Source organism: Dasypus novemcinctus, chromosome 17 (genome assembly GCF_030445035.2).
Source record: "Dasypus novemcinctus isolate mDasNov1 chromosome 17, mDasNov1.1.hap2, whole genome shotgun sequence".
Taxonomy (NCBI): domain Eukaryota; kingdom Metazoa; phylum Chordata; class Mammalia; order Cingulata; family Dasypodidae; genus Dasypus; species Dasypus novemcinctus.
Window position 1 is genome coordinate 42,298,988 of NC_080689.1, and position 144,179 is coordinate 42,443,166.

Consider the following 144,179-nt stretch of genomic DNA (forward strand, 5'->3'; position numbering starts at 1 on the left):
TTTGAGGTGTCCTCATACCGGCAGGCAGTCCTCTAGATTATGAGCCTCCTGGCCCAGCTACTTCTACCATGTCCACTTAGCCCATGGGAAACACAATCACTTACTTCTTCAGTCTTCTCCCATGCAACCCATTCTAAAGTTTCATCTTCAGGCTTCTCCAAGTGATGGACAGAAGCAAAACTTTCCTCTCACCCCCCCACTCCTCAGGGGACAACCATAAAGCTCTTTCACGAATTCCCCCAACCTCTCTCTAGGAGTAGGTAAGGATGGCCTATAAGTATCTGGAAAACATCTTTCTAAGGAACAGGCTGGTGTTCCCCTACTGGCAAGTTCCTCTATTCTCACTAAGGGGTCCTTGTGTCCTCTTTCTTAGATTGTAGGGTAGGAAAAAAACGCCCTACTCTCCAAGGAGAAGGAAAATACCACAGTATTCTACCTATGTGAACCACCTTCAAAGAATCCTCCCTTCTAGATGGGAGAAGTGGGTTGCTAGGATATGAGAAGCCTAGCTTTGGCTGGCACCTCTGACACTTCTGAAACGTCATGTGAGGGTAGGTCTAGCCTCTCTCTTTAGAAAATGTTCAAAAATTCTCTAAAATGAGAGTTCTTTGCCAGGCTTTTAAAATATGAAACCTCTCAACTGTCTATGTATTTTGGAAGTACATAGACATTTCCAAACTTAAAAGTACTTTTTAAGTTTGTGATATGGTCATCTAGACTCTAACCCTTCTGGGGAAACTTTCCAATCCCACAGCCTCATTGCTACGGTGTCAATTATGCTAGAATTCTTTGGATCACATTTATTTTTAAATATTTGGCGTAAGTTTTACAAGTCATCACTTTAAAAAAAACCACTCTAAAATGTTTGAATTTTAGTTATGTCAGGAGAATGGATTGCTTTTTAAACAGATACTTGTACACAAGATTATTTTGTTTTAACATTATTTAATTCCTCTTATATCAGTAACTTTTAGTGCTTTTTTAAATGTATAACTCAGTTTTCACGTTTTCTAAGCATTTTAAATATTTGTGATAACTGAACAGATTTTGCAACCTCCTGTTACATGTTTTAGCTTCTCTCAACTGCTTGCCACTAGCTGAGAAGAGTCACTGGGTATTTTGTTTCCTTAACAAAAAAGCAGCACCTTCAGAAAAACTGAAATGGGGACAGGTAAAGCCCCAAATTAAGATTCTACTTCTGATTATGAGAAAATTAAAACTCCATAATACTATGCAAACAAATGTAAAGTTTGTTCTTAATCATGGTTATATCCCCACCAAGGTAGCATACTGGAATCAGACAGATCTGAGTTCAAATGTACTTACCAACAATGTGACCTGGGACAAGTGACTTCACTGCTCTGAGCCGCAATTTCCTCACCTATAAAAGCAATAACCACTAGGGTCCCAGGAGGAGTCAATAAGCACGAGTACAGAGTGAACAGTAGTTATAAATTGTAGTCTCAGAAAATAATTATTATTTACACTATTTACAATGAATACTTAAAATACACAAAATGCCAGTTATGAACATCTACAGTGTAGTATATTTACATTCATGGGTTAAACAGCAAACTCTATGTTTAATGATGATGGACTCCAGATTTAGGGTTAGGAAAGCAAATAATTAGGAAACACCTACTTCCCTTATTTACCCCCAGCACCTTGTGGGTTCTTCTGAAAGTTATGTACAAGGCAGTCAATTTCTGGACCTATTTATTTTTCTTTCTTGAAAGGATGGAGGACTTCACTTTCTTTTCCTCTTGAGAAGCATCGGGCAGAGAGCGGGCCACACACAGCTGGCTGTCACTAGGAACACATGCTGCCATAATCATTCCGTGACAAATTACTTTGTTAATATGTTCAGCTGAGTCTTTCCAAAGACAATCTCGGTCTCCCTCACCAACCATTTGTCTCGCATCTTTTTACTTTGTCATGCTTCAAAGCACTAAAATGCATACATTTCCCCACAAATCTGCAGCAATGACCGATAAGAATGCTTCCCTGTGCATATACTTTAAAACATCAATCAGTAATTTCTTTTTGCTATTATTAACAAACATATGCCTTTAACATTGGCTGGCACTTTTTTGATGCTTGTCACAGGCTTGTAAATACTATCAACAAGATTAGGAAAAGTTTTGAGCTATCTGGTCGATTACTTATCTCATGTAAGAATTGTCTGCCAACTTAAGTTAAATTATGACTGAAGCCAAGCTGAATAGCTGAAGAACATGAGCCATTTCAGAGTCTGTAACAAAGGGGAAAGTCTGAGAAAAATCTGACCTGAACACCAACCAACTGAGCATCTATTGATCTGGCTATTTTTCCATTTGTAATTAGAAATTGACTTCTGCAGGCATTTTACATTAGTAACAGATTAAAACAAGTGAAGTGCTTTGGAGTGTTCCAACATTTACCTAAAAGCCTGATGTCATTTGCTGTTTCTACAAATGCAATATTAAGTGGAACATTGAAGTAATTATCTGGATAATTTTTAAAACTCATGGTATGCTATTAATGGGAAAAGCCAGGAAGTAGGGAATGGAGACTCAAATTACCCATTAAAAAGTAATTACCTCTATTATTTTTTAAGCATTTGAGTTTTCCCTTTAATGATAAGCTAGAATGGGACAGACTCTGCTCCAAATGAGAACTAGCCATTTATGAGTGCTCAGATGCTAGCCAAAAGTTGATCATTTTCCTATGTTTTAAAAATATACCCCATTTAATCAAAAAGGCAATTAAAGGGATGCGCCACATTTCTGAAAAACTACAAGAAGCACAAAAGACCCATTACCTCCATTTTAACTACTATTGGCTTCCAAACGAAATACTTCATTTAGGTGACAAGAATCTCCAAAGCAAAGAAAATATTTCAATGTGATTAAGTCTGTTTTTCAGAGCACTCTGTATAGGGAATCACAGGTAAAACTTTGTTTAAATTATTTAGGTTTTCTCACAATGTTAGCCTTGCCCAAATGCAAATTCAAGTGACAATCAATAAAAGAAGGTCTCAACGTGTTTGAAATTCCAAATGAAGTAACTTTCCTTCCTTTCCTCCTTCCAATAAGATCATTGTGGGTATACAACACTTACAAAATTTAAGTCAACGAGACAATCCAAAAAGTGGTTTGAAAGTGCAAGGAAAGCTGGAATTACTGATACAGAGATCATTCATATGATGAAAGTATTTTATTTCAGCCATGCCATCCAGATTTACTAAATCTTTTGAGCCGTGTAATGCCTGATCGAAAATAAACAGACCTGTGTTTCTAGCTTCCTAATTCATGGCCTTCCCATAGGCACCAGCCTGTACTCTCAGGACAAGACGATGATGCCAGCTCAAACAGGAGAGCAATCTAACCCCTGGGCTACTTCCCCACATGCCCGCCAATAGTTCTCTTTGAGAACAAATAGATAAATGGGACTTCCTCAAAATTAAAGCCTTCTGCACCTCAAAGGAGTTTGTCAAGAAAGTAAAAAGGGAACCCACACAATGGGAGAAAATATTTGGCAACCATATATCTGATAAGAGACTTATAACTTGCATATATAAAGAACTCCTATATCTTGAAAATAAAAAGATAAACAACCCATTTTAAAAAGGGGAAAAAGATTTAAACAGACACTTCTCCAAAGAAGAAATACAAATGGCTAAAAAGCACATGAAAAAATGCTCCAAATCTCTAGCTATCAGGGAAATGCACACCAAAACTACAATGAGATACCATCTTACTCCCATAAGATTGGCAGCTATGAAAAAAACAGAAGAATACAAATGCTGGAGAGGATGTGAAGAAAGGGGAACACTCATCCACTGCTGGTGGGAATGCAGAAGGATCCAACCATTCTGGAGGACAGTTTGGCGGTTTCTCAAAAAACTAACCATAGATTTGCCATATGACCCAGCAATTCCACACAAACCGATATATGTACACCAATGTTCATAGCAGCATTGTTCACTATCGCCAAAAGTTGGAATCAACCCAAATGCCCATCAACAGATGAATGGATCAATAAAATGTGGTATATACATACAATGGACTACTACTCGGCTGTAAGAACAAATACACTACAAACACACGTGATAACATGGATGAATCTTGATAACCTTATGTTGAGTGACCCAGGCATTGAAGGACAAATACTACATGACCTCAATGATATGAAATAAGCAAGCTGCCTCAGAGACCTAGAGACTGGAAGATAGGCTTAGAGGAAATCGGGGGATGGAGGAAGGATGTGAGCCGACATCTGCAGGGGTGTAATCTATGATGAGCAGGCGGTTAAGTATGAGCACAAAGAAGAGATAAAATGGGGGCAAGGAGTTGCTTTTGGGTGGGGCTTTGCGGGTTTGAGGGGGGCTGGGGATGGGCGGATGGGTAATATTGCCCAAAAAATTGGGGGGAGGGAGGGGCAACATATGAACATAGGAGAGTGTCAGGTGTTAGTCGAGAGTAAAATGCTGAGAAAATCATATCAAAATAGAATTAGGAGGGTTACCTGTTTAGGATGCTCGGAGGGGATGGTCTGATGCGGGACGGACTCCTGGGGAATGTCTGAATGCTCATTTTGCCAGGGTGGGTGGTACCATTGGGTAGAGACCCAAGTAGTGAGAGTTGGGGTGGACCCACATCCTGGGGAGGACTAATGCCATCAAATAGAGGGAACTGTATCCCTCGAGAGAAAGGGTGGCTCCCAGGGCATTAAGGCAGTTGAGCAAGTCAGGCCCTGAACACTGTTGCAAGTATCTCTGGACGTGGCTCCTTGGGAAATGGAGATTGGCTGTCACTGTGGACCCCAAGGGGAGGGGAAAATGGATGTTGAATGGATGGAACCAAGGTTAATGTGGGGGTAAGAGAGGAGTTTCACAAAAGTACACAAGGATGGATATAAAACATGTACTATTACACCAAAAACATATAGGGTACGACAGACTAATAATGTAAACCATAATGTAAAACATAGGATAACTAAAAATTTAGAAAACTGTATATCCTAAAGTATGGACCACAATGTAAACACAGATGTCACCTTGTTTGAAAGCTATTGTCTTAGAGTCTGTACATCAGTTTAAGTAAATATGATATGAATAAGTTATAAGATTATCACTGTGGAGGGAAAAGGTTTTATGGCGGAGGTGTGGGAGTACTGTATATTGTATATATGAATTACTGTGATCTAAGGCTCTTGTGAAGAGAAGCTCAATAATTAGGAAAAAAGAAAAGAAAAAGATAGGATGTAGAATTTTTCCAAATCAATATGTATTCTAGATCTAACCTTTAAACTCATCGCTATATTCCATTTTACTAGTAAGGGAACCTGACATTATATTGGGCTTCAATTTTCAGGAAGTTTTGGATCACAGAGTGGTTCAACAATGGTGGCGGAGGAATACTGGTATGGGATGTTATTGACAGGCGATAAATGGTTGACAGGGAGTTATACAGGGCATATGTCCAGGGTGCATGGTAATGTTTGGATATACTCATAGGGGAAACAATTAAAAACAACAGCTGGGGGGATACTGGGTTCCTGGCCGGGGGTGCTCTGTCGTGGTCCCTAGGGGAGCAGCGGCAGTCCTTCAGGTGCAATGGTAAGAACCAGGAAGGAATGAGGGTCCAACAGTGAGCCCCTGATACTAATGACTATGCTTCTGAGCCTATACACCTGAAATAAGAACAAGGCCTAGAGCAGCACTGTGTCTGGGAGTTTCCTCTTGACAGCTTTCATGTTATTCAAATGTGGCCAGTCTCAAAGCCAAACTCAGCATGTAGATGCAGTGCATTCCCCCCAGCATGGGACATGACACCCAGGGATGAGCATCCCTGGCACTGAGGGATCACTACCAAGTACCAGCTGATGATGCAACTAGAAAATGACCTTGAATTAAAGGTTCAACGCAGACCAGCAGAATATCCCTGTCTACATATAATAACAGGACTTTAAAATGCTGTTTGACCTAATGTAAGGGGGAAATGGAAAGGAGAAATGAGTTTATATGGCTATGAGTCTCTAAAAAAGAGTCTGGAGGTTGTCAGAAGGATTGCCCTTATGCACACCTGAGCAGAGTCTCAGAGACAGATAAAGTAGATACAACCCCAGGTATTGGTTCTTTTGAGGGCTAAAGAGATCCACAGGTTCTATAATCATGGCAGATGGAGTTCACTGCCATGTCAGTTGGCCCTTCTTTGGAGCTGGTGTTTCTGCGTGATGGAGGTGGACTCAGATGGGATCTCTTTTCACAAGCTTTTCATGCTACTTTACTGGAATTGTAGTTGGTGCTGGGGTTTAAGATATATCTAGGGGATTTGAATCTCTGGACTGACAATATGATAGCCACGCCCTGAACCTCAGCAGACTTCAACTCCTACACTCTGATTTATTGGACTTACCCCACTCAGCTAACATGGAGTTGAAGAATGTCAACCACCACACCATGGAGCCTAGATGCCTACAACTGAAAGCAGGAGGATTGCATCCAGTATCCATGTGGAATCTAAGCCCCCTCTTGACATAGAAGTGCAATGGACACAACCAATCCAATGTCCACAGAGAAAATGTGGCATTGGTGTGGGAAAAGTGGCCGTGGTGGCTGCTGGGTGTGGGGAATGGGAGGAAGAGATGAGATGGGGAGGCGTTTTCGGGACTTGGAGTTGTCCTGGGTGGTGCTTCATGGACAATTACGGGACATTGTAGATCCCCCCAGGGCCCAGTGGATGGAACGTGGGAGAGTATGGGCTATGATGTGGACCACTGGCCATGAGGTGCAGCGATGCCCAGAGATGTACTTACCAAATGCAATGGATGTGTCATGATGATGGGAGAGAGTGTAGCTGTGGGGGGAGTGGGGGGTGGGGGCCGTGGGGTTGAATGGGACTTCATATTTTTTGAATGTAATATTTTTTTAAAAATGAATTTAAAAAATAAGGAAAAAAAATAGTTCTCTTTGAAGGAACCATGATTCCAGGTTCTTTTTTAAAATTGTGATAAAATATACATTATGTAAAAATTATTTTAACCCTTCTAAGTGAATAATGCTTTGAAATTAAGTACATTGACAATACCTTGTAACACTGTTTCTAGATTATTTTATCATCCCAAACCAAAATTCATACTTATTCAGAAGTAACTCCCCATTTTTATTCTAGTAACATATATACAACATAAAATTTCTCCCCTTTTAACCACATTCAAATATATAACTCAGTGCTGTGAATTACATACACAATGTTGTGCTACAATTACCACCATCCATTAACCAAACTATTCCATCACCCCAAGCAGAAACTCTGTTCCATTCCCTAACCTCAAATTTGCCCCTGGGAACCTGTATCCTGGTTTCTATAAGTTTGCTTATTCTAATTATTTAACATTAGTGAGATCATACAATATTTGTCTTTTTGTGTATTGCTTAATTTCACCCAGCATGAGGCCTTCGAGATTCATCTATGTCACTGCATGTACCAGCACTCGACTTCTTTTTACAGCTGATTAATGTTCCATTGTATATGTATATCACATTTTGCTTATCCGTTCATCTATTAATGGACATTTGAGTTGTTTCCACCTTTTGGCTATAATGAACAGTGGTATTCAAATACTTGCCCATGTCACTGCTTTCAATTCTTTGGGGTATATGCCTAGATGTGGAATTGCCAAGTCACATGGTAGTTCTATGTTAACTTTCTGAGGAACCACCAAAACATTTTCCACATTGGTTGCATCATTTTACATTTCTACCAACAATGAATGAATGTTCAAATTTCCCTGCATCCATGCCAAAACTTGTTATTTTCAGGTTTTTTGTTTGTTTGTTTGGTAATAGCCATCTTAGTGGTATAAAGTGGTATCTCATTGTAGTTTTAATTTGCATTTCTCTAATGGCTAACAATGTTGAGCTACTTTTCATATACTTATTGGGCATTTGAATACTTTCTTTAGAGAAATGTCTATTCAAATTCTTGCCCCATTTTTAAATTGTGCTATTTGTCTTTTTGTTGTTAAGCTATAGGAGTTTCTTATATTTTTTGGATAGTGTCGCAGTTTGATATAGTGTATGAATTCCAAAAATAGATATTGGATTATGTTTGTGAACTGGTCTGTACCTCTGGGCATATTAGATTGGATTAGATTCAGAGGTTTCACTTTTACTTGATTAAATAATGATTAAGGCTTTGATTGAGCCATGTCAGTAGGATGTTGAGTCCCCACTCCCTTGGCAGAGAAGGGAAGTTGAAGTTTTGATCCTGGAGCCCAGGAAGTAAACACACAGAGAAGCAGGGATGTGAAGAAGCAGAGAAGGCTCCATTAGACCCCGCAGAGGCCTTAGGAAGAGAGACGAACTGTTCACCTGATAGTCCACAGCTGGCCTGGTGGAGAGAACAGAGCAGCTGAATGCAGAGAGTAGTCCTGGAAAAAGAGGAACCCAGGAAGCCTGAACCCTTGCAGATGCCAGCAGCCATCCTGCTCCAAAACATGGCAACAGATTTTGGTGAGAGAAGTAACTTATGCTTTATGGCCTGACATCTATAAACTTTTACCCCAAATAAATACCCGTTATAAAAGCCAACTGATTTCTGGTATTTTTCATCAGCACCCCTTTGGCTGACTAATCAGATTGTAAACTCTTATCAGTTATATGGTTTCCAAATACTTTCTACCATTCCATAGGTATTATTTCACTTAAGAAGGATGTACTTCTGCCATTTAACTATTTGTTTTCCATATGCTTTGTATTTTTTTGTTCCTCAGTTACTCCATTACTGCTCTTTGTATTTAGTTGCTTTTTTGTGGTGCACATTTTGGTTTTCTTCTTTCCTTTTCTCCATATTTTTAAATTATTTTCTTTGTGGTTACCTTTGTAATTACAATGAACATCTTAAATTTATAACCTAGTTTGACTAGTACCAACCAAGTTTTAGTAGTATATAAACTCTGTACTCCAAGGGTTCTTAACCTTTTTTGTTCCACAGACCCCTTTACCAGTCAGGTGAAACAATAGACCCCTTACTAAGTCCACTCTATACTGTGTATTATTTAATAAATATATCATATCTGCATCCACACATCTCCACAAGAATTATGTTTTTTTGAATTTCAATCCAAGCTCATGTACTCCTTGTTAAGAACCCCTGCTCTACTCTGCATCTCTGTCCTTTCCCCCTTTATATGTTATTGTCTCAGATTGCATCTGTATACACTGCATGCCCATTAGCATAGATGTTAAATGTGATGTTACACATCTACCTGTTAAATCATGTGGGGGAGGGGGAAAGCAGTTAAAAAACAAAAGCAAAACAATACAGGGTTTTACATTTACCGATAAACTTACCTTTACCAAATTTCTTTATTTTTTCTTATGGCTTGATGTTACTATCTAGTGTCCTTTAACTTCAGTCTGAAGGACTCCCTTTAGCATTTCTTTTTTTCTTCTTCTTCTTCTTTATTTTCTTTTAAATGTTACATTAAAAAAATATGAAGTCCCCATATATCCCCCACCCTACCCAAGCCACCCTTCCCACATCAACAAACTTTTCCATCACTGTGGCACATCCACTGAACCCAGCGAATACATTCTGGAGAACCGCTGCAGCACATGGACAGTGGTCCACATTGTAGTCCACACTATCCCCCAGTCCACCCAGTGGGCCACGACAGGACACACAATGTCCAGCATCCATCCCTGCAGCACCACCTAGGACAACTCCAAATCCTGAAAATGCCCCCACACCATATCTCTTCTTCCCTCTCCTGAGCATCAGCAGCCACTGTGGCCACCCTCTCCACATCACTACTACAGTTTCTTCCCTTACTAATCACAATAGTTCCCCAGCAGAACACCAGTAAATCCACTCTAATCCATATTCTATTCCTCCATCTTGTGGACCTGGGATGGCTATGTCCAGTCCCCCTCTACATCAAGAGGGGGTTTAGATTCTACATGGATGATGGATGCAATTCTCCTGCTGACAGCTGTAGGCACTCTTGGCTCCCTGGTGTGGTGATTGACCCTCTTCACTTCCCTGTCAGCTGGCCAAGGTAAGTCCAAGAAACCAGAGGGTAGGACCTTCAAGTCTGCTGAGGCCCAGGGCCTGGCTGTCACATGGACAGTTCAGAGATTCAGGTCTCTTGATATACACCAACCCAAATGCCAATCACAGGTCTGGTAAAAGTGACAGAAGAGGCATGGGTAGAAAGGTTATATCTGAGTCCAACTCCATCACACTCAGGAACACAAACTCCAAAGTAGGGCCAACTGACATGGCCCTGAACTCCAGAGCCATCTGCCTTGACCATAGAACTTGTGGGTCACCACAGCCCTCAGGAGAACCAGCACCTGAGTGTCCATCTACCTTGGATGTCTCTGGTACCCTGCTGGGGCATGCATAAGCATCACCCCCTGATAACCTCCCTATTCTTTTTTGGAGACTTTTAGCCATATAAACTCCCTTGTCCTTTCCATTTCCACCTTTTTATCCAAAGTCAAAAAGCAGTTTTTAACACTTGATATTACATGTAGGCTGAGACATTCTGCCAGTCTGAGCTGACAATCTTTGTTCATGGTATCTTTGTAGTTACATCATCAGCTGGTGCTTGGTAGTAATCCCTTGGTGCCAGGGAGGCTCATCTCTGGGAGTCATGTCTCACACTGGGGGGAAGGCACTGCGTCTATATGCTGAGTTTGGCTTAGAGAGTGGCCACATTTGAACAACATGGGGGCTCTCAGGAGGAAACTCATAGGCACCCCACAGCTATAGGCCTAGTCCATATTTCAGGCACACAGGCTCATAATCAGAGCCATCAGTATCAAGGGCTCATCGTTGGACCATCCATCTTTATTGCTCTTTGCCTTTGCACTTGGGGGATTGTTGTTGTTCCATTGGGGAATGTGATAGAGCTCCCCTGGTCAGTAATTCAGCACTCTCTCATCTGTCATTTCCAACGGAAACCACTATGAAAATATCCAAACCTTTCTATGTACCCTGTATACATGCCTTGGAGAACTCCCTCCCAACTATGAGCAACCCACCAATGACATCCAACACAAGTGCTCCTCCACTGCCATAGTTGAACCTCTCTGTAGTCCAAAACTTCTTCAAAAAGGAAGCCCAATATATTGCCAGGTTCCCTTAACAGAAAAATGGAATATAGTGATGGGTTTAAAGGTTAGATATAGAATACATAGAAATTTAGAAAAATTAAATAAATTGGGGTATCAAAGAAATGAAGAAATGAAAAAGCTTTATTTTTTACATTTTGTTCTTCATCATTGCTACAGGTGTTGCCCTGTATGTACAGTGGCAAGGCAATTTCTTCCATTTCTTCCTCAGTGTCTACCTCCTTTCTTTCTTTCTTTTTCCTGATTATTAAGTTTCTCGACATAAGTTTTAGGTCACAGTAATTCACATATACAATATATAGTACTCCCACATATCCAATATCAAACTCTTTGTCCCTTCCCCAACAGTGATCTTTTTACATGTTCATATTATATTTGCTGCAGCTAATGTACAGATATTGAAACAATAGTTTTCAAACATGGTTCCATTTGGTTTACATTATCGTTTATATTTTAGACTATACAATTTTCTAAATTTTTAGTTATCTTATGTTTTACATTATGGTTTACATTTTAACCTATAGGCTTTTATACATTTTTGGTGTGATTTAACATGACCTATATCCATCATGGCATGATCCTGTGGAACACTTCCATTGCCCCACAGTTACCCTGATTCCATGTATTCAACACCTCTTTCCCCCTCCCCCAGGGCCCACCATGACAATCAATCTTCATTACATGAGGGACCATATTCAGAGATACCTGCAAAAATATTGAGGGCTTCACATACTCGACTGCCCTAACCCACTGAGAGTCACAGATTCTCTCAAGAGATACAATTCCCTCTGTTTGAGAACATCAGTCCTCCCCATAGCATTTCTTATGGGGCAGATTTTCTGGTAATGAACTCTTGCAGCTTTTTGTTTATCTGTAAATATCTTAATTTCTCCTTCATTTTTGAAAGATAATTTTGCCAGAGGTAGGAATATTAGTAGACAATTTTTTTCTTTAAGAGTTTTAAACATGCCATCCCATTTTCTTCTGGCCTACATGGTTCCTGAGAAGAAATACTCTGTTAATTTTGTTGGGGATCCCTTGTATGTGACAAGTCAATTCTCTCTTGCTGCCTTCAAAATCCTTTTTCTCTTTGGAGTTTGACAATTTTTCTATGCTGTAACTTGATGTAGATCTCTTAGAGTCTATCCCACTCAGTGTTCATTGAGATTTCTGGAGGTATACATTCCTGTCTTTCATCAGATTTGGGAAGTATATCTTCATATACTTTTTCTGCCCCTTTCTTTTCTTATGGGACTTCAATGATGGATGTGTATGCTAGTATGCTTGATGGTGTTTCACAGGACCCTCAGGCTTTGTTCATTTTTCTTCATAATTTTTTCTTTCTGCTTCTCACACTTGATTATTTCAATTGTCTTTTCCTCAAGTTCACTGATTCTTCTGCCTGTTCAAATCTGCTGTCAAATCTATTTAGTGAATTTTTCATTTCAGTGGGGTGCTTTGAGCTCCAAAATTTCGATTTTGTTCTTTGTATAATTTCTATCTCTTTATTTTGGATGATATTTTCCTAATTTCCTTTCATTCTTTGTAGATGGAACCCTTACCTCATTGAACATATTTAAAACAGTTGACTTAAAAGTCTTTTGACTAATAGTCCCGACAGAGTAGCTTCCTCAGGGATGGTTTCTGGCAAATTACCAAATTCACACTCCCTGAATAGGTTGAATGAAGTAAAATAAACCCACCATGTGTTCCTGACACTTGTTTAATTTTGGAGGAAATACCAAAATTTTTTCCTATGATTGGGCCAAACGTTCCTGTTTCTTTGCATGCTTTGTAATCTTTTGTTGAGAACTGTACATTCTGAGCACTAACCTGTTATAACTCAGGAAATCTAATTTTTCCACTCTCCTGGGATTGCTAGGTTTTTGTTGTTGTTGTTGAGGGCTAGAGCCATCAATTTATGGCTTTTCTGAACTATTTTTACTCTCAAACGAGGAATCGAAGAGAGAGAGAGAAAGATACTGCCTTTTTAAGACTCATTGAGCATTTTTATCTGAGGAAGTTGAAACAATGGCCACCCTCAAAGCTGGCCCTCCAGTGATCTGATCAAACACAGTGGTCAGCAATCAGACCACACACCCCTGGACTTTGGAGGACTAGGACTTTATAGCCTACTCTAGCACTAGCAAACTGCACTAGGAGCCTGGGCTGCAGTACTCACTGCTGCCTGCCTTACAGTTGAGGGGATGGAAGCCACTGCAGAGTGGTGAAATTCACCAATATTTACTCCTAATTTATCAGCCTCTTCCTCTAGCTCTTCCCTGGATGCTGGACAGGGTTCCACTAGACCCTAAGGTTTCAAATTACTTGATTCAGACAGTTTTTGCCTGTTCAATAGTTATTTTATGGAGGGACTAATTCCTGGAGCTTCCTACTCCACCATCTTCCCACAATCCTCCAGTCCATCCAGATTTCTTTTGACAATTTCACATGAATAGTTGTGTCCCACTGATCTGTGCCTGAATTCACACTCCTTGAACAGGTTGAATGAAGTAAAATAAACCCACCATCTGTTCCTGACACTTGTTTAATTTTGGAGGGAACTAAAATTTGACTAACTCTGTAAGAGGAACTGAGAAAACGTAAACAAAGCCTCTTAGTTTAAAATTGACTAAATGTGTGTTTTTTCCTAGCTCCAGACAATCTGCTGTCTTCCAGCTGTGCTTGCTCAATTCCGCATCATTCTGGGAGCCCTGGTGTCACAGCAGCGGATAGGCAGGGTTCAGCAGAGATGAGACTGTGCCAACCTGGTCTCCTCCACAGCATACAAATGAATACCCCTATGAAGGCATTAATAATGCAGAGCACACCAAGGGAGACATCCTGGCACAGCCCTGAATGCGCATCATCAGAAGCAGCTAGGGCTCGCCAACCCAAATGCGTCTGTACAGGCTGGCTGTCTGTGCCTGGTCCTGTAATCGCCATTCTCCTTTCCCATCACCCTCAAGGGCTTCATGAATAAAGATGAAGGACAAACACTTTCTGCCTCTCTTTAGTACCTTAGCAGGTGCACACAATAAACTTTCTTATCTCTTTGGGTACAAATGACCTCAGAGATCCTGCAAACCCAAAATTGTCATACTTTTTTCTTTTTTTTCCCTCCTTCCTTCCATAAAAATATGCTCAAGCCACTGAGGAGGAGGAGAAGAGAATGTAGGAATGACAGTGGTAAAATAAATAAATAAATAAATAAATATTAAAAATCAGATGTTTACAACAAACCAGAATGTCTACACAGAAAATATTCACCTCCAGTCAAATGTTCCTTACTCCATAGCAGCCCATCTGCAGCACTCACCAAGGCAGCCCACCAAATTCAAAACAGTTTATGTATTAACATGTGATAGGAGACCCAATGCCTCTAAAAACAACTTCCAAACACACCTATGGGATGAAATTTTGGTATTTTATTAATTTTATTGTCATCTTAAGGGATGGCCAGCCCCAAACCCTAGTGCTGAATGAAACACAAGCACCACAAAAAGCATAAAGCTGAAAAACTGACATTTCAAAGCATTTCACAATGTGATTTACAATCAGATTATGACTTTTAATAGACCTACAGTAATATTATCATATAAAGACACAAATATATGGGTGAACTAGCCTGCAATTAATTAAACACATTTCTTTAAAATTACAATTATTTTAAAGTGGATTCAATTTTATACATGACATCTCCCTCCATTCCATGGTGAGTGGCACACAGTTGGCATTGCTAAATTGTTGGAATGAATAGGTGACTGAACACTAATGACCCGTGGCACTTGGCACTTTCTCCCCAGCTTCCCTGAGTTTGACTTCCACCAAGCAGTTGTGGTTTCCTACAAAACATACACAAGAAAATCATGGTAATATAAATAAGAGGACAAAGCACCAAAATCAAGGAAAATACAACAAATGTAGAAAGACAAAACAAGATGAAGACAAAAATGCAACAACATTGTATATGGGTCATAGAGACCCATAAACTTGTTTCCAAGCTTCCTGAGAGCCGAGGAAAGAAAACTTCACTCAGCTACACACACATTTATGTTACTGGAGAGGGTAAGTCATCCAAATTCCCCAGAAGAAACCAAATTCTAAGTTAACATTATGCATGAAAACAAAATTCATGTGAGGTTTTATGGAGGGGTTACCCTGTCCTGCCTTTACACAATATGTCAGGGCTGCCCCTGCCTCCAAGCATTCGTAGTGTTGTTTGCTCAGTCTGGAATGCTTTTCCCCTGTTGTCCACATAACTCAGACCCTCACGGCCTTCAACTATTTGCTCAAATGTCATTGTCTCAGCGAGGCCTTCCCCGACAACTCCACTTAAAATTGTGAACTTCCACTCTCACCCCTGCATCCCCTCTGCTATCTCCCTGATTTATTTTTCTGTATAGCACTTACCATCTTCTAACATACCATATAACATTTATTTTGTTTATTACCTGTAGCCCCCAACCCTAACTCCAACTAGAATGTGTTTAGGTCCTAGGAGATCAGAACTTTTGTTCAGTTTTCTCATCATTAATGAATGAGTGAATGAATGAATAGATAAGGTTCTCAACAACATTATTATGACAAATGCAATAGTTTGTTGTTGGAGAACTAATTCCACTGACAAGATAATTTGGTCCTATTATGTGGACACCCAGTGATGCGGTTCAACTAAGGTAGACTTACCTATCTATAGTGCATCTTCACAAATCTGAATCACAGACCCCTGTGAGACTCAAGAAAGAGATAGATCCTCTAACCAAGACTGTCAATTAGAAAAATATTGTAAGCCAATATATAATATAGTAGCTAAAAGTCATGTTAAAAAGTAAAATTAATTTTAATGGTATTTTTTATTCACTTCAAATTATTGAAAATATCATTTCAACATGTGATCAATGTAAAATGTATTAATTACATTCTTTTTTATATTAAGTTTTTGAAATCTTGTGTCTATTTAATTCAGACTAGTCACTCTTCAAGTGCTCAATAGACACATGTAGTTAGTACATAATAGATTGGACAGTACAGAGCTTACCAGACAAATTCATATATAGCTGAACACAGAAAACTTCAAACATAATTTTGGGGATCCTAGGCTCTCTGAAGCCCATCTATGGGTTCCGTGAGCAATCATAGACCCTGGTTAAGAATCCTTGATTTAATGGATAGAAAACACCTGCCAGAAAGTAGACAGTTATGCCACAAGAGAAACTTACTCAGTCCTTAACTCACTCATTCATTCAATGAATGGGTGAATTCCTATCCAAGTCTATCCCTTGGCATTGGGACATGTAGCAGTAGATTTAATCCTCCTACTTCCAAGGAAAGTATAGTCATTTCTAATTTTCCTGCTCCAAGAGTCTCAAAAGAATTCAGTGAACTCAGATGGGAAAATAAGCTTTACAAAATAGTATGCGTTAGTCCAACTATAAATTTAATTCGTATTCCTAGTCTCCTTACAAAATAATGTGTCTTTAAATCCATAATCTCTATATTGCTTATATTGTGACTTTTGGAAGAGAGGCAGCCTAAAGTTTTGTGGCTGCTACTCCCTAAGCAGCAGTATGACATAAAAGAAAATTTTTCTCTCCAGTGGGTTTGACCAGACCTGACCTTTCCAAAACACCAAGATGGCCTATCCATGGTCACTAGCTGTGCATTTAAGTCTCAGCTAAAATTTTACCTTCTCTTTTATACGCCCCTGTAGCAGTTTCATATGGTTATGGATTCCAAAAATGGATATTGGATTATGTTTGTAATCTGGTCTGTACCTAGGCATGATTAAATTATGATTAGGGCTTTGATTGGGTGATGTCATTAGGGCATGGGGACTCACAATAAAAGACATGGAAAAGGACAGAGTTCGAGGTTTTTGATATTGGAGTTTTGATGTTGGAGTTTGATGCTGAAACCTTAAGCTGGAGCCCCAGGAAGTAAACTCACAGAGGAAACAGAAGCAAGTCCCAGGAAGAGAGGAACCCTGAACCCAGAGAGAAGCAAGACCCTGGAAGAGAGGAACCCAGGAAGCCTGAACCCTCATAGACATCAGCAGCCATCTTGCTCCAACATGTGAAAATAGACTTTGGTGAGGAAAGTAACCTATGCTTAAGCCTGGTATCAGTAAGCTCCTACCCCAAATAAATACCCTTTATAAAAACCAACCAATTTCTGGTATTTTGCATCAGTACCCCTTTGGCTGACTAATACAATCCCTAAACTACCTTACATAGGATTGTTAGATAAAATATAGGACACCCAGTTAGATTTGAATTGCAGATAAACAACAAATTTTTATGGAAGAATGTTCCAAATATTGCGTGGGAAATACTTATATTTTAAATTTTCCTATACTAAAAATCCATAAACCCTGATTAAGTATTATTGATGGGAAACACCTACTGGAAATCAGACAATTATGGAAAATATTTATACTAAAAAAAACTTATTCATTGTTTATCTAAAATGCAAATTTAACTGGGTGCCCTGATTTTTATTTGCTAAATCTATCCATAATTTCTTTTCTGCCAAGGATATATATATATATATATATATATATATATATAAGTCTACAATCCCTAAGCAAAACCCTTGGGACCAAGTGGCAAAACTTCCATCTATGGATGAGTTAGAAGATCAGCAAATAATCTTTCTAAAAAAGCAAGTATAAAGCTGGACAAAATTGATTTTTTTAAAAATTCAGCACTCCGGAAAGTTACCAAAGATACATATCAATATGAGAAGTGTTTATACTTGAAAAACTGGTGAGCTTTGGTTTAAAAAATGGGGAATTGGGAAACTCCAGTTTTCTTTTCTGGATGGCACTATTTCCATTCCCACTTCAGCTCAGTGAGCAAGAAGGTTCTTAAAGGAAAGATTGGCTGTTAAGGCAGGCAGTTTTATCAAAAAAGGAGTGATGGGTAAGGCCTACATCCAGTAACATTGTCAGTGGAAGTGAAAATGTTAGCAATAGGTGAGCAGAAAGGGCCAATGGTCATATTAGGCCAAAGTTGTTGTAGGAGGGGTAAATATATTTCTGACTGTGGCTGTGAACATGCATACCACAGACAAGAGAGAGCCCCTACTAGCCATACACTGGCCAGCCCTGAAGCTGAGCCCATGCATAGGAGACATGCAATCAGGCTCAGCAAAAAGTAAAAGCTGGGAAAGACTTGGAAACAGCCTTAACTTGAATACACTCTCCTGTAACCCACCCCTACACATTCACACATACACACCAGCAGAGGACAGAACCTTTACTAGCTGAAGGTGTTTGAGAACAACATCCATCCTATCATTAGCTGACTATTAGCTGTGAAGTCACAAGGGTGATACCTAGGAATCCAGGCTTAAAATTAAAAATAGGAACTTAAAAAATGTGCAGAGACATCAAGGGTTGTGCACCTTGGGGAAGACAGGTTTCACAATTTATCACAAACAAACTATTAAACAAAGAGCGACAATAACAACTTTAGGGCAAGGGAGAAGCTGTGGAATAAAAATCCAGAGTTGCTACCATATGTTATTTTAAATGTTCTGTTTATAACATAAATATTATGAGACACACAAAGAAACAGCAAAATGTGACATGTGTATTTTGGGGGAAAGTAGTCAATAAAAATATATATTCAATATACTAAAGGAAACCATGTTTAAAGAATTACAGGAAAGAATATCAGCAATGAACCAAAATAAATAGAGATTCTCAGGAAGGAGACGGGGATTAGTTTTAAAGAACCAAGTGGAAATTCTGGAATTGAAAAGTATAGTAACTGAAAAGAAAAATTGACTAGAAGGGCTCAACAGCATATTTGAGATGACAGAAGAAATAATAAACTTAGAGATAAGTCAATAGAAGTTATCTCAATGTGAAGAAGAAAGAAAAAAGATTAAAGAAAAATGAACAGAGCACAGAGACCTGTAGTACAGTATCAAACATACCAATAAATATGTAATGGGAGTCTTAGAAGGAAAGGAGAGAGGAAAGGAGGCAAAAGAAAGATTTAAAGAAATAATGATGTAAAAATCTCCAAATTGTATATTTAAAACATTAACTACACATCCATGAATTCAACAAACCCCAAGCAGGAAAAATTCAAAGGTATCTATACCTAGATACATCTTACTCAAATCATCAAAAGCCAAGACAGAGACAGACAGAAAGAGCATAGAGGGAGGGAGGGAGAGAGAGAAGAAGGGAGGGGAAGGAAATATATTTTGAAAACAGCAAGGGAAAAACAATTCATCACATGCAGTAGACCAAGAAAATGGTGATCAGAAGGCAGTGGGATGACAGTGTCCTGTCAAACAAAAATTCCATACCCAGCAAAAATAACTTTCAAAAATGAAAGCAAAATAAAGACTAAGAGAATTCATTGCTAGCAGACCCATCTGACCAGAAATTCTAATGGGAGCTCTTTCAGTTGAAAGGAAATGAGCCCAGATAATTACTCAAATCTATAAGAAATAAAGAATAAACACTGGACATTATTAATTTGTGGGTTAAGATAAGAGAGTGTAACTATATTTTCTCATTTCTTCTCTTAACTTCCTTAAAAGATGTATTATTACATAAAGCAATAATTATGACACAGTACTGCAGAGTCTATAACATACATATGTAATGCATATGATAACTAAAGCAAGGAGAGTGGGAAGGAAATGGAGCTATATGGAGCAAAGTTTCTATATTTTACCAGAAGTAGTTAGTATTACTCTGAAGCAGATTTTGAAAAATTGTCATTTACGTTGTAATCCCTAAAGCAAACACTAAGAAAATAACAAAAATATAGCAAAATATAATCAACCATGCAATTAAAATGGTACACTACAAATATTTATTTAATACCAAAAAAAGCAGTAAAGAGGGACGAATGAACAGAAAAAGGAAATATACACAGAGAAAAAGTAAAATGCCAAATGTAAATCCAATTACATAGTGAATTACATTAAATTAAATATTCCAATCTAGATGCAGACTGGATAAAAGAAAAAGAAAAGAAATAAAGTTATTCAGATTAAAAAGGAAGAAGTAAAACTGTCTTTATTTGCAGGTGACATGATCCTGACATTCTCTGTTGCTTTTTCCTTATGTTATTTTCCAGTTCTTAGTTTAAGCAGTTCTCTGGCAGAAAAACGTAACTCAGGCTTTCAACCAGCATTTGAGAAGCCAATGTCCCAGAGAAAAGGGACCCAAATAAAAATGAGCCAGACAATCTGCACAGTTTTTCCCTAAAGGCATTTGCCACGTTCTAAGGTATGCAGAAGAACAAGCAAAAAAGGAAAGAAGAAAGCAGATATTAAGAAGCTAAAAATTTAAAAATAACTTACAATAGACAAAATTTGGAATTCAGGATGCTCAAGGATGAATGGCCTTAGTAAAACACTCTGGACTTTCAGTGAAAATTCATGAAAGACCACACACAAAGTGAGGTAGTATACCATCTGTCACAAGGACCAATATTCAGCCTTAAATGATATTCACCACTGGATTAGATCATTTGCTGCTTCTATCACAGACGCGATCTTCTGGTCTAGAGAAAATCATATCTTCTCTGGAGAAATAACACATCATCCAGATTGTCTACGAATTTTGATACATAATGTCTGGTATCAATGAAAGCTTAGCAGGCATGTTAAGAGGAAGGACCCAATAAGCAAAAAACAAATGAAAATGCAGCAGTAGAAACAGATCCACTGGCAATCTGGATATTGGAACTACAGACTGAAATAACTGCTCAAGAAAACATATTGAGATAGGGGGGATTTAACAGAAAACTGGAATCTAAGAAAAAAGCATCCATAACTGAAAATCTTCCCACAAAGAATATTCCAGACCCAAGACCTTCACCAGTGAATTCTTCCAAATATTTAAGAATAAATGTCAATATTATATTCACTTATCTAATGAACAGAAAAAGAGGAAATACTTCCTAATTCCTTTTACAAGACTGGCAAACTTTGATACTAAATTCCAAAAGGACATTGAAAGAAAAAATTACATGCCAATCTCTTATGAATTTAGATCCAAAAATTCTAAACAAAATATTAGTAAATGGAATCTAGCATGTATGAAAAGGAAAGTTTATTACAAGTTTATTACAAGTTTATTCCAAGAATTTGAGTCTTGTTTGAAACTTACCACATTCGGAAAACAAAGGAAAAGCTCATATCTCATCTCAATAGATGCAGAAAAAAATATCTAAGAATCAATATCCACTCATGACAAAGTAAACTTTCAGCAAAATTAGGAATAGAAAGTAACTTTCTTAATTTAACGAAGGATAGGTACATATTTTAAAACCTACAACAAACATTATACCTAATGATTAAATATTAAAAACTTCTCATTAAGATCTGGAACATAACAAGAATGCCAGCCATCACCATTTTGATTCAACATTGAACTAACCAGTGCAAAAAGAATAAGAAAAAGGAATATGCTGGCTCAGTTCATGTGTCAACTTAGCTAGGTTATGGTGTCTAGTTGTTTGATCAAGAAAGCACTGGCCTGATAATTACTGTTATTGTGGACTTAAATCAAAAGTAAATTGATTGCATCTCTCAACTAAGGAGATTGCCTTCAATAATCAGGAAGTCTCATCCAATCATTTGAAGACTTTCAAAGGAGAAAAGATAACTTCTACAGAAAAAAAGGAAGAATTTCTATCTCTACTTCAGCCAACCAACTTCTCCCAGGGAATCCACAGAAAACCTTTATCAGAGTTTCCAGCTTGCAGGCTTCCCTACAGAAATCCATTCCGAAAGTCAGGTGAGCCAATTCTTATAACAAATCTCACAATAATTTTATAATGTATATATTTCCTGCTGGTTCTGTTTCCCTAGAGAACCATGACTAATACAAGGGATAAATGGTATAAGAAATAGAAAGGAAGAAATGAAATTTCTGGTATTCACAGACAATATAATTTTTTAAGAATCAAAAGAATATTTTAGATAGTCTATCTATACTAAGTGAATTTAGCAAAATTTCTTGATACATGTGAGGTAGGTTAGCCAGAGAAATGAGAAGATGAGCCCCAACATGGCCAACAGACAACATGACCATGAGACCCCGACAAGGCCTTGACCTTAACCTTGAGGTCCCAGTTGCTCTTTCCAAGACCTCCGCTTGGCCCTGATATTCCAAACAGTCCTCACCATTGGCCCACACCATTGGTGGGGTAGCCAATAACAGCTGGGGCCCCTCCCTCCTAGCATTAGAAAAGGGGAGGAATAATTACTAGTTTAAAAGGTAACCACACAAGGCAAAGCTCACTCTCTCTGCCTAAAGGGGCCCAAATCTCAGTGTGTATTTCTGTCCTCTCCCTTTTCTCAGCAAGGTCTGTTCTTTTCCCCCATTTCCCAATAAATTCCTTTTACTGGCCTAACTAAATTGGTGTGTTCTTAAATTCCTTTATGTGACATAGCCAAGAACCTAGAGGAACTCAACGCTTCCCCTGCTTCATTTGGTGAGCCAGCTAGGAGACAGAAAGGCGAGTGGTGCTCCCTGACCCCTGCCAAGACTGCTGAGTTTTAAAACCTGTCTGTGCCCCCTTTTGGATCAGCCACTTTAAAGGGGGTTTGTGGATAGGCTCCAACAGGGCATAAACTTGGTCTGCCCAGACTTCTAGCTCCTTCTGCAGAGGTGGTAGGGGTGAGCCACCCGTCATGTAGATCCAAGGAAGTTCTGGGTGGTGGGGGAAACTGCCCTTAAGACCTGACTGGGCATATGGCCTGAATCAAGCAGGAATCTGCCAGGAGTTTAGCAGGCCCTTTCTGTGAGTGCAGAATGGCTATCACGCATTGAAGCATTTCCTTAGACCACTCGTTCACTCCTTTTAATTAAAAGTGCCTTTGATCTTCCAACTACTGCTGTCCTCCTATTGAGTCTATGATATGCTTTAAAATGACTGAGAAACTGAAAATGCATTAGTGAGCAAGGCATGAGCCCCAACCTCAGTTGTACCCTGAGACTTCGCTCTTTCTCTGCCTGGGGCAGCCCTGAGATTGTCTCAGGGAGGCACCTGAGGGTATATGCCAGCAAGTCACAATTGTAGTCTCTAGTTTTTAAAATGGGCCTTTAATGTTGGTTTAGCTGTGGACCTTGGCCCCTGGGAGCAGCTATGAAGTGAGTTCACTCATAGCCAGCTCCTAAGACTGCAGCAAAGCAGACAAATGAAAGGTCCCTAGCCAGCACCTTTCCTAGGGTCAGCTGGCTTGGTGTTCAGTCTGGGAACTAGACCCAGATGCCCCCAAGGCCTCTAAGGCTCTGCGGATGCCCAGACACAAAGCTCCCAATCCCCAGAGCATGGGGACAGTGAGCAGGGCTCCCCAATTTTCAGGATGCTGGCTCAGCAAGCAAACCATTCAGTGAGATCTAGTGGTGGGACACCCCCAGACTGACAATGCATGGTATCCCTCTCTAGGATAATGCATGTGTCTTAAATTGGGGCAACCTGCCTACTGATAAAGAGGCTAATCTTTTCCTGCCCCACCACATGGCCACAGAATGGCCAAGAGTGATCCTCTGTACAGGACCCTGAATTCCAGTTCAAATTGTGTGGGAGGAAAGGAGAAGACAAATGGATCTAAGGGTCAGATACCATGTGGTCATGTCTCCTTGAAGCAGGTGTTCTTAACAAGGGGTCCATGGAACAAAAAAGGTTAATAACCCCTGCCTTAAAGGGATGAGGAAATGCGCTCTATTTACTATACCTCTGCCCTGTAGAGTAAGGAACCTCCTCATGTGCCATCAATTAACATTAGAAAGGTTCCTGGCTTTCCTAGCTCCCTGCCTATTTCCTTGTAACACTCCAATCCTTCCAGTGAAAAAGGCTTGCAGAATTTTATCCCTTGTGGACAGTAACTGACAGGATACAACCCAGTTTGTGTCTCGTCAGGAGCAGGGCTTCTCTGGACCCCTTTGATCCCTACTGAGCAGCTGCCCAGGGATTTTCCTGGAGAAACTAAGCTGGAAGGTCCTGCACAAAAATCTCTGTGTGGACAGACACTGGTAGCTTTGCATACAGGTGATTCTAGAGTCAAGCCGTTCCCTAGTCTAAGGTAAGTATGTAAAATTCTCTCTTCTGTTTTAATCAGTGCTTGCTTTCACTTTTTTTTTAAGATTTATTTATTTATTTCTCTCCCCATCCCAGTTGTCTGTTCTCTGTGTCTATTTGCTGTGTGTTCTTCTTTGTCCGCTTCTGTTGTTGTCAGCGGCACGGGAATCTGTGTTTCTTTTTGTTGCGTCATCTTGTTGTGTCAGCTCTCCGTGTGTGCAGTGCCATTCCTGGGCAGGCTGAATTTTCTTTCACACTGGGCAGCTCTCCTTACGAGGTACACTCCTTACATGTGGGGTTCCCCTACGAGGCCCGTGGTTTGAACCGCGGACCTCCCGCGTGGTAGACGGACACCCTAACCACTGGGCCAAGTCCGCTTCCTTGCTTTAACTTTGTTAGTCTGCTCATGCCTAGGAACTCATAAATCAGATTTGGGGTTCACCTGTTACAAATTGGATACCAGTGAAAGGTAACATAATAATGAGTCTTTAAATGTTAATACTATCTTGCAATTGAATTTGATGTATAATTCACAAGTGGAATTAATTCAACTGCAGGAAAAGCAGAAAAACGTAGCAAACTTGTTACTAAAACTGTTTTAGTTGCTTAGTTAATAAACAGAAGTGCCCAAATGGTTTTTAAGTGGAAACTTACTAGAAACTAAGAGTTAAGATTATATAGGAGGCTTTATATTATAAAACAGCGGAAGGATAATAACTGAAGTTTTTATAACTGCATGGATTTAGCCTAGACTTCAGCTATTGTGATGGTAATTATAACCTGAGTTTTGAGTCTGCCTTCGTTTATGTTTACTTCAGGTCTACCTATACCCTTGCTTGTGCTAGCTATTATAATGGTAGTTATAGGCTGAGTTTGCCTTTGTTTATGGTTGCTTCAGGTCCAGCCTCACCCCTTGCCTTTGCTTATGGTTATTTCATGACAATTTCTCCACCTTTGGCTCAGGGGAAAGCAAACTTGAGACACCCCTGTCTTCTGTCCTTCCCTTGTGCCAATAACCCTGCTTTCTTTTGTGACTCCAGGTGTGGATTAAATTGCTGCCTGGTGGAATTCTCTACCCTTGGGGTTGAATGTCTACTCTTCCAGTCCAGAGCCAACTGCAGCCCCAAATCCTGTTACCTCTGAGGACTTGGAGTGGGGGTATCCCATCTAGAGTACTGATGTTCCTAAAGGCAGCAATTCATGAGAGAAACCCAGTTTCCCTGAGGCTTCAATGACCTCAGTGAGTGTATATGGAATTAGAGTTTCTCATCCAAGGTCTGTCAAAGTCAAAATGGGAACTAAGCAAAGCTCTAAAGTAAATGAAAATGTTGCCATTTGTATTTTAAAGCATTGAAGACAATTTGGTTATAAGCCAATATATAAGGAGTAAACTTCTTGTGCAAAACTACATGGTCACAGTGCAAATTAGAGTAATTAGAAACATCCTTCAAAGAAATCTTTTAAATGTTATGTCACAGTTAAACTTATTTTGAAAAAGAATGAAAGTTTTAAGTGACTTTAGTGAGTTGTGCTTTTGTGTCTAACTTTCTATTTTTGTCTATTTGCTCAGTGTCTATATTCATACATCAAGATGGTAACATCAAATTAACAAATGAAAATTCCTAAAAGAGCTCGATTCAAATTGTTAAAAAATAAATATGCAGTTATATATGTGAGTAAATATTCCTGGAGCCCAAATTAGGCTAAGCAGGATGGAAAGGTCATATAGAAAAATGAATATAGAAACTATTGGAAAAGGGAAAAAGATTTTCTTGAGCTCTATGACCTCTCTTTGCAAATGCTCTGAGGAAGGGTCTAGGTTAAAACTATCTCCTAGGCTGGGGAATTAAGAATCAGTTTGCCCCATAATTCTATACTTTAAACCTTTTACCAGCCTTGAAATAAGGGTCGTTAATAATCCAATTGTCAAATTTCAGTAAGTAAAGGAAAAGTCCTTGAAAGCTATGGAAAGATGTTTTCTAAATTATGATTATGTATTAGTCTGCCAAATGGGTGCTGATGCAAAATACCAGAAACGTGTTGGCTTTCATAAAGGGCATTTACTTGGGGTGGAAGCTTACAGTTACCAGGTCATAAAGCGTAAGTTATTTCCTTCATCAAAGTCTATTGCCATATGTTGGGGCAAGATTGCTGCTGACGTCTGCCAAAAATTCAGGCTTCTGGTGTTCCTCTCTTTCCAGGACTGCATCTCTCTCCAGGGTCAGCTGCTGTACTCACTCCACAAGGCCAACTGTAGACTATCAAACAAATGGCTCTGTCTCTCTCCCCAGGGCTTCTGCTATGTGTAAGGGGCCATCTCTATTCCTCTGTGTTCTTCTCCTGTGTGTTCACTTCCTGGGTTCCAGTTCCAAACTCCAACAGCAAAACTCCAACATCTGTCCTTTGCTATGCCTTTTATAGAAAAGCCCTACTGACTTGGCCCAATCAAAGCCCTAATCATATTGAATCATGCCCAGGTACAGACCAGTTTACAAACATAATCCAATAGCTATTTTTGGAATTCATAACTATATCAAACTGCTACAGATTACATCAAATTGAACAATTATAATATATTCCAGAACCTAGCAGTCAGAATGCATTTAAGATTATTTGGCTTTAGAATTTTATTGAAGAAAAGAGGTTTTAGCTTCCTGTAAAGGAAGGAAAAAGAACATTCCCTGCATTAGTTATAATGGTTTCACTTTTATTCAGCTTGGTATTATCTCTCTTAGTTTATAGGATACCAATTAAATAAATTATCATATGTATTAAATCTTTAAGATGGGAGTCCCCTATGTTATATTTGTGACTTTACTGTGATCTGGGGCTTTTTTGAAGACAAAATTTAAAATTAGAAAAAAAAAAAGGATGTACACACTGGGGGAGAAATGAGGGAAATTGCCTTGCCACTGTACATGCAGGGCAATACTTATTACAGTGATGAAAGGCAAAATGTCAAAAAAAAAGTTTTATATTTTTCATTGTTTAATACCCCAATTAATTTTTACTTTATTTTAGTTTTTCTAAATTAGTATGTATTCTATTTCTAATCTTTAAACCTATCACTACTATTTCATTTTCCTATTAATTGAACTTGGCAATATTTTAGGCTTCATTTTTGAAGAAGTTTTGGATCACAGAGGGTTTCAAACATGGCAGGGGAGGAACACTGGTGTGGAGTGTTATTGATGGGGAACACGTGGCTGGGAGGGAGTTCTCCAGGGCATGTATATAGTGTATATAAAAATGTTTGAATATTTGTTGGGTATTTTCATAGTAGTTACAGTTACAAACAACAACTGAGGAAATGCTAAGTTCCTAGCCAGGGGAGCTCTGTCACATTCCCTAATGGAACAGCAACAATCCCCCAAGTGCAATGGCAAAGAACAGTGAAGAAAAATGGGCCAATGATGAGCCCTTGATACTGATGACTATGCTTATGTGACCTGACCCGCGGATCAGTCGAACCGAGACCTGAGGGAGGGAGTGGGAATGAAAAAGGGACAAGAGACACAAAGAATGGAGGCAAGACAGGATTCTGATCAAGCCTCATTTATTGAGAGTCAATCAGGGGTTCTTATAGCCAGGGATGAATGAGGTGGTAAATACTGACAACAACACATGTGTCAGTAAATGATTGGTTAACTAGATTTTGATTCTCGTGCCACACGCACGTGCAGATGGTTATTTGGCAATGTCCACGGAAAGACTTTCGTGCTCTTTAGGGAATGCCTAATTGGAGCCCCAGGGAGTGGCGTAAAAATAGAAACTTAATTGAAACTTAACCTGGTTAGTATCTAAAAATAGCGCTTAGCAACAAGATGGCCAATACAGCACCTGTGCCAGAGGCAGCTTCCCACACATATGAACCTAGGCCTAGAGCTTCAGGATGCCTAAGAGTTACCTCCTGAAAGTCTCCATGTTGCTCAAATATGGCTACTCTAAGCCAAACTCAGCATGTAAATGCATTACCTTCCCCCCAGCATGGGACATGACTCCCAAGGATGAGCCTCCCTGGCGCCAAGGGATTCCTACCAATCACTACCTAGTGATGCAACTAGAAAAATACCTTAAATAAAGGGGTAAATTGTACAGACAAATGGGTTTATATGGCTACGAGTCTTCAAAAAAAGAGTCAGGAGGTCATCAGATGGGTCATGCGTATGCACATCTCAGCAGAATCCCAGAGATAGCAAAAGTAGATACTACCCCAGGTACTGGTGCTCCTGAGGGCTATAGAGACACACAGTTTCTGCAGTCATAGCAAATGGCTCTGGAGTTCAGTGCCTCATTAGTGGGTCCTACTTTGGAATTTGTGTTCCTGAGTGTGATGAAGTTGGACTCAGATGTGACCTTTCTACAAATGCCTCTTCTGTCACTTTTATTGAACCTGTGGTTGGTGCTGGGGTTGGTGTATACTCAGGAGATTTGAATCTCTGGACTGCCCATGTGCCAGCTGGGCCCTGAGCCTCAACAGAGTTGCAACTCCTACTCTCCTGTTCGTTGGACTTACACAGGTCAGGTAACAGGGAGGTGAAGATGGTCAACCACCACACCAGGGAAACAAGAGGGCCCACAAATGCAAGCAGGAGAATCACATCCATCAACCATGTGGGATCTAAAACCTCTCTCAATTTAGAGGTGGAGTGGACATCACCATCTCCAGGTCCATAGGATGGAGGAATAAAATATGAATTAGAGTGAACTTACTGGTATTCTACTATAGAACTATTGTGACTAATAATGGAAGAAACTATAGCTTTGATCTGGAGAAAGTGGCTTCAATAGTTGCTGAGGGCAGGGAGAGAGAAGAAGAGATGAGATGTGGGGGCATTTTTGGGACTTGGAATTGTCCTAAATGTTATTGCAGGGACAGATGCTGGACATTATATATCCTGCCATCCCCCACTGAATGTATTGGGGGAGAGTGTAAACTACAATATAGACTATAATCCATGTGGTGCAACAGTGCTCCAAAATGTATCCACCAAATGCAATGAATGTGCCACAATGATGAAAGAGGTTGCTGATGTGGAAGGAGTGGGGGTGGGGGGTATGTGGGAACCTCTTATATTTTTTAATGTAACATTTTTTAATTTATTTATCTTTAAGAAAAAAAGACAATTCAATAAAAAATTTAAAAATCTTTAAGATGGTGAAAATTGTAATGTAGATCTGCTCTCTCTTAAATGTCTAAAGTAAACTTCATTGGTTGGTAACTGTAATTTAATAAGCTTATTTAAATGTAATGTAACTAGTCTATGTTGTTATGGTTAATTATGAAGAGTTTGTGAAAGCATCTTTTAAACTGAAGCATTTAAATGGCTATATCCAGGAAGCCATTATTTATTAGAAACCTAAATTGATATTAATAACAAAAAGTAACTTCATAATAGGGAAAACTGTTGGAGGCCACCTCAATCTCCATATTAAAGTGGTGGTAAGGAAAGATAATCTTGATTCCATTGGGAATCTTAGATTTTCATAAATAATTAAGAAAGTGGTTTTTTCTGTGCTGCTAAACTAAAATACCCATTAATTAATATAATCATGGTAAAGATGTAAAGGTAAAAAGCAAGTACTAAGGTAATTTAGTTCCTTTGAAACTTGGAATTGTAAGTGTTTAGAAAGTATATAAAAATTTAAAAAGAGAGAATCCAGTCAAACCAGACCCAAATACCTTGCATGTTGCCTTTCCATTTGAGTTATTCGCTAGGTTGATCACTGACCCCTAAAACAATAAAGGTATCTACTACATCTCTGGTTGTGCTCCTGAAGTGGATGGAGAGTATGATGCAGTTTCAGACTTCTGCAGCAGCCTGCAATGGCTCAATATGGTCAGATGTACAATGGATACTGCCTCCAGACTGACTCTGTTTCTAGTACTGTAGGGTGCTATAGCAGTTTGATATTGATGAATTCCAAAATGAAATCTTGGATTATGTTCATAACCTTATCTTTTCCTCTGGGCATATTAGATTATAGTGGATTCATAGGTTTACTGATTAAGTAATTATGTAAACCTCTTGTGCCAGTAGGGTGTTGATAAAAGGCATGGCAAAAGAAAGAGTTAGAAGGTTTTTGATGTTGGAGTTTTGATGTTGGAGTTTGAGCTGAAGCCTTAATCTGGAGCCCCAGGAAGTAAGCTCACAGAAGAAAGAGAAGCAAGCCCCAGGAAGGGAGAACCCTCATAGACATCAGCAGCCATCTTGCTCTAATACATGAAAATAAACGTTGGTGAGGGAAGTAACTTATGCTTTATGACCTGGTATCTGTAAGCTCCTACCCCAAATAAATACCCTTTATAAAAACCAACCAATTTCTGGTATTTTGCATCACCACTCCTTTGGCTGACAAATACAGGTACTATGCACCAGACCAGTGAAATATGGAGTTCTACTTTCCTAGCATCTCTCTAAAAGTCAATGGTCCTGCAGCATGCTGGCTGTATGAAGAGCATACATACCAAGTGGAGCAAAAATTACTAGAGTGATATAAGTAGAACTTAAATACAATTGGCATTATGGCCTGCTCCCATGGACAGATAGCATTTATGGCATTGCAGACCTGGGTCTTAGATCTATTGACTGCAACTCAAAGAGGAACTTGTGTATTGACTAGTATTAAGTACTATACCTGTATGCCTGATGATTATAATGATATTTTTCTATTCTAGATCATATGCAGAGGTATATTGAACATGTTAAAAGCCCTGGTAAACTTAATTCAATTTCTAAGTAGTTAATGAATGTGCCTATAAGATAAGGCATGGCTCTCTTCAGTACTGTAGTTTGTTTGCCATATGTTTGTCTTGTTGTTGCCTTACTGTCCTTGTGAGTTTATGTTGAGGGCAGTGTCTCTCTTCATACCTCTCCTAGCTGTCCTAAGCATAAGTGCTGCTGTGGGAACTGGAATTGGCAGTTTATGCCCAAACCCAACAGGTCTACACAATCTCTCCCTAGAGTTAACCAAAAGCAAAAAGAACTCAAGGAAGAATGCTGATTCCCATCAACTTTGGGAGGATGCAGCTTCTGAAGGCACCTGGCCTTTCTCACTCTCTGAGGTTCAGTGTGTCATGACTGGCCCCCCTTTGGGGCCCACCTACCACTATCTTCTTTATCCTTTTAGTGGGACCATGTATCTTCAAAATTCTAATTAAGTTTATTTCTTACAGAATCAACAGCACCTTATTAGTCATGAGGGGATTTCATCCAGTTCCAACCAGTGTTGGACCCATCTTTCCTCAACCTCAACAGAATAGCCAGAGAGGTTTACACCTGTCAGACAGGGACTCCTGCCCTAACCAGCAGAAAGTAACTACAGAAGAATGACCATCACCCCTCAGAATAAGAATAAGGGCGTGAACTCTCTAAGGGGGGAGTTGAGGTTGAGGCAGGTTAGTACAGGGAAATGAGGAGAAGATGAGCCACAACATGGCCAACAGACAGCATGGCCATGAGACCATGCTGAGACCTTGACCTTAGCTTTGAGGTCCAAGTTTCTTTTTCCAAGACTTCCCCTTGGCACCGGATATTCCAAACAGTCCTCACCATTGGCCTCCACCATGGTGGGGTAGCCAATAACAGCTGGGCTTAGCATTAGAAAAGGGGAGCAATAATTACTAGTTTAAAAGGTAACAACACAAAGCAGTGTTCACTCTATCTGCCTATAGGAACCCACACCAAATTTTGTTGTGTATTTCCTTCCTTCTCTCCCATTTCACAGCAAGCTCTGTTCTTTGCCCTCATTTCCCAATAAATTCTTTTTACTGGCCTAACTGAACTGGCATATTCTTAAATTCTTTTATGCAACATAGCCAAAAATGTAAAGGAATCCAACACTTCCCCAGCTTCACATGGTCCAAACTAAAAAAAAAAAATTTATTTTATATACCAGTAAAAAAGAACTGAAAATAAAATTTCAACATGATATCATGTACCAGTAGCATTAAAAAATTGAATAATAAGAAATAAATTCAATGACAGATGTGCAAAAACTCAATACAGAGAACAAAAAAATATTGCTGAGAGAAAATAAAGACTTAGATGTTGGGAGAAATTCCATGAACAAGTAATGGAAGACTCAATATTACAAAGAGGTCAATATTAATTCCATAAAATTTCTCCTATATTGATCTATTGAATCCACAAAATTCCTATTAAATTCCTAGCTGGGATTTTGTAATGAAAAATGACAAGGCAAATTTATTATTGAAATGAAAATGTAAAGAGTCTAGAATAACCATGGAAATCTTGAAGAACAACACTGGCAGAGTGGTGGGAAAAGGATAACCTTCACACTAAATGGTTGTTGAATCAATTAGATATCCATATTTTAAAAAAAGAATCTTAATTCCTGCCACATATCTCCCTCGCACACACACATACAAATACAAACACATACATCAGTTCAAGATAAATTTGATCCAAAGGTGAAGGGAAAACAATGAAGTCCTTGATGATAACATAGGAAAATATCTTTATGACCTTTCTTAAACAGAACATAAAAGCACTAAACTTAAAGGAAAACATCATAAATTGGACTATATTGTTTCATTTATCAAATGACCACTTTTGTTCATCAAAAGACAATTTTAGGAGAGTGAAAAATAGAAGATATGTGCAACACATGGACTCAACAAAAAATGTGTATTTTAAATAAAGACCTGAACCCATTCCCCTTAAATCAATAAGAAAAACCAGGCAACCAGTTTTAAATAATGGATAAGATATTTATGAGTGAAAATATCCAAATGGCTAATAAACTTATGAAACAATATTCAACATTATTAGTAATTAGGAAAATCCATTTTAAAACCACAATGGCATGCCATTAACCACCACCAGATTATCTATTTTTTGTTTTAAAATAGACAAAACCAAGTGTTGGTGAGGATATAGAACAAAGAAAACTGTCCAACCCTGCTGCTGTAAGTGCAAGCCAGGGTAACTACTTTTAAAACATTACTTACTAAATTTGAAGATACTTGCACCCTTTGACCCAGGATTTTGACTTTTAATTGTATGCTTAATGAGAATACATGCTTATGTGCACCAAACACACATGCAAAAATGTTCATGCACATTATTTGAAACAGCCAGAAACTAGAAACAATACAAATATTGATCAACAGCAAGTAGGAAAATAAACTGTGATCTATCAGAATGAAAATGAATTAACTATATTCACATGTATAAATCTTAAAAATGTAATGTTGAGAGAAAGAAATCAGATGCAAAAGGGTACTAGCTGTATGATTCCATTGGTGTAAATCTTACATATAAAGAGAGCTTAGGTTACCTTTGGGAAGGTAATGACTCAGGGAGAGCACGAGAGAGGATTGTAGTTGGTCCTAATGTTCTAGTTTTTGGTGTGTTTACTTGAATGTGTTTACTTGGTAAATATTTATCAAGTGTATGATTTGTAAACTTTTAAATACATATATATGTTGCATGTGTGTTATACTTCAAAAAATGTTTACTTTGGAATACGCTGTGGCAAAGCCAATAAAATCTTTATTGATGAATTTTTAGAACCAACATTTTGTTGATTGATTGGTCTGTACCTCAGTAGCCATTCTTCAGGAGGATGCAGAATCAGCAAGGCCACCGACCTCCTACATTCTATCAGGGGATATATTAATGGGAGCCCTCAGGTACATTGCACCTGAGCACAATCAATGTGCCTCCTTTGCAAACAAGACAGGAATTATCTGTTGTCTTTCCAGTGCTTGAGATGGATATGCACTGATTCATCTATGTTTTCTCATCTGTCACCCCCACTGCTTACCCACCAATAATCTTGTCCACTTATTTCACAGCAATCAGCAGAGATTAGGCTGCAGTCTTTGTCCCTGAAACAAAGGTAAACGCATCCCTGTGGTGTATGGGTCTCCCTTCAGAGGCCTTGAGGCAGTGAACAGGTCCATCCAACTATGAGAATCCTATGAATAGATTGCTTTCCCAGGAAAGACTGACATTATCCAGGCTCGTAAGAACACCCACTTGGAGCCATTACAGAACAATAGTTATGAGCTGAGACACTGAGGCCAGATAGACTGGATTCAGACCCCAACTCTTTCACCGGCTGGGTGTGTAACTTTGAGCCAAGCACAGAGCATCCCAGGACCGTATTTCCTCATTTGCAAAATGAAGATATTAATAGTAACATCCTCAAAGATTGCTGTGATGATTAAACAAGGTAATACATTTAAAATGCTTCAAATAAAGCATAGCACATAGTAAACACTAAGTAAAGATTACCTATCTCTCTGAATTAAATCAGAAGAGTAATTTATTAAGTTATAATGAGCAATATATTTTGCGAGGACATTATTTCACTCTAGCCAGCCTGGTCTCTGCTTGATAAACGTGAACCAAGACTTTGCTACAGGTCTCAAATAATGACAAGCAGAAAGCAATATGGTTAAGAACTATATTCTTAAACTATGTTTTAGTTTGCTGGGCTGCTATTGCAAATACCACACAATGGGCTGGCGTAAACAACAGGAATTTGTTGGCTCACAGTTTTGCGGCTAGAAGACGTCCAAAATCAAGATATCAGCAAAGCTCAATTTCTCCCCAAAGACAGTCACATTCTGGTGCTAGCTGCCAGCAGTCCTTGGGGTTCCTTGGCTTTATTTCTGCCTCCCATCACATGGCGATGTCCTCTCCTTTCTTGCTTCTGTGACTTCTATTTTCTCTTTATAAGGCCTCCAGTAATCTGGATTAAGGCCCACCCTGGTTTAGTTGGCCCCACCTAAACTAAAAATAACATCTTCAGAGGTCCTTTTTGCAATAGATTCGTACCCACAGGGATACAGATTAAAATTAAGAACATGTGCTTATAAGGACTCATAGTTCAACCTACCGAGTCCTGGCTCTAGCACGTATTAACTGTGTAACCCTGGGTGACTTTAGTTAAACTCTCTAAGCCTGAGCTCCTTTACCTTTAAAACAGGAATGATAAAAGCATCTTCATCATAATTAACTTGTTCTTACAGTTACTTGAAAAAGTTTACAGAGGGCTTTACAAATAGAAACCACTTAATGAATATTTAGCTTCAATCTTTATTTCACTACATCAGCTGCCTCTTGAAACAATCACCCCTTCCGTCTCTCTTTTCCTTGTTTTATTATTTTTCTAATACCCAAATAGCCTCTCCTGACTTGAAACTCCTTAGGCAAACTAGATTACAGCCGGGAAGACATGCTGGCATATGGTTCAGTGAAAGGTGCCAAGGAGGAAGACAGTGCCATGCTGAGAGTGACTCTGCCATATTCTTTGTGTTATCTTGGGCTGGATATTTAACATCTTTCTGCCTGATCATCCCCCATCTTGAGGGATCAATAGGCAATGAATATGGAAATGGTTTGGAAAGTTTAAAGCACTATACAATGTAAACCATAAATAACAATTATAGTAAGATTATTTTATACCTTAATTTGAGAAGGAATATACTCTTAAAGGAAACATACTGAACCCACAAAGAGAACATCTTGGGTTCCCTGTCTGCAAAATGAGGATACTGATGCCTTTTCTATAGCGCTGGCCTGAGGTATAAAAGAGGACTGAAGGTTCCCCAGCTCTTTTAAGGGATGAACTCTGTAGAAACGGCAAAAAGCATGTGGTCACTATGTAGGAGGGATACTGAGGAACTTCTGGAAGCATGAAGCTAAGGCAAGAAATGAGGCACAAAATGAATCAGAAATTCCTCTTCAGAAACCACCTTGTCCTTTTACCATCCATTTCAACTGCTAGCTCCCTAGCTAAGGAAAGAGGACTGGCAAAATTCACATTCTTCTTATTGCTTATTCATAAGGACTGGGGTTTCCTCCATGCCTGGAAAAATATACCATCTGCCAGTCATCTGCCAGGTATTGCCACTGAACTTCAAGGAAAGCCACTGACTCTCAAAATAGATTCTTCCTCCAAGGGGCACAGATAGAATATTTGCCTCAGATTCTTCAAGATCCAGGAAACCTCAGCTATTCTCATGGCATCCTAACTAAGCAGGTGTACTTCAAAAAGCCTCACTATGCCAACAGCCATGCATATTAGGAGAGAGAGTTCCCGGCCCCCTAAGAATACTCTGACCTTCAGGGTATGACGGCAATGAAAGTGCAAAATGCTCCAAGAGGACTGTATGTTAAAGTTCTCAATCATTTTCAGCTTAATGTTAATAAGGGTCGAATCTTTTTGTGGACACGAGGCACCTTGAAAGGAGGAAATATAGACACCGAATCAAAAACAGTGGACACCAGACACTTAACAGTTTTACCTAGGTCAGCCTTGAGCTGTGACTACTAATTCAACTGATTGGAAAGGACCGCTCCATATTGCAGAACCACTTCACTAAGAAGATAACCTCCCATTTTATATCTAAAAGAAATGTCATTGTCGTTTTAAATGTGACCCTATGGGCAGCATGAAATTGACTACAATAATTCATTTGAATATCATACTTGGAAGGAAAAAATCTTAAGAGAACTTTTAATGTTTCATGAAAATTAGAGATAATTGTCATTCCTCAGAACACTTAGTAGAAAATAGAAAATTATAAAAACCTAGAAAGATCTATTTATTTCTTTAATTGAGACAGATGAGTTATTTTCCAAAACCCAAAAGATACAAGTAACCATGAAATATATTCTGAGGTACACAATGTTAGGTATATGAGCAGGTAAAACCAAACAAAGAAGCTATTCTAAAAACTGGAGTTTATCAAAGGCAAGGAAAATGAAAAGTATCTCCAGGTAAAATCTTTGCTGGGTTCCTCACGAAGCAAGACTTGATTTGGTTGCTAGTAGCAGCAGCCTGGCTGCTGGCACTTCGCTGAAAACATTGCCTCCAAACATTGTTTCCAAGCATTGCCTGGTCCAGATCCGGCAGAAGGTTTTGTAATGTTAGAGCCATAGCATTAGAAACTGTATTGGAAGTGCTCCAAGGATAAGACCTGGAATTTTACCCACTTTACAAAAGAAACAAGACCCTTTTCCTTCGATACCTCTGCCAAGGAACTCATCTCTTAGGAGCCACTTCTTGAAAAAACAACTGTAATACAAAGTTGTTAGGAGCCCTAAGAGGATCAGAAGCTTCCTAAGTCTGTAGCTACCTGAAAAAGGATAATCAGTGGCTATTTACTGAAGCCAGAAGAGTCATCTGAAATTATGCGTGGGAAGGACAACAAGCAAGGTGTTCTTCTCAGGGTATTCCCATCCCTAGTAGAAGATAAAGCAGGACTCCCTCATCAAGCAGGATTGAAGTTTGAGAGCACACATTAGGACTCTCCAATATAGGGAAAAGGGAAAGTTGAGTACCACCCCAGGACAACGGGCTGAACAGCTATCCACTGGTGGTTACTAAAATAAAATAAAGCTTCTCAATTTACTGAATCAAATTCTATGTGGAGTTTTCATTTCAAAATTGTAATTTGGTTCCCTGAATTGTATTCTCATTTGGTGGAGATTCCCAAGCATGACCATAACCAGAATCACAGGGACAGGGAACTATGGAATCACCATCCCTGGGATAGGATCTGGAAATGAGTGCAAATGTCCTCAAAAAGTTGTACCACTATGCTCTATTCCTAATAGCCCCAAACTTAAAACAACCCAACTTTTCAACAACAGGAGAATGTATAAACAAATTGCAATACAACGAAATAACGCACAGCGATAAAAAAGAACAATTCACTGATACTTGCAACAGTATGTATGAATCTCAAAAGGATTCAGACACAATGAGCACAAACTGAGTAATTCCATATTTATGATGTTCAAGAAAAGGCACACTTAATCTATGGTGATAGAAGACAGAATAGCGGTTACTTCAGCAAAGGGGTATTGACTATAAAGTGGCATGAGATAACTTTCTAGAGTGGTGAATATGTAAGTGCATATTTATAAAAATTCATCAAATAATATAGTTCGATTACTACATTTTCCTGTGTATAAATTCTCTCTCAATTTTTATTTTTAAAAAGAAACATTTCTAAATGATAGGAACTATCCGCTCCTTAAAGCCTTGGTAAGTCCTTTCCACTACAACTGTGCATTTTGCTTTTAAAGCAAGCTTTTTAACACACACACCACACATACCAACACACAAACTCATTCCCCACCTGTGTTCTGTTTATAATGTTGAAAGCCAAGTTAGCCTTCGTTATCTTACACCTTGATAAAATAAGCTATGCATTTTGAAATCTGTCAAATTTACTAAATTGCGTTATTTGCAGTGTTTTAAATGTGTTAAAATTCTTAACAGGTACTTCATCATCTCTTACCAGGCCTTGTCATAAAAGCAAGTGTCAGTGTAAAGAAATGCAGACCAGTTCCGTTCAGGAAAATTATAAACCCCTTTACTTTTAACTCCATTGTGAATTATTGTCTAGTTGTCATGTTTTCAATTACTTTTAAGTTCTAAGAGTTATTCCTGAACAAATGCTTTAAGGTATGGCTTTTCTAATTGTAATTCTTTTAGTTCCATTGAATTATTGCTAGAGTTTTTCACTTTTATTGCTTAAAAAATTGAATGACCCAAACATGCAATTTGACTGTGCAATCAGTCCCTGCAATGGCTCTGTTTTCTAACTATTAGAATGTTTTGGGTTTTTGGGGGCTTCGGCCTGACTTCCGCCTACTCCCCCAGCTGCCCCTCTGAATGATCTAGCTGGTACTGCCTCCCATGTTTTCATTTCTCCCCTCCCCTCCCTACTCATCTGCCCAAGCAAGAGTTCATCTGATTTCCAGACAACCTCCCACATATTTTACAATGAATTTTCCTTGTGGACCAAACATTTCCATCCCCTTCTTTTTTCTCTGCTACCCAATCCCACAAATGCTGTTTTGTTTTTGTTTTCATTTTCCACCTATGCCATTTGATTACAATTTTGGAGCTTTAAAAAAATAAAGTGGCAATTATGTAGTTTCCAATAAATAATTTGCTCCCACATCTTGTTACTTGAGGAGGAGGCTGGCTGAAGTCATGCATTTCCCATTTGCAAAGGGTCAGTTTTGCGTATGCTATAATGTAGTTTATGTCTGCCTTTCAACTCACACCTGCAACTCCAAATGAAACTCCTGAGCATGCTAATGAGTGGCTTTATGAATTAACAGGAAAGAAAATAACTGAGCAAATTTTCCAGAGCTTCATAAAGTCTCCAAATACATTACTTTGTTTCAGTAAGACATGTAGCCAAATATTAAATGAGTCAAAACATTTTTAAGTATTGAAAAGAAAATGCATGTATTCATTACAGCTCCTCATTTCCACAGAACATGTATAGATCTTCCATCTCCTCTTAGGATCCTGAGCCTCCCAGCCTCACAGACCTGAAACTTAAACCCAGCTGAAGCTTGCTCTCACATCTGGTTTTATATTCCTAGATTTCTTTAATTCTCAATACTCTAGAACCACTGCCTGACCACATCTGCTCAAAGTGGGACCAAATGCTCTGAGTAATTCCTACCAGTCAGAGTGTCTACAGTTGAGTTTTCAGGTATGGCTTCTAAAAGCAAAATGCATAATGTAGTAGAGAGACATCCAACTATTCCATAATATCACTGTCAGAAGTAGGATAAATAGAGCGTAAAGGAAAAATGTTCATGCAACTGTCAGTTGATCAACTCTTAACAAATTAGAAACTTCCACTCATCTAAGCCCTGTTTGCATCTAACAACTGGCTAACTCAACTGATGGTTCCTGTGCTTATCAAAATAATCAACGGTCAGTCCAGGCAAAAAGATGAATTATGTCTGTGCATCCTCTTGTAGTGCTATAACTTGGGGTCTTGAAATCCTTTTGATGGATTAAGAGTTCTGGAGAGCGCAGTCAAACAAATCATTAGTTTGGGAACGAAATTTTCCTACACTGCAATGATCCACTAATGAGCTGAATTCTGCCATGCATTAATCAATTGGGGAACTTGAACAATATAAAATCTGAACTATTTTTTAATTAATTTTTCCTCTTTTTAAAATTGATGCATAATTTACATACAATAAACTGCAGAGTTCTTAAGTATATATTTGACGAGTTTGGGGAAATGTGTATATATATATACACATAACTATAATGCTTTTCAAAGTATAAAACTTTTCCATCACTTCAGAAAGTTCCATGTGCCCCTTCCAGTAAACACCCCCATCACCACCACCCAGAACAGAACCACTGTTCTGATTTTTATTGCCATAGATTAGTTTTGCCTGTTCCAGAGCATCATGTAAATGGAACTACAGCATGTACTATTTTGTTTATGGCTTCTTTTGCCCAACATAATGTTTTCAAGTCTCAGCTATGTTGTTGTATGTATCAATGAACTTGCATTTCATTTCTCTTAGGTAATTACCTAAGTCATAAGTTAGGTATATGCTTAACCTTGTAAGATATTGCCTAACTAATTTTTTTACATTAATACTTCTACCTCCTCCAATTTCTTCCACTAATGCCCAAGTCTCCAACCACAGGGCCAATCTAAAGAAAATAATTAATAATCTAAGGTTTTGTTTTTCTTTTACTTCTTTATTTCATTGCAGGTAACTTCAGTTGTCTTTGGCAGGATCAGTTTTAAAAACTCAATCCTAACTCTGAAGGGGTATAAAGGATTCTGCTCCATGAAGGTGAGAAGATGGGTGCACAAACGAGGAGTTAGCTGCCCACACCAAACCTTCAGAGCCTCTACCAATAAGGAGATTTTATGCTTATATTTTTGCAAGGCATCAATTCTTGGGTTATTCTCTGAGTCAGACAACTGGAAAGATTGTTTTTTTAATAATACCACTTGGTTTTAGTAGTGAAATCTGTGCTAAAAGGGTATTATGCAAATCAATATTATAATTAACTGCTTGTTACTAAGGTAATCTTGGACAAGGCTTTCCTTCATTTCTGCTTTAGAGACTTGGGGCTCCAAAAGTCCCAGGGGCAGTTTTCAATGGCTGGCTCCAGCGTTAGGGAAGGGAAGCAGTTTTTTACATTAAGACAGCTCCCGTTTGGGTGTGATCAGCAGCCATGCTCTTCACAAGGATTAAGATTCATCCCTTTCAATTGCCGGACATTGTATGTCCTCCCATGGCCCACTGGATGGAACGTGGGAGAGTGTGGGCTATGGTGTGGACCATAGGCCATGGGGTGCAGCGATGCCCAGAGATGTACCCACCAGATGCAATGGATGTGTCATGATGATGGGGGAGAGTGTTACTGTGGGGGGAGTGGTGGGGTGGGGCGGTGGGGGTGAATGGGGACCTCATATTTTTTTAATGTAATATTTTTTTAAAAATGAATAAATAAAATAAAATTGAAAAAAAAGAGTCATCCCTTTGATAATATGAAAAACAAGGGGGGCGGGGAAAGACACTGCTTAAAAATAATGATTTTACCATTTTGCATTAGTCATACCTTTTTTTTTTTTTTTCGGAAGAAGTTTGCGGGCTTATCTTTTGAAAATGCCAGCATGGCTGTGAACACTGGGGAAATTAAAAGACTGCATAGAATGGATTTCTTAGGAAAAATCAGTATGTGTATACAGAGAGTTGCATGGCTTATTTATTAAGTTGTGTACTAAGGGGAGGAGTATCTGCCTCAGATTATCTATTACTTTGTGGCAGTGGTTTTTAAAATATAGGGATTTTTGCATTGCACAAAGTCAAGTTCAAAGGGATTCTAAAACTTAGTAACTTTGGCAGGTTTGGCTATGACATAGAAATTAAAAAATCAGGTATAAATACTGTCTCCATACCTATCCCTTGCCCAGGAAAGGAAAGACTTTGAAGAACATTCTGTATCCTTTTGACCTAGAATCAACCCTTCTTTCTGAGAAAGAGAGGTCAGGTGGAACACTGATGAAGGTGTCTAGAGTAATCAATGCCACCTAAAGGGCTGGCTCTCAGTACATTTCTCTTTACTCCTGTAGCCAAAAAGAATCAAAACGACGTCTCTGTCATGCAGCAGAATATATTCATAATTTGGAATCACATGATACAAAATGAGAACAACAGATACAACGAAAAATATCATGGCAGCTTCCAGCACAGTTCAAAGTTAAGGGCACTTTTTGCCTTTATTTAATGAGGTAATTATGGTTTGGTGCCATAAAGTTAACATACTGCCAGTTAATTGTATTATTCTGTACAAAAATGCTTTTTGTTTTTCATGTGAAAATGCTCTGTAGCTATTAGTCAATTTTCAGAATATTCCTCAGAGGGTGAGTCAATGCTATTACTCTTATTTTATATGGAGAGGGGGAAATGGCCAGGAAAAGAAAGATCATGCAGAAAATAAAGACAATTACTGACCTTCAAGAGTGCATGCCTGGGGAAGTGGATGTGGCTCAAGTGATTGAGCTCCTGCCTACCACATGGAAAGTCCCGGTGCCTCCTAAAGAAGACAGCGAGCTGGTGCAATGGGCAGGCATGGCAAGCTGGTGCAACAAGATGATACAGCAAGAGACTCAAGAAGAGAAATATAAAAGAGAGACATAACAAAGCAGGGAACAGAGATTCCCAATGCCCCCTAAAAGAAGACAGCGAGCTGATACAATGGGCAGCTGTAGCAAGCTGACACAACAAGAGACACAAGAAGAAAACACAATGAGAGACACAACAAAGCAGGGAGCAGTGGTGGCTCAAGCAATTAGGTGCCTCCCTCCCATATCGGAAGACCTGGGTTCAGTTCCCAGTGCCTCCTGAAAAAACAAGGAAGACACAGCAAGTGCAAACAATGAGGGGGCGGAGAAAAATAAATAAATACAATAAATCTTTTTTTTTAAGAGGGCCTGCCCCAATTCCAATGAAATTTAGTACTTTTATCAAAAAAAAAATTTCTACAGTTTGTCTTTTAAATGCATTGTGATTGCTCTTCAAAATGCCATTATCACAATAAGTGTTCATTTTGGACAAAAATGTAATGTGGGACATTAAAATGAGGATGGATTTTTACTTTTTCTGGCCCTCAAAATTACTGTTGCTTATTGGAAATAATATCACTATTTCCTACAATATAACACTTTAATTTTGAGCATTCTTGAGAGCAAGCCTTTTGCCTCTGGGCAATAACACAATTGGTCTAGGTATTTAATTAGAATTTATTCCTGAATGAAAGGGATACTTGCTATTAAAAATACTTTCTAATTAAAGAAAAGTTTCTATTTTCTATCAAAAAGAATGTGTGTCCCATTAATTCAAAGCAGCATCCTTTCTTCCACAGGTATCTGAGCCATATTTATATTTTTTGCAAGAATCATTGTTCTCACCTAACATATTTTTACAAGTATTGTCATGACTGCTAGACAAGAGAAAAACACAAGTCACAATTTATCTTATAATCAAGATCAACATGAGGAAAGCAGATCTCAGAGCCCAGCCAAAGTGATTTGGTTCCTGTGATAGATCAATTTCCTCACAAGGCAGTTTCACCTAAAAGGCAGAAGAGTGACTCTTCAAGAGAGACTTAGCAGGAAGTGGCCCATCTCTACCAAGCCCTGAGCGGTAATTTTCTCACAAATATTGAGTCCTGGTTTCTGTCACTTTTCCTTCATATAATAGAAATCCTGAGGTTCCTTCGAGATAACTTTGTGTTTCTCAGAGGAAGTTCAGCTGGGCTGACTCAAATCATCGGGCATCTTCTGAATCCATATCTGATTCCTGGCTTTCACTATAGATGGGAAACAGAGAGGTATTGCTCATCTTTGTAAGGTTCATTTTGTGAAGGAAATCTGGGTACTTGCTTACCTTCCTGTTTGAAAGTCCAAAGAAAGCACAGTGGCCTGGGATGCCACAACTGTTTGGGAGTCCTCAAGACCATTCTCACCTCTTACAACTGCAATTTTGAGGGTACCCCAAGATCACCCTCATATTTGATAATGGACTAGATGGAGGCACAACACTCAGAAAAGCCATTTTACTCGCATTTACAGTTTATTACAGTGAAATGATACAGATTAAAATCAGTCAAGGAAAGAGACTCATAGGGCAAGGTCCAGGAGCTACCAGACACAAGCTTCCAGTTGACCTTTCCCACTGGAGTCATGCTCACAAGCACCAGTTTCTTCCAGCAGTGATGTATGACAATACACACAGAGTACTGCCAACCAGGGAAGCTCAACCCTGTTGGGGGTCAGTCACATAGACCTGGTCTCCAGCCCCTCCAGAGGATGAGATAAGACCACATGGCTCCCACCACTATAAATTGTCTTATTTCCATAGACAATTTGGGGTTGCCTGGCTTCCAGATAAACAAAGACATTCCTTTCAGGCAGAACATTTGAAAGGTTTAAAGGTTATCTTCTTTGGGCAAGGTTAACCCTTTACTGCACAGACATACAAGTCCAATCCTAGAAATAAAGCCAAGAATAGTTTGCAACCATTTGCTTTTAACTTGGCTCCTTGAAAGTTCTATCCAAATTTAGAGAACCCCTTAATTTAGGTGCCATGAACCAGGACTCTCTGATAATTTTTGATTTGACAAGCATCTATCCTACTTGTGATGAAAAATTTGTCCTTGTTTTCCACAGACTTTTCTAGATTTAACACTGAAAGTGTCGTATCTCCAGAACTACCTCAATCCTAGGCAAACTGGTACAATTGATCGCCCTAGACATTTTAACAGCCATCAAGGAGCCAAGAATCCAAAATCTCTTTCTGGAACTTTTTTCAGGGTCCAATAAATCATATTAAGAGGAATTCCCTTTTAATATATTTCCTCTGAGTTCATACCTCACTTTTAAGTGATAGAGAACAGCAGACCCCATCTCCATGACTCTAGGATTCTCAACCTTGACCACACATTAGAATCACTTGGGAGAACTTTGATCATTAAAAGAGAGAGAGAGACAGAAAACTAAACTAAATTAATGTTGCTTCATTTTCCCCACCACAACAAATTAAATTTAAAATGGGAGAAGCCCATGTAGCAGTATATGTGATGGTTTGAAGCTGTTTATACCCCAGAAAAACATGTTTTTAAATCTAATCCATTCTAATAATGGAGGTAAATCCATTATTAGTAGGATCTTTTGATGAGCTACTTCAGTTACTGTGACCCAATAACTTAGGGGTCTTAATCCTATTATTGGAGTCTTTTGTAAAAGATAAAAAGAGAAAGCAAAGAAGCAAGAAGCTGAAAGCAATGAAACTCCAGAGAGAAGGGAGAGACTAGAAGATACTGTGCTATGTCTTGCCATGGAGCAGAGGAGCCAAAGATCACTGGCAGCCAGTCCTCAGGAGGAAAGCATTGCATTGATGATGCCTGGATTTGGACATTTTCCTGGACTCCAACCAAAAGCAAAAAAATTCCCATTGCTTAAGCTGAACCATTTCATGGTATCGCTTAAGCAGCCTAGGAAACTAAAACAGTGTATGTTAAAATTCCTCTGATGATTCTCAAATGCATTCCATATTGATAACTCTTTAAAATCTTGAGGAATGATAAATGTAGGTAAAGACAAGAGAAACCACTAAAATTGACTTTAACTATGACCTCCTTTCCCCAGAAAGTGAACCTAAACTGATTCTCCACCTCTTATGGTTCCCCACTCTCATCACAAGTTGTTTTTTTTTTTTACATTTTCAAGAAAGCATTTTCTCAAGAATATTCATGCTGAGATGAATATCAGTATGGTGACTGAGATCCCATTGTACACTGAATGAACAAAGAGGACCAAAAGTAGATGTGGAGTGATCATGTAAACAAATGAAAATATTCTATCATGCACCCCTATTACTTCCTTTCTCTGGGCTCTGAACATTCACAAGCCTGTAACACATTCATCAAGGCACTTTTGCTTCCTGCTAGATCCATAAGGGGAAAGATTCACTTCTTCCCAAGGTGTCATCAATGCCTACAAGCCTGCAATTACTTGCGGATGCTAATGGGCAAAAGCACTTAAAGAGCTATGCTTTGTGGTTCCATCATCATAACCCACGTAAAACAAGCCAAACCCAACACAGCCTGACAAGCTTTCAGCCTATTATTATTTGGGAATTATTTAAATTACAGGTTTGATTAAATTTATAATTCAGCCATTGCACTTAGCACATTTCCTTTTCTTTTAAAACTAACCCCGAGAGAAACACTTACACAATTCCTTTCTCTGATCTGTCAGATGAGAAAAATGTCAAGTGGAATGGGTGGTCAGAGGAGGGGTTGTAAGTGTACTTAGAATAATAAACTTAAGTACAAATGGAATTTCCCAGTTAATTACTTTTTACCCTTTTGTCAATGGATACAGCATATGTGTTCATTCTTGCTTTTAACTCCCCTATTAATCCTGCCATTGCACTGGAAAAAAGTGCTGTAAAAATACAAGCCCCCTTATCACCCTTTCTTTTCGTACTTATTCCTGCATGATTGGAAAAGCCCTTGACAAAACATGAAGCTATTGAACTGATTTTTATGTTCTAGCTCAGGAATAAGAATGTCACTCCAGATGTCCACCTTTGGAAAAAATGGGTACAACCATGAAGGTGGCAACATAAAAATATTTCTAACACTGGGCAGTTGTATGTTAGAACACCATAAGAAATGGCCAATACCACTTCTTACACAAATATTTTATTATAACAAACACAAAGATAGCTTGCAAAGAAAAATTAAATCTAACATATATGTAGTACATAACAAATTTGCTTACTCATTTATTCAAACAATAGCTATAACAATACAACAATAGCACCTCTGTGATGTGCTAGGGATGAAACCAATAGTTACAAGAGGCTCTGGTAAATTCTACGTAAAGATGGTGTACTTGTCCCAAAAGCACAGAGGGAGGGACACTATATCGCCGCTCTGTTGGGGGATGGGAGGAATATTGTGAAAGACTTGAAACAGGAGGTGATTTTGATCTGGATTTTTTAAGAACAAATTAGTTACAAAATTTAGCAGCCAGGGAAGGACATTCCAAGGAACAGCCTTGCAGAAAGATAAGACCTATCTAGGTGTGATGGTTAGGCTAATACGTCAACTCCACCAGGAAATTGTGCCCAGTTGTTTGGTTAAACAAGCACTGGTCTAATTGTAATACAGGAAATTTATAGACTTTAGTCACCAGTTTTTACTTCATAGATAGCTGATTACGTCTACATCAATCAGGGAGATTGCCATCAGCAATGAGTGACGATTGCTTTATCCAATCGGTTGAATGACTTAAAAGGGGAAGTGATTCTAGCATTCAGAGAATTTTTCTGGCTTGTCTTCAGACAGTCAATGTCTCCTGGAAACTCATTAAGGACCATCATTGGACTTTCATTGGAGCCCCTGGTTTGCAGCCTGCGTGCAGAACCTGCACTTGTGCATCCCCACAGTCACATGAGAGACTTTTGCAAAATTTCATACTGTTGACAGATATCTCCTGTTGATTCTGTTTCCCTGGAGAACCCTGACTAATATGCTATGGAAAAGTAGAAAGTTTAGCATTCAGTGGTTGTGGCGTGTCTGAAGAGAAGGCAAGAGGCAGTATGGCAAAATTGTGAAGAAATGTAGGGGTGTAGCTAAGTAGCTAAGTAGCTGAGTAGCTAAGTACTAAGCTAAGTAGCTTGAACTTCATCTTTTGAGCCAGAAGTCAAAATCTAGTGGCTCCCAGACATTTTTTAATTGATCCACACAGTGCTGTTGCTATTGTTGTTGTTTTAACTTTGAGCTGTTTTTTTCATATATAGTTTGACCTATTATTTAAAACTCAGGAATTCTCCCTGAAAAACCTGTGTTTCACTTTTCTTGAAAACATAGAACTTCTAGCAACACTAGACCTATATTTCCACGTGGATTTAAATAGATGAATCTAAGTAACAGCTGGCTTTCCCCACATTCGGTGTTCTTACTCAAATTTGCAATAGTCCCTACCATTTCCTATAGTCTTTTGAGTACTGAGGATTAGTGTGTGCTGTCATTTATCACTGATCTTGCTCTTCTTTTCCTTGTAGTAGAGAAATGTTTCTGTACCCATGTGTCCATCATAAATGGGAAAATTAAGAGATGCTGATTACTTCTAGCCTGATTTGTTCATGTATGTCAGTAGTCTGGCTTCCAAAGGTTACAAACTTGAGCTCTAGGCAGAAAGAATCAAAGTAACAGCAAGATGAAATAGCTTTAATAAGTTTCAGAGCCATGGAAGACTTTGCAGTATTATTAAGTGCCCTTTGGCTGGAGGACTCAGGATATCTGAACCCTGGCTTGTATTCTCTTCTCCATAATGTTCTTGTGGGAGATAAATAAATACCCACGGAATAAGACAAAATGGGAAACATGACCCATTTCATTATTATGGGCTGGGCTTGTGCTCCTTTTGCCATTGCAGAGTTCTTTAGGAAAACAGGCTAGAGCACATGGTTTAGTCTTGACACCCAGGCAGGGCCTCTCCAAGCCCTTACAGCTTCCAAATTATAATGACAATCCTACAGAATGCCTTGGAAGGAAAAAAAGAATACAATGATCATGCCCAGATGGCAAAGACAGACTTCTAACTCAGCTTACCACCTGGGACAGGATACAGGAAAGAGGTGATATATTCATGGACATTATCCTATCTAGTAATAAGGGAAGCCAAAACATGTTCCAGAATTTGAGTGCCCCTCTGCCAGAGGTCCTCAAGATTAGAACTGTGGTTACCATGTTTAAAAAAAAAAGGCTTAGAGAGGGGGAAGTTGGTGACAAGAGCATCAGTGAGTAGGTGAATGCAGTTGTCTATGCAAGCAATGGACCCCCATAACATCAGATGGGGGTGTTTTACCACAAATGATACAAATAGAACTGTGGGTTTGCCAAACCTGGTCCCCTCTCCCCAGCACACCTCCCATATAGCTTATGGATTACCTTAACATATGTGCCTTCAGAGTATAAAAGGAGAAAAAAATCAACTGGGCAGAGCAAAAATGGTTCCCTGGAGGAAGTAGACTCAGCAGAGGCCTGGGAGATGAGATCCTGGGCAGGGCACAATGTAAAGACAATGCACACACACAGCTCACAAAAGTGCTCCCCTGCCTCTTTACTGGAAGGAGAAGCAGGCCCACCCTTGGGAAGCACAGAGATCCACTTAACAGAGAACGAATTCCACATGCCCATGGACAGAGGGCGACTCTGCTCAAAACACTATCAGCAGACGGTGTGCGAGTCGCATGCAGCTGTCCCCAGTACAGTTTGTGCATGCCCTCTTCATGCCTCCTACTTCTCCAACTCCCATTCCCTGCAGGAGTGTGCTCAGCAGGAGTACCAGAAAGCCCTGCGTGGGCAGTCCAGTGTTCATGCAGAGCTCAACAATGGTGCCAGGGATGCCGGATCCTTCCAAATTTTCGCTACTCTACCCTTAGTATGTTGGCTTTTATCTTTATGCTTGTTACTTAAGGTTTGCCAGAAAAAGGCGGCAGCTGCTGGCCTCAGATTCATATTCAAAGTAGGAAAGTAGTCTACAGAGAGGAGAGAGAATAAAGCAGCTTCTGGAAGACAAAGTGGAGACAACTACAAAAGCCTGAGGCATGGGTTCTCCTCAGCTTTCAGATCTCCCAGATACAGCAGCAAGATTCTCGCTCACGCATTCCTCCCAACACCCAGGATCCTTGCAATAAATGAGTTTGGTTTGGTTTTGCCTCAAGTAGCTCAAGTCCATTTCTGTTACTTGCAATAAAAACAAGGTGCAAGCTACTGTATTCATGAGGTCAGGTTCGCCTGCTTAATCATACCAAGTTCTTGGGACCTTTCAAGTTTATGATGGGACTCCATTTCTAAGCATTGATATAATTATGCTTAATGGTTTACACAATAATAATAGGAATGGCAGCTACTATTTATTAAGCACCTACTACAAGCTAGGCACTGTGTGGGGCATTTTACACTCACTCTTGTCATCCTCACATCACCCTATCAGGTAAATGTCCATACACATAAGGACACTGACGTTCAGAAAAGTAAATTTCTTGAACCATGCAGCTGGTAATGAGCCAAATCTAGATCAGTCTGACTCCAGATCTTATCCAACATTGCTGGTGTTTTCCAAAGTGTGATCTGAGGACCACATGCATCAAAGCATCAAATCACAAACATCAAATTGGGTTTGCTAAAAATTCAGATTCCTGAATCCTTTTTCTGACATATTAAATTAGAATCCCTGAGATTATAATTGGGGATTAGAGTTTTGGAATTTGCAATTTACACCAATTTATCCAGTATTTCTTCTACAAAGCTGAAGTTTGAAAAGCACAGCCTTTTCTCTTAGTTCCCACTGGGATTTTTCATTGGGGTCAGCAGTAGGAATGTTCCTACATTGCAAGATGAGGAAAATATCTAATTCTTCCGAAAGCAATGGCTAGTAAAGGTCCCTGGGAAAATGGTATTATTCATGGCTCTATCAGGGGTAAAGGCAACAACATAAGGTAACAAGAGACAGATGAATCACAAGTCTCATCTCACATTTGCTTCAGGTTCACCCTTATGTTGTGAATAAATCCCCCCAAAAGAACCTGTGCCTCAACTTTATCTGTGAATTGGGATTCCATGAGGACACAGTCACATCCCATGTGAAGGCACTTCCCCTCAGAAGTTTCCTATGTAGGTGATTAGCTTTGAAAACGGCAAGTTAAAAACTATTCTGGAAACCACATTTGTAAAAGCTCATTTCAGGAAATAACATACAATGGACATAAGATAATCAGACCTAGAAAGTTTAAAACTGGCCACTTCCACTCACAACATCCTTGCCTGCAAATCCCCAGGGCAGACTTCCCTGTGAAAGCTGCGCAGGCTGCGCTCTTTTGGGTCTATGGACTTGCCCCATGAGGAACCGCAGGAAAACTGAGTCAGGGACGGAGAAGTGGCAGGAAATAAACTCAAGGCCTGAAGCACTTTTTCTGAAATTACAAAAAGAGGGATTGTCTCTTCTGCCAGTGTAGTGCCTTAAACCACCGGGCAGGAAAGGGAAAACTAAGGTGAAGGAACAGAGAAAAACAAGACTCAAAAAGATAGAAGTTTTGGGAATTTGGATTTTTGTTTTTGATTGTTTGCCTTTAAACCATTTCAATGCCACAGAGAAAGAAACTGAAGCAAAGGAACACAGTTCTCAGACTCCCACTGAATGGCAAGTGAAGAAATAAGTGTTATTTATTTCTGTAATAAAAATGTTCAGAGAATTGCCTAAGAAAAGCATAACATATTCATTTACTAAATCAATAGTTTTGAGTGCTTTTCAAGTGACACGCACTGTGCTAGGTGAACATACTTGTCCCCTTATAGAGCTTATAACCTAGATGGAGAAACAGACAAACAGACCAACAAATACAATAATCACAATTGTGATAAGTGTTCTGAAGAGTTAACCAAAAGACCTAAATGAGAATAGCAGGAAGTCCCTTTCCAGAAGATGGTGCCAGTGTGTTGATAGTGTGTACCCTGATGTAATGAGTATGGCATTTGAACTCTGTAGTCTTCTCCCAAAAACCCACAACCCGGTCTAATCATGAGAAAAACAAGACAAACTAAGCTGAGGGGCAGCCTACAAAATACCTAACCAGTACTGTTCAAAACTGCGAGGGCCATGGAAAGCAAGGAAAATGTGAGAAACAGTCTCAGCCCAGAGAAGACTAAAGAGATATGATGACTAAGTGCAGTTGAGGGTCCTAGAGTTGAACAAGAGACGTTAGTGGAATACTGGTGAAATCTGAGCAAAGTCTGGGATTTAGCAATGTACCAATGTTAATTTCTGAGTTTTGACCAATATAGATTGGGACATATTAACATTAGGGGAATTGGGAGAAGGGTGTATGAGACATTTGTACTATCTTTACATTTTTATGTAAATCTAAAATGATTCTCAATTTTAAATTTTATCTTAAAATTTTTTTTAAGATGAGGACATGCTAGTTCTGGCAAAGATTTTGTATGTGTGTATGTCCTCGTCTGTCTGGGTCCTTCCTGATCAAGGTGCTAAGAAATCAGAAGTGAACAGTCTTCGTTCAGGTACAGATTCTCATTTCATTTAGAAAGAAGATTCATACTCTGAACACAATGCTTGTCAATTTTTAACCAGCCAGAGCTGGAATATCTCTTCCTTTCCTTCAGCCTCTAAAATGAGCTGGATCGATACAGCACTATTGTCTTAAATCACCTAAGATATTTTGTTTCAATTAGCTTTACACACAGTAAACTAAAAACTCTTAAACTTACAAGCATATTATGAATCTTTGAAAGGATATAGCACCAACTTCATTTTTTGTTTAGAATTAACTGTAGAAAAAGGCAATTTGTAAGTTCCACATTTTCTTACTATTTTCTATTAAATATATAAAAAACATAAGAATTATCAGAGCTTCTTTACTAAAAATCCTGACATTGCATTTTCACAAGTGAGCGAGAGAATAAATACTGATGAAAAAAATAAAAACCTTTCTATATGCTTTTTTTTTTTTTTTTTTTAATTCCCCTCCCCTCCCCTGGTTGTCTGTTTTTCTGTGTCTTTTTGCTGCGTCTTGTTTCTTAGTCCGCTTCTGTTGTTGTCAGAGGCACGGGAAGTGTGGGCGGCGCCATTCCTGGGCAGGCTGCTCTTTCTTTTCACGCTGGGCGGCTCTCCTCACGGGGTGCACTCCTTGCGCATGGGGCTCCCCTACGCGGGGGACACCCCTGTGTAGCACGGCACTCCTTGCGCACATCAGCACTGCGCATGGGCCAGCTCCACACGGGTAAGGAGGCCCGGGGCTTGAACCGCGGACCTCCCATGTGGTAGACGGACGCCCTAACCACTGGGCCAAAGTCCATTTCCCCTCTATATGCTTTTAAATACAGGGCATGGGCCACTCTCCCAGGGCCTGGGGAATTCTCCCAAATTTCACTCATTTCTAACTTAACTGTAGGGTCTGGGTGTTTGTCGTCCAGTAAAAGGCTGACAGTTCACCATAGATTTCAGTTTAGATGAATGTGTTTCTGTCCTGAGGACTGTCCAGCCCCAGCTCCATTTAATATTTCTGGCTAATCCTCAACAGCCCCACGACTGACTTTAAAGAGAGCAATACAATCAAACTGTCCATCCCCTCTCTGGACATCATCAATAATGGGGCCACCTTAGGTCTTTAGCATATAATTGGAAACCTCAGTCAGAAACCATTAAAATTCTTTATTCACTAGATAGAAAAATAACGGACATGTCACATAGAACTCCTTTAGTTAAGTCCAACATGGCTGCCCCAAAAGCAGGGAGGGGGAAATTACCTATGGAAGAGGACAAGATTAACAATCCTTCCCTGATCCTGAGGAGGCTTTCCTAGCGCTCAAGTGCATGGTCCACCTCCACTCTGGAAGGTAATGCAAACATTAAGTCAACCTGAGCTTTGATAAGCATCAAACAGCTAACGAGGAACAGTGCATGCCAGATGGCAGCTTCCTCTTGCCTGGAAGCAAGTGTAGTCCTGGGGCAGGGGGGCCCTGGGAAGAACACGGTGCCAGCTGTGTCTTCAATATTCCCTCTGTGTCTTATACTACCTCTATACCTCCAGCCCCAACTCCCCAAAACAGGACAGCAAACCAACTAGCCACAATTCATATCTATTGCCATCAGGGGAGGAAACATTCTGGGACAAGAAAACATTAACATAAGACAAAGCTGAAAATAAAATTAAAGTGAAGATACTCTCCTTATCTGCCATAAATAATAAAAACTGTGTTTCCTCTCTTCTGCATAGCATTGTGATACTAATAAATTCTTTCCTTGAGCATTATGTCTGGATCTCTAATTTTAAAGTTTGGAGATTTGTTTTTCTTTTCATTTTAACCACAAAGAGCATCTGTTGGCTGAAGTCATCTTCTATTACTGACATCCCCACTTTCCTCTTTAGTTCAACCCCCAAATGTGTGTACAATAATGGCAAGCAGAAAAATTCAACTGTTTGTTCTGCAGCCATCAAAAGGTTTTGAAACCTAGTTTAGAGAGAGATTGGCAAATGAGGCCAGCCTGATGCTCTCCATGTAGGAGTGAATTAGGAGGAGGGGTGGTGCTTCAACGACAGAGGCACAACATGAGAATATTTTCCTAGTTATAAGTGGATGTTTGCAGTTCCTGCTGTGCCCTGAGTCTGAGAGAGGGATGGTTGAAAACAGTGTTTCTCTTAATCACTTTCAGACAACCTGTTCAATGTGGTTCCTTTTGTCAAAATAGACAAGGAAAATGAAGTGTGGGGTATACATTGTAGCTGCATTCCCCCTTCTTCTCACTAATAAAACCCTAATTTTGTTTGGGGAGAAAACATATTCCATCCCAGGAAATGAATTTTGACTAGTTTAAATCAATCATGACCACCCCTCTGCCCACTTCCCCAGAAAGCCTTGCATCAAGGAGTACCATGTGACTCAGTTTTGGCTAACGACCTGTCAAGGGAAGTCTGGCAGGGTCTTCAGGGAACCCTCAGCTTCCCTAACAAGAGAGAGACATATTTGGTACTATCGTTTGCTTCCCTTTTCTTCCTGCCTTGAACACACATGTGATATCAGGAGTTGCAACGTTGTGCTATCATGAAGGGGGGGAAAAGGCCAAAGCATGCTAAAGGTGCCAGTTCTAATATCATTGCACCACTGAGCTAATAATGTCAGCTTTTTACATGAGAAAAATGAACCCATAAGCATGTTCACAGCAGAAATCATTCCTAAATTAAAATGTTAGCTCATCTTTGATTACTTTATTAGATGAGCACAGAACAGATGAGGTTTCTCTTGAGCAACACCAATGCCTAAATGGTCTCTATGTATATTTGGGATTTCCTTTAAAATCCATTATTTGTTCAGCTTTAAAGTTCGTATTTATATCAGGTTTACTAGAATGTGTCTTTGTGAAGGACCATCCTGTAAAGAAATGACATCGGTGTTTTACCCTCACAGCTCAGAACTGTCTTAAGCCAAAGGACAATGGGCTGGGTTCACCATCTGCCAGGTCTGCCTTGGCCACACACACAGTGAAATGGTTTTCACAGCAAGTCAACACTATTGTGCAATAGGAAGTCTCAGATACAGAAGAAAAAAGTTACTCTCAGTGAAAACAAAGACGAAGAGCTCCCAATAAGAAGGAAAAGCTTAAAATGAGGTTGTTACAACAGGAAAGTCTATGAAAGAGTAACCTCTCATAGGGGAAAGAAAAGTTTGCCTAACAGAATGAAAGGCACTATCTTTCAGTAATTGATGAAACCCAGGAAACAGAGTCAAACACTTTTAGACACTGACTCAGTGACCATTATGCAAACTAACGATAAGATGGCCTGGTTTCTGATAACCACCACCTTAGAGGTACTAAAGGGAGCCCACTTGCCTTATAAACCCAGGCCTCCTGGACTGAATGACTTACATACCAACATACTTAGGGAAATTTCTTCTGAAAGTACTAAACAACTCCTATTAGAGATTCTTCACAAGATCTGAGTAGGAAAAATCATTCATATTAAAATTGAAAGTTTCTTTTAAAAATAATTCATATACTTTTTGAAAACATATTTTTATTTATTTTTAAAAGATACTTACATTACATAAAATATTTTTTAAAAGATTATAAAAAATATAAAGGGGGAAGCAGATGTGGCTCAGATGATAGGGCCTCCACCAACCATATGGGAGGACCCAGGTTCAATCCCTGGGGTCTCCTGGTGAAAAAGAAGAGAAAGCATTACTACACAGTAAGCCAGTGCCTGCGTAGCAAGCCGAGAGCCACCACGGTGAGCCGAGAGCCCGCACAGTGAGCCAAGTGCCCACAAGGGGAGCCAAGTGCCCGCATGGTAAGCCAAGTGCCTGTGTGGGTGCCTGCGCAGCAAGCTGAGTGCCCACGCAGTGAGCCAAGTGCCCATGCAAGTGCCCATGTGGTGAGCCAAGTGCCTGTGCAAGTGCCCACATGGTGAGCCTGCATGGGGAACCAGTGCCTGTGTGGTGAGCCAGTGCCAGCGCAAGTGAGTCATGCAGCAAGATGAAGACACAACAATAGAGAGACAAAAGGGAGAATCAAGGTGAAGCACAGCAGAGACCAGGAACTGAGGCGATGTAACTGACAGGGAAACTCTCTCCACATCAGAGGTCCCCAGGATCGAATCCCAGTGAATCCTAGAGGAGAAAGATGAGAAGTCAAAAAAGAGAAATAGATACAGAAGATCACACAGCAAATGGACACAGCAAAAACAGCAGGGTGGGGGAGGGGAAAGGGAAGGAAAAACAAATAAACACTTTCTTAAAATATATATATATATATATATATATATATATATATATATATATATGTAGGGATCCCATATGCCCCACTCCCCACACCTCCCACTTTGCCCACATTAACAACATCTTTCGTTAGTGTGGTACATTCATTGCAATTGATGAACACATTTTGGAGCATTGTCACTAAGCATGGATTATAGTTCACATTGTAGTTTACTCTCTCTCCCACCCCATTCTGTAGGTTATGGCAGGATATATAATGGCCTGTATCTGTCATTCCAATGTCATTTAGGTCAATTCCAAGTCCTGAAAATGCCCTCCTATTACATCTCCTTTCCATCTCCCTACCTTTAGCACCTCCAGTGGCCACTGTCTCCACATCAACGATATAATTTTTTCCATTGCTAGAATCACAATAAGTCCATAGTAGAATACTAGTAAGTCCACTCTAGTCCATATTTTATTCCACAATCCTGATGATTCTGGGATGGTGATGCCCACTCCCCCTTTAATTGAGAGGGGACTTTGACCCCATATGGCTGAAGGATGGGACTTCCTTGCTTGCAGTTGTATTCTCTCCATTCCTTGGAGTGGCATTCACATTCTTTTAAGGAAACAGAGAGATAAGGAATTCTTCAAAATTGATGGCTAGTCAGATGGGTGAGATGATAGGTGAGATTCTACCACTGAAAAACTGACAACAACAAAAATAGATAATATTTACAAAGTGTTACTTTATACCAGGTACATTACATAGATTCGCTCATTCATTCATCAAAGCAACCTTAGGTGGCACTTACTATTATTGTTCCCTGGTGAATAGCTTAGGAAACAGATATAGCAAGGTTGAGTAACTTTCCTAAAGTCCCAAAACCATTAAGGAGTGGGGCTCAGTTTGAATTCAGACCAATTCCAGAGTCCATGCTATATTCCCTTAAAATTATCTCCCTTTTCCCATAAGATGCTGGAGCTCATCTGGGCTCCTTTCTGCAGGTACTCTTCTGACCAGGAAGTATCACTGGGCCATGGCCTGTATTTAGGCCTCACTAAGGGGCCAAGAAACACTCCAATGAGAGGGGTGCTTAGGGTGCTCCTGTTCTTTCTCCTCTCTGTACCCTTCCTTCTCCCCATTTCCACCCTGCATTTATATAATGCTGTTTACAGAAGCACACTCATTTAAGCACATGTGCTTTCATTGGTATTTTTAGATTCTTTGATATTCTTAGATTCAATAGAATCTCTCCTCCCTGCCTATGGGAGATCCATTTCCAAGAAGTAGCTTTCCTCCAGTTATTACACAACCTGGAGAACAAGTCAACCATAGCTGGAATTATTATTTTCCAATTTGTTTGCTCATTTTTGCCTCCTTCCCCTGACCGTAAGCTACATGAGGACAAGGATCATTTCTCTCTGGACCTAACATAATGCCTGGCACATAACTGTGGCTTAATATATTTGAAGAATGAATGAATGAGTGAGTGAATTAATGAAAAAAAAAGGAATCACAGGGAGCAGACAAGTTGCATACTGTGTCTGCCAATTCAAGATTGCACAGAGTCACATTTTTTTCCTTCTTTATCATTATCATCAGAAAATTAGCTGCAGATTACTGAGTGCCTATTAAGTGCCAACAATATTGGGCATTTTTACGTACATTAACTCATTTAGTCTTCACAAGCCATAAAGCGGACATTATTATTCCTGCTTTATAGATGAGGAAACTCAGACTTAGAGAAACCATTGAAATTATTTGCCAAAGGCTTCTAATTGCTCAAATTTCTTAACACAGTTTACAATTCCAACCTCATCTTTTTGTATGACTCAAACTCCAATCCAACACTTCATGCCCTATCAGTTAGGAATCTAAAGGGCTGCAAGTAACAGAAAATCAGAACATGTGGCTTAACAGAGGTTTATTTTTCCCACCTAAGTAGTCTGTAGGTAGGAAATGCAAGATTGGTATAGCAGCTGCATGATTGATGCAGGCTCCTTTTATTTTTCCTGTTGATAATTATGGTTTGTTGTCGTGTTTCATAAACACAAAATGGCAGCTATTTCTGTAAGTGTCTTACCAGCATTCAAAGCGAGAAGGAAGAGGGAAGAATAAGGAATGTGCCAGCCAAGTCTGCTCTCCTTAATCATGAAAACGAAACATTTACCAGGATCCCTCCAGCAAACCTCAGTAATATCTCATTGGTCACACTTAGCTGCAAGAGAACCCTCTACAGGGGAAGGCAGGAAAGAAAAAAGAAGACAGAAATGGTTCTCAGGTCCACCAACCAGCAGTGTCTGCCACACAGCCATCTAGAGCTACCATCAGATTCCCAAAATGGCAGGGCTCGCTCTTATTTCCCGATCTTTGTATGTGTTCTTTCTTCTCCCCTCTTCATCTCCACATAAATGTTTCATCTTCTTTGAAATCTTTCCTGACCCAGACAAGTGGCAGTTTCCTCCTACCACCACATCTTCCAAGAGTGGGTAAGTACCCTCCCATTAACTCTCTTAGCACCTTAAACTCACCTACCTTTGTTCTCATCTGTATTCTCCACTGGATCAAGCTCTTTGAACGTGCTGCACATGTCATTTTTATCATTACCTCCCAAGCATCCACCATAGTGTCTCACACAATAAGCCTTTATTGAATGGAAGAAGCAACAAAGCAAGGGATCAGACTCAGGTCTTTCCAATTCCACATTTCATTCTCTGTGCACTGTATTACATGACTCCTGGAAACAAAACAACATTTTAGAAAATCCATAGAAAATTAGCCTTCCCCTCAGAGGCACTACAGAGTTTTACTGTTGTCATCATCATCATCATCATCATCACATTTCTCACTACTCAGAAACAAGTAAAGTGGCCAAAAGTCAGGCAGGAAGACAACAGTCTGAAAAATAGCCAAACTAGGTGATCAGTCTCTGAAACATTGAAAGCTGAATATAACTAAGGAAAATATTTCAGAATTTAAGCAGGATACTGTGGTATACCTAATTGTAGCTCTAGCACTAACTGGCATTTGTTTTTCATTTTTCCATATGTGTTTGTACTTACAGACCATAGCTCATGCTCTGTGACTTTTTGAAATTGAATTTCAAATGCATTACAATGGCTCAAAGGTAATTGTTCATTCAGATGAAATGTACACCCAACAACCAGAGCTTTCAAGCAGATGAGGAATCAGAACAGGCCCCTCAGAGAAGGCTGATAAAATGTTATGCTCAACCTGGACAATGTTGTTAGAAATAAAGGAGATTTCTTTTCATCTACTAGCAAGATGCCATTCCTCTACCTGCTCCCTTGGGACCCAAGTAAGCCATAGTGTCAATGCCCTGGCCACCACGATATCAGAAATAAACCCTGGAGTACAGTCTAAATTGTCTTTGGGGGAAATGGACTTTGGCCCAGTGGTTAGGGCGTCCGTCTGCCACATGGGAGGTCCGCGGTTCAAGCCCCGGGCCTCCTTGACCCATGTGGAGCTGGCCCATGCGCAGTGCTGATGCGCGCAAGGAGTGCCCTGCCACACAGGGGTGTCCCTGCGTAGGGGAGCCCCACGCGCAAGGAGTGCACCCATAAGGAGAGCCGCCCAGCGTGAAGGAGGGAGCAGCCTGCCGAGGAATGGCGCCGCCCACACTTCCCGTGCCGCTGACGACAACAGAAGCGGACAAAGAAACAAGACACAGCAAAAAGATAGAAAACAGACCTCCGGGGGAGGGGAGGGGAATTAAATAAATAAAAATAAATCTTTAAATAAATAAATAAATAAATAAATAAATTGTCTTTGGCATTTTAATTTGGTCATTATAGACCACCTCTTCTTTTTTTTTTGTACTTCTCCTACTCAACACTCATACTTCACATATTTTAAGTGAGTCATCCAATTGTTGTCTGCTTTCAGCTTTATTATTATTGAAAAGAACCCTTAACTGCTGCAGTGATTTTAAATACATTCACAAATGTTTTGATACACCTTCCTTCAAAAGATAGAGTCTAATTTCCCTCCCCCTAAATGTGGGTTGGACTTAGGAACTCCGTTTTGGAAAATCAAAATGGAAATCATGGTGTGTGACTTGGAGGCTAGGTCATAAAAGGAACTGACTTCCTCCTCCTCCTCCTCTTCCTCTGCTCCCCCCGCCCCCCCCCCTCCCTTTCTCATCACTCACTCTGGGAGAAGCCAGCTGTCATGTCAAAAACTCCGATGGAGAATCTCATTTCTGGGGAAGTTTCAGACACACTCAGTGGCCATCATCTAGCCCTCACCTACTCTCCTCCTTTTACCCTCTTGCTTATTGCCATGCAGGTGTTTGGTAGGTTTCCATTTTGCAAGAGACCATAAACATGGTGGAGAGAGGTAGGGAGGATGACACAGTTTAAATCTCAACCATCCCAAGCTGCTTGCCAGAGCACAAGTATTGCCTTATGCGTGCCTTTTGCTCATTGGCAGGGCCCCCCTCCTTCTGGAATATATAAAACCCCAACCCTCAGTGTCCTTCATTTCTAGTGCAAAATGGGTATGCATGGCCACCAACAAGAAGTTGGCCTCCCTAGGGTCCAGCCACAATGGGATCTCCTCCCTTGTTCTTTTAGACACTTAGTGCTGTGTGCATAACAAAGCAGTAATTTGCTGAAAGTCTCTATTATGCCTAAGCCTGTGTTCCCATCATTCACCATATAGCAACTCACTCCACATCCATGTAATGAGGAACTGAGGCCTGCTGCCTACAGTTCCTCCAGCCTGGACAAGTCTCAGATGGCTACAGCCCCATGAGAGACCTTGAGCAAGAATCACCCACCTATGCTGCTCCCAAATTTCTGATGCACGGAAACCATCAGACAATAAATGTTTGGTATTTTAAGCCTGTAAGTTTGGTGATAATATATTAATTACATAGGAATAGATAACCAATACAACTACATTAAAGAACTATTTTATACAATCAAGATATCACCAATAGCTGATTATCCTAATGTCTTCCATATTTTATATAATTGGTATCATAATACAAATACAATTCTGAATTCTGCCCATTTTCATTTTATTATATTTCCCTTATTGTTAGGATGCCTTCAAAGTTAACATTTTTAAATGATTGAATAATATTTGATCACAAGAATTCCATATTTTGTTAAACCATTTCCATAATAGTGCACATTTCAGGGGTTTCCAGTATTTTCCTACTAGAACTATTGCTGCAGTTGAATATCTTGGAATATATAACGTTTTTCTTCTCTTTATGTATTTGGGTGGAATAAACTTTCACTATTGGAATTACTGAACAAAAGAGAGTATGAACATCTTTGGGGCTCTCATTTTTATCTTTCAAAAAGATATATCAATTTAAGAGCAATTGATAAGTATAACAGCTATACCACAATCATAATGATATTATGATCTTTTAAAAGCTTGGTTAGAAGGTAAAAAATGTCATCTCAAATATGCTTTACCTTTAATTTCTTTGATTCCTAGTAAAGATGTATGGCTTTTTATATGTTTAGTTACAATTTGTTTCTCCTTTTGTGAATCATTTCTTCCTCAATTTTATGCTTATCTTAGCCTTAATATGTAAATTGTCTAAATTTTAATGTACAATTACAAATTTGAAATATTAACCTTCTGTCATCTTTTACTAAAATTTTCAGGCTTTTGTCCATTTTTATTAGTTTGCTTTTTTCATTATAGAAAAAGTCATAATTTTTTACATTCAAATATATCAACTATTTTCCGTTATTTCTTCTATAACTCTCTATTGCTTCAAAACCATGAGAGTTGACATTCTTCCTCTGGTCTGAACCACTATTTTCTTCTAGTCTCTCTAGAATTTATGAAAAAGTCTTTTGTTTTGTGTTTTTTGTTGCATTTACCTCAAATTCATTTTGAGTTCATTTTGGGGTAGACTATAAGATGTAGATTTTTTTACAGAATTGCTCTCCTAGTTGCTGTTGCTTTTTTTCATTAAAAATAATTCATAGTAACTTGGCTTAGTAACTTAGTTACTTAGTTACTATGTTAACTTAGTCACTATGGCTCATTATCTCTAATGAGTCAAAGTAACTAGGGCTCATTGGAGATAATTGGAGTGTCACCAAAAAATATGCCAAGGAATGACAAACCTGAAACCTGTGATAGATTCTCATTGTCTAAGATTTCTTCCCTTTTTGTCTCATGGGACAGAAAAGGCAAGAGTTTCTGGGAAACCTGACTGGTTCCTCCCCAATCCCCAGGATGAATCATGATTTGCCCCTGCCAAATATTTAGGCAGGCTTATGTTACCATTTGGCCAATGCTATGTGAGGGGAAATCTGCCTGGGTCCTCTGGGAATAATATTTCTCACTGAACCAAAAAAAAAAAAAAAAAAAGGAACAATAGGGGGAAATCCCTGTTCTTCCATCAAAATTGCCACCTGCATGTGATACCCTGAACATGATGAGCACCTCGCAACTAGGAGAAGACAAGTCTGGGCACAAATGTTGAAGATGGCAGAGCAAATGAAAGGCAAGATTTGGGTACTCGGTTTTGTTGATGAGTCACAGAATTGACCAAGACTAGAATTGCTCTACCTAAGAACATGATCTATAAGATAATACATATCTCCATTTTAAAACCAATTTTAGATGTCTTTTCTGTTACTTTCAGCTGAAAGGATTCTAGCTAAAAAAGACTTTTTTGATATTTTCCCCTTGCTCATATGTTTCTCTCATACCATTGAGAAATCATGGTACAGGTTTAACCTTAAGAATTTGGTTCCTGAATTGGAAGAGGCCAAAAACCAGGGTATTTCTAGAAGAGTATTATGTAAACTTCCAATGTTAGACAAGTCAGTCTTTACTGCCCCAAGACCTTGGAGGAAGTTCCTTGAGAACTCTGTTTTCTCCCTAACATTTCAAGTGCTTTTGTGCTCAAGGTTCTTTGTCTTCTTTACCAGTCATAAAGTACACCTATCCGAACCCTAAGTACTTACAGTCTCTAACTATCCAGAAGGTGTATTGCAGTGAATGCAAAGCATCATTTTCTTCTGCCAAGGCAAATCTCAGGGCAAAAAAAAAAATTCCTCATTGCAAATTTCTAGATGCCTCTTTATCAACAACACTACATTAAAAACTGAGCTCTCAGCTAACAAGCTTTTTATAGAAAGAGTCCTAAGCTGCAAAGTTCTATGGATCCTGACACAGAGGAACAGTAGGGTTGGCCCTATTAACAACAATCTTAATAACAATTGCAAATACCCAAACATCCTGAATCTAAGTGAGAAATTCAAGTAAATCATATGGTTTGTCTACATCAGTGGTTTTCAGATTCAAGCTCCATAGAATCTGAGGTTTTCTGCAGAGTAATCTCAGGTGAGGGTAGAAGGAGGAATTGAGCAAGGAGAGCTCAGTTCTGACACCCTCTTTAAATGAAAAGCTCTTTTATCTCTATCTATATTTGTGTGTGTGTATAAAATCTTTTACAGGATATTCAATTGTGTGTGCATATGTGTGTGTGTGTATATACATACATACACACATGCACACACATATATATATATTTAACAGAATACCCAATTTGAGAAGTCATTTTTGTTTGTTTTAAAATCATTAGTCAACATTCAGGATGTTTGGAGCCATCCAACTGTTGTAGTAGGGTAAAATACACAGAAACAATCATATCGTAAAGGAAGAGAGAGAAGATATCATCTCTAATTATTTTCTTGTTACTATAAGTATAATAAACAAGACTATTTAATACCTTGATGAAAGATCAACATATCTGGGAAGTGAAAAAGATGAGGCTCTCAGTACTGGATCCTCACACTCTATCTGGTCTTCTTGATGGACTTGTGTGGGGAGACAGGTTCTCACTGTGCTATTAAAATATAATAACTTGACAGCACATATTACTGGCATAGCTCTAGTCGAATTGGCACCTAGACTATTTCTGTTGATCCCTAAACTTAAAGAGACCATGACCTCATCAGAAGTGTGTGTTTTAATAATTCATTCCATTTAAGGGCCCATTAAAATGTCAGAACTATCATAAAGCTTGTAAACACTTAGTTACCTCTAATGTCTTCAAAATAATAATGCATTATTGATGACATATTGGTTCACAATCACTTTGCTCTGACAAAGTCAATACAGCATACACATTCTCCACTTCACAGAACATGTTCATTTCTCTTCAGCTTGGAGACTTTTGGGCCTCCCAGAGTGCTTCCAATGGAGTTTTTTTTTTTTTTTTGCAATCCTCCCTTGTGTGGAGCCAAGGAGATTAAGGGCTGACATTTCACAGGGGAGACTAGCATAATTGATATGATTATGAATTTATCTGGATGAGCCACCAATCAGAATATACAAAAGTAAGAGGGAGCTGGGTAATTAGAAATCCTCTGCTAGTTGAAACTTTGTTTCATTGGATATTTAATGATTTCTCCTATAAAATTTCTATGAGGGTTTAAGCACTCAAATTTGATTCCAGGTATCTGTCCAATGGAGCATGAGCACAAAAAACTGCATTAGTTTGAGTATTGACCAAATCAAGAAAATGGGAGAAAAAAATCTCCAAAATATGGGGATATTGCCCCCTAAAAGTAGAGCTGCCACACCAATATTGGGAACTTACTATACTACAAATTATTTGTTCATTATCTGAAATTCAAATTTAACTGGGCATCTTATATTTTCTTCACTAAATCTGGCAACCCTCCTTAAAAAGGCAAGTCTCAATTCTTCACCTAACATTAAAAATGCTGACAGTGCTAGCTCAGTGGCAGTGCACATGGCAACATCTTCTCCTTTCTCTTCTGGGTTCCACTGACTTCCAGCTCCTGGCTGCTCCCCATGGCTTCCTTTCTTTCCACTTTCCTTTGCTTATAAGGACTTCAGCCATACTGGATTAAGGCCCACCTTCATTCAATCTGAGCACACCTTAACTAATAAAATCTCAAAGATCCTATTAACAAATGGGTTCACACCCACAACAGGGGTTGGGACCGGAACATGCCTTTTGTGGGGGAATAGTATCCAATCACCAGCAGGCTCAGACATTCTTTTAAGTTCCCTAGGAGATTCCAAAGTGCAGCTAAGATAGAGAACCAATATGCTGGAGGATTGTAATGACACAAAAATCTCAAGAGAAGCATATCAGGTGTATTAGGATCTACTGGTATGGAAATACATGTATTTTTAAACACTTTAATATAATTTTATCTCTGAAAAACAAAAAACTGTTTATAGTATGAACTACAAAAAATTAAGTACAACTGAGTGATTTGGACCTGTAAAGCTAGAGATAATGAAACCCAGGGCCTAGGACCTAGGACAAGTCCTAGAGGGACAGGGCACCTGGGAATTGAGAAAGGGATCAAGAGCCAAGAGGCAGGCAGAACTGAATGTATGCACAGGTATCCCACTCCAGAGAGCAGAACAGACCAAAGCTCAGGAAGGCAGACAACATGAACTAAGACCTCAGGCCAAGAGTTACCAGCCAGGCAGATGTATTTGTAATCCTGCTACACTTTGAAGGGCATCACTCCCACCACCTAGCTTGTCCAGGGCTCATAGGTGACAGGTATAAGCATTTTGCTGTGATGGGAAACAGTGGTATGGAAGAGAAGAACTGTTTTTTTTTTTTAAAAAAGAAAACATTTGTGAGCATGCAATACCAGCTGACCTACACCTGTGGGGGTCTGAAATGAGTCTGGTACTTAGGCACAGCTTTTAATCATGTGGGATTTTAAGCCAGTTGGATGATGCCTTTCAACCTCAAAGTTCTTTTCTGAGTCACAGGGTACCAAAATCTTTGCAGTGATGCATAGGTAGCATTTTAAAACATAAGATAAATGCAAAAGAAATGGCTTCACTCCACTGATGTCTTCATTGAAGACCATTATTTTCCTATACAATTACTCCTTACATGTACGCTATGTCCTCCCAAGTTACAGGCTTCCCTTTGACCTCCTTGAGGCTCCTCTGTGCTTTACTTGGTGTCTTGCTTACAGGACAATAGGGATCCAGTCCCTGGCTTGGTGCCCTGAAGGATGGATGCTCGGTGAAGACCTGCTGCCTTAATTGGATTAAGAAATTTAAGCAGATATTCCTCCTTCTAAAATAATTTTTGGTATTTCAAACACTGTATGTTTTCATTTTCTGCCCTATCTATGTCTTTTTAAGCCCTGTATTGACAGCTGTGTGGCTTTGGACAAGTGGTTAGCTTCTTACAGCCTCTTATATTCATCATGTAAAAAGGGGAGTGTTAGTAGTACCTACCTGCAGGTTTGTTATGAGGATTAATTCTAATTTAGTGTGAAAACCTTTAGCCAAGTACCTAAATACATTATAAGTACTTAGAAAATATTAGCTATTACTAGAATGACTACCACTCAACTTGGCCATTGTCCCTGAAAGGTTCTTGATTCAGACTTATGCATTTCATGACAACTCGCATAAACCAACTACCCACAGGCAGGTTTGCACTGAATGCTAGAATCCCACACTGAAAGCCAGGCATTTCTGAGTTACCCACTGTCTCAGCAACCATGAAAAGAAGTCATAAATATCCTACAGCATTCATTGACTACACAATAATAAAAGTCATTTCACATTTGCTATATCCCCCTCCATTTTCATTTTCAGTCTTGGTCTATATTTTACTGAGATTTCTATTCTAATAAAATAACATCATGCTTCTATGATCTTCTCTATGCAACAAAGCCTTGAACCACCTCTAGCCCCCCCCCCCCCCCCCCCCCCCCCCCCCCGCCTCAAAGACATAAAAGTAAACCTAGAGCCATATGGCACTGGATTAAAGTCAGCATATTGTTGTGTTGTATAATTTACTATCATTATAAATGATTTCTGAGTGATATTATAGTATTAACCCATTCTAGTGTGCAATGATTCATTAGACTTCTAAGTTTTCCTTCACAGCCCTGTCAGCTGTCTCTTCAATGGAGCTCAGCTAAATTTAGCTGCACAAACATGTTAAATTGCCAGCTCTGTTCCCTAGCCCAGCCAGCTGCCTGATGAAAGCTCCTGATGGTTAGGGAACCATCCACAGGGCTTCTGGCTTTAAGCACATAAGGAATACTGCATCTCCATATCTACAAGCTCTCATCTTAATTTATGGAAGTAATCAATCCCATCTATCATTAAAGCCATCTTAACTTGTTGCTCAAATTAAACTAGAAAATTTTAAGTCAAATGCCAAGCTTCTTAATAAGTTCACTTGCAAGTTTGAGAGTAGTAATTGGGATTCACAAGTGAAATTGTGGGATTCCTCCCAATTAATGAGAAGGATGTGAATTTCTTCTCCTTTCAAGGAGGGAGCTTCGTACTTCTATATAGTCAACAAGTAGCTAGGTAACCTTTATGTATATATAAAATGAATCATGTGTATTCATACAAATATACATACATGAAACAGAAGTGTGTCTCTGACCTTCCAATACCCTGCGTTCACCCTGTCTTTTAAGCTTCAAGTAAAATGTTTTAAGCAACAATACCACTGAGAAAGAGGGAAGCAGTCCCTGGGATCTGGAAGCTGGCCTGGTACTACCAGTCAGGCCTTGGGATTACCAGGAGCTGGCCTGGTCCTCACAGCTGGCCCTGATGTTCTTCTGATGAACATAAACAATTTCATGAAGCATCAACATTGGACTAAGCCACTAGGTGGTCATGATGAATCAAGATTCAAAAAAAACCACTCTATAATCATATCTGAACACATATAACACAGGAACATTGCCCAAACCAACAAAATGCCAAACATCCCCTATACTGGCTACTATGAGTGACTACTGCTTCTTAACCAAGTGCAGTTTCAGTCTCACTCACACTGTCTTCCCTCTAGATAAGATTTATTAAGATTCCCAGTCACAGAATTACCACCACTGCCTTGCAGCACCCAACCCAAAGAAAAGCCCTACTTTCTTAAACCCTCTCCCCAAATCATCTAACACAAGTTTAGACAACCCACATTTTCCCACAGTGTGTGTTCTCCTTGCTGTAGTAATAGCCCCAACTTGTTCAACTGCAGATGTGTTCCTGTGGTTTTTGGATAAAGAGGAAGAGCACAGACCAAAATATCACAAAATATCAGTACTTATCCTTCCTACTTGTATTAGTCAGCCAAAGGGATGTAATGCAAAATGCCAAAAATCGATTCGCTTTTATAAAGGATATTTATTTGGAGAAGAAGCTTACAGTTACCAGGTCATAAAGCATTAGGCACTTCCCTCACCAAAGTCTATTACTGCATATTGGGCAAGATGGCTGCCAATGTCTGCAAGGGTTCATGCTTCCTGGGTTCCTCTCTTCCTGGGGCTTGCCTCTCTCCTGGCTCAGCTGCTCTGCATTCTCCCTTTTTTTTTACTTCCCAGGCACCAGCTCAAGACTCAAAACTACCTTCTCTGCAGTTTCTTTGTAAGTTCCACCCACCAAGGGGACAGAGACTCAACATCCTACTGACATGGCCCAATCAAAGCCTCAATCATTATTTAATAAAGTAAAACTGAAACCTCTGAATCCAGTGTAATTTAATATGCCTGGAGAGACAGACCAGTTTACAAGCATAATCCAGTATCTCTTTTTGGAATTCACAAACAGTATCAAACTCCTATACTACCTTTTCGAAGGTCTATTCCTCTGGCATATTTGAGGGAAAGGGATGTTGATCTAGCTTCTGTGTCTGGGTCAATCCTGCTTTATGACTGTTCTGTAAATCCTAACCAGCCCCCTAGCCCCTACTTTACAAGTTCTGAGCCAACAATTTTTGGTCCCCTTTTCCCAGAGCACCACAAGCACAAGGCTGTGGGCAAAATAAATATCTGTGTAAGGATTTAGAAGTGATAGAGCACAGCATAGAACACATCACCTAAAACGGACTATTACACATCAATATGTAAATGTTTCTCAAATACTCCCTCACATACTGCCAACCTCCTTCCCCCTCCCTCCCTTTTAAGAATTTCTCACAATCTGGCTTCTACTTGCTCTGCTACCTCCATTGTACCGGCTTAGTTTATGTATTTGTCCATCCATCTACTTCTGTTTGTTGAATCCCCAAAATTGGGCCTCCATCTACCTCTCCCATATTCCTCTCTTGCTTATTTGTGGCAAGGGAATCACAATTTCTGTGAAACCATGCAAAGGAAGTTTTCATTTTTAAAACAAATGAAAATTTTTCTTCCTGGGTAGAATTTTGCTTTAGTTCTACTAAGAGGTGGCTTTCAAACCTTCTTGATTGAGAACCTAAATAAGAAATACATTTCCACTGCAACCAGTATATACACACACATACAAACATAAAAGACAGATGACAGATAATCTTATATTTATCAAATTCTCTCTGATGTTTTCTGGTTACTTCATTTTTCAATGAAAAAAAATTCTAGTGGGCTGCAACCTAGTACATTGATTTCTTGGCTCTCAAACTCAATGAAACATATTCTTCTAAAACAACCAGCATTTAAAGACAAGATTTTTTTCCCTCTAGAAGTAGAGAAGTAGATCCTACAATAGCATACACACGTGACCACCCGAGTTATCATATGACACAAAGAGCAGTTTCCTGAGCCAGAGGAGTAATTCAAGATGTAAAAATAAAATTTAAAAATAAATAAATAAATAGACTCTTCTTTCAGCAGGTTTCATAAGCAGCTTGGATCCACTTGACCATGAGGAGACTCAAAATAGAGCATTGATTCACCTGGTGATAGGTTTCTCTGAATGAATTTGTTCAAGTGGAGGAACTTGTTAAAGCCTAGGCAAAAACGGGGCATATTATAATAAGGCCACATTCACCTCAACATGTGACTGCAGAGGACTGGGGGAGATGGAGTAGGAAGCTCCAGCAATTAGTCCCTCTGCCAGAACAACTATTTAAAAGGCAGGAACTATCTGGATCAAGTATTTCGAAACTCTGGAGTCCAGTAGAACACTGTATAGCACCCAGGGAAGAGCCGGACCGCTGTCTCCCGCGGCGGCCATCAGCACCTATCCTCCACTCTCACAGCAGACCGCCATAGGCTCCAGCCTCTTGCTATCTCTAATGCCAAAAAGAGGCGTAAAAATTCACTTCCCCGAGAAGGGGGTGGGTGCTGGTGATAGCTGATCATAGCTTTGATTTTGATTAGCAACCTCAAACTGCTGGGGACCCAGCTCTGAGGGTAGCCATTTTCCCACCTGCCCCAGACAAAAGTGGCTTAGGAGACTTAAAGACGCTCAGGTCCTCAGAGCTGCAGAGAATAGATGGAGGATTGCATTTGCTGGGCAGGTCAAGAGAGCCCAGCTTTGGTGAGCTGTGGAAAAAGTTCCTGGCACCCCTCCTGATCACTTCTCCAGGATCTTACTCTGGCTGGGAAAGACTGATAGGAAACTCATTGCCAACATCCCAAAGCTACCCACCTGGCAGAAACAGCGTAAGACAAAGAAAGCAATATAAAAAATAATTGAGTCAGACAGCTTGGGAAAAAGCCTTATCTGCTTTAAACACCCATGAAAGTCTATCTTCTGGGAAGTAGAGTGGGCATTCAAACTCCTATAAACATTAGGGGAGCCCCAAAGCAACTAGCAAGTACAAGCTCAGGACAAGACACAGGCCCAGAAAAAAAAGCGATGACAAAAAAACTAAAATCAGATATGTAAAGGGAGCCATAACTAGCAATCCCACTGAAATAAAAAGGACTATAAGAGGATAATATGACTAATTGTACTCCAACAAAATTGATAACCTAAATGAAATGGACAAATTCCTAGAAACAAATTATCTACACTGACTCAAGAAGAAATAGAAGATCTCAACAAACCATCAACTAGTAAAGAGAATGAAACAGTTATCAAACACCTCCCAAAGAAGAAAAGCCCAGGACCATATGTCCTCACAGAGGAACTCTACCAAACAGTCCAAGGAGAATTAACAACAATCCTGCTCAAACTCTTCCAAAAAATTCAAGAGGAGGAACACTCCCTCTTTTATTCTTCAAGGCCAACATCAACCTCATACCAAAGCCAGATAAAGGCACCACGAGAAAAGAAAATTACAGACCAATATCTCTTATAAATATAAATGTAAAAGCCTCAACAAAATACTAGCAGATCAAATCCAACAAAACATTGAAAGAATTATACACCATGATCAATAGGATTTATCACAAGTATGCAAGTGTGATTTAATGTAAGAAAGTAAATTAATGTAATACACAACATCAACAGAATGAAGGGAAAGAACCACACAACCATCTTATTTAGCAGAAAAGGCATTTGACAAAATCAAAGCACCCCTTCTGATAAAAATATTTAGAAAACTATGAATAGAAGGAAATTTCCCCAACCTGATAAAGGGCATAAATGAAATACCCTCAGCTCACATCATACTTAATGGTGAAAGACTTAAAGCTTTCCCTTTAAGATCAGGAACAAGACAAGGATGCCAACTGTCACCACTGTTATTTAACATTGTACTGGAAGTTCTTACCAAAGCAATTAGGCAAGAAAAGGAAATAAAAGAAGCTCTAAATGGAAAGGAAAAAATAAAACTTTCCTTATTTTGAGATAAGATGGTCTTATACACAGAAAATCCTGAAAAATCAACAACAAAGCTCTTAGACATGAAAAATGAATACAGCGATGTGGCAAGGTACAAAGTTGACACGCAATAATCAGTATTGTTTTTATACACAAGCAATGAACAATCAGGTGAATAAACAAAGAAAAAAGTTCCATTTACAATAGCAAGTAAAATAATCAAACATCCAGGAATAAATCTAACCAAGAATGTAAAGGACTTGTATACAGAAAACCACAAAATATTGCTTAAAAAAATCAAAGAAGGCTTAAATAAATGGAAGGACATTCCATGTTCATGGATTGGAGACTAAATGTTGTTGAGATGTCAATCCTACCCAAAACAATTTATAGATTCAATGCAATTTCAACCAAATTCCAACAACTTTATCTGCAGAAATGGAAAAGCTGATCATCAAATTTACATGGAAGAGTAAGAGACCCCAAATAGTAAAAGCCATCGTGAAAAAGAAAAATGAATCTTGAGAACTCATACTTCCTGATCTTAAAATTTATTACAAATACACAGTAATCAAAACAACATGGTACTGACACAAGGACAGACATATAGACCAATGGAATCTAATTAAGAGCTCAGAAAGCAACCCTTACATTTATGGCCAACTGATTTTTGGCAAGAGAGCAAAGGCCACTCAATTGGGAAAGAACAGTCTCTTCAACAAATGGGGCTCAGAAAACTAGATCTTCATTTGCAAAAGAATGAAGGAAGACCCCTACCTCACTCCATAATCAAAAATCAACTCAAAATGGACCAAAGATCTAAATATAAGAGTTCGAACTCTCAAATTCTTAGAAAAGGTAGGAAAGCATTTTCTGGACCTTGTGTTAAACAATGGTTTCTTAGACTTTACACATAAAGCACAAGCAACAAAAGGAAAAATAGATAAATGGGACTTCATCAAAATTAAAAGCTTTTGTGATTCATAGGACTTTATAATGAAAGTAAAATGACAATCTAAGTAAAGGGAGAAAATATTTGGAAATGGTATATTCAATAAAGGTTGAATACATGGAATGTATAAAGAAATCTATCAACTCATCAACCAAAAGACAAACCAATGAGCAAAAGATTTGAAAAGGTATCACTCCAAAGAAGATATAAAAATGTCCTAAAAACACATGAAAAGATGTTGAGTATCATTAGCCATCAGGGAAATGTAAATCAAAACCACAATGAGGGAAGCAGCTGTGGCTGAAGCAATTGGGCTCCCATCTACCATATAGGAGGCCCAGGGTTCAATTCCAGGGACCTCCTGATGAAGGCAAACTGGACTACGCAGCAAGCTGGCCTGAGCAGAGAGCTGGTCCATGAGGAGTGCTGGCCCACACAGAGCTGGAGCAGCAAGATGATGCAACAAAAAGAGACACAGAGGAGAGACAATAAGAGACGCAACAGACCAGGGAGCTGAGGTAGCGTAAGAGATTGGGTGCCTCTCTCCCACTCCAGAAGGCCCCAGGATTGGTCCCTTGAGCTGCCTAGAAGAGAAGACAAACAGACACAGAACACCCAGCAAAGGACACAAAAAGCAGACAGCAAGCACAAAAAAAAAAACAGAAACAAAAAACAAAAAAATAATTGGGGGGGGATAAATAAAATCTTTAAAAAAACACATACAATGAGATTCCCACTAGAATGGCTCCTATTAAAAAACAAAAACAAAACAGAATACTACAAGTGTTGGAATGATGTAGAAAAATAAGAATACTCATTCATTGCCAATGGGAATTTAAAATGGGTGCAGCCACAGTGTAAGACAGTTTGGGGTTCCTCAGAAAGTAAAGTATAGTACTTATATATGACCTGGCAATCCCACTTCTAGGTATATACACAACAGAACTGAAACCAGACACTCAAACATATCTGCACACTAGTGTTCATAGCAGCATTATCCACAATTGTGAAAAGATGGAAGCAACACAACTATCCATCAACCAGTGAATGAATAAACAAAATGTGGTATACACACAATGGAATATTATTCAGTCTTAAAAATGAAGTTTTTGATACATGCAAAAACATGGATGAACCTTGAAAATATCATGTTGAGTGAAATAAGAGACACAAAAGGACAAATATTGTATGAGCTCACTGATTTGAAATCTTTAGAATAAGCAAATTCATGGAGTTGGAATCTAGAATATAGGTTACCAAGGGAAGGTGTGGGAATATGAAATAGGGAGTTAGGGCTAAAAATATACTGAGCTCCTATTTGGAATGATGGAAATGTTTTGTTGATGGATGGTGGTGATTGTGGTGTTGATCATAATTAACAGTACTGAAATATATATCCGAATATGGTGAAAAGGGGAAATATTAGATTGTATACATGGTAATAGAATAGAAAAAAATTTTAATCCATAAAACTGCACTACACAAACAGTGAGCCCTAAGGTAAACCATAGTTAATAGTATAATTATAAAAACATGCTTTCATCAATTGGAACAAATGTACCATACAAGATATTAATTATAGGGTGGTATAGGGAGTCCTGTATTTTATGCCTGATTGTTCTGCAAACTTACAACTTCTCTAATATATGTGTGTATATATATATATATATATATATATATATATATATATTTTAAAGCTTACCACTTCTCTGTAGTGAAAACTGTGGATAAAATTTTAAAGGTTGGTAGTATCTTTTCACATTTTTATTGTTTATAAATATTTACAATATATGGGTATGTTTTATAATAAAAAATAATAGGAAAAAATAAAATAATAATAAAGGATGTAACTGCAGTGGCCTCCAGTGATGAGGTAAAGAACCCAGTGGCTCAGTGGCCCTGGGTGCACATAGAAGGGCAAGGTAGGAGAACATGGTTAGGTAAAATGAAGAATAAGGAGAATGCAATCACAAAGCAGGCGGTTCTAGGGAGTCACTTTTGACATATAGGATGGAAAATTGCAAGTAGATAGATAAGAATAGGTCCCAAGAATAGGAACCAGCTTGCGAGGAACAGAAGAAGCCAAAGCAGTAAGGTGATGCTTTTCCCGTTACCAGAAACTGTTGCTCCAACAGGAAACAGATCAGCTTTTTACAGATGTTGATGCACCTTTCAACTGATCAGCAGCTCTCCCCATGCCAGAAAATCAACTAACTTGTAAATTTGAAGACCCCTCATATTTTTGCAAGTTGAAGCTCAATTGCTATTTTTTTTTTAAGATTTATTTATTTATTTCTCTCCCCTTCCCCCCATCCTCCATTGTCTGTTCTCTGTGTCTATTTGCTGTGTGTTCTTTCTTTGTCCGCTTCTGTTGTTGTCAGCGGCACGGGAATCTGTGTTTCTTTTTGTTGCATCATCTTGTTGTGTCAGCTCTCCATGTGTGCAGCACCATTCCTGGGCAGGCTGCACTTTCTTTCGTGCTGGGCGGCTCTCCTTATGGGGCACACTCTTTGCACATGGGGCTCCCTTATGCAGGGGACACCCCAGCGTGGCACGGCACTTCTTGCGCACATCAGCACTGCGCATGGGCCAGCTCCACACAGGTCAAGGAGGCCCGGGGTTTGAACCAGGGACCTCCCATGTGGTAGATGGATGCCCTAAACACTGGGCCAAGTCCGCTTCCCCCCAATTGCTATTGAGGCCAAATTATTATACATTAAGCCAGCAAGCTTGAAGATGATGATGATGGGACATAATGTTTTTTTTAAATTTATCTTTTAATTGAAGTATACCATGCGTACATGAACATAAACAATAAGTGTTTAGTAAAAGTAGTGAACTTACAAATAAACATTTATAGCATCATAAAGTGGCCCCATACATCACCCTACCACCAACACCTTGCACTGTTGTGAAATATTTGTCACAAACTGTGCAAGAACATTGTCAAAATACTACTACTGACTATAGTCCATATCTTATATTTAGTGTATTTTCCCCCAATCCACCCTATGTTTAAAATATATATTTTTAGTACAGAGGTTGTGAATTTACAAAACAATCACGCACGTGTGTAGAATTCCCATACTACACCCCTTCACCAACACACCACACCATTTTTTACAAATTATGAGGTAATATCACCAAACTACTACAATCAACCATGGTCCATAACGTACATTTGGCACACTTTTTCTGTATTCCCTTATTATCAACACAATATCTTTGGCATTGATGCAAGAATATTAGAGCATTGCTGTTAACCCCAGTTCATAGGTCATATCAATTGTATTTTTCCCATGCTTCTCCACATTCCCACCACCCTACAATGGAGATGTACATCTGCTATAGCTCACAGAAAGACACTCAACCACAATTCTCATCCACCTCTGGGTTCACTTTGTTATTCAGTCCCTAGATTATCCTCTAGCTTTCTTTCAATTAACATTTACATCCCTAGACTGTTCTTTTCAGCCACAATCCCATTTGTAAACTAGCTGCTACTCACTATAATGTGTTACTATCAACTCTATCCATTTCCACACTTTTCAGTCAACATAATTAAAACTTCTACATACATTAAGCATCAGTAGTCCTCCTCAGCCCTCCTCTTATCTCCTAATAACCTATATTCTAGGTTTTAACTCCATGTGTTTATTCTTTGTATTTAGTTCATATTAATGAGACCATGCAATATTTGTCCTTTTGTGTTTGGCTTACTTCACTTAGCATGTCCTCAAGATTCATCCATGTTATCCTATATGCCCCAATTTCATTTCTTCTTACTTCAGCATAGTATTCCATTGTATGTATATACCACATTTTGTTTATCCATTCATTGGCTGATGGACATTTGGGTTGCTTCCACCTTTTGGCATTTGTGAATAATGCCACTATGAACATCAGCTTGTAGATGTCTGTTTGTGTCACAGTTTTCAGTTCTTCTGGATATATTCCTAGTAGCAGAATTCTGGATCATATGGCAATTCTATATTTAGCTTCCTGAGGAACTGCCAAACTGTCTTCCACAGAGGCTGCACCATTTTACAATCCTACCAACAGTGAAAGAGTGTTCCTATTTCTCCACATTCTCCCCAGCACTTATTGTTTTCTGTTGTTGTTGTTGTTTTATAATGGCCATTCAATGCAATGTGAGATGATATTTCATTGGCATTTTGATTTGTATTTCCCTAATAACTAGTGATATTGAACATTTTTTCATGTGCTGTTGGCCATTTGTATTTCTTCCTTGGGGAAATGTCACTTAAATTGTTTGCCCATTTTTTAATTGGATTGCTTGCTCTTTCATTGTTGAGTTGTATGATCTCTTAATATAGAATGCAAATCAAATGCTTATCAGATATATGGTCTCCAATATTTTCTCCCATTGAGTGGGCTACTTTTTCACCTTCCTGATGAAGTCCTTTGACTCACAAGAGTGTTTAAGTTTGAGGGGATCCCATTTATACAGGAACATGTTTCTAACCAGAATTTGAGACAGCACCTGATTTTGACAAGTCACTTTTCACCAATTTTATCCTTAGACTTAGGTCTCCTCAAGCAGGGGTTTGAAATATGCATTCATTTTCTTTCCCTGAAGTTAAATTTATTTTCACTGGTTTTTAAGTTCAAGATAGCCTTGCTGGTAAGTTTATGATATGATATTTTTTTCCCAGAGGTAAATCTACAATAAATGAAATATATTTTCCCTTCAGTCGAAAGGGAAATATTATACTTAGATAATATTTATAAGTATAGCTATTTTTTTAAATGCTAAGTCAAAAATATCATAATTATTATACATTGCTGGCAATAATTTTCTAAGTGTTTCTAGTGTAAAGACTGGAAGTAATATTCATAATATGAACTATACTTCAAACTGAATATAGAATTAAAATGGAATTAAATAACCAAAGTGAACTGCATATCCAAATACTACATGCAAATCTGTTTAACTGTTTTATGTTAGAGTTACTACAATAGGAAATCACCAAAATAAAAATAATAAAAGCTACTATTTTTTAATACCTATTTTTATTGCAAGTACTGGATATTTTACATGTATTCGCTTATTTAATATAATAACCCCACAAAGTAGGTACTATTAACCCTATTTTGTAGATGAGGAAACTCAAGTGCAGAGAGATTAAGCAATCTATCCAAGGTCACACAGCTAATGAGTGGCCTGACTGAGACCGGTATGACCTGCATTTCTTGGTCCTACTAGAGGAGGGAGGCATACAGATATTTAATCTGGGGACAAGAATTGTCCTGGCCAAATGCCATCATCTTTACAACCTGCCAGGGAATGCAGAAGCAGAGGCCCTGGAGAATTATGGTCTGTCACTGAGAAGTAACCAGGAAGCATACTCACTCATGTGGAACTGAAGATAAACCTGTGTGGGTTTCTTTCCGAGAGCTAAATTCTCAGCAAGATCCTTTACAACAATTGCAATGGTTGCTGAACTGATTTAGCCAATGGGTTCAGGTGGGCTTTGGACATTTCCCCCCAAGCCTAGTCTGTAGGCTGCTCAGAGATCACTAGATGTGGCATAAAATGGTCCACCCACTGAGGACATTAAATGGGTTTAGCATCCCACCCAGCAGAATACTGTGGAAAGGTTGTTTCTTACAATGAATTAAAAAGACCCCCTTATGCCATTTCCCCCCAATCCTTCCTTCTCATAACTTCCTTGTCCCAATCTTCTCTCCAGACTCTTTTAGAACTCAAAGTATCTCCCCCTCTCTTCCCTAGGGCCACCTTCCTACATTTAAATGCACATGGCCATATAAGAACATTATGATTTTCCTTGGGAGAGGGGTTGAGTGGGGAGAGGCTGGGAAAGGTTCTCATCCTCTCATAAGTTTCAGAGCAGCAACCAAGGCATGTCTAGATAAGGAAGCAAATGGACACCTAAAATGTGCCAGAACAGGATAGGATGATTTCTTCTTACCAAGAAGAAACTTTACATTTCAAAGCTCTTTGTTTCCATATTGAACTCCAAATTTAATGAACTTGTAATTCATGAGTTTCCTTGGGTTTGGATGTTACATACATTCTTTAATGGACACTGTCCCCCCTAAGGATTCTTTGTCTCTGATTTTTTGCCTGAATGATGCAGATATGTGAACTAACCATAATTTCTTGTACTAGTAGTAAAAGTATAAAATATCAGTGGGAGGTGGGAGGAAAAAAATAGAGACAAGCCTTCTAAATTTAACATAAATGGAACAATAAACAATCATGAAGGGAATTTTGATAATAAAATAATTTTTATTAGCTTGATGTGCTGACTAAGAAAATAAATGGTATGCATTTTTAAAAAGTGATTTTTAAGGCAGCATAATTTGTTTACATAAAATATGATTACTTACCCTCATAAATGTTTATTTTATTTTATTGCACTATAACCAAAACCAACTGCATCAGCCACAGCAGGGAAACCAAATTCTGAATTGCAAAACAGGCCAAAGGTGTGACAGGGAGCACATCAACATTGAATGCTGACTGGGGAAATTTTAGGCAGTTAAAATTCTGCTGATTTTCCAGGATGAGAGGCTCTAGTGAGGCTGAATCCTTTAGAAACTGAAAAATAATAAGAAAAACAAAAACTACAACTCACACCTGATCACACCCTCTGAAAAAGAACAACACCTAGAAGAGGATTGTCAGCACCTTCCTTAGACTTGCCAAGCTTTCATCCAGCAGTCCACACCAGTCTGTCAACTGGCAACCGGAGGTCAAATCCAATTGCAGATGCCCTTTTTCTAGGTTTGCATGTAAATATCTTTAGAAGAATTTAGAACAAAGTTCAGGTGGGGCTGTGCTCTCCAACGCACCTTCTCTATCATTTCCACTCTTCTTAGACTCCTACCTCTATTTATTTACCTGCTCACCCCATGGACTTCTGAGACCACTGACCTATACAATTGCCTTTTGAGGATTCAGGAAATACTACTGTAAGAAATGAAGATTAGTTTAGTTTTCACATAAAGGAAGAAAATATTGATTAATTTAACCTGGCAGCCTACTGCCTCAGTCTCCCACTCCCGGGTTAAGCAGGAACAAAGGAAACCAGCTTAAGCCAGTCCTATAGGCAGTAAAAAAAGATGCCCAAGAAAGAGCTAAGTCAATACCAATTCAGCACTAAATTCCATTCTTTGGCAAAGGGGAGCAGGTAAAAACTAAAACGATTGGAATGTGATGGGGGAAGCAGTGAATCAGAAACTTTTGCACAGGAAAGCTAGATCTTCTTGGATAGGCTGTACCTTCTGAAGTATCCAATCTATGGAGATACAGAGGAAGGACTTGTGTGCTAGGCTCAGGGGTCATTTTTCTTTGTTTAGCATGCCAGCCATGTTTTCTGGTTGTGTGCCCCTTCTTGCAAGATTGAGAATAAATTCTTTTCTCCACAATCGGATAAGCCTTATTTTCTTCCAGAAGAAGATTTCTTTTCAACACTACCCAACTGCAATCACCAACTTAAAGACTAGAAGCCCTTCAAGGACACTGGCTCACAACTGCCTCCATCATTGGCTAAAAGGAAGAAAAGGGCAAAAAAAGAAAAAGAAGTGACCTCTATACTTGAATATTTTTGTACTATTTTTCTCACTTACTCCTAACAATTTGTGAAGTGAGGGTGCCCAAGAAACTACAGCAAGTCACAGATGGAGGGAACCCCATCTGTTCTCCACATTTCCTAATGCCAAGCTTTTCCAAAGAGTCTAAAGCAACCGCTACTCCTAAACAATTATATACTCTTTAAGCAACTACTGATGAGGGAAGCAAAATACTACCAAGGAATGTCACAGAGGAAATGCAGAAGGATACTAAGGTTCTATGGGACAGACCAGGAATTTCTGAAATCATGCAACCATGCCAAAAGATTTTTTTTAATTGTCTTTTTTTAAAAGATACATATATCATAAAAAATGTTACATTAAAAATAAAGGGAAGTGGATTTGGCTCAACAGATAGAGCATCCACCTACCACATGGGAGGTCCAGGTTTCAAGCCCAGGGCCTCCTGACTGGCGCGTGATGAGCTGGCCCACATGCACTGCTGATGTGCACAAGGAGTGCCGTGCCACACAGGGGTTTCTCCCATGTAGGGGAGCCCACACACAAGAAGTGCACCCCATAAATAGAGCAGCCCAGCACGAAAAAAGTGCAGCCTGCCCAGGAGTGGTGCCACACACATGGAGAGCTGATGCAACAAGATGAAACAACAAAAAGAGACACAGATTCCTGGTGCTGCTGACAAGAATATAAGCGGACACAGAAGAACACACAGCAAATGGACACAGAGCAAACAACTGGGGCTAGGGTGGGGTGGGCAGTGAAGGGGAGAGAAATAAATAAAAAATAAATCTTTAAATATATATATATATATATATATATATATATATATATATATGAGGTTCCCATATATCCCACCCCCCACCCTCCACCCCCACTGCTCCCACATCAACAACCTTTTTCATCATTGTAGCATATTCATTGCATTTATTGAATACATTTTGGAGCACTGCTGCACTGCTAGGATTGTAGTTTACATTGTAGATTACACTCTCCCCAGTCCATTCAGTGGGTTATGGCAGGATATATAATGTCCAGCATTTGTCCCGCAATATCATTTAGGACAATTCCAAGTCCCGAAAATGCCCCCACATCACATCTCTTCTTCCCTCTCCCTGCCCTTAGCAACTACTGTGGCCACTGTCTCCACCTCAATGACACAATTTCTTCCATTGCTAGAGTCAGAATAGTTCTATAGTAGAATACCAGTAACTCCACTCTAATCCATATTTTATTCCTCCATCCTGAGGACTCCAGGATAGTGATGACCACTCCACCTCTAAATTGAGAGGGGGCTTAGATCCCATGTGGCTAATGGATGGAATTCTCCTGCTTGCAGCTGTAGGCACTCTTGGTTCCCTGGTGTGGTGGTTGACCATCTTCACCTCTCTGTTAGCTAACCCACATAAGTCCAATCAACCAGAGAGTAGGTGTTGCAACTCTGCTGAGGCTCAAGGCCCAAATGGCACATGGCCAGTTCAGAGATTCAAGTCTCCTGAGTATATACCAACCCCAGCATGAACCATAGGTTCAGTAAAAGTGACAGAAGAAACATGTGTAGAAAGGTCACATCTGAGTCCAACTCCATCACAATCAGGAGCACAAATTCCAAAGTAGGGCCCACTGACAAGGAACTGAACTCCAGAGCCATCTGCCATGACTATAGAGCCTGTGTGTCTCTGTAGCCCTCAGAAGAATCAGTACGTACCTGGGTTTGTATTTACTTTGGCTATCTCTCAGATCCTGTTGAGAAGTGCATAAGTGCAACACCTCTGAAGACTTCCCTACTCATTTTGAAGTCTCTTAGCCATATTAACTCATTTGTCTTTATTGTTTCCCCTATTACTCAAGATCTTTCTATAGTTGCATCACCAGCTGGTGATTGGTAGTAATTCCTTGGCGCCAAGGAGGCTCATCCCCAGGAGTCATGTCCCATGCTTGGGGGAAAGTAATGCATTTACATGCTGAGTTTGGCTTAGAGAATGGCCACATTTAAGCAACATGGAGGCTCTCAGGAGGTAACTCTTAGGCACCCTGCAGCTCTAGGCCTAGTTGAAATTTTAGGCACACAGGCTAATGAGCATCGTCATCTGTATCGAAGGCTCATCATTGGACCATTCTTCTTCACTGGTCTTTCCCCTCATACTTGGGGGACTGTTGCTATTCCATTAGGAAATGTGACAGAGCTCCCCTGGTTAGGAACTCAGTACTCCCACAGTTGTCGTTTGTAACTCTACGTACTATGACAATTCCCAACAACTGTCCAAATACTTTTATATACCCTATATACATGCCCTGAAGAACTCCCTCCCAACCATGTATCTTCCATCAATAACACCCCATGCCAGTGTTCCTTCCCTGCCATAGTTGAATGCTTCTGTGATCCAAAACTTTTTAAAAAATGAAACCTAATATACTGCCAAATTCAATTAGTAGGAAAATGAAATAGTAATTATAGGATTAAAGATTAGAAATGAATACATACTAATTTAGAAAAACTAAAATAAAGTAAAAAATAAATTGGGTTATTAAAAAATGAAAAATATCATAAAACTTTGTTTTTGACATTTTGCCTTTCATCATTGTAACAGGTATTGCCCTGTATGTACAGTGGCAAGGCAATCTCTTTCATTCCTTCCTCAATGTCTCCATCCTTTTTTTTTCACTTTTTAATTTTGTCTTCAAAAAAGTTTTAGGCCACAGTAAAGTCACATATGCAATATAGGGGCCTCCTATATATCTAACACCAAACCATTTTCCCCCTTCCCCAGCAATGATCTTTTTACATGTTCATGTTAATATTTGCTACAGCTGATGTACAGATATTGAAACATAGCTATTAATGATGGTTCCATTTTGGTTTACATTATGTTTTATATTTTAGACTGTATACTTTTATAAATTTTTAGTTACATTGTAGCTTACATTATGGTTTACATTTTAGACTATGCACTTTTATAAATTTTCGGTGAAGTTTAACAGGTCCTATATCCATTATTGCGTGATCTTGTGGAAACTTCCATTGCCCCCCACTTGCCCCACTTCCATCTATTCTATTCCTCTCTCCCTCTCCCCTCAGGGCTCACAGTGACAACCAAGCTTCACTGCTTGAAGGACCAGATTCATAGATACTTGCAACAATGCTGAGGGCTTGACACACTAGACTGTCCTCCCACAACGCTCTCAAGAGACACCCTTCCTTCTGTTTCAGAACATCAGGCCTTCCCAGAATGGGGGTACACCTTCCCACTCATTGTATGGGTCTCTACCCAATGATATAACACACTATGACAAGATGAGCACTCACACACTCCGTAGAAGCCTGCCCTTGTGCCAGATGCCCCCCATTAAGCACCTTAAACAAGTAACCCTTCTTTATTATATTTTCTAAAGACTTTCTCAACTGTATAGTTTCAATCACATACCTGACAATCTTCCATGTTCACCTGCTCCCTCAAACCTTCTCCCCAATTCTTTGGACCATCTGACCCATCCTTCCAACTCTTGCCCCCTTAAGCCTGCAAAGCCCCACCCAACAGTATCCCTATGTTCCCGTCTTATCCCTTCCCTGCACAACAATTTACCTCCACTTTATCATAGATTTCACCCAGGTAGGCATCAGCTCACAACCTTCCTCTACCCTCCCCACCCAATTTCCTGTAAGCCTATCCAGTCTCTAGCTCTCTGTGACAACTTGATTTGTTTATTGCATATCAGAGAGGTCATATAGTATTTGTCCTTCAATGCCTGGCTTGTTCACTCAACGTAAGGTCCTCAAGATTCATCCATGTTATCCCATGTGTCAGTACTGTATTCCTTCTTACAGCTGAGTAGTATTCCATTGTATGTATATACCACATTTTGTTTAGAAGATTTATTTTTGCAGTGATGATTCTCCATAATTGGACAACTTACGTTCTTGGCATCATCAAGGAAAATCTCTTTTAATTTTGTAATTTTTGTTATTTAAATAAGCAGGAATGTATGGTTTCTGATATTTTATTATTTCTGTTTAATCATATCACACTAAAAAACATATAAAAGAGGGTCAGAAAAGAGATGGAAATAAAAAGGTAAAGGTAAAGGTAAAGCATTGGGCTTGGTGAGTTTATACTTGATGTCAAAGAATCCTCACTGCTCTTCATTATAGAGAACAGGAAATAGGAGTTCAGTAACTGGCCAAGGTCAGGTAGCTGACCCATACTTGATCTTTTTGAACTACTGGCCAATTACCATTTAGATTCACTGCCTCATTTGGGGGGATTATAGTGCATGAGTTAGGCTTTAATTTTTAAGGCTGAAATAAAAACAACATATTTACTGTGGCATTGTTTTCACTTACTTGAGTGATTTCTATTTCCCCTTTGACATCCCTAGTTAAGGTTTTAGTAATCCACAGTTCTTTGGATAGCCACAATTTTTAAATGCCGTTTCCAAAACTGTTGCATTAGAAAACTGTTGCAAAAGACCCAAGAGGCAGATGTCATTATTAATGCACCTGCATTGAGACAATTACTAGAAATGTAGCCTCTAGGGGGATTTTTCTGAACTCTACTGATCACTGTTTCAATTATCTCATTCCCTTTGGCTATAGAAGGACTGAGCTTTAGTGAGCAATTTCACTCTCTTGTGGAGCACTCTACAGCAGCATTCACTCCTTCATCTGGAGCACTGGCAAACAGCACAAATGTTAGGGTTGATAACAGTATTTCTAGACTCCATGTGATGGCTGGATCACCCACATGATGATGGTTTTGTCTTTTTAAAAATTGCCACAAAATTATCCTCACAGCACGAAACCTGAAGAAGAGAGCTAAATACTTCACACAAAGTATCAAGAGGAAAGTTGATGAAAGAATTGCAAATATTCTATTTCCACATTATTTCCCTAAGCCCCTTTCTTGTCCAGACCTTTCTGGCCTTTTAAACCGCAGGTACCTTCTGGCAAAGCATGAGACAGATGGCCGTGTGGATTTCCTGGCATCTGAGATAAACGTGCATAATATCAAGCACCCACTTTACAACTTCAGAATCTCATGACACCCCAGCTTCTACCTGAGGCCTCAGGAAGGGTCACTTGCTAAAATAATTTTCTGGTTAACAAGATATCTATGCAACATTTCATGCCTGGGCGTTTCAGGGGCCCCCTCTGAGGGATCCAGACTATGCATTTTAATTTGGTTTTGCACGTTTAATAGAGTGAACTGTGCATAACAACATATTTCACAATATAAAATGAAAAGCTCTGATACAGGTCCTCTACTGGAAGGCTTTAACTCTAAATCCAGAACAAATAAAGCAAAATAAACACAGCAGGGCTCTCAGCTTTCCTCTTCCAACATTTGGTAATTTGTTTGGACATGGATTTAGGAGCGTTTTGGGGGTGTGGAGGAAGGTAGTGGAAGAAGTAAGGCACAGGAATGTGCATGACATGCTAAGGAGTCCTAATCTCTTCTGGAGTCAATGACCTTTTACTGAACATCACAGTGTGTAAGACGCTGTACTGCATCCCTCTTGGTCATTTTGCCATGTTCGCCAGAAATCAATCCTTTTGCAATCAGCTCAGATTTCAACTAACCTGGCAGAGACATTTTACCACTGCAACATGTAAATAGGGATTTCGGATCCATTTGAAAACACTGTGGGAGGGCTAATTTGGAAATAAGCGACATTTTCTATTCATTTGTGCTTAAATCTACAAGGTTTTACAGCACTCCAGGAACTCATTAGTTAACACAAATTCTAACAGAAAAGCAGTCCAAGCAGTTCAGGACCTGGCAGTGGCCTTTGAGAACATTCACTTCATTCCAACTTTTGACCAATAAGGAGCGAGACACAGAGCACTTAGATAGTATGCCAACTATTACACAGGAAAGGGAAGAGCTGTGCTTTAAGCATGTCTTGGAAGGCTGTATTTCACCTTTGACATCTGATTCTCGTCTCTGTCCTAAAGACCCTCAAGAAGTAAAAAGATTCAAGGCTGAAGATGCTGAATCACTCTAGGAGGCTGCCGTGGGCTCTCAGTGGCAATATATGAAGGTCCCAGTGGCTCTTTGGTAGACTGGCCCATTTCTCTAAGGATTTGGAGGACTGGACAAGTTAATAGGTGTGAACAAATGGCACTTCCTTAGAGAAGTTTTGCAATTAGACTGCTATGGTTGATTGAATCATTTTCCCCACAAAGACATGTTCCAGTCTTCGTCCTAACCCTAGGCCCTACGGGGGTGAACTCATATGTAAATAGGACCTTCAAGGAGCCTATGTGGATGTCAGTCAATATGGTTGACATCCCTTTAAGTAGGGGAAATTCAGATGTACTAAGATAGAGGAAACCAGAGGCAGAGATGCAAGGGGACAGCCATTTGATGGAGGATTGCCAGAAAGACATTACCAGAATGCTACAGACTTCAGGAGGCAGCATGCCCTGGCAATACCTTGATGGTGGGTTTCTAGCCTCCAAAACTGTGAGACAATAAATTCCTGTAGTTTAAGTCAACCAGTTTTTGGTGATGTCATGGCAGCCCTGGCAAACTAAGACATCCAGTTACAAACATAAGTTTACTTCCAAACATAATCCTGGAAGCTGATGAAAATTTGGAATCCTATTCTAAATTTCTTTTCCTTAGTGATATTCATGAAAATCCTTTCCCTGGTTCCATGAGGTCATTTGCAATAAGAAAACAATTGTGTCATTTTTCCTCACTTCATTAGGTTAAAAGTTAAAGAGATTGTGAATGAGGCTGAAAAGATTCTCTTCCTCATTTGTATTTTCTAAATCCTATTCATTCTTCAAGACCCAACCCCAACTAATCTTTACAAGGTCTTCTCCAATCACATACAGCCCACACTGACTTACTATGGATGTTATCTTCAGTATCATATACTGTTAAGGTCTCTTCTTAAGCTTGTTTTAGCAAAATTCAAAAATTAAAACAAAGAATAAATATGGAAGCCAAAATGTCAACTTTATTTCAAAGTGGTTTTGCTAAAGCTAAATCCTAGATTTAAGCAAACTTATGCCCAGTCTCAGGGAGCCCTGGACCAGGGCAAGATGTAGATGCATGCCCAGACGAACACAAAAAGGAAGAGAAGCCCTGAGGAAAGCCTATGCTCTATGTGAATAGGCACCTCCCAAAGGGCAGAAGAAGGATAGAACTATTCTGAGCATGTTTCCTCAATCACATGGGTCATTCTCCCTACCAGGGAGGACCGCGTGAATAAAGGGGAGAAAGCCAGGGGTGTGCTTAGAAAAATCCTCCTCAAAAAAACTTAAGCGTGGGGAAAGTGTGTTCTCCTCTAATGCTGGGGTTCTTAACCAGGGGTCCAAAGATTTCAAGGGATCCATGAGTTTGAATGGAAAAATAACAACTTATTATCTTTATTTTCTCTGACTTCTAACTGAAATCTAGCATTTCCTTCACTTATGAATATATACAAGAAATAAATTACAGTAGTATTCATTTCACCTGGCTGACAAAGGGGTCTGTGGGACAAAAAAGATTAAGAATCCCTTCTCTTATACATAATTTTGCATTAAATTCCTCTCTACCTATTAGTTTTGTCCTTTTATCTAGATGCTAAAGCTACATCAGGACAGGAACCTTATCTTAAATGACTTGTGTCCATCACAGAGGCAAATACAATGCTGGGTAAATAATGAGCATTTAATAATTATTTATCTTTTAAATAACTAATAATAAGGTCAAGAATTGTGTTAAGTGAATCTTTCACATTTGTGAAAAATAACTAACCTTAGATGTCTCATCTGTTTCATCACTAGATTGACCAGCTTGGACTTGGGCTCTAAATCAAATCCTTGTATCCAAAAGACCTGACCAAAAACCATGGAGCCTTATTCTCTATTCCAGAAGTCCTATTTTGTTATTCAGGACAATTACCATCCAAAGACCTTAAAGATAATATGGCATAGGTTCATTCTTCATTCATCACAGCCTAAATGTCTACTCTTCCTTAATGAAATATCTGTAGAAAACATCGCAAGATTTCACTGAAAGGAAAAAGGGAATGCATATTAAACTGTAAGAAATAAGACCTGGAAACTACTGCTTAAGGGGCTAAGACAAGTGGGATACACAAATTCTTCTAAATTTGCTGTTGAAAATCTTGCAATAAGCTATAACCAGAACAAAGAAAAACTATGCTCTGAAGAAATAACCCACCAACACACCAAGCAAACTGTGGGTATAAAATTCCTGAGTGTTTACACACCATCTGCCAAGATATTTAAAATGCAGTTCCAGGCATAAAGGGAAGCATAACAAATTTTTTAAACTTCTAAGCTGGAATATCTTGAAATTCAAACTCTAAAAGTTTCCCCAAGTTGGAACTGATGAGGTGAAGCCTTCTTTCTGAACAGATTGCAAGAGCATTAGTGAAATCATGGCATATATATTGGTCAGTGCTCTCCCCAAGGAAGAGGTAACTTTTAAATATTTCAAGAAGCAAAAAATCTCCTGGGTTTGTCTCAGGCTGGACACTGTTACCTGTGTCAATCTACATTTAACTAAGAAACTGTCTTCTAGGAAGGAAGGTCATCAGCTGGAGACAATTGATAGAAATACTCTCTAACAGCATTAAATCAACTGTTGGTGGGTTCTGTCACCTCTAGGGGTACTTCTGAGGAAAACATGAGGAGACATCCTTCCTAGGCAAACTTTGACTATCAAGTACTCCCAAGAAAGCCTGCCTTAGGCAGTGATAAAGTAAAAAGCATGGAAATACCTTCATGGACTAATAACAAGAGGTTTCCAAAACTTAACCTAAATCTCCCCAGATGCTCCCTATACCATTTACTAAGAGACTTCAAAATGAGGAGGGAGGTCATCAAAGAGGTAACACTTATGCATGTATCAACAGGATCTTATAGCCAAAGTAGATACTACCCTACCCCAAATAGTGGGGCTCCTGAGGGCTATGGAGACACCCATATTCCTACAGTCATGGCAGATAGCTCCAGAGTTTGGAGCTTTGCCAGTGGGCCCTACTTTGGAGTTTGTGCTCCCAAGTATGACAGAGTTGGACTCACATGTGACTTCTCTACACATGCCTCTTCTGTCCCTTTTATTTGAACCTATATTTGGTGCTGGAGTTGGTAGGTGTATGTCCAAGAGACTTGAATGCCCGGGATGTCCATGTGCCAGCTGTGCCCTGAGCCTCAGCAGAGTTGCAACACCTACTCTCCAGTTCATTGGACTCACCCAGGACAATTAACAAGGAGGTGAGGATGGACAACCACCACACCAAGGAACCGAGAGAGTCTACATCTTCAAGCAAGAGAGTTGCATCCTTCAGCCATAGGGGATCCAAGCCCCCTCTCAATTAGAGGTGGAGTGGACATCACCATCCCAGTATTCTCAGGACTGGGGAATAAAATATGGACTAGAGTGGACTTACTGGTATTCTACTGTAGACTTAATGGGATTCCAGCAATGGAAGAAATTATATCATTGATGTGAAGACAGTGGACACTGGAGGTGCTAAAGTCAGGGAGAGGGAAAAAGAGGTGTAATATGGGGACATTTTCAGGACTTGGAATTGTCCTGAATGACATCACAACAACAGATATAGGACATTATATATCCTGCCATTACCTACAGAATGGAGTGGAAGAGAGTGTAAACTACAATGTAAACTATAATCCATGCTATGTAGCAATGCTCCAAAATGTATTCATCAATTGCAATGAATGTGCCAAACTGATGAAAGAAGTTGTTAATGTGGGAAAAGTGGGAGGTGTGGGGAGTGGGGCATATGGGAAACTGCCCCTCCCCCACAGTTGTCTGCTCTCTGTGTCCATTCGCTGTGTGTTCTTCTGTGTCTGCTTGTATTCTTGTCAGCGGCACCAGGAATCTGTGCCTCTTTTTGTTGCGTCATCTTGCTGTGTCAGCTCTCCATGTGTGTGGTGCCACTCCTGGGCAGGCTGCACTGTTTTTTTCATGTGGGGCAGCTTTCCTTACAAGGAGCACTCCTTGAACATGGGGCTCCCCTATGTGGGGACACCCCTGCGTGGCATGGCACTCCCTGCATGCATCAGCACTGCTTGTGGGCCAGCTCACCATATGGGTCAAGAGGCCCTGGGTTTGAACCCTGGACCTCCCATGTGGTAGGTGGGCACTCTATCAGTTGAGCCAAATCTGCTTCCCCCCTATATTTTTTTATGTAACATTTTATGTAATCTATGTATCTTTATTAAATAAATCAAAAATATATATTAAAAATTTTTGAACTTATTCCTTGACTTAAAGAAGTCTCCTAAGTTAATATTTGCATTAAGTAAACACTTATATAGTACCTATGATGTGCCAAGCAGGGTTCTAAGGACTTTGATTCTCTTAATAAGCCTATAAGATGATACTCTCGTTATCCCTATTTTACAAATGAGGACACTAGGAACAGAGAGATTAAGTAACTTGCCTAAGATCACACAACCAATAAGTGACACAGTCACAATTGGAACACAAATGGCTCAGGTTCTACAGCATGCTACTTCCATAAGTATGAAAAGCCCAATAGCCCTCTTTGGTCATAATCATCTTGGACAGGCCCTGGTTACCTCTCCTCTCAACTACTAGTATAAAATAAACACATATATTGTCTAGAAGGGATTATAAAAACATGAAATTCATTCTTATTATTAGCATGTGGATTATATTAGAAAACCACTGCTAACTTAGGGCAGCACCCCTCAAATTGTAGCTAGCTTCAGAATTATCTAGAGAGCTTGTTAAAACTCAAATTGCTGGGCCATACTGACAGTTTCTGTTTCCTTAGAGTAGGGCCTAAGAATTTACATTTCTAACAGCTGCCGCTGATGATGATGAAGGGGGCCATACTTTGAGAAACACTCATTTAGAAAGTGCAATAGGTGTATGTGAAGGGCATGTCCAGGCAAGGAACCCCCAAGAGGGGAATCATCCACATATGTACACGAATTGAATGTGTTCATCTGAATCTTCTTTCAGTGATGAGCATCACTTATGAGTCACATTCCAAGCCCTGCTCTCAGCTCAGTGAGACTCTCTTACTAGCTTTCTCTGGCTCTGAGATTTTGCAGATCCCTCCAGATACTGACTATAATCTTCCCTCTATCCTTTCTCTACACTGTGGGCCCCACATCCATAAACCAATATCTCTAAGAATAAAGCAATTACAAATAGAAATGATCGCCCTCTAAATGTTAAACTTTAATTATAAATTTAAAAACAGATCGGTATGACATATTCAAAATCACCTCAAAGAGAAAAATGACTCTCAAATCTTCAGATCTTGACTTTCATCAAATTGAAGCTATTTAGACACCTAAAACACAGTCTATCAGAAAGGCGGATTAAGGGAGAGGGGGCTCCTGAAGACAGGAACACCAGGTCCATTTGAGCACCAACCAGGGAGCAGTGAAGGGCTTTGTCTCAGTCCAGCTTGAATATCAAGCCGCCTGATATTAATGTCTCTTTTCTGGAAACACATGCACCTGGCATATCAGCAGAGCTTGGTGACATATAAACATTTGAATTGTACCATTAAATCCCCTAATTCCATGGTCTTCAAGCAACCTTCTGATAATTTGTTTTTTCTCATGCACTTATCTCCAGGGAAAGTATGCCTGGTCAAGCCACCTAAGAATCTCTGATCCCATGGCAATTATCTTTCTTATCGTCAATGATTAAGCTGGTATTATGACTTTACACACCTACCTGGGCTTTGTTAGTGTGGGGAATATTTTCCAAGTCCAGTCAACCAAAGAATACCAACAATAAGACCTCATTTTCTGAATTTCAGGGCCTGAAGAGGAGACTCATCGATTCACCCAAGTACATGCCATCTTGGGAAGCCTCCTAGTGACCAGTCACCTGATCATCAGCACCTATGAGGAGGATCCTGACAACATGGTTAAAATGCTTTGTGGTTGAGCAATAGGATCATACTTCAAGGACAAGAGCAAGTGCAAAAAGGACAGGTTTAGACAAATTTGCAGCTAAATCCTGGCTCTACCAGTTACTAGTTTTATTTTACCTCTGGCTCTCAATTTCCACATTTATAAAATGAGGGAAATGCCTTTATTGTAAATCAGTGGTTCTAAAAGTATGGTTCTGTTGGAGATTTGGACCCGAAGGGTATCGGGAATGAAAGAAAGTGAAAGAAAGAAAAAGAAAGAACAAGAGAGCTGGGATCAGGGGGTCTGCAAGTAATAACTCCTCAGACAACTTCATTGTTTACAAGGGGCTTTCTATATACCCCAGTGTACATGATAAGAAGCAGGAATACGTAGCCTACGTACCAATAAGCAGGAACATGTAGCCTACGTGCCAATAAGCAGAAACATCAAGCAGCATTACCCATAGTCTAAGGAATTTTAAAAAATTTTATCTCAAGGTACAAAGTCTAAGTGTTCTATTCACTACAAAAGGTACGTGCTCATCTTTTCTTTCAGCCTTTAACAGCTTCATCCCATTTGCGGGAACTCCTAATTACCGCATTCCTTAGGTTGCAAGCGTAGCCATGGAGACAGCACTAGCAAGGAGACAGCACATCTCTCCTTGTGAGGACACTGTGCCTCAGTTTCCAACATGGTTCCTAGACTAGCAACATCAGCCTTTCTAGGAACTTATTAGATACATAAATTATTGGGCCCCACCTCAGACCTAACTGAATCAGAACCTCTGGAAGTGGGGCCCAGCAATATGTGTTTTAACAAGCCCTCTAGGTGATTCTGATGTTCACTAAAGCTTGAAAAGCACCAATATAAATTGTTGTGAAGATTAGAAATCATGTAATTCTAATCAGTACCTACCCAGCACAAAAGTTCAATGCATTTTTGTAACTATTATAACTACCACAAGAAATTTGGAGAATGAAGGATTGTCCCATGATTTCACCACATAGTAACTATTAATTTCATTTCTTACTTGACCAAGGATATGTATTTTAAACATATATTCAAGATCCTTGTATTTCTTAAGTTTTCATAGATTTTTATTTTTACTTAAGAGAATAAATACTTTTAAAATATGCTCTATAGTTTTCACAATTTCCATGGCTGCCTAATATTCCATTTAATGGACATGCTATAATTTATGCCATTCTCTTAGTTTTGACCACTTAAATTGCTTCTAATTTTTCTAGAGACATCCTTGGGCATACAGTTTATTCCCTTCCTTGTAACATTTCCAACTCCTAAAAGAAAGAATATCATGTCATAGAGCATTAATTTGTGGGACTGTTATTCTGCATGATCCAGAAACAAATGAGCATACTAGTGTTTCCACTGGCCTGTCACCAACTGGAAATGGTATTCCTTGGTAGTTATTAGACATAAAAATAGTTATTATTACTAGAAATTTTTAAAATTACTACCAAATTTGTATATTTATATTTACTAAAATGTGATGCAATTACATAAGTTGTTATTTGAGCAACTCACAGAAATTCAAAATTATACTTCTCTGTAAATTCATAAAAATGGATAAAATATTTTAAATATGGCAAGGCCTAGAGTAGCATTGTGCCTGAGGGTTTCCTCCTGACAGCCTTCATGTTACTCAAATGTGGCCACTCTCACAGCCAAACTCAGCGTGTAGATGTGATGCATTCCCCCCAGCGTGGGACACGACACCCGGGGATGAGCCTCCCTGGCACCGAGGGATCACTACCACATACCAGCTGAAGAAGCAACTAGAAAATGACCTTGAATTAAAGATTCAATGCAGAACAGCAGAATATACCTGTCTACATATAATAACACGACTTTGGGAAGCGGTTTGACCTAATGTAAGGGGGAAATGGAAAGGAGAAATGAGATTATAAGGCTGTGAGTCTCTAAAAAAGAGTCTGGAGGTTGTCAGAAGGAATACCCCTATGTACAACTGAACAGAGTCTAAGAGACAGATAAGGTAGATACAACCCCAGGTATTGGTTCTTTTGAGGGATAAGGAGACCCACGGGTTCTATGGTCATGGCAGAAGGGGTTCACTGCCATGACAGATGGCCCTTCTTTGGAGCTGGTGTTTCTGCGTGATGGAAATGGACTCAGAGGGGATCTCTTTTCACAAGACTTGCATGCTACCTTATTGGAATTGTAGTTGGTGCTGGGTTTAAGATATATGTAGGGGATTTGAATCTCTGGACTGATAATATGACACCCAGGCCCAGAGCCTCAACAGACTTCAGCTCCTACACTTTGACTTATTGGACTTACTCCACTCAGCTAACATGGAGTTGAAGAAGGTCAACCACCACAACATGGAGCCTAGAGTGTCTAAAACTAGAAGCGGGAAGAGTGCATCCAGTACCCATGTGCAATCTAAGCCCTCACTTGACATAGGTGTGCAATGGACACAACCAATCCAATGTCCACAGAGAAAATGTGGAATGGGTGTGGGAACGGTAGCCATGGGGGCTGCTGGGTGTGGGGAACGGGAGGAAGAGATGAGAAGTGGAGGCGTTTTCGGGACGTGGAGTTGTCCTGGATAGTGCTTCACGGACAATTACGGGACACTGTAGATCCCCCCAGGGCCCACTGGATGGAACGTGAGAGAGTCTGGGCTATGATGTGAACCATTGACTATGGGGTGCAGTGATGCTCAGAGATGAACTTACCAGGTGCAATGGATGTATCACGATGATGGGAGAGAGTGTTGCTGTGGGGGGAGTGGGGGGCGGCGGCGGTGGGGTTGAATGGGACCTCATATATTTTTTTAATGTAATTAAAAAAATAAATAAATAAATATTTAAAAATATATATATTTTAAATATGGAAAGTTATAATTCTGAATGTTGTAAACTGATGTATTTCTATATCCTTTTATGTGAGAGAATATGTAAATAAACAAAATTGAAAATATATTCCTTTTACGGTCTATATTTTAATATTTAAATACATGATGAATTTTAATATTGATAAATATTTCTAAATCTTGCCTACTGCTAAACTGATGTATGCAATATATAAGCAAAATGGGAAAATAATATATCATTAATATTCATATTATGAGCAAAGATAAATACATATTTTGAGAAAATATTAAAACATTATATTTAGCTACAGTGTAATAAATTTAAACATGCAAGTGGTTGACATATATTTCCTTCTGAATTACTATGCTAAGAATAAATATGAACTGAAATATTAGTATTATTTTTGCTGCTGTTGTCATCATTACCAATAAAACAAGATACTGTCCTTGGGAATATGGTTTGGTGTGATAAAAATTGTACAAATAATTTTATTATTCCTAGTTGTGGTTTTGTTAAAGTCCTATAATTATATAATTTGTTTCTCCTCATGAACCGAAGGGATCTTCAATGTTTTTTATTTTGATTAAAAATAGAAAATCAACCTTCAGGCAAAGAACGATGAATTTCAGTTCCAAACTAAAATCCTTTACGGGAAGTGTAAAAACACAGTAAAATAAAGAAAGAGATAATGACTAATGAGAAACCTCAGCAAGGTTGCTGGAAACAGGATCACCTTATAAAAAACAGTAATATTTCTTTATTCTAATTGTAACCAAATAGAAAATAAAACAGTGTTCTTACCAAAGTATTTAAGAATCAATCTAAGAAAGAACACATAAGACCTTTATGGGAAATATTTTTAAACCTTAACAGTTGGACATAAAGAAAAGGATATGAATAAAATCGGGGAACTAAACCATGTTCATGGATGTGATAACAGGATAGTAAAGATACCAACTCTCTCCAAATTCATTTACAGACTTAGTATAATTTCAAAAACAAAACAAAGCAAAAAAGCACTTCAAGTTTGAGAAACTTGATAGATTCATTCCAAATGTATATGGGAGAAAAAGAGCATGAATTAGTAGATTGCATAGCATAAACTTCTCACCAGCTCAACTGTTACCACCCTAAACAATGCTACCATCATCTCTCACCTCAATACCTGCAAAAGTCTACAATCTGGTTTTTCTTTTGTTACTTCTCAGTATATTTAACAGTGATCCTGTTAAAATATAGTCAAATTATGTTTTTTTGAACCTAGAACCCATCAACGGCTTCCCATCTCTCATAAAAGCCCCAATCTTTATACTGACCCACCAGGCTCTACATGTTCTGGCCCCATAACTCTCCCAACTCCTCCTCTTATCACCACTACACCAGCCTCTTTGCTATTCTTCAAACAAAATAGCTGACTCCCACCTCAGGGCCTTTACACTTCCTCTTCTCTCTCCTGGGAATGTTCCTTCATGAGATATCTAAATGGCCTGCTCATTCATTTCCATCAGGCCTTCAGTTAAATGTCATCTTCTCAACAAATCCTTCCCTGTCACCATATATAAAACTTTCTATATTCTTCCCTGTTTTATTTTTTCCCTTCTTAACAGTTACCACTATCTAGCATATTATATATTTTAAAGTTTGTTTTAATCTTATTTATTGTTTGTCTCCCACATTAGAGTAAAAAGGCAAGGATTCTTGCCTTGTTTATTCATAATTGTATTCCCAGAGCATAAAACAGTGTTTGGCACATAAGAGTCATTCTATATGTGTGTGTGTGTGTGTGTGCGTGTTGTTAAATGAATTAACAAACTGACTCACTAAAAGGAAAAGAAATAGTTGGATTTCTACCTTGAACAAAGGTAGAAGTCAAATGGAATAAGACAAATTTGGAGAACAAAACCTAAAAAACTAGTAGAAAAAAATGTAGAAAATTAACTTTGTGATATAGAGATAGAAAAACATTTTCAAAATGACCTCAGAAGCATGTAGTATTTTAGGCAAGAAAATTAACGAATTTGATTCCATGAAATGTAAGGATTTGTTTCCAACAGAGGATGCTGTTTCAGTTTGCTAAATGCTGCCAATGTAGTATACCAGAAATGGGTTCGCTTTTATAATGGGAATTTATTAGGTTAAAAAGGTTATAGTTCTAAGGCTGGGGAAAATGTCCAAATAAAGGCATCAGGTGAAGCATTCTCTCCAAAGTTCAGCTGCTGGTGATCCTGGTCTCCAGCCACATCACAAGGCACAATTGCTACTCTCCCAGTCTCTGCCTTCTCTTGTAGGCTCACTTTCTCCCTGAGCTCAGCTGAGGGCAATTAGGCACATGGCAAGGTCCACTGGCCTTTCCCTCTCCTCTAGGTCTCATTGCTTCAGCTTCAGACTGATCTATCTGTGACTTTTCTCTCTCCCAGGTTCTATTTCAACTTCAAGAAGCTTCTGTCTCTGCTGCTTTTTTCCTGTGTCTACAGTTTTTACTCCTCTGTTTATAAAGGACCCATGAATAAAACCTACTGGAGCAATCCAATCAAACAGCCCTTACAAATATAATCTAATCAAAGGTTCACAATAGGTTCAATTTTTTTTTTAAGATTTATTTTTTATTTATTTCTTTCCCCTTTTGCCCCCCCCCAAGTTGTCTGCTCTCTGTGTCCATTCACTGTGTGTTCCTCTGTGACTGCTTCCATCCTCATCAGCGGCACCAGAAATCTGTCTCTTTTTGTTGCGTCATCTTGTTGTGTCAGCTCTCCGTGTGTGCATTCTTTTTTTTTTTTTTATTGATTTTGTAATAATATTACATTAAAAATATATATGTGAGGTCCCATTCAACCCCCCCACCCCACCCCACCTCTCCCCCCCCCCCCCCCCCAGCAACACTCGTTCCCATCATCATGACACATCCATTGGATTTGGTAAGTACATCTTTGGGCACCTCTGCACCTCATAGTCAATGGTCCACATCATGGCCCATACTCTCTTCCATTCCATCCAGTGGGCCCTGTGAGGATTTACAATGTCCGGTGATTGCCTCTGAAGCACCATCCAGGGCAGCTCCATGTCCCAAAGACGCCTCCACCTCTCATCTCTTCCTGCCTTTCCCCATACCCATCAGCCACCATGTCCACTTTTCCCAATCCAATGCCACCTCTTCTATGTGGACATCGGATTGGTTGTGTCCATTGCACCTCTATGTCAAGAGGAGGCTCAGATTCCACATGGATGTTGGATGCAATCCTCCCACTTTAGTTGTAATCACTCTAGGCTCCATGGTGTGGTGGTTGTCCTTCTTCAACTCCATCTTAGCTGAGTGTGGTAAGTCCAATAGATCAGATTGTAGGTGCTGGAGTCTGTTGAGGCTCAGGACCTGGCTATCATATTGTCAGTCCAGAGATTCAAATCCCCTAAAAATATCTTAAACCCCAACATTAACTGCACCTCCAGCACATTAGCATGAAAGTCTTATGAAGGAAGATCCCATCTGAGTCCAGATTCATCACACATAAACACCAGTTCCAAAAAGGGGCCATCTGCCCTGGTAGTTAACCCCATCGGCCATGACCATAATTCCCATGGGTCTCTTTAGCCCTCGAAGGAACCGATATCTGGGGGTTGTATCTGCTTTATCTGTCTCTCTGACTCTGCTCAGTTGTGCATGAGGGCAATCCTTCTGCCAGCCTCCAGACTCTTTTTTAGAAACTCGTAGCCATATAAACTCATTTCTCTTTTCCATTTCCCCCTTACTTTAGGTCAAACAGCATTTTAAAGTCATGTTATTTTATGTAGACAGGGATATTCTGCTGATCCACATTGAACCTTCCGTATAAGGTCATTTTCCAGTTGCATCATCAGTTGGTAGTTGATAGTGGTCCCTCGTTGCCAGGGAGGCTCATCCCCGGGTGTCATGTCCCACGCTGGGGGGAAGGCATTGCATTTACATGCTGAGTTTGGCTTCGAGACTGGCCACATTTGAGTAACATGAAGGCTGACAGGAGGAAATTCCCAGGCACAATGTTGCTCTAGGCCTTGTTCTTATTTTAGGTTTATCAGCTCACAAGCATAGTCATTAGCATCAGGGGCTCACTGTTGAACCCTCACTCCCTCCCGGTCCCCGCCGCTGTACCTGGGAGACTGTCGCTGCTCCCCTAGGGACCACAACAGAGCAATACTGGCCAGGAACCCTGTACCCCCCCTGCTGTGGTTTTTAATTTTGCCACTATGAGTATATCCAAACATTACCATGCACCCTGGACATATGTTCTGTACAGCTCCCTGTCAGCCATATATCACCTGTCATTGGTATCCCATACCAGTATCCCTCCATTGTCATTGTTGAAACACTCTGTGATCCAGAACTCCCCGAAATTTGAAGCCCAATATAATGTCATGGTCCCTTACTAGGGAATGGCATATAGTGATGGATTTAAAGGTTAGATAAAGAACTTGGATAAAGTTAGATAAAGAACTTAGATAAAGAATGTTGACTTGAAAAAATTCTACATCCTTTTTTTTTTTTTTTTCCCCCCCCTAATTATTCAGCTTCTCTTCACAGGAGTCCTAGACCACAGCAATGCATATATATAATATACAGCACTCCCATACATCCACCACAAAACCTTTTTCCTTCCACAGCGATACTCTTACACCCTATTCACATCATATTTACTTAACGTGATGTACAGAGTCTGAGACATTAGCTTTCTAACAAGGTGACATCTGTGCTTACATTATGGTACATACTTTAGGATACACAGTTCTTTACATTCTTAGTTATCCTATGTTTTACATTATGGTTGACATTATCAGTCTGTCATCTCCTATATGTTATGGTGTAATATTACATGTTTTATATCCATCGTTGCGTACTCTCAAGAAACTCCTCTCTTACCCCCCATTTACCTTGGTTCCACACATTTAACGTCCATTTTCCCTTCCACCTTGGTGCCCACAGTGACAGCCAACCTCCGTTTCCTGAGGAGCCACTTCCAGAGATAGATGGAATAGTGTTCAGGGCCTAACTTGCTCAACTGCCCCAATGCCCTGGGAGCCACCCTTTCTCTCGAGGGATACAGTTCCCTCTATTTGATGGCATTAGTCCTCCCCAGGATGTGGGTCCACCCCCACTCTCACTACTTGGGTTTCTACCCCATGGTGACACCCACTCTGGCAGAATGAGCATTTAGACATTCCCCAGGAGCCCGTCCTGCATCAGACCCTCCCCTCCGAGCATTCTAAACAGGTAACCCTCTTTATTATATTTTGATATGATTTTCTCGGCATTTTACTCTCCACCAACATCTGACCCTCTCCTGTGTTCGTATGCTACCCCTCCCTCCCCCCACTTTTGGGCAATGTTACCCATCCGTCCCTCCCCAGCCACCCTCAAACCCGCAAAGCCCCAACCAAAGGCAACCCCTTGCCCCCCTTTTATCTCTTCTTTGTGTTCATACTTACCACCATCTCATCTTAAATTCCACCCCTGCAGACATCGGCTCATATCCTTCCTCCACCCTCCGATTTCCTGTAAGCCTATCGTTCAGTCTCTTGCTATCTAAGGCAGCTTGTTTATTTCATATCATTGAGGTCATGTAGTATTTGTCCTTCAATGTCTGGGTTGCTTCACGCAACATAAGGTTCTCAAGATTCATCCATGTTATCACATGTGTTTGTAGTGTGTTTGTTCTTACAGCCGAGTAGTATTCCATTGTGTGTATATACCACATTTTATTGATCCATTCATCTGTTGATGGGCATTTGGGTTGATTCCAACTTTTGGCAATAGTGAACAATGCTGCTATGAACATTGGTGTACATATATCTGTTTGTGTCCTTGTTTTCAGTTCTGCTGGGTATATACCCAGCAGTGGTATTGCTGGGTCATATGGCAAATCTATGGCTAGTTTTTTGAGAAACCGCCATACTGTCCTCCAGAATGGTTGGATCCTTCTGCATTCCCACCAGCAGTGGATGAGTGTTCCCCTTCCTTCACATCCTCTCCAGCACTTGTATTCTTCTGTTTTTTTTCATAGCTGCCAATCTTATGGGTGTAAGATGGTATCTCATTGTGGTTTTAATTTGCATTTCCCTGATAGCTAGAGATTTGGAACATTTTTTCATGTGCTTTTTTGTCATTTGTATTTCTTCTTTCGGAGAAGTGTCTGTTTAAGTATTTTTCCCATTTTTTAAATGGGTTGTTTATCTTTTTATTTTCAAGATATAGAAGTTCTTTATATATGCACGTTATAAGTTTCTTATCAGATATATGATTGCCAAATATTTTCTCCCACTGTGTGGGCTCCCTTTTAACTTTCTTGACAAACTCCTTTGAGGTGCAGAAGGCTTTAATTTTGAGGTAGTCCCATTTATCTATTAGTTCTTTTGCTGCTCGTGCTTTTGGTGAGATATTCATAAATCCATTTCCTATTACAAGGTCCTGTAGATGTTTCCCTACACTGCTTTCTAGGGTTTTTATGGTCTTGGCTCTTATATTTAGGTCTTTGATCCATCTTGAGTTGATCTTTGTATAAGGTGTGAGATGGTAATCCTCTTTCATTCTTCTACATATGGCTATCCAGTTCTCCAGACACCATTTGTTGAATAGGCCACTCTCTCCCAGTTGAGAGGGTTTGGTGGCTTTATCGAATATTATGTGGCTGTATATGTGAGGTTCTATATCAGAGCTTTCAATTCGATTCCATTGGTCTATGTGTCTCTCCTTATGCCAATACCATGCTGTTTTCACCACCGTAGCTTTGTAGTATGTTTTGAAGTCAGGTAGTGTGATTCCTCCAATTTCGTTTTTCTTTTTCAGTATGTCTTTGGCTATTCGGGGTCTCTTTCCTTTCCAAATAAATTTCATAGTTAGTTTTTCTAGTTCCTTAAAGAAGGCTGCATTGATTTTTATTGGGATTGCATTGAATGTGTAGATCAGTTTTGGTAGGATAGACATCTTAATAATATTCAGTCTTCCTATCCATGAACAAGGAATAGTCTTCCATTTATTCAGGTCTTCTTTGATTTCCTTGAACAATCTTGTATAGTTCTCAGTGTATAAGTTCTTTACCTCTTTAGTTAAATTTATTCCTAAGTATTTGATTTTTTTATTTACTATTGTGAATGGTATTTGTTTCTTGATTTCCTCCTGATCTTGCTCATTATTAGTGTACAGAAATGCTACTGATTTTTGCGCATTGATCTTATAACCTGCGACTTTACTAAACTCATTTATGAGTTCTAGAATCTTCGTTGTAGATCTCTCAGGGTTTTCTATGTATAGGATCATGTCATCTGCAAATAATGAAATTTTGACATCTTCCTTTCCAATTTGAATGCCTTTTATTTCTGGTTCTTGCCTCAGTGCTCGAGCAAGTACTTCTAAGACAATGTTAAATAGGAGCGGAGACAGTGGGCATCCTTGCCTTGTTCCTGAGTTTAGAGGGAAGGAGTCTAGGATTTCTCCATTGTAAACAATATTGGCTTTAGGTTTTTCATATATACTCTTTATCATGTTCAAAAAATTTCCTTGTATTCCAATCTTTTGGAGTGTTTTTATCAAGAAAGGGCAGCACCATTCTTGAGCAGGCTGCACTTTCTTTCTCACTGGGCAGCTTTCCTTACGGTGTGCACTCCTTGCATGTGGGGCTCCCCCATGCGGGGGACACCCCTGTGTGGCACTGCACTCCTTGTGCACATCAGCACTGTGCATGGGCCTGTTCCACACGGGTCAAGGAGGCCTGGGGTTTGAACCACAGACCTCCCATGTGATAGGCAGACGCCCTATCCATTGGGCCAAGTCTACTTCCCTAGGTTCAAATTTAAGAACATAATTTTCTGGTGTTCACATGAAAGACTCAGAACAACACAGATGCCATTGACAAAGAAGTGATGCATAACATACAAAAGATGGCATGGCATTATAATCCATACAAAGAACTCTTACAAATCAATAAAAATATATATATATCTAAGAGAAAAATGGACAAAGACGATAAATAGTCTCATAGAAAAGGAAGTTCAAATGGCTAACAAGTATATAAAGGGATACAAAAAATCATTGGTATCAAAGCAATACAATTTTTGAAACATCTTTATTGAGATATAACTTACATTCAATTATTCAATGACTTGAACAATCATTCAATTCACCCATTTAAAGTGTACAGCACAATGATTTTTAGTATGTTCAGAGTTGTACAACCATCATCACAATCAGTTTTTGAATATTGAATCACTCCAAAAGGAAATTTTATCCTTTAGTTCTCATGCCCAAATCCTCTGATTTCCCATATCCCTAGGTAGCCACTAATCTACTGTTTCACTCTATATATTTGCCTATTCTGGACATTTCATATAAAAGTAATCATAGAATATGTGGTCCTTTATAACTTGCTTCTTTCACTGAGCATGGAGTGAGTCATCCATATGGTAGCATGTATTAGTACTTCATTTCTTTATTATTGCTAAACAACATTCCATTGTTTGGATATACTATATTTTGTTTATCCATCAGTTGATGGACATGTGGGTTGTTTCCACTTTTGGGCTATGATAAAAAAATGCTGCTGTAAACATTCAAGAACAATTTTTTGTGTGGACATATGTTTTTGTTTCTCTTGTCTATATATCTAGGAGTGGAATTATTGGGCAATGCAGTAACTCCATATTTATTCTTTTGCAGAAATATCAGACTTTTCTAAACCTGCTGTGCCATTTTACATTCCCACCAGCAATGAGAGTTCCAATTTCTCCATATCCTCACCAATTCTTGTTATTATCTGTCTTTTTCATTCTAACCATCCTAGTGGGAGTGGATTGGTATCTTGCTGTGGTTTTTATTTGCATTTCCCAGATAACTAATGATGCTGATCATCTTACATGTTTATTAACCATTCAGATCCTTCGTCTGTTTTTTAATTGAGTTATTGGTCTTATTGGGTCTTTTTGTCTTACTTTTTTCTTTTTTCTTGTTGTTTTTTAATTGTAAGAATTCTTTATATATTTTAGGTACAAGTGCCTTATTAGATATTAATATTAGGTTGCAAATATTTTCTCCCATTCTGTGGGTTTTCACTTTCTTGATGGTGTACTTTGAACTACAAAAGTTTTAATTTTTCTGGAGTTGAATTTATCTCTATTGTTGCTTATAATTTTGGTGTCATACCTAAGAATCCATTGCCAAGTCTACAGTCATTAAGATTTACCCCTGTTTTCTGCGAAGAGTTTTATAGTTTTAGCTCTTATATTTAGGTATCTGATTTATTTTGAGTTAGTTTTTATATATGGTATGAGATAAGAACTAACACCATTTCTTTTTGCAATTGTATATCCAGTTGTCCCAACACTATTTGTTGAAAAGACTACTCTTTCCCCATTGAATTGTTTAGACACTCTTGTCAAGAATCAATTGTCCATTAAAATGAGGATTTATTTCTTGATTCTCAATTCTGTTCCAATGATCTATATGTCTTTCCTTATGCCTTATGTCTATCTTACTTGTGGTAAATTTTGAAATCAGGAAGTGTGAGTACTCTTTGTTTTTCTTTTTCAAGATTGTTTTTGCTGTTCTTTGTCCTTGAATTTACATATGAATTTTAGGATCAGTTTGTCAGTTTGTACAATGAAGCCAGCTAAGATTTTGACATTGAATCTGTAGGTCAATTTGGAGAGTACTGCCATTTTAACAGTTAAAAAGTCTTCCTTTCCTTGAATATGGTATGTTTTCCCATTTATTTAGATCTTCTTAAAATTCTTTCAACTATGCTTTGTAGTTCTCAGGGTATAAGTTTTGCACTTCTTTTGATAAATTTTTTTCCTAAGTATTGTATTTTTTTTCATGTTATTGTAAATGAAATTGTCTTCTTATTGTCATTTTTTGATAGCTCATTATAAGCATATAATAATTTAATTGATTATTGTATATTGGTCTTGATGTTGCCACCTTGCTGAACTAATTTATTAGATGAAATTTTTTAGTGGATTCTTTAGGGTTTTCTATTATACAAAATCATGTCATCTTCAAATAGAGATAGTTTTTGTTCTTCCTTTCCAATCAGGGTGTCTTTTGCTTTTTCTTCTTGCCTAATTGCCCTGTATAGAACTGCTAGCACGATATTGAACAGAAGTACCAAGAACAGATATACTGGTCTTCTTCCTGATCTTAGGGGACAGCATTCAGTCTTTTATCACTAGGTATGATGTTAGCTGTGGGTTTTTAATAGATACTCTATCGGGATGAAGAAATTCCTTTCTATTCCTAGTTGGTTGAGTTTTTTAAACCCAAGGGGATGTTAGATTTTATAAAATGTTTTTTTTCTGCATCAGTTGACATGATATGTGGTTTTTACCTTTAATTCTATTAATATCATGTATTACAATAATTGCTTTTTGGATGTTAAACATACTTGCATTCCTGAGATAAATTCTACTTGATTATTAGATATAATCCTTTTTATATGTTGCTAGATTCAATTTCCTAATTTTGTTGCAATTGGTTTGCAATTTTCTTGTAATTTTGTTGTCTGGCCTTGGCATTGGGATAATGCTGCCTTCATAGAATGGATGAGAAGCATTTCTTCCTCTTCTATATTTTGGGAGAGTTTGTGAAGGACTGGCGTTAATTCTTCTTTAAAGGTTTGATAGGGAAAAAAAACAATGAAGACATCTCAGCCTACACTTCTTTGTGAGTAGTTTTTTTGTTTGTTTTTGTGTTTTTTTATCTACAAATTCAATTTCTTTCCTTATTTTAGGCATATTCAGATTTTTTCTTTTTTCTTGAATCAGTTTGGGTAGTTTGCATTTTCTAGGAATTTGGAAATTCCATCTAAGTTATCTAATTTTTGGCATACAATTGCTCACAGTATTCATTTATAATCCTTTGTATTTAGTAATGCTCCCTCTTTCATTCTCAATTTTAGTAATTTTGGTCTTCTCTCTTTTTCCTTTGTCAGGTTTCAAAAGGACTTTTAATTTGTTGATGATTTCAAAGAACCAAATTTTGGTTTCTTTTATTTTCTCAATGGTTTTTGTATTCTCTATTTCACTAAGTTCCACTTTAATCTTTATTTTTTTCCTTCTGCTTGCTTTAAGTTTAGTTTGCTCTTCTTTTTCCAATATTTTACAGTGGAAGTTTAGGTTATTGATTTGAGAGTTTTCTTCTCCTTTAATGTTGATATTTACAGCTCTCAATTTCCCTCTAAATACTGCTTTAGCTGCATCCCATAAATTTCAGTATGTTGTTGCTTCATTTTCACTCATCTCAAAGTGTTTTTTTTTTTTTAATTTCTCTTGTGGTTTCCTTTTTTTTTTTTTTTGACCCATTGGTTACTTAGCAGTGTGTTTATTTAATTTCCATATATGTGAACATCAAAAATTTCTTTGTTACTAATTTCCAATTTCATTCCATGTGGTTGGATAACATACTTTGATGAATCCAATCCTCTTAAACTTGATCTGTCTTTGATCTGTCTTTGGCAATATTCCACATGTACTTGAGAAGAATGCAGAGCATGCTGTGAGAAATACATATTTAAGTCACAGAAATAACATTTTATACCCATACCAGTGGGTATTAAAAGGTAGGTATATCTAGTGTTGGCAAGGATATGGGGAGTCCATTGTGTACTACTAGTAGGTGTGTAAACTGGGACATCCATTATGGAAGTAATCTGGCAGTGTTTAGTGAAATTAATACAGTATATATATGTTAACTGACCATTAAGTCCCAAACTTCTAGACATATTCTCAGGAGAAATTCTCCCAAAGTTGCACAAGGAAATATAACCAAAGGTATACATAATAGTGGTTTTGAATGGTAAGGATGAAAGAAATTAGGTATCGATCTCTAGAGCAATGGGTTAGTAAAAATGTGGTGGTGCATGCAATGATAAGAAACAACAAGCCAGATTTAAATAAGCAACATGAAATAGAATGAAAAACAAATAATATTATTGAGGAAAGCAAGAAACTGAGTAAGATTTCTTTTATATCTTATATTAAATTAAAAACAAGCATAAACAGAAGAATGCTACTGCACATTTTAGAAGAATGCACACATATACATAAAGACAAAAATCAAGCCCCCTAAACATAAGCCTATGGAGAGAAGGGAACAGGGGAGGGGTTTAGAAAGAGAAGCAAAAATTAAAATAGTGGTGACAATGGCAAGAACTGAAAAGTGTGATTAATTCAACTCTCTGCTCCTGCGGGCCAATATTTTTAAGTTAAGAAAAAATTAACACTTGGAAGCTCATCTTTTAGACAAAAAAAAAGAAAGGAAGAAAAGAAAGGAGGGAAGAAAAGGAGGGAGGGAGGAAGGAAGGGAGGGAGGGAGGGAGGAAGGAAGGAAGGGAGGAAGGGAGGAAGGAAGGAAGAACACCTTCTTGATTCCAGCACCAAATTGCTAGAAAAAGACCTCTTCACAAAACCAGATATTAAAATAACCATTTAAGAGGTTTGTAGGATCCATATCTGGAAAGCATCACCATGACCTCTTCTAACATATTTCTCACATTCATACAATGTTTGAAATGGGTAAGATATAATCTATCTTCACAAGTAGAATGGCATTTTCAATAGTCCCACAGAGTCCATACAGCATTATTTCCTATTTTAAAATCTGTTTTATCCATTTATTTCTCAAGGTTCTTAACTGCAGACAACAGAATCCACACTAGCTGGTTTAAGCAGAAAATAATTTAATTACAAGAACCAGTAGGATTAAAGAATTTTTGAAAGGACCAAAGAGCCAAACTTGGATGCCACAAAAGTCATAGATAGGGCCAGGAGTATTACCCAGCCATTACATGGAATCTTTCTGGTAGAACCTCTGCCGCTGCCTTTCACTGCTTGGATCTTATGATGCTAAATAATGAGACTTAAAACCTCTGACACCCATGCTTAAGAAAAACCAAGCTCCTCTCCCACTGTGCTCACAAAAAAGATCTGACCTCTTCTAGAGCAGCCACTAAGTCTGCTTCTGCCTATTTCTGCTTTGTACGTCATAAATTTCTAGTCTCACATGGGTCAATCAACTTAAAAGAATCTAGCTATGGAATTCTAGCTACAAGGGAGTCTTAAATATATAGTTTTTAGCTTACTTTAGCCTCTACATGATAGAAAAGAATGCCAGGAGGGAATTATCAACAAGCCGATCTGAAGTATCTGCCATAGGCACACAAATAATTAATACTATTGAGTTGCAACATCAGTTATTTGCAGCTAATTCACACAAAAAAAAATTTGCATCACATGAGATTGTGATGTAAAGTCACTGAAAAAAGATAAAATTACCCTTGAAAATCCCTTAGAAGGACATCAGAAATTGAAACAGTCAACCTTAGAAGAGACTGTTGTTTCTAATCCTTTAAGACCAGATGAAGTATTTAATTTGCATTTGAGAAAGTGTTGATTAAAACAGTGCATATCATTAATATCAAATCACATTCAGCACTGTACCTACACATTAAGAAGATGGAGTAGCAAGGCAACCTGAGAAGTGATCAGATATATATTCCCCATCATGGTTTCACTTCCTGAGTAGACTATAAAGGATACAGACCTAAAGGGGAAAATGTGTCCTGTTCTCCTGAGGAAAGAGTGTTAGAGAAAAGAACATGTTACATGCACATGGCTACCTAAAGCTCCACCACTTTTCAGCTCAAGCACTACTACTGAATGTTTCTTAGTTCCTAAGAGAAGGATCCAATCGGTCCAGCTCATCCTCTCAAGAGAGAGCTCACTAATGATAGGTTGCAGGCCAGGCTATGGGTGGAATCTCCTGTTGTCAGGTGGTTCAGTTACCTAGGGGGTGGGAAGAAGGGAGAGAGGCTTTGTCACGCTTCTCCCACAAGTAGACATACCCCATCCAGCCTTAGTATAAATGGTTCTATATGCTTGTATTTTTAAAATATCAACAACTCATATTAAGACACAAAATACCTTTCCTGGTCCAATCTGGCAGAGAATAATAGCTAATAATTATTGCCCACTTTCTATTGTTAGGCACTGTTCTATGTAATTTATACATATTAACTTATTTAATCTTCACAAGAAACTTATGTAATTGGCATCATTATTATCCCCATTTTAAAGAGGCACAGAGCTGCAGTGGTTTACCAAAAGTCATAAATTACTTAACCTCTCTGTGTAGAGGCAGAATTGGGATTCAAAGTCTACTCCACAATATTTGGGAAATATTTGTTTCCCAAAGATTTGTTTACTAGTCTTTTAGATCCTCCATGTGGTTTTAATTAGAACATTAATTCATGATGTTCATAATTGATTGTATAGCTATTAGTCAATTTTATGGTAGGAGGGAATTATTACAAAATTTATTACAAAACATAGCATGTTTTCTGACTGTTCCAGCTTTCTGATATCATCCTTCTTTCTAATAAACTGCCCTTTACATTATTCCCTTCTATAGCATGTTCCTCCATCATGGAATATCAAACTGACAAGGGAATTGGCACATTCCAAGACTGTCCCTACATTTGATTGTGAGGCAGGTGTGGAGGTAGGACAGGACACCTTGCTTGTGTTTGCCAGAGCAAAAGAGTTGACCCACTGAAGTGATTCAGTTTGCAGTATTCAGCCTGGTGTTAGCTCACAGTAACTCAAAAGCCACTAAAAAGCAAGAACAGTAATGCAATATGCATGATAGACTGCAGAGAGAGAGAGAGAGAGAAAAAAAAAAACTCTCCTATGTGTTGAAAAAACTATGCATTTAGACAGGCCCTGCCTGAAGCACCTCAATTATCTAAATTATCTTTAAAGTCAGGGACATTAACCCATCCTTAAAAACAAATATTGAGCCATGTGGCCAGGACCTAAGATAAATTCTTAATTAAACGCTAAACATGAAAAACTAAATGCACCATTGACCTTTCAGGTTGAGATTTGGGGGAATCTGATAGGCAGGAAGGGAATTGATGATATATTTGCTATTGACAATTGACATTATTTCATTCAAAATTTAGCAAGCATGTATCAAGAGACTTTTAGAATGATCACAGTTAACATTAAATGAATGCTCAGTACCTGTGCCAGACACTGCTATTTACTTGACCTGCTGTGTGTCATTTGATCCTAACAGAACCCTACAGAATACAGAATACTACCTTTGTCTCATAGATGGGGAAACTGAGGCTCAAGTAGTTTAAGATGTTTTTTCAAGCTAAGAAAAGAAAAAGGATTATTTGAATTTGTCAAATTCCAAAACGTGATCTCTCTTTAAAATTCCTTTTTACTTAAAGATTTTGCTTACTTGAAAAAATAAGGATAATATAGTAATCAAGGATAGTGGCGTAAACACCCATATCCCCACTACCCAGTTTAAGAATAAAAAATTACTACAAATACAGTTAAAGCCGTCTTGTCTGTCCCTTCCTCCCAGAGATAACCAGAAATCCAAACTTAGTGTTTTTCATTCAGCCTCCCCAACCATTTCTTAATATTTTTACTACATATGTGTATATCCTTAAACAATGTAAAATATAGTCTTGCAGGCTTATTTAAACTTTTATATAAATGGTATACTGTAAGCATCCTTTCACAATTTGACTTTTCACTTATAACTATAAGTGTGTGAAATTTATTTATGTTGATAATTTTACCTCTAGTTTATTTATATTCTCTGCTATATAATATTCCACTCCACAGATATGTCATGATTATCCATTCTTCTGTTTTGAGCACTGATTTTTCACTATTACAAATAATGCTGCAATGAACATATTCCTATTTGTCTTCTTGTACAAGAATTTGTCCAGAGCATATATGTAGAAGTAGAATTGTTATGTCATAGCACATATGCATCTTCAAATTTGCTAGATATTGCAGAACTGTTGCAAAGTGCTTGTTTTAAGTGATACTCCCATCAGCAGTGAAAGGCAATATCTGTTGCCCCACATATTTGTCAACACTTGGTTTTGTCAAACTTTTTAATTTCTGCCAATATGAAAAGTCCAGAAATGGAAATTTGCTATGGTTTTAGTTTTGGTTCTCATAATAACTAGTGAGGCTGAGCTGTTTTTTCAATGTTTATTCAGCTACTTAGGTTTCCTCTTCTGTGATTTTTCTGTTCATCAACTTGACTCAAGGACATATGAATGTATGACTCTCCTAGAGACAAAAAAATGGGAACTCAGGACTCAGTTGGAAAGATGCTCACTATCTATTAGGGCAGACAGATAAGAACAGCCAACAGTAATTCTGTGGGGTATGTGCTACGAAAGCCCACAAAAAGGAAGAAGGCAATGGGCAAGGAAAGGCTTATTGGTGAAGGCAACCTTTGAGCTAATGGTTGAAGAATTCATAGTAGCCGAGAAGGGGGAGGCATTCATAGTAGCTGAGAAGAGAAGGAGGAAAAAAGATGTGCAAAACTGGAAGTGAGGAAGGACCTGATAATGACCAAGAACGTGACAACTAACTCTAATCGATTGGAACAGAGACTGCTTGAGCCAGACATGTTAGGTACAAGGGGGAAAGGCAGTCAGATCTTGAAGGCCTTGTGTTCTGCACTAAGGAATGCCTTGTCCTGGAGTCAAAGGGAGTCATTTAAGGATTGTGAGTAGAGGAGTGTCTAGATCAAATCTGCTGTCTGGGGCTAAGACAGTGGCGCAAGGGTGGAGAGGAATGTGTTATCATAGAGGCAGGTTTATTAATGAGAACAGTTAAAAAGCTACTGCAAAATCTATGCTAACGTGAATGAAAGCAGCGCCAGTGAGGCCAAAAAGAGGAAATGGACTTAGGCGATATCTATACCAGAGAATCAACAGAACTTGATAGCCTCTTTAAAGGTGACTGTTGGGATCTGAAGAGTTAATAAATAGTATCTCTCTTTTCCAAGCCCGAGTTTAGAACAAATTAAGAGATAGATATAGATGTCAGAAAAATGACTATCAAAACATCAGTTTTGTTACTGATAAAGCCTAGTAGAAGGCTTGCAGCCACAAAGGGCTTATTAATACCAGACGTGAGATATGAGCACATATCCACCCAGGCACAGGCAGCTCTGAACCCCTGGAGGCCACCCCCATGGGACCTGCCAAGGAAGATGTCAAACCTCTGCAGGCAGACAAATCCCAAATGAGAGGTGGGAGGAGAAGGCTAAGTCACTCATGCTCAGTTTCTTCATGAAACCTTATTAACCAAATGAATCATTCCTCCTCCTCTAGGAATGAGTGGGTGTGTATGTGGAGAGTGAAGGGAAAACAAGAAAAGGGAGCATTTAATGAGGCTCTCTCCAAAAGAAAACTTAAAAAAGAAGGGTACCTAATGCCATCATATAATAACAGAAACAGCAACAAAAATACTCTCTCATTTTGGAAAGTGATGATGGCAGAGCCATCCAGAATTGAGTTCTGGCCTGCTCCCTCATTTCATAAGCTAACTCTTCCACCCACCCAGTCGTCTGTTCTCTGTGTCTATTTGCTGCGTCTTCTTTGTCCACTTCTGTTGTTGTCAGTGGCACGGGAATCTGTGTTTCTTTTTGTTGCATCATCTTGTTGTGTCAGGTCATGTTGTTGTGTCAGCTCTCCATGTGTGCGGCACCATTCCTGGGCAGGCTGCACTCTCTTTCGCGCTGGGCGGCTATCCTTACTGGGTGCACTCCTTGCGTGTGGGGCTCCCCTATGCGGGGCCACCCCTGCGTGGCAGGGCACTCCTTGAGCGCATCAGCACTGCGCATGGGCCAGCTCCACATGGGTCAAGGAGGCCCGGGGTTTGAACCGCAGACCTCCCATGTGGTAGATGGACGCCCTAACCACTGGGCCAAGTCCTCTTCCCCCGTAAGCTAACTCTTAAGAAGAGATTACTATCAATCTCTATGCTAAATGCTTTTCATAAAAATTCACACACTGACTTACTTCTTAGTTATCTAGCTGATAAAACAAATACCATGCATCAGGTGGTTACTTAACAACAGAAATTTATTGGCTCACTATTTCAGAGACAAGAAGGCTTGCTTCTTCCTGAGGTTCATATCTTACAGCTGCCCAGCAATCTCTGGGGTTCCTGGCTTTTCTGTCACATGGCAATGTACCTATCAATGTCTTCTCCTTTCTCTTCCAGGTTCCGTTCACTTCCAGCTTCTGGCTTCTCCCCATGACTTCCTCTCTTTGACCAATTTCCTTTACTTTCAAGGACTTCAGCCATGTTGGATTAAGGTCCACCCTTGTTTAGTTTGAGCACGCCATAACTAACATCTTCAAAGGTCCTATTTATAAATGGGTTCACACCCATAGGCCCGGGGGTTGAGACCCAAGCATGCCTTTTGTGGGGGACATGATTCAATCCCTACACACAAGAACTCCATGAGGAAAATACCATAAGCATCCCCATTTTTTCAGATGAGATAATGAAAGAGCTTAAGTTATTTCTCAAGGTTACCCAGCAAGTAAGTGGCAGAGCCAAGACTTGAACCCCAGTCTATCAGACTACAGAGCTTTTGTTTTTAACTATGACCTTTTTATAACACATAAAAGTTGGGCCCTGGGTCACTTTTACTGCTATTGCTATGGTCAAATTTTCAAAGAAAAGGGTAGTGTCTTGAAGTAGGGGTTAGGAACTTTGGTAAGTACAAGAGAGGCAACATAATTCAGACCAATCATTTTGGAAGACAGTGCACGTTTGCTGTGAATGAAAAAGGAAACATTAGGCTCATCTATTCTGCTACTAGAGAAGGTTATAATGAGCCATAAAGGAATAAACTTGGTACTGAAAGAGACCAAAAGCAGGTATATGTTGCACTACAGCTTTAATTTTTAGATTGAGCTAATGAATGGTATTTTTATTTTTAACTATGTAATCCCACTCCTGTAATTTGTAGCATGTAGCTGTGCATCATTACTTATTAATGGAACTGTCTTTAGTCACAAAGCAAATTCCTGTTTTCCACTCCTGTTTTTCATTCCCTAACAAGCTCCTGTTTTTCAGCCACCTCTTATCTAAAACCTAATAAAATGTACACCGTACACCGGGTGGAGAACCTGAGACCAAGGACATTCTAAAGAGCAGTCGTGAGCTCATTCCTTCTCCCCCTCCACTGATGTCTGCTTTGCAGACTTAGTTTGCAGGTGGACTCAGCCAATGGCTTCCCTGTCCCCACCTCTCTTTGTCTAATTCTAATAAAAAACCCTTGCCCCCTTTTTTCAAAGAGGCAGATTTGAGATTTTGTCCGTCTCCTCCTAACCTCCGCCGGCTCAATAAACTCTTTCTCTTGTGTGATAAGAACCTCTCTGTGCTAAGTAAAAGAACCCAGGGAACTCGCATTAGTCCCCTGAATTTGAAAAGCAGGAAGGAAACGGGCTTGACTGGCATAAAATACCCCCATGGCATAAGAGGTGAGGGAGTTTTCTATGGGTGCAGAGGGGTCAAATGGGAAGACGCAAGATTCTGTTCTGTGTTTTATTTTCTCCAAGAAGAAATAACCAACTTGGGACAAGAACTATGTCTTGCACTTCATTCCTGAAACAGTGATGCACAAGATTTGTGGGCATACAAATAAATTTTTATTTTTTTTTTTAGGGTAGGCAAGGGAGTAAAAAGTTTATTAAGAAATGAGAAAAATAGAAATGAGATAAGTACACAGCCCAAGACATGGGTTGCAGGCATACTATAGGGTAAGATGCACCTTTTATTTTTAATAAGGTGTGTAAGGTGGTAAAATATTCTTTACTCCAAATTGGCAAAAGAACAAGTGGAATTAATGCCTTTAAACAGAATTGATGCCACACCTCAGGTAGTAACAACAGTTTAAAACTGGTGTGGTTTCTTCCTAAAACAGCCATGCTCAGGTGAGGCAGAAAAGAGCCAAGTGCATTTCGGCACAGTAATGATGGGGCCTATTCTTATAAAAACTGCAAAGCCAAAGCCATGGTGGATGGAGGGAATATTCCTCCACCTGTAATACTGAACTGGGTTGTTGCTAAAAGAAATTAATGCTTACCTTGATAAGATAGTTTATTTCTTCAGAAAAGTAGTAAGAAAACCAGTCACTGAAACTTCTGGTAGGGTAAGAGACCTGCATTCAAAGCTCCCACATTTACTCTCACACAGGTCCAAAGGTCACCTTGTGGCCTTTCCAGGGCTTTTGGCAAAAGCCTGAGGCATTGTTCATTGTTGCAACTGCCCCAGGCGCCTTTTGGCAGCACCGCCTCCTGATCCTGTGGAGTGAGGTTTGTGAGTGTGCCCAACTCCGGGAGTTAAAGAGAGGGTGCCAGGCAGGAACAGGGCTGGGAAGAGAGTGGTATTTCAGGGAAGACCCGCCAAGCAAAGTTCTGGGCCTGCAAAGGCCTGCCCGTTCCCTACCCTGCTTGGTTTCAAGTAAAAGAAAAGCTCACACAGAACCGACATCCTGAGATTTCCCTCTTCCTTCAAGAAAGAATTTTATAAACTTGCCTACTAGTCCTGCGAGGTTAGTGGAACAGGGACCAGAGCAGCAGGAAGATTTCAGGAGAGGAAGAGACTCATCTGCTTCCACCCCGCAGCATAATTTCACCAGGGAGAGGCTGGAGGGCCCTTTCCCAGTGTCTCTAAGCAGATTACTAGCTAGAAGACCCTAGGGTGCAGGAGACTGCTCTGTTCCCTGATTGCATCCCTCCACCCAGGTTTAGTCCCGGATAGAACTGAAGGGGCACTAATACCCTTGGGGTCACACATAAGAGCCAAGGCAATATGAAATAGTAGGAGAGCTCTACCTCTCAGCCTGAGGAAGGGATGGTATAAAAGGGAAGAGGGGCAGAAAGGGTGGGACGATTTACTATATTCTCTGTGCTCATATAGGTAAAGTGATCCTGGACCTAAAATTAAGAAAGAGAAAAATATTTAGCAAATCTGAAATCCTCTGAGCATCTGCTAGGTTCAAGACACAGTCCTATCTGGAATCTAGTCCCCTGAGTCTCTTCTAGAATTTTTTTCAGAAAACCAGGAGATCCCTGGGGCCTTCCCTGCCCCTCATGGTTTAGATAGGACTGAAACAAACCCCCAATTCTTTTGCTTTGTGGAAATCTGAAGACCACCCCCTGTATTTCTGCAAATTCCCAGGGGACAAGTTCTCATGGGCCCTCTGAACTCAGCCCCTTTTTCTATTTCTACAACAAATGTACAGATTTAACAACATTTCCAGAAGATTTTAGTGAGTGAAAGATAGGTTTACATTGCAAGGATGCAAACTTTTTCAAATGGAATAGTGAGTGGCATCATTCTTAAAATATCCCATAGCCTTGTTAGGACCAAGGATTGTTCCCAGTCCTTCCCTCATTCAGCCAATGCTATTCATCCCACTGGCTCTGCTCTACCAACCCTTCCTTCTCTCTCTTTCTCTCTTCTTTTCAGGGAAAAAAAAAACGAAATCAAATTCTTCTCCTTGTCTCTACAGTTCAGTTAAGGGATTATTTTTGTTATTGTTGCTCCTGCCCTTGGAGTCTCACCCAAAAATTCCTTAGCCAGGTACTTTTTATAACAAAGACAACTAAGCAGGGCCAGATTAGGGCACCCACCTCAGGTCCCCAAATTTAAGAGGCCACCAAAAAAATTCAGCAGTTAAGATAAATAATTCTGAATGCAGTATTAAAAACTCAAAATTAATGCAAAAAAATCCGTGATGAACAAAACATCAAATTTTAAAATAAAGACAGGCTATTGTAATTAGTTTCTTTTATGACCCTGTGTTATTGTACCATGGAACAGTCATTTCCAACTAGCCCAAGATTTCCTGGCTACAGTGTCCCACTTGGGGAGTTTATAAGAGTTGTCAATGGCCTAAGAACAAATTGAGTAATGCAGGGCTTTACATATAGTCATGTTTTTCAATTGCAGAGCTTTAATTTCCCACATGGTTCAAAATACAGAAAGATACTTTGATAAGTTTATCTAAAACCACACATATTTCCTTTTGCTTCAGGTTCTAATATGGCTCAGCAGGGCCCCACATCTAAGGTGGTACTTGTGTTTGCCTTGTTAAAGGTCATAATGATAAAGCTCAAACAGAATGGAGGCAGCAAGACATAGGGTAAGAACTCTGAGTCAAACAGACATAGACAGAGGTCCAATTCCTCATTGCCCGCTGTGTGACCTTAAGTAAGTCAGTAATCACCTCTATCCTTGGTATACTTACTGGGAACATGCAGGCTATAAAAGTACCTAGTTTAGAGGACTGTTATAAAGATTTCTTTGAGAGGGATTTTTCTAGCATATAAAAAAATGTTTCATAGTAACAAATGGTACTTATGCTTAGTCTTTCTATACAAGGGATTTTTATTGGTCTTTTAAACTCCATTTTGATGCACTAAGCAACCCAATCCAAAATTGCAAGTTATCAGAAAGTAAATGGAGAATGTGTCAATATATACACAAATTGCCTACTTGCTTAAATAAAAAAATCATTTACTGTATACCTACTATGTGCTCCCTGTGAACTGCTTAACAAACATTAATTATAGCCTTGCACCACCCAGCAGTTTTCTAGATGACAGAAGGAAGCTCAGAGAGGTGAAATAATTTACCCAGTGTAACGTGACTAACGTGGTAGAAAATGGAGATTTGATCATTGCCGTACATTGGCTTGTTCACAGATTAGGAATAATTCTTCTCTTACATAATTTTCTCTTTTTCTCACAGACTGCCATCAAAGAAAGATAAAAATAATTATGTGATCATATTCCTTAAAGGTCACAGTGCACTTGTAGCTTGGCAGACTGATGTATATTTCCTCTTCGGTGAGATTTTCTAACTACAAGAGCCGACCTAAGGGCTGAGCCTCTCTATGAAAGCAACTGAAAAGTTATACAGATTTAAGACCACTTCATTTGTGTTCAACAAACAGGTTTCAAGGTAACAAAGTTCCCATCTTTTCAGCAAGCCCTAAAAAACGGGGCTGCTAATGAAAGTCCACCAAGAAGAAAGCAAAGCTGGGGAAAATGTCTCTTACTATCTCCTCAAAATTAGGAAGGAAGCTAGGGAACCACATGCAAATGAAAACATGAGAATAAGCTTGGTCTGTAAATTCACTGGCGAACCAGGAGGTTTGAGCAGTGGGGCTTTGATGGCCCAGATGTTGTCTTGTTCTTTTTCTGCCACTCAATCTACTTGGAGCTTATCTTTATTCCCTTCTAATGCTCTTAACACTGAGGATATTGTTTGAAATCAGCCTGGGACTGGAGACAAAAATATAGATGCAGTTATAGAAGCATAACAGCTGAAGCATGAAACTAATACAATCAAGAAAAGTAATAGAAAAATCCTAGAGGCTGGTTTGGAAAAAAAAAAAAAAAGAAGACAATGCTGAATCAGAATCTCTACTGCTGGGTAAATGAGCTGGAAGGGACTATTACTGGAATGAAAGTAATATTATTCACACAAACATTAACTGGGACACAGGATAGCTATGGGTAGCATACCTTTCCTTTAAGGCACGAGGCCAGAACAAGGAGAGGACATGCAGCTTTGTGGTGACACTCCTCATTTTTCTTCCAGCATCCCTGTGGCTTGGTCAGAAGGGATTTCTAGAACCCAGTTCCAAATCTGAGATCAGGTTTGGAATGGAATTCTGCCATCTTCTGAGCTGCCACAAACCCAGCTGGAAACCCTGAGTATCCCTGACAGCACCATATTCTGCTCGCTATGAGCTGTGTATCCTCAGCCTCCTGAGGCTGCTGGCCAAGCCCTTTCCCAGAGAAGGAAGCACCCTTGCTGGAAGGGGAGATGAGAATGTGTTAGAAAATATAGGGCAGAGTACATCATTTTTCCCTCCCATGAACTCCAAAAAATAAGGCATAACAACTATCAGTCAGCAATTAGTTTGCATTCCAAGCAAATTCCTACCACATGAGACCATCAGGCAGCAAAATGGGTCCTGCAGGCACCAGTGAAATTGTCCATAATGCAGTTGAGGTGGAAGCACTAGAAGTGAAGCAGAGTCTGTTCACGTGGTTTTCTGTGCTCTTTCCATCTTCCCACATACCCTAGTTGATTGTTTTTGAGTTTAAGTTTACACAGTAGTTAAATTATGCACTGTGCACATAAAATCAGATTTCTAGAGTTAGCCTGCTTGCCAGACATTGACCCCAGAGGCACAGATGAGTGCCAGGTTAATAAATTCTCCTCATCCAGCTTTTAATAGCATACACCCCTCATAAACACCCACAAGATCCCCTCTTCCATGGGTTCCTCTAGGTCAGGGGTTCTTAATCCTTTTTGTTCCATGGACCCCTTTGACAGTCAGGTGGAAACCATGGACCCCTTCTCAGAATGTAGTGGCAGATAGTTTTTTGATGCACCCACACCAACACATCCCCACAAGAATAATGTTTTTTAATTTTCAAGTCAAGCTCACAGGCCCACTGAAATCTTTCCTAAAGGGATCTGTGGACCCGTGGTTAAGAACCCCTGCTCTAGGTCCTTGCAACACTTTTGGCCCACAAGCTATTTCCTCCCACTGAGGCTGTGCTGAGCCCTTACTTTATGTATCAGTTTAAAGATAAGGAGGAGTGGAAAGGACAGTTCTTGAGAATGCGCATCACCTTGCAGAGATTTGCAGGGAGGTTATTGGCAGTCAGCCGGTGGAGGAGGAGAATCTGGGAATTTCGTGTTCTCAGGCACATCCACCCAATGTCCTCATCTCAAGCTTTGGGGTCCCACTCATTTCTTATCAGGGCCAGGTAGGATCCCCAACTTAACATGTTAGCTAAGGCTGATCCTCAGCCAATAACCATGGTTGTATCAAAACTGCGCTATTTCTTTTCCTTTCTGTCGTGATTAACCCAAGAGCTGTAAAAGTATCAACTTTGGTACCACGGGAACCTGAGATCCATGTAGCAAAAGCAAATAGGAAAGAGAGGTGATAACTTCCCCTTCCTTTTAACTAAGAACACAATTCTCAGATTGTTCCGTCCAAACCCATGTTATAAAAGCCACTCCAAAATAAAAAGACAGGGAAGTGGATGTGGCTCAACTGATAAAGCGTCTGCCTACCATATAGGAGGCCCAGGGTTCAAACCCAGGGCCTCCTGGCCCGTGTGGTGCACTGGCCCATGCGCAGTGCTGCCATGCGCAAGGATTGCCATGCCACACATGGGCGCCCCCCACATAGGGGTTCCCCATGTGCAAGGAGTGCCCCCTGCAAGGAGAGCTGCCCCATGCAAAAAGAGCACAGCCTGCCTAAGAGTGGCACAGCATACATGGAGAGCTGACACAGCAAGATGATGCAACAAAAAGAGACACAGATTTCCCAGTGCCGCTGATAATGCATGTGGACACAGAAGAACACACAGTGAATGGACACAAGAGAGCAGACAATGCGGGGGGCGGGGGTGGGGGTAAATAAAAATAAAACTAAATTAATTTTTTAAAAATAATAAAATAAAGAGACAACCCATTTAAAAAATGGGCAAGAGATTTGAATAGACACTTCTCCAAAGAAGAAAGACAAATGCCTAAAAAGCACATGAAAAAAATGCTCAACATCACTAGCTAAAGGGAAATACAAATCAAAACTACAATGAGATATCTGACACCTATTAGACTAGGGACTATTAAAAAACAGAGCACTACAAGCGTTGGAGAGGATGTGGAGGAAAGGAAACAGTTACCACTGCTAGTGGGAATGTAGAATGGTGCAGCCATTATGAAGGACAGCTTGGCAGTTCCTCAGGAAGCTAAATATAGAACCGACATATGATCCAGCAATCCCACTGCTGGGTATATACCTAGAAGAATTGAAGGCAGGGATATGAACAGATATATGCACACCAATGTTCATAGCAGCATTATTCACTATTGCCGAAAGTTGGAAGCAACCTAAATGTCTGTCAACAGATAAATGGATAAGCAAACTGTGGTATATACATAGAATGGAATATTAGTTAGTTGTAAGAAGGAATGCAGTATTAACACATGGGATAACATGGATGAATCTTGAAGACCTTATGTTGAATGAATTAAACCAGTCACTGAAGGACAAACATTATGTGACCTCCCTGATGTGACTTAAGCAAATGGAGCAGACCCACAGAACTAGAGTCTGGAAGTAGATTAACAGGAGACAGGAGGTTGAGGCAAGATGGTGGCTGCGTGAGCTTGCCTGGTAATGTCTCTGCAGGGGGTGGCTGGGCAGCGTTGAAGGCTCTTTGGGACCGCGCTGTTTCGGGGATTTTTGCTGGTTGGAAGGTGTCTGGACGTCAATTCGGTGGGAAGGTAACAGAGAGGATACGTCTATAATATATAAACGGAGGTCCCAGCTGGGCGCGGGAAGTTCCCTCCTTGGGTGGGCGGAGCCGCGGTAGCGGGCGCTCCTGCAGCTCCGGAGCCGCGGCGGCCAGGGGTTTTTGTTTTTTTTTTTTCTTTTTCTGGAGGCTTTGCGGTGCTGAGAAATTCGCGGATACTGGGCTGGCTGGTGAGGGGTTGTTGGGACAAGACTCCTTTGCAGATCGATTTGGGGAGACAGACGGTGTTTTGTTGTGAAGCGGGGGACATTTTGGTCGCCGGACAGGGGGGGTAGCGCTTCCGCCTGGAGCCCCATCCCCACAGGTCCGGCTGCCGATCTGCAATGGAATTGGATTTTGGGCAATAAGGGGACACAATTGGGAGACTGTTGTAGGGTGCAGTGAGGGAGGAGGACACGTCTGGAAGCCGATTGGGGAATATTTTGCGAAGTTTGGGATTTCGGATCTTAGAGTCTGTTTTCGGCGTTTCCAGCTGAAGCCCACCCCACCCGGCAGGGCTTGGGATCTGGGTCATTGAACTGGCTGTGGTGTAGAGGCGCCCTCAAGTGTCCGTTTTATGGGAGCACAGGGAGGGAGCTGTCCAAAGGCTGAAACCCTGAGGAGTAGGTGAATTGCAGGGATCAGACATTCAATATAGAGTTCTCAGACCTGGCTTCCCCCACGGGGCTGGCACCCAGCTACGGGGATCCCTGAGGGCTGTGTTGCACTGCGGGGCTCCTAAGCTTTCTGTGGACCAGATTTGAGGTTGCCAGGTCTGGGTCCCCTGGACTCTGGCAGTCCACACCCCAGACTCACACCTCTTGAGTCTTCAGTGTCTCAGACTTTCCACCCCTGAATCCATCACGCCCTGGGGTCTACCTGGGGTCCTTGAGTGCCCTGGACCTTAACGTTTGTGTTTTATCTTTATTGGTTCATATTGTTTTGTTTTTATTTTCACTTTATATTATTTTTTACTCTTTTTGACGCCCTGATTGCTAATATAGCATTATCCCCTAGTCTTTTCTCCTAGCGTGTCCCCCAAAGTCCTTTTTTTTTATACAGTTATTTAGGGGTTTTTTGGTTGTTGTTTTAGATAGTGTTGCAATTGTGACACGTGTATACCTGTATCTCTCTTCCCCCTATCTGTTCCCCACCGTTTGCCCATCCTCTTTTTCTTTCTTCCTTTCTTCTTGTCTTTTTTTCTTTATTATAATTAGGTTTTTTTTCGGTTTTCTCTTTCCCTCTTGTCCCTCATCTTCCACTTATTTTATTTTAATTCAAGTATACAATAGGTGCTACAGGGAACACATCACATTTGCTGGGTTTTCCCATCCTCCACTGCCTCATTTCTGTGTGAACTGATTTAGGCTACCTACACTATCCCCCTTCCCCTGCATCTTGATATCCACTATCATCTACTGTCTCTCCTATATTCCACACCCCACCTCCCATTCTTTGATCCACAAAGTGTCTAACTCTTAATTTCTAATACCTTTGTTCTGTTTTCTGTCTGTTATCCACTCTTGAAACTATTACCTTTCTTTTCTTTTTCCCTCTCTCATGAAAACAATAGCTTTGTAGTTCATACCATATTCCTCCCATATTCAGTCATCTACTTCATAAAAGGTACTCTACCTACAGCTATAACTCTATACAATCTACATGAATCTAACCTCCATCCTCCCAGATCTCATATTCTTGCTTTGTTAACATACATCACCAATACTACTTTACACTTTTCCCTTGCTTACACAATTGCCTTTCCCCAACACTAATACTTTCCTCTAAAGTGAGCTTAACCAACAACAAGTAACTAGAATAAGAAGAAAAAAGTGACAAAGAGAAGATATAACACTTATGCAAAAATAACAACTAATTAACCTCCAAGAGCAGACAAAGAAGCTAAGGAACTGATTAAATTCGTCAAAATAAAGAGATGACCAGAAAGCAACAAAAATCTACAAACCAAACCAATAATCAGGAAAACATGGCTGAATCCAATCAACAAACCAATAATCACGAAGGGGAGCAAAACTTGGCACAAGCAATGAAAGATCTCAGAACATTTATCACTGACAAATTTGATGCAGTAATGAAAGAGGTTAACAACATGAAGACATCACTTGGAGGGGAAATTGCAGACATACGCAAAAACATAACAGATATGATGGGAATGAACACCACAGTTCAAGAAATCAAAAATACACTTGCAGCAAATATCAGCAGACTAGAAGAGACAGAGCAGAGAATTAGTGATGCGGAAGATAGTACATCAGAAATCAAACAGATAGTAGAAGGGGTCAATAAGAAGATAGAAAAAATCCAATTAGGATTTAGGGACCTGAATGACAATGCAAAACGCTCAAACATACGTATTATAGGCATTCCAGAAGGTGAAGAGAAGGGAAAGGGGTCAGAAGGAGTGTTGCAGGAAATAATGGCTGAAAACTTCCCAAATCTACTGAAAGAGACAGATGTACATATCCAAGAAGCACAGCACACTCCACAAGTCATAAACCCCAACAGGCCCACCCCAAGACATATACTTGTCAAATTATCCAATGCTCAAGAGAAAGAGAAAATCCTAAAAGCAGCAAGAGAAAAGAAAACCATCACATACAAGGGAAGCTCAATTAGATTAAGTGCTGATTTCTCTTCTGAAACCATGGAGGCAAGAAGACAGTGGTATGATATAGTCAAGGTACTAAAGGAAAAAAATTTCCAACCAAGAATACTCTATACAGCTAAACTAGCATTCAAACATGATGGAGAGTTCAAAATATTCGCAGACAAACAGAAACTGAAAGAGTATACCAACAAGAAACCTCCCCTTCAAGAAATTCTAAAGGGAGTTCTGCAGGAAGAAAGGAAAAAACAGGAAAGGCAAAGTTGGAGGAGAGTATAAGACCAACAACAACAACAACAAAGACAAAAAAATATATACAAACAAAATATGACAAACACAAATCCAATCAAAATATGGCTAACACAAATAATTCCTTGATAGTAATAACACTGAATGTCAACGGATTAAACTCACCTATCAAAAGATTCAGACTGGGACATTGGATAAGGAAATATGACCCATCCATATGCTGTCTACAAGAGACACATCTTAGACCCAGAGACGCATGGAGATTGAAAGTGAATGGCTAGAAAACAATCATACAAGCTAACAATAACCAAAAAAGGCAGGAGTAGCTATATTAATATCAGACAAAATAGACTTTAAATGTGAAACAATTGTGAGAGACAAAGAAGGATACTACATTTTAGTGAAAGGGAAAATCTGTCAAGAAGATCGAACAATCATAAATATCTATGCCCCTAACAAGGGTGCCTCTAAATACGTCAGGCAAACGCTGGAAAAACTGAGTGAAAGAATAGATACATCTACAATTATAGTGGGGGATTTTAATACACCACTATCAACTCTGGACAGAACATCTCAAAAGAGAATCACCAAAGAAACAAAACATCTGAATAGTATATTAGAGGATCTCGATCTAATAGACATATATAGATTGCTACACCCAAACACAGCAGGATATACATTTTTCTCAAGCGCACATGGATCATTCTCCAAGATAGATCATATGCTAGGCCACAAAGAAAGGCTGAACGAATTCAGAAAGATTGAAATCATACAAAACATTATCTCTGACCACAGTGGAGTCAAGCTGGAGATTTGCAAGGGACAGAAGCCCAGATTTCACACCACGATTTGGAAATTAAACAGCACACTCTTAGAAAAACAGTGGGTCAAAGAGGAAATCTCAAAAGAAATCAATGACTACCTTGAAACAAATGATAATGATAACACAACATACCAAAATTTATGGGATGCAGCAAAAGCAGTACTGAGAGGGAAGTTTATAGCCATAAATTCATATATCAAAAAAGAAGAAAGAGCAAAAATTGAAGAACTAACTGCACATTTGAAGGAATTAGAAAAACAACAACAAAGTAACCCAACAGGAAGAAGAAGGAAGGAAATAACAAAGATAAGAGCAGAACTAAATGAAATAGAAAATAAGAAAGCACTTGAACAGATAAACAAGACCAAGAGCTGGTTTTTTGAGAAGATTAACAAAATTGACAAACCTTTAGCAACACTAACAAAGAAAAAAAGAGAGAAGATGCAAATACACAAAATAAGAAATGAGAAAGGCGATATCACCACTGACCCCACAGAAATAAAGACTATCATAAGAGGATATTTTGAAAAACTATATTCCAACAAAAATGACAATCTAGAGGAAATGGACAAATTCCTAGAAACACATAAGCAGCCCATATTGACAAAAGAAGAAATTGATGATCTTAACAAACCAATCACAAGCAGAGAGATAGAATCAGTTATTAAAAATCTCCCAACTAAGAAGAGCCCAGGGCCAGATGGCTTCACAGGTGAATTCTACAAAACATTCCGGAAAGAACTGACACCAATCCTGCTGAAACTATTCCAAAACATCGAAACAGAAAGACCATTACCCAGCTCCTTCTATGATGCCAACATTACCCTAGTACCAAAGCCAAACAAAGACATCACAAGAAAGGAAAATTACAGACCAATTTCTCTAATGAACCTAGACACAAAAATACTTAACAAAATACTTGCTAATCGTATTCAACAACACATTAAACGTATTATACACCACGACCAAGTGGGATTCATCCCAGGTATGCAAGGATGGTTCAACATAAGAAAATCAATCAACGTAATACACCATATAAGCAGATTGAAGGAAAAAAATCACATGATTATATCTATTGATGCAGAAAAAGCATTTGACAAAATACAGCACCCTTTCTTGATAAAAACACTCCAAAAGATTGGAATACAAGGGAATTTTTTGAACATGATAAAGAGTATATATGAAAAACCTAAAGCCAATATTGTTTACAATGGAGAAATCCTAGACTCCTTCCCTCTAAACTCAGGAACAAGACAAGGATGCCCACTGTCTCCGCTCCTATTTAACATTGTCTTAGAAGTACTTGCTCGAGCACTGAGGCAAGAACCAGAAATAAAAGGCATTCAAATTGGAAAGGAAGAAGTCAAAATTTCATTATTTGCAGATGACATGATCCTATACATAGAAAACCCTGAGAGATCTACAACGAAGATCCTGGAACTCATAAATGAGTTTAGTAAAGTCGCAGGTTATAAGATCAATGCGCAAAAATCAGTAGCATTTCTGTACACCAATAATGAGCAAGATCAGGAGGAAATCAAGAAACAAATACCATTCACAATAGTAAATAAAAAAATCAAATACTTAGGAATAAATTTAACTAAAGAGGTAAAGAACTTATACACTGAGAACTATACAAGATTGTTCAAGGAAATCAAAGAAGACCTGAATAAATGGAAGACTATTCCTTGTTCATGGATAGGAAGACTGAACATTATTAAGATGTCTATCCTACCAAAACTGATCTACACATTCAATGCAATCCCAATAAAAATCAACGCAGCCTTCTTTAAGGAACTAGAAAAACTAACTATGAAATTTATTTGGAAAGGAAAGAGACCCCGAATAGCCAAAGACATACTGAAAAAGAAAAACGAAATTGGAGGAATCACACTACCTGACTTCAAAACATACTATAAAGCTACGGTGGTGAAAACAGCATGGTATTGGCATAAGGAGAGATACATAGACCAATGGAATCGAATTGAAAGCTCTGATATAGAACCTCACATATATAGCCACATAATATTCGATAAAGCCACCAAACCCTCTCAACTGGGAGAGAGTGGCCTATTCAACAAATGGTGTCTGGAGAACTGGATAGCCATATGTAGAAGAATGAAAGAGGATTGCCATCTCACACCTTATACAAAGATCAACTCAAGATGGATCAAAGACCTAAATATAAGAGCCAAGACCATAAAAACCTTAGAAAGCAGTGTAGGGAAACATCTGCAGGACCTTGTAATAGGAAATGGATTTATGAATATCTCACCAAAAGCACGAGCAGCAAAAGAACTAATAGATAAATGGGACTTCCTCAAAATTAAAGCCTTCTGCACCTCAAAGGAGTTTGTCAAGAAAGTAAAAAGGGAGCCCACACAGTGGGAGAAAATATTTGGCAATCATATATCTGATAAGAAACTTATAACTTTCATATATAAAGAACTCCTATATCTTGAAAATAAAAAGATAAACAACCCATTTAAAAAATGGGAAAAAGACTTAAACAGACACTTCTCCGAAGAAGAAATACAAATGGCAAGAAAGCACATGAAAAAATGTTCCAAATCTCTAGCTATCAGGGAAATGCAAATCAAAACTACAATGAGATACCATCTTACACCCATAAGATTGGCAGCTATGAAAAAAACAGAAGAATACAAGTGCTGGAGAGGATGTGAAGGAAGGGGAACACTCATCCACTGCTGGTGGGAATGCAGAAGGATCCAACCATTCTGGAGGACAGTATGGCGGTTTCTCAAAAAACTAGCCATAGATTTGCCATATGACCCAGCAATACCACTGCTGGGTATATACCCAGCAGAACTGAAAACAAGGACACAAACAGATATATGTACACCAATGTTCATAGCAGCATTGTTCACTATTGCCAAAAGTTGGAATCAACCCAAATGCCCATCAACAGATGAGTGGATCAATAAAATGTGGTATATACACACAATGGAATACTACTCGGCTGTAAGAACAAACACACTACAAACACATGTGATAACATGGATGAATCTTGAGAACCTTATGTTGAGTGAAGCAACCCAGACATTGAAGGACAAATACTACATGACCTCAATGATATGAAATAAACAAGCTGCCCTAGATAGCAAGAGACTGAACGATAGGCTTACAGGAAATCGGAGGGTGGAGGAAGGATATGAGCCAATGTCTGCAGGGTTGGAATTTATCACGAGATGGTGGTAAGTATGAACACAAAGAAGAGATAAAAGGGGGGCAAGGGGTTGCCTTTAGTTGGGGCTTTGCGGGTTTGAGGGTGGCTGGGGAGGGACGGATGGGTAACGTTGCCCAAAAGTGGGGGGAGGGAGGGGTAGCATACGAACACAGGAGAGGGTCAGGTGTTGGTGGAGAGTAAAATGCCGAGAAAATCATATCAAAATATAATAAAGAGGGTTACCTGTTTAGAATGCTCGGAGGGGAGGGTCTGATGCAGGACGGGCTCCTGGGGAATGTCTAAATGCTCATTCTGCCAGAGTGGGTGACACCATGGGGTAGAAACCCAAGTAGTGAGAGTGGGGGTGGACCCACATCCTGGGGAGGACTAATGCCATCAAATAGAGGGAACTGTATCCATCGAGAGAAAGGGTGGCTCCCAGGGCATTGGGGCAGTTGAGCAAGTTAGGCCCTGAACACTATTCCATCTATCTCTGGAAGTGGCTCCTCAGGAAACGGAGGTTGGCTGTCACTGTGGGCACCAAGGTGGAAGGGAAAATGGACATTAAGTGTGTGGAACCAAAGTAAATGGGGGGTAAGAGAGGAGTTTCTTGAGAGTACACAACGATGGATATAAAACATGTAATATTACACCATAACATAAAGAAGATGACAGACTGATAATGTAAACCATAATGTAAAACATAGGATAACTAAAAATGTAAAGAACTGTGTATCCTAAAGTATGCACCATAATGTAAGCACAGATGTCACCTTGTTAGAAAGCTAATGTCTCAGACTCTGTATATCACTTTAAGTAAATATGATATGAATAGGGCATAAGAGTATCACTGCGGAAGGGAAAAGGTTTTCTGGTGTATGTGTGGGAGTGCTGTATATTATATATATGCATTGCTGCGGTCTAGGACTCCTGTGAAGAAAAGCTGAATAATTAGGGGGGAAAAAAAAAAAAGAAAAAGATAGGATGTGGAATTTTTTCAAGTCAACATTCTTTATCTAAGTTCTTTATCTAAATTTATCCAAGTTCTTTATCTATCCTTTAAGCCCATCGCTATATGCCATTCCCTAGTAAGGGACCATGACATTACATTGGGCTTCAAATTTCGGGGAGTTCTGGATCACAGAGTGTTTCAACAATGGCAATGGAGGGATACTGGTATGGGATACCAATGACAGGTGATATATGGCTGACAGGGAGCTGTACAGAACATATGTCCAGGGTGCATGGTAATGTTTGGATATACTCATAGTGGCAACAATTTAAAACCACAGCAGGGGGGGTACTGGGTTCCTGGCCAGTGGTGCTCTGTTGTGGTCCCTAAGGGAGCAGCGACAGTCTCCCAGGTACAGCGGCGGGGACCGGGAGGGAGTGAGGGTTCAACAGTGAGCCCCTGATGCTAATGACTATGCTTGTGAGCTGATAAACCTAAAATAAGAACAAGGCCTAGAGCAACATTGTGCCTGGGAATTTCCTCCTGTCAGCCTTCATGTTACTCAAATGTGGCCAGTCTCGAAGCCAAACTCAGCATGTAAATGCAATGCCTTCCCCCCAGCGTGGGACATGACACCCGGGGATGAGCCTCCCTGGCAACGAGGGACCACTATCAACTACCAACTGATGATGCAACTGGAAAATGACCTTATATGGAAGTTTCAATGCGGATCAGCAGAATATCCATGTCTACATAAAATAACATGACTTTAAAATGCTGTTTGACCTAATGTAAGGGGGAAATGGAAAGGAGAAATGAGTTTATATGGCTACGAGTTTCTAAAAAAGAGTCTGGAGGCTGGCAGAAGGATTGCCCTCATGCACAACTGAGCAGAGTCAGAGAGACAGATAAAGCAGATACAACCCCCAGATATTGGTTCCTGTGAGGGCCAAAGAGACCCATGGGAGTTATGGTCATGGCCGATGGGGTTAACTACCAGGTCAGATGGCCCCTCTTTGGAAATGGTGTTTATGTGTGATGAATCTGGACTCAGATGGGATCTCCCTTCATAAGACTTTCATGCTAATGTGCTGGAGGTGCAGTTAATGTTGGGGTTTAAGATATATTTAGGGGATTTGAATCTCTGGACTGACAATGTGATAGCCAGGTCCTGAGCCTCAACAGACTCCAGCACCTACAATCTGATCTATTGGACTTACCACACTCAGCTAAGATGGAGTTGAAGAAGGACAACCACCACACCATGGAGCCTAGAGTGATTACAACTGAAAATGGGAGGATTGCATCCAGCATCCAGGTGGAATCTGAGCCTCCTCTTGACATAGAGGTGCAATGGACACAACTAATCCAATGTCCACATAGAAGAGGTGGCATTGGATTGGGAAAAGTGGACATGGTGGACGATGGGTATGGGGAAAGGCAGGAAGAGATGAGAGGTGGAGGTGTCTTTGGGACATGGAGCTGCCCCGGATGGTGCTTCAGAGGTAATCACCGGACATTATAAATCCTCACAGGGCCCACTGGATGGAATGGAGGAGAGTATGGGCCATGATGTGGACCATTGTCTATGAGGTGCAGAGGTGCCCAAAGATGTACTTACCAAATCCAATGGATGTGTCATGATGATGGGAACGAGTGTTGTTGGGGGGGGGAGAGGTGGGGTGGGGGGGTGGGGTTGAATGGGACCTCACATATATATTTTTAATGTAATATTATTACAAAGTCAATAAAAAAAATATGAATGGAAAAAAAAAGAAATGTAATGAAAATGAGGTTAAAAACTATTCTATTGTAATTATATATTAGTGATATCTCTTTAAAAATATCGTATTTAATATATGCAAATATTGTTTGATATTAATAGGAGCAATAATATACTTAGGAGTAATATAATGATGCCTGTATTTGAGAGTGTATGTCCAAATTTGTTGCGTGCTCTTCATTACATCACACTTAGTTTAAAAAAAAAAAAAAAAAACAGGAGACAGAAGGGGAGTAGAGCATGGTGAGTTGATGCCCACATGGGCAAAATCTATAAGAAGGTGGAAGAGTGTGGTTGGGCAGTGCATGGGCATGAGAGTGATGCAGTGATGTGATTGCATTCAGTGGTGCTACTCTGTAAGGGGGAATAGGATGGGGGTCAGGGTTACACTACCCATGGAACTGGGGGAAGGGTTGAAGGAAGGAGCAGGCTAACTCTGGGGTTTTGCAAGTCTGTGGTTAAAACTACAATGATGGGAACATTCTTTCAACAAATATGGCAGGGGAGGGTTACTGGTGTAGGGTGCCAGGAGTGGGGGAATATGCCGGACAGGATGCACCTGGGGCATGACTCTGGAATATGTAAGTGTTCATCTTGTCATAGAGCATTGGCTTGGTGGGTGGAGACCCACACAGTAAACAAGAAAATATTAAACTCCCATCCTGGGGAGTACTGCTCTGTTCCAAAAGTAGAAGAACAAGAATCTTTTGAGAACATAGGCAGTGCCTAATAAAAGAAAGCAGACCAATATGTCATGCCTTCAATATTATTGCAAGTAACTATGAATCTAATTCTTCAAAAATTAAAACTTCCTGGTTACCATAGGTTCTTAAGGGAGGGGAAGGAAAGAATAGAATAAATGAAACATGAGGCATTTTTAAGGCATTAGAATTGTTCTGCATGATCTTGCAATAATGGATACAGGTCATTTTAAATTTCATCAAAATCTATGAAAGTATACAGTGCAAAATGTAAACCATGGTTAGTAGCAATGCTTCAATATTTGTGCTTCAATTGTAAAAAATGTACCATCCACATGTAAAATGTTATTAATGGGGGAGAGTGTAAAAGGGGGAGGGCTTTGGGTATATGGGAATCCCTTATATTTTCTATGTGAATTTTCTGTTACCTAAAGCTTCTTTGAAGATAAAATGAAAAAAAATAAGACACTGGGGGAACATATGGAAGAAACTGTCACTGCACATACAAGGTAAGAGATCTTACAGTGATGAAAGACAAAAAGTATTAAAAAATTTTATTTTATTTCAATTTTTAAATTTTTTATTTTGTTATTTTTTTAATTATTATTTTATTTTCTTATTAATTTTATTTGGTTATTTTTTTGCTTCAATTTTGAAGAGGTTTTGGATCACAGAAGAGTCACAGCTGTGGCAGGGGAGGATCAAAGGTGTGGGGTGGTGGTGATGGGAGGGTGGTGGGAGGGATGCACCAGGGACATGCCTCTAAGGCATATAAATCTGTTCAAGTGTTCATGGGCCATTGTCTTGGTGGGTGAAGACACACACAATAATCAAAAGAATGTTGAATTTCCATCCTGGGGAGTTATGCTATATACTGTAATAGAATGGCAAGAATCCCTTAAGTACATGGGCAGTGCCTAGTGAAGGAAAATAGACCATTACACCAGGCCCTTGATATTGATGATTGTACTTATGAACTTTTTCTTGTGAAATTGAAACTTGGGTTAGTATTATATTTGCCTAAGAGTTATCGTGTAAAACCTCCTTGTTGCTCAAATATGAACTCTCTCTAAGCCAAACTTAGTACATAAACACAGTACCTTCCCCCCAACATGGGACATGACTCCCAGGGATGAACCTCCCTGGCTCTTAGGGATTATTACCAAATGCCAACAACAATGCATCTGGAGGAAGACCTTGGCCAAAAGGGAGAAATATTAAATACAAATAAGTTTTTATGTCTAAAAAATTTCAACGTGAGTCAGGAGGTCATTCCAGAGGTTATGCTTTTGCACAACCTAGCAGGATCTCATCAACTGCCACAGTATAAAGTGCCTCAAACAGCAGAGCTCCTGAAGGCTCTAGGGACATCTAGACACTACAAGCAGGGCAGACAAGCTCAGGAATTCAGCACCCTGTCAGTGGGCCTTACTTTGGAATTTATGCTCCCCAGCATATCAGCTTTAGATTTATTTACAGTTTCCATACACATGGCTCTTCTGGCCCTGTCATTAGAACCTATAATTAGCACTATACTCATTAAATATAAGTCCCAGAGACTTAAATCTTTGGTCTGTTCATGTGTCAGTTGAGACCTGTATCTCAGCAGAGTTGTAACACCTACTCTCCAGTTCATTGGACTGGACAACTAACAAGGAGATGATGATGGACAATGCCCATCCCAAGGAACAGAGAATGTCTGCAACTATAAGCAAAATAGTTCTATCCATCTGCCCCATGGAATCTAAGCCCCCTCTCAATTAGACACAGAGTGGACATCATCATCCCAAAATTCTCAAGATTGGGACTTGAACAATGGACTAAAGTAGACTTACTATTACGCAGTTAGATATTAATAAATATTATTATTCTAGCAATGGAAGAACTTTTATCATTGATATAAAGGCAGTGGTGGGAAGTGGGTGTGGCTCAAGTAATTGGGCACCCACCTCCCACATGGGAGGTCCCAGTTTTGGTTCCCAGTGCCTCCTAAAGTAGGAGAGCAGATGCCGCAACCAGCAGGGAGCAGAAGTGGCTCAAGCATCCCACAGGTTCACTTCCTGGTGCCTCCTAAAGACAAGCAGACAAAGAGCAGACAGATGAGTTGAGCAGTCTGAGTGGTGGGGGGGAGGGAGTAAAAAATATATATAAATAAGTAAATAAATAAATTGAAAATTAAAGAAAAAAAAGGCAGTGGCCTCCAGCGAGAGGGAATAATAGGTGTAACAATGGAGGATTTTCTGGACATTGGAATTGTCCTGCATGACATTGCAATGATGGATACAGGCCATTATACATTTTGTCATAACCTATAAAATTGTGCAGGGCAGAATGTAAACTATAATGTAAATGATAGTCCATGCCAAGTAGCAATACTTCAATGTGTGTTCATCAATTGTAGCAAATGTACCTACCACACAGGTGAAAGATGTTGTTAATGTGGGAAAGTGTGGGAGGGAGAGGGAGTGGGGCATAAGGGAATCACCTAGATTTTTTATGTAACATTTATGTAATCTAAAGCATCTTCAGAAAATAAAATTTAAAAATTTTTAATTAAAAAAATTTCAACATAAATAGCTATTCAGGAAATGCAAATCAAAGCTACAATGAGATATCAGTTCACACCTAGCAGAATGGCTGTTATTTAAAAAATACAGAAAACACAAGTGTTAGAGAGGATATAGAGAGATAGGAACACCTATTCACTGTTGGTGAGAGTGTAGAATGGTACAGCTACTGTGGAAGTCTGTTTGGCATTTCCTAAGTAAGTTATAGATCTACCATGTGGTCCAGCAATACCACTACTAGGTATATATGCAGAAGAATTGAGAGCAGTGGCACAAACAGACATCTGCACATTGATGTTCATAGCAACATTATTCACAATTGCCAAAAGATGGAAACAATCCAGGTGTCCATCAATTGATAAATGGATAAACATACTGTGGTATATACACACGATGGAATATTATTCAGCTGTAAGAAGAAATGAAATCATGAAGCATATAACAACATGGATGAGCCTGGAGGACATTACATTGAGTGAAGCAAGCCAGGCACAAAAAGAAAAATATTATATGATTTCACTATGATGAACTAAATATAATGAGCAAACTCATGGACTTAATAGCTAGAATAAAGTCACGAGAGAATATAATATAGTTAGAGATGAAAAGCTGAGGTTTAATCTGTGAAGAATTGGTAAAAAAAAAAAAGTTGTTTAGAAATTAACAGAAATGGTGAAAGGACATCATAGGATTTGTAATTAGTAGTGCTAACATATGGGTATGATAGTGGCTTGGTTTTTGTTGCTTTTTTTTTGTCTTTTTTTTTTTTGAGTAATGAAAGTTCTCTAATATTAATTGAAATGATAAATGCACAACTCTGTGATTATACCAAATGCCATCGATTATACGCTTAGATAAATTATATGGTTATGAAGAAAAAGATATAATAGGGTGGATTTCAGGAAAAATACATCAAATGTAAGGTATGGACAAAAGTTTGTAGTAATACTTTGACAGTACCCTTTCATAATTTGTTAAGTTTCATAACAATGCAAGGTATTTGTGATGGGGTGGTACATAACATCAGCCATGCATGATGTATGATACATAACATCAGCCATGCATGATGTTATGTATGTCTGTTTTGTAAGTTCACAAATTTTACTATACACTTTGTATTTTCATGTATGAATGATAAACTAATGGTAGTAAATATTTGGTAACCATATATCTAATAGGAGATTAATACCCAGCATATATAAAGAAATCCTATATCTCAAAAATAAAAAGACAAACAACCCATTCAAAAAATGGGCAAGAGATTTGACCAGACACTTCTCCAAAGAAGAAATACAAATGGCTAAAAGCACATGAAAAGATGTTCAATATCACTAGCTATTAGGGAAATGCAAATCAAAACTACAATGAGATACCATCTTACACCCATTAAACTGGTAGCTATTAAAAAAACAGAAGACTATAAGTGATGGAGAGGATGTGGAGGAATGGGAACTCTCACCCACTGGTGGTGGGAATGTCCTCCAGCCATCCTGGAGGACAGTTTGGTGGCTCCTCAAAAAACTAGCTATAGATTTGTCATGTGACTCAGCAATTCCACTGCTGGGTGCATACCCAGAAACTGAAAACAAGGACAAGAACTGATGTATGCACACCAATATTCTTAGCAGCATTATTCACTATTGCCAAAAGTTGAAATCAACCCAAATGCCCATCAACAGATGAATGGATAAACAAAATGTGATATATACATACAATGGAATACTGCTCAGCTATAAGAAGGAATACAGTACTAACACATGGGGGACATGGATGAATCTTGAGGACCTTATGTTGAGTGAAGCAAGTCAGGTATTGAAGGAAGAATACTAGATGATCTCTCTGATATGAATTAAGCAAATTAATCTGTCTCAGAGAGCTAGAGATTGGAAGATAGGCTTATGGGAAACAGGAGGAATCAGGAAGGTTGTGAACCAATGCCCACATGGGTGAAATCCATGATAAAGTGGAGGTAAGTTGTTGTGTAGTGAAGGGATAAGACAGGCGCATAGGGATAATATTGGTTTGGGCTTTGCAGGCTTAAGTGGGGATAGCATTGGGGGGATAGGTCAGATGGTCCAAGGAATTGAGGCAGAAAGGGGAACAAGTGAACATGGGAGGATGTTGGGTATGTGGTTGAAACTATAATGTTGAGAAAACTCTTTAGAAAATATAATAAGGAAGAGTTGCTGGTTTATGATGTTTGACGGGGGACATCTGGCACAGGGTACACCTGGGGCAGCCTTCTAGGGAGTATGTGAGTGCTCATAATGTCACAGTGTAGTATATCAGTGGGTGGAGACCCATACAATGAGTGGGAAGGTGCTATGTCCCCATCCTAGGGAGGCCTGATGTCCTCAAACAGAGGAGAGGGCGTCTCTCAAGAGCTTGGGTGTTTACCAAAGGGGGAGGACAGACTAGTGTGTCAGATCCTCAGCATTGCTGAAAGTATCTATGAATCTGATCCTTCAAGCAGTGAAGCTTGTCACTGTGGTCCCTGAGGGGAGGGAGAAAGAGGAATAGAGTAGTTGGAAGAAGGGGTAATGGGGGAGCAATGGAAGTATTCTGAATGATCCTGCAATGATGGATACAGGCCACATTAAATAACACCAAAAATCTATAATGGCATATAGTCTAAAATGGTGTATAGTCTAAAATATAAATCATAATGTAAAAAAAAAAACAAAAAAAACACCCATAATGTAAACTATAATGGAACCATGATTAGTAGCTTGTTTCAATATCTGTACATCAGAACAAATGTAAAAAATCATTGTTGGAAAGGGGGAAAAGCATTTGATGCTGAGTATATGGGAGTTCCCTATGTACTATATATGACTTTATTGTGACCTAAAATTTTTTGAAGACATAATAAGAAAAAAAAAGAATGTAGGCACTGAGGAAGAAATGGAAGAAACTGCCTTGCCATTGTACATACAGGGCAATACCTATTACAGTGATGAAAGGCAAAACATCAAAACATTTTTTCTTATGATGTTTTTCATTTTTTAATACCCCAATTTATCTATCTTTTACTTTATTTTAGTTTTTCTAAATTATTATATATTCTATTTCAAATTTCTAAACCTATCATTACCATTTCATTTTCCTACTAATTGAATTTGGCAATATATTAGACTTTATTTTTTAAGAAGTTTTGGATCATAGAGGGGTTAAACTATGGCAGGGGAGGAACACTGATGTGGGGTCTCATTGATGCAGATGCATGGGTGGGAGAGAGTTCTCCAGGGCATGCACATAGGGTATATAGATATGTTCAGATGTTCATTGAGTATTGACATAGGGGGTAGAGTTTCACACAACTGAGGGAGTACTGAGTTCCTATTCTGGGAATACTGTCACACTCCCCAGTGGAGCAGCAACAATGCCCCAAGTACAAGAAAGAAGGCCTAATGATGGGCCCTTGATACTGATGACTATGCTTGAGCCTGTGTGTTTGAAATTTCAACTAGATCTAGAGCTGCAGGGTGCCTAAGAGTTACCTCCTGAGAGCCTCCATGTTGCTCAAATGTGGCCACTCTCTAAGCCAGACTCAGCATGTAAATGCATTACCTTCCCCCAGTGTGGGACATGACTCCCAGGGATGAGCCTCCCTGGTGCTGAGGGATTACTACCAAGTATTAGCTGGTGATGCAACTAGAAAAAGACCTTGAACAAAAGGGGGAAATGGTAAAGACAAATGAGCTTATATGACTAAGAGACTTCAAAATGACTCAGGGGGCCATCATAGGGGTCATGCTTATGCATATCTCAGCAAGGTCTCAGAGACAGTCAAAATAGATACAATCCCAGGTAGTGGTGCTTCTGAGGGCTGTGGAGACAACCAGGCCCTACAGTCATGACAGATGGCTCTGGAGTTCAGTGCCTTGCCAGTGGGCCCTACTTTGGAATTTGTGCTACTGATTGTGATGGAGTTGGACTCAGATGTGACCTCTCAATGTATGCCTCTTACGTCACTTTTACTGAGCCTGGGGTTGGTGTATGTTCAGGAGACTTGAATCTTTGGACTGTCTATGTTCCAGCTGGGCCCTGAGCCTCAGCAGAGTTGCAACACCTACTCTCCAGTTCGTTGGACTTACCCAGGTTAGCTTATGGGGTGGTGAGGATGGTCAACCACCATATCAGGGAACGAAGAGTCTGCAGCTGCTGGTAGGAGAATTCCATCTGTCAGCCATGTGGGATCTAAATGCCCTCTCAGTTTGGAAGTGGAGTGGACATCACCTCCCAGTGTCTTCAGGATGGAGGAATAAAATATGTATTAGAGTGAACTTACTGGTATTCTACTTTAGAAATATTGTGACTCTAGCAATGGGGGAAATTGTATCACTGATGTGGAGACAGTGGCCATGGGAGTTCCGGGGTGTAGGGGTAGGGAAAAAGAAATGTGATGTTGGGGCATTTGGGGACATGGAGTTGTCCTCAATGATATTGCAGGTACAGATGTGTTGTGGGAAACTGGCTTACCTATTTGTTGCTTCCTGTTATTGTAAAAAATGTTGCAAGTTGCTTCCTCTTATTGTAAACGTTACCTTACTGTAGATTTGCAAGTTGCTTCCTGTTACCGTAGAACATGTTGTAAGTTGCATCCTGTTATTGTAGAGGATGTTGCAAGTTGCTTCCTGTAGCAAACAGCTGCTCATTAGCTTCCAAATAAATAAAATGTGGAAACTAGGGTTGAGGCTTTCAGTTTCAAAAGCTGTGAAGTCCCCTGGTCCCATCTTTGTTTCCTCTCTTGTCTCTTTCTTTCTGTCCTTTTATTTCTTCAGTTCTGTGTCACCTTCCCTTTGTGCAGACCTATTGCTGAGCTGGTCTCAGCACAGATGCAGGACATTATATATCCTGTCATAACCCACTGAATGGACTAGGAGAGATTGTAGACTACAACATAAACTATAGTCTGTGCTGTGCGGCAATGCTCCAAAATGTGTTCAGCAAGTGCAATGAATGTACCACACTAATGAAAGAAGTTGTCAGTGTGGGAGGAGTGGGGGGTGTGGGGAATGGGGTATATGGGAACCTCTTATATTTTTTAATGTAACATTTCTGTGATCCATGTATCTTTTTAAAAAAAGATAATTAAAAAATGTTTAAATGAAGAAAAAAAGCCATGCCACACACTCAGCACTGATTAAACTCAAGTCAAACTGAGGTAATCCCAGGAACTGTAATAATATAAGGTAGGTGCTGATGAGGAAAAAGGAATCTCTTTTAAACAGTCTAAATAAACAAAAATCTTCACACTACATCTGACCAAGGCTGGAGAACCTGTAAGTTTTTTACCCTCTATGAAGTTAAGCCCAATTCTGCCAACTTCTAACTTATTCCCTGGGTGTGCTTTCACCATAAACCAACTCATTCAAGCCACCAGTGGCCTGTTTGGTTAGTGCTTCTTGGTAAATAATGTTCCACTGTAATTTTTAGGTAATTCCAACCTGACTTCCAGTAGAAGAAAAGCATGGTAATGAAAAACATGCTTTTTGGCGAAGAACAAAATGTAAGGAGATAACGGTTTTGCCAAATCACAAAATCCCAGAATTTTAATTTGTCAATTCATTAATGGGCATAATTAACTTCATAACTTACTGAACTATTATGGAAATACAGAAGAATTCTGCCATTTTTGAGTATTCAAATGCACTATGGGCCAAATCGCATCTCCACAAACACAAATATAGATGGAAAAATCCTGAAACATCATCTCTAGCCCATAGTGCTGCTCTTTTGAACCACAGTAATGTATTTGTACTGTGTTTCTATAACATTCATCTAGGAATTTCAGTTCCCCAGTTTTACAGTTTTTCACCTTGTTACCTATGGACAGTCAAAGCTCCTGAGCAGATGAGGCTCTTTATAACATGACACAAATCACCAACCAGTCTCATCACTATTATGTTCTCCCTCCATACATGTAGGATATGGCTTGGCTACAGTCAAGTGTGGCCTTTGCCCTAGATGTATGTCACACTGTTCTTTGGTCCACAAACACGGAAACAGCTCTGTCCTGGACAGGTCACCGAGCCACACAGATGAATGCAAAGTGTGAATGGAAGTTGGGTTTTATAAAGGGTTTATTTAAAGCTATTATGGAGTCTCATCTCTCAGTCAGTCTCCCAAAAGCCCCAGGGAACCAGACCAAGAAAGCAAGTCCACTCTTGCCCTCAAGCACCTGCTAGACCACATACAGTCCTTCAAGTGACCATCTTTCCCTGATGTTACTCACAGGACTTTGGTTTGTGCATTCTATTCCCAGGCACATTCCCCTGAGGATATAGTGTGATGGGTTTCAGTCCTGTCTGACTCCATGTCTCTCTTCTCTCCTCCCTCCTACTCCCTTCCTCTCTCCCCTGCCCCCTATTCTTTCTCTCTCTCACCCATTTAGGCAGCTGGAGATGTCCAGAGGATCTTTAGGGAACAAGAAGGATGTTTAACAGCATTCTCTTACTCATTCAACAAACATTTTAAAGCACTTACTATGTGCCAGGTGCTGTAACCAATATGAGTGTATGAGAGAATTCATTACTGAAATTATCCTATGTATGTGTTCAGTGAAGAAATACATGCCCTAGGGAAGTTCACAACATGTTTGTTAGCAGTTCTTGCCAAACTTGTCAGTGTTTGTGGTGTTTCCCTAAATGCCCTGGGAGCTTTAGGGCAAAGCATCCAGTGTCTAGGCAACTTCAAGGTATATGGGTTGGTCAAAGATGAGGAAGACTCACTGGTCTGTAAACTCCATGAGGGCAGGCCCCATTGTGCTCCATCACTGAGCATAGGCCTGACAATTGCAATCAATTCTAAGATAATATTGGTTGAGTATATTATAAACCTTTAAGTTTATACTCCCAATGCTATCCTGCCATTTCCTATCAGCAGAAATGCATCAAGCACCATGTAGCCTGCTACTCTAAGTGGTCCCTCATTCCAGAGGTTGAGAAATTGGGACGCATCACTGGAGTCCACAAGGAGAAAAGCCCACTGACTTTCCATACAGGGGCTAAGAGTGGCTCTAACTTTACATCTGTCAGGATCAAGTGGTAGGGGCCATTCATCTGGTGAATATGCAGGCATCCCAGGCAACACTTATTCAGAGATGTCACCTATATGGTGTATTTGAGGGGTTCTGTAGGAGCCTCTTCATAAATATGTGGATGTATCTCTGCTTCTGGCCTGTGACTACCTATAATTCATAATTTGTGTATCTGTATTCATGCCTGCCAACTCTTTTTGGTCTTTTAAAAAAATATGCAAGTCTTCCTAAGAGTAAAATATTAATCCTGTAAAATCTTAGTATAGACTGATTTTTATCAGAGGATGAAACTAATGAGAGGAAAGTAGGACCATGTGAAAAATTAAAGTAGATGGGTGAAAGGAACATGGAATATAACACTTGCCAACTCCCTCATCTCCCTTGGGGTCACCAAGAACTGGCTCTCCATTATAAGCTCTCCCAACACTAACCCTGTTTTTCTTTCCTCTTTCTATATTCTTCCCAAAGTCCTTATGACCTTCACTATGGGTAAATGCAGCGGGCTACAGTCTGACATCCCCACCTGGAGTTCTTCATTTTGCCTATTGACCGGAACCTGGCTACTGAATTAATCCTTCTAAAATGTTACTTGGATCATGTGGCTCTCCCTACTCTGAAGTCTTCCAAAGCTCCAGCTGTCTTCAGCCCAGATGTCTTACCTTAGCATATTTGGAGATATAACCTGGCTCCAACCTTATCTGCCTTGCACAAGCCGCCTGTGATTGTTAAACTGGCATCTTCACTATTACCTCCATTATGCACCTTTCACCCTTCACCATTCCCATTACGCACCTTTTAAGATGCACTTGCCATTTATCAAGATTCCCTAAAGCACTCAAAACCTACCCAAAGTCCCACTTCCATACACACTCCTTCTGTACACACTCCTATACACAGTGATCTCTTCCTCTTGTGAGCACCAGCTTTGCCGTTTATCAAAGGTAAACCAAGACATTTTTAAAATTTTGTTTAAGTTTACCTGGGCAACAAATGATTTATGAATCAGGTAGCACCAAGCCAAAAGTAGTAAGGAGCTCTGCTGAATAAGTGGAAAGGGGAAGCTTATACAGGGCAAGGTGAAAAAAAGAGGAAATGTTCTGAATGATTGACATTGCTTCCATTTTATATGGTAAGGGGGTTTTACAAAGTGGGGAGCTCTTACACAGTGGTTAGTATTAATACTGATAAATACAGTAGCCATGTATATCATCATTTAAGTACTTAGCATCTAAAAGTTTGCCCTATGGCATCCTTGAGAAGAGGGTAAGACCTAGATTTCTCACAGGAAGATTGACAAACCCAAGCTGACCCTGCTAACAGAAAGCAGAGACACTAGGGGCAGAGTCCACCTAGAACTTCTCCAGATAACCTACTGGGTACCTCTCCAGGACTCAGAGCCTGGCCAGAAGTCAAAGCCCCAACTGGCAGTGCTTCACGATGGGCCAAATGACAAAGAAAGCCTGAGTGTTGGGGTTCACCCCTTCATTCTGGATTACACTCACTCAATGAAGTCAAACCTCTCTTGCCCATATTTACTTTAAGAGAGACAAGCCACTGAGGAAAGGTACATTCAAATAAGCACAATGAACTAAATGTGTACACAAGTACATTTCCTTCCACATAAGGTGACAAGCCCCTCTCCCCATCCCTATACTCCTTTACTGGGGAATCCAGAGCACTTGAATCTTGGCACAGGAGACAGCTCCATGGGACCTTTTCCTTTAATGAAAAAACAAATTAACCTTTGCATATTAGTAAAAATTTCCCAAAGCCTGGAAACTGATTATGCCTAAGCCTCATGAATTATTCATGCCCCTTCAAGTGAGAGAGATCACATTTAATTATTTCTGAGGGGCATCTTCCCAAGAATTAAAAGGAAAAATATCCTCATTTGTCTACTGAGCTGTTTTAAGAACAGGTTACTGTGGGCTTTATACAGAACTACAAATGCTTAGAAACAAGAGAAGTTTCACCAGTTTGGCATAACGAAAATAAATATGAAACTAGAGACAGTCCTTTCCATGTCTTTATGGAGCCTGTTTCTAAATTAAACCCAGGTAAGAATGACACCAATATCAACACATACAAACCTTAATAAATTAGCTGTACGCAATGATTACAGAGGCAGCCTTAGGTCATAAAAACGGACACAGAAGAACACACAGCGAATGGACACAGAGAGCAGACAACAGGGGGAGGGGAGCAGAGAAATAAATAAAATAAATCTTTTAAAAAATAAATAATCTAGAGGGAAAGGGTACATGTAGTAGATTGAATTGTGTACCCCAATTTGACCATGTTCTTTGCCAATATTCTCATAGGTGTGGACAATAAGACTTCTTTAAGATGTTACTTCACTTAAGGTGTGGCCCAATTTAGGTTTTGATCCAGATTACTGTAGACCTTTATAAGTGTAATGAAAGTCAGACAGAAAGAGAAGCCACCAGGAACAACCAGAAGCTGGGAGTCAAATGGACCCAGATGAGAAAAGAGAAGATGCCACCATATACATTATCATGTAATGGAAAATCCAAGGAATCCCAAAGAGAGCTGGCCAGCCAGGAGATATGGACCCTCACCCAGGAGGAAGCCTCTGAAACCTAAGCAATAAATTCCTGTTGTTATCTTGCAGCAGACCATGTTTTGGCCTTAGACTATTAAAGAATCACAGAGGATTTTAGGAAGAGAGCAGCAGATTAACTGGAGACAAAGCCTTTCCAATTGAGAAACCAGATCTGCATATTTGGGGATCTGCATTGGCATAATGAAAGAATATCTCTTATTAAAATAAATAAACACATACCTTTTTAATCTACAGTAACAATCGGTGCACAGGTTTATACTCTTTACAAAATCATTAATTTGGGGAAATAAGGATTTTAGAAACTTGGCATGAAACTTTATTTAGAATGAAGGAAAGATGTTGCTCATAGA

General features: G+C 39.4%; 1 long non-coding RNA gene across 1 annotated transcript; it reads right to left on the reverse strand.

The window, feature by feature from the left end:
- Nucleotides 1-52,562: 52,562 nt before the first annotated feature.
- On the reverse strand, nt 52,563-115,168 carry LOC139436749 (uncharacterized). Its single transcript, XR_011646099.1, has 4 exons — nt 115,063-115,168; nt 58,862-59,063; nt 56,686-57,031; nt 52,563-56,232 (listed from the first exon to the last, which is right to left on the reverse strand). It is a non-coding gene; the product is annotated as an uncharacterized lncRNA (long non-coding RNA).
- Nucleotides 115,169-144,179: the final 29,011 nt, after the last annotated feature.